Source organism: Pinus tabuliformis, chromosome 1_2, assembly GCF_031772625.1.
Source record: "Pinus tabuliformis cultivar Carrire ecotype Pingquan chromosome 1_2, CPIR1, whole genome shotgun sequence".
Classification (NCBI taxonomy): domain Eukaryota; kingdom Viridiplantae; phylum Streptophyta; class Pinopsida; order Pinales; family Pinaceae; genus Pinus; species Pinus tabuliformis.
In genome coordinates this window covers 140,288,319-140,432,497 of record NC_142298.1, presented here as the reverse complement: position 1 = coordinate 140,432,497, position 144,179 = coordinate 140,288,319, and the positions used below count along the sequence as shown (strand labels likewise).

The 144,179-nt window shown below is 38.5% G+C and overlaps 2 protein-coding genes and 1 pseudogene across 2 annotated transcripts; all 3 read right to left on the bottom strand.

Moving 5' to 3' along the window:
• Positions 1-57,919: 57,919 nt before the first annotated feature.
• LOC149204911 (Ankyrin repeat family protein) lies at positions 57,920-116,778 on the bottom strand. The gene is made up of 6 exons (XM_089394826.1): positions 116,400-116,778; positions 59,097-59,188; positions 58,905-58,983; positions 58,700-58,794; positions 58,418-58,513; positions 57,920-58,321 (listed from the first exon to the last, which is right to left on the bottom strand). Exons 1-6 carry the CDS (start codon positions 116,590-116,592, stop codon positions 58,241-58,243), a joined length of 636 nt encoding a protein of 211 aa, XP_089250952.1. The 5' UTR covers positions 116,593-116,778; the 3' UTR covers positions 57,920-58,240.
• LOC149204912 (chaperone protein ClpB3, chloroplastic pseudogene) lies at positions 68,136-69,657 on the bottom strand (annotated as a pseudogene).
• An 18,057-nt stretch (positions 116,779-134,835) lies between the features above and the next one.
• Positions 134,836-135,687, bottom strand: LOC149204910 (mitochondrial carrier protein CoAc1-like). The gene is made up of 3 exons (XM_089393387.1): positions 135,652-135,687; positions 135,374-135,523; positions 134,836-135,016 (listed from the first exon to the last, which is right to left on the bottom strand). Exons 1-3 carry the CDS (start codon positions 135,655-135,657, stop codon positions 134,909-134,911), a joined length of 264 nt encoding a protein of 87 aa, XP_089249513.1. The 5' UTR covers positions 135,658-135,687; the 3' UTR covers positions 134,836-134,908.
• Positions 135,688-144,179: the final 8,492 nt, after the last annotated feature.

Sequence of the window (144,179 nt, the reverse complement as noted above, 5' to 3'; positions counted from 1 at the left end):
CCAATTGGGTGAACTTCTCGTTGTCTGCAAGATCCAAATATTTGAACTTGATACTCCGTACTTGGCCTCACAGCAGACCCTCAAACCTTATCTCATCCGAAAGAAGCGAGGTCTGGAGTGTACTCTTCGCAGCGTCCAGGTCCTTCTGTATCTTGGTCGTCCCGTTCCATGGAGAGATATATGGTGGTAGTGAAGGTATTTGGAAAGCATCCTCTTCTTCCTCATCTTGCGCTTCAATCTGAGTGATCAAGGCTTGCAAATCTTCATCGTCCTCCTCAGTTTCAGTGGTGATTGCTTTTCCCTTTTTGGCTACTGATAATTTACTGAATATCGGTGATACCCGGACTGGCCCCATAGTCTGCTTGTCTTTTCGGGGTCGCGATGTGAGTGGGGACTTTGAAACTTTGCAGACCGCAGCCGCTTCATCTGGCTCCTCCTGGGTCGGATACAGCTCTTTCGCGAACCATGCTCGGGTTCTAGCCATGGTACTCATGGGAGGCCTGTTAGCTGGGTGTTTGCTGGTCTGTACTAGCTCAAATCTCAAATATCCCAATGTCGTCCAAGGGTGTTTATAGGAACGCATGAATTTGAATGTAACCCTTCCCTCCATTTCCAATTCATTAATATCTTCTTGGTGGCAGATCTTTTTGTATCTAGCTCGGAACTCCTGTCTTAATAACCCACCGCCCGCTCCTCTCTGTCGTAACTCGAACTTCTTGTCATGAATAGTGGCGTTAACAGTCACCTCCCAACCTTCCCATACGGCAGCACAGCCCCTTCGGCGTGGCCGCGATCTTGCTGACCAGATGGCCCTGCATAGAACCTTTTTTCTGTGTAGGCCTCCTGTAGACTTGTTTATAGTCCTGCGCCTTCTTTTAGCTACTTGGGGCCCTGAGACTGTGCTTTCCACAGCTAGTCAGGTGGTCGCACCCCAGGTGCGAGATTTCAGCTTCCCTACTAGCCCGGGCTGCTGGCACCTTTTGAGTGCCTTTGTATCCATTATCTCCCCGTGCACTGCTGTATATGGTACACTTCTCCATTGGTGCGGTCGCAACCATGATAGCAGGGTCACAGCTCGTTCTAGTACCAAGGTAGACCTGGCCAGGCCTGGTTCCCTTATCTGCAGATTCGCGTGGCCCGCTTATGCGATGCCAATATTCGTTTTGTTGATTCCTTCCTCCAACATCGCGCTTTTCCATCTCAGTCGTGCCCACTCTTGGTTCCCTCTTGTCTTACCATTGATAAGATCACCTTCGACCCCCTCCTTCTGCTGACTTTGTCACGAACAGCTGGCGGAATGTATTGTTGTGGTGACTTTGGATTTTTTATTCTTAGTCAGTTAGGCGTTTGCACAACATACACCTGCACCCTATGCCACCCATGGATGCTTACCCCGCTTTGTCCTCCAAACCGTACCTGCGCTGACCTTCGACATGCGCGCCACTTTCTCCTAGTCTTTTGGCGTGTACTCCACCCTTGTGCAATTGTTGCACACAGCGGCCCCGGTTGCGCACCCTGCTGCTTTTGTTCCAGACTTGCCATGTCGCAGTGGTCTACAGGTTCCTCCGCTTTTGTTGCACCCGCATCTGTTGGCAGCTCCCTTGCTTCTATCATTACACAGCGTAGTGATCTAACCATCATATTACAATTTAGCGTTGTTACCTCATGCAATCGATTCTACCATCGCTCAATCTCTTCATCTGAGTCCGATGTGCAAGAACTGTCACATTCCCATGAGATTATCCCGTCTGCTGTCAGATTTACCCGATCCTGATCTTGCGCTGTGATCTGGTAGATACAGTCTAGTTCATCGTCACTGCCCTCATCGCGCACAAGCTCAGTGTAGCACGCCCCTTCGGCTGGGTCCAACAGAACCACTACGCGGAGAGACTTTTTCTCAAATATCATTTTTCGTCTCTTTAGGTTGATGACTCCATTCATATCTGTAGCCCATTCTATCCCTAACAATGCAGGATACGAGTTACTGTCATCCACAATTTCTATTACCTCAAAATTTGTCTGTGTGCTCGCACCTTCGATGTCTACTATGACTCCTTGCGGTCTCCCCATAGGCAAGATCTTATGTTGGTTCGCCATCCGTAATTCAATAGGAGACCATTGTAGTGCAGGATTGCCCATGCACTCCCAGGTCTATTTAGGTAGCACATTCGCATCTGACCTCAAATCTAGAATGACCCGATCCATCTCATAGTCACCAATTTGGGCAGTCAACCGCATTTCCTGCCCGGTGCGCAAAGCATGCTTGCCTAGTTTCTGGACCATGTGTGGTTCACCCGACCCTGTGCGCCTAGTTATCAACTCTTACAGTCCCTTAACTACTTTATTGTCCTGTAGTAGCTTCATGCACGTCTCTAAAAAGGTAGTTAGCATAGATGGATCCATTTCTGACTCAGTTTGATCCTTGCTACCAGAAGTAGAAGCCTTCGCGAAGCTCTTCTTAGCTTCCATAAATGTTTCCTTCGTGCTGTCTAGGTTAAACTCAGGTTGCTTTGTAGGGGCCTTGAGAACTCATGTATCCTCCTCGGTTTTCTTCCCCTTATCCTCTCTCGTATTTGCACCACTTCTGAGCACCATGTTCACGTTAGGGTCCTCTTCGCGCGGTTCAGCCTTCATCATTTGGACGTTCTGAGTGGGAGTAGACTGAAGCACCCCTTTCTCGCGCATCTGTGCAATTAATGTAGGGAAATCTACTGCGTCATGATCAAACTGGTAACAGTACAGGCAACATGTTCTAGTCGGGTTCGTGCAGTCACGCGCGTAGTGCCTAGGTCCTCCACAATTGTAGTAGATTAATTGTCCGTGCCCTCGTCCGGGTCCCATTCCTCCTTGTCCCCGTCCGTGTCCCTGGAATCCACCGCGCGCTATTGATGCAGTGGGATCCTGACCTTGCGCCTTCATCTGCATCCTGTAAGCAGATGTCTGATCCATCAGCAACTCATAACTTTGGAAATTTTGTTCATCATGGCCCATCAATCTACAAAAATTGCAAAATAGTTGTTGGGGGAGTTGTATAAGTTTCTGCAATAGATGGCAATTGTCTGTGGCGTGCTTTCCTCCCACCTAACAGATCGTGCACCAGAGTGCAGGTGCTGCGCTTGGCCCCACTTGTGCCTCTGGTCGCAATGGCCTTGGTTACCACTGCCATATAACTTACGAGTATCGGGCAATGATCCTTATCGTGGCCCTGGGCTTTACATTTTATGCACCACACCTCTTCGCGTGCCTCTAACCGGGGTGCCTTTTCTTCTTTCAAACTTTTCATCTCTAATCATAGGTTTTGTAGTTGTGCGTGGATTTGCTGAACTCCAAACCCAGGATCCTGTATTGGCGTTTCGTGCAACCTCATCACTATCTCTAAGGCTTCAACTTGGGTTGAGATCTTTTGCTGTGACAGCGTCGTCCTCAGGTGTGGTGTCAAGGACGCCACAAACCACGCGCGATGTTGCGCATCTGTCAGCGTCATGTTAGCCTCACGAATCGTACTCTTCAATCTTTGATCTAGATCCCACGGAGTTTCACCAGGTAGCATCACAATCTCCTTGAACCCGATGATCGACTGCATCTCCGATTTTGGCCGGCTAAATTCTTTGTTTAATGCATCCTAGATCGCCGCTATTCCTGCATTTGGGTGATCGCTAGAGTACTTTATATACCACATCAACGCACGATCATGCAACGCGCTTACCAGAGTAACCTTTTTGATGTTATCATCTGTTACGCCTTGGGCTTCCCATACAACCTTTACCACGAACCAGAACTGATCTGGTTCTTCATTTCCTACGCCTCTAAATACAAGCAACTTGATCGCACTCGCCATTCCAACCCTGAGTGGTGGTGGAGGTGGGGTAGGTGAAGATGGGTTTGATGTAGGTGAAGTAGGTGATGGCGTGGATGGTGATGGTATCAGTGGAATGCGCTGCTTTATCAATCGAACTGCGCTTCTTGGAGAGAACCCTGCGAGCTCCTCCTCGCTTTCTCGCGAAAGTGAAATCAGAGGACTGTTCTCTAATCCTTCAGTCCCTCGGTAGCCTCTTCTGCTCCGCGTTACCCCAGACATCAATGGATGCACATAACCTGTTTTTCACATAATAACATTTTAATCCAAGTATTCAACGATTTGATGTACTTACCCCGTGGTCCTTGGAGAAAGTGCCTTTCTGCTTCGCTGTAACTCACAGTTGTGTCTATCGCAAACTCAGTGATAAACCCTCCTATTATCCGATCCAACCAGTGATCTACAGCCCTTGTGATTTTATCTTCAGATGCTTCTAGCCTGCGTACCAACTCTAGAGTCCACACAATCGGTTGTTCTAGTCTACACCTTCCCTGACTGTCAGCTAGCCTCGCGATCTACTCATACAGTTCTATTGAGAAGGACGCGAAGAAGATCTCGTGGATTTCCCGTGTATATGTAGCGATCCAGCCACCTTTCCTCAGATATCCGCGGATTTCTATTTTCCTGTACCACGAACTTGTGAAGCTTCTGATCCAACCAATCTTCAAGTTCTTTATTCATAGGGTTCCAGCGTTCCGACATCAGACATCCCTTAGGCAAATCCCGGTCCTGACAACGGAACCATTTGTTGGCTTATTGGGGCCTGACCCAGGTTTAGAAGTGATTTAGCCAAACAAATACTGCACTACCGGCCCTTTCAGCAACAGTCTGTAGAGCGTTGACTGAAGTCTCACCTGAGGTAGTATGGCAGGGTACTGGAACCAGGTTTCCATACACTGGGGATGTCTTGATGTGGTCTGGATTGGTCACGAACCGATCTGCGGCCTCACGCCACTCTGCACTATTGTCAGCTTTTCGCGTAGATTCGCGATGTTGCATTTTATTATTAATGAGTTTATTACAAGTCTGATTTACAATCTTTAAGCAAGCATTTAACAATACTAACCAATGCGTACAATCATGAAATAAGCATAAATTCATAACATAAGCAAGCAGATATATTCGCGATAACTGATTCAAAAACCCTTATCTTTATTTATCTTTTGTCAATACAACCAGATCCGCCCTGCGCACTCAGCTGCAGGGATCCGCGCACACAGTTGCGGAATCTACCCGGCCTCTACGCACACAGTTGCGAACTCTACCCGGCCTCTGCACACACAGCTGCAGAGCCACTATCTATCTACTAACACCCTCGACTCGGACTTACAGACGCAGAGAGAATATTGCCTTCATACACCCATAACATTCAAGATCCAAACCAAAAACTAACTTCTAACCTTAGAGCCTTACTCTATTTATACATTCCCCTGGTCCGCAGACCATGGGCAGGCCAACTCACTTTCTATTTTCTTTACATTATTTTCGGGTGGACAACCCTTTGACTTGACTCATTACAATTCGTGCTCTGCGCACCTCGCGGAGCCTTTACCATACTCTTACCCAAAATTGTGGCTTTGAGCCCCAAAACCGTTACGCGGGGCCTGCGCTACCCAACAATCACCCACCTTTGATCTTTTTATTCTAGAGAGAAAGTATATATGTTGCACCAACTAATCCGTCTAAATGGACGAGGATGCCTCTTCATCACGCTAGGGGCCAAAAATAACCACGTCTCCCAATGCAGATGTCGCTTGTTAGGGAGAGCCCTGCAAGCCATCACAGACACCATCCAAACTTGCAACAAAAAATAACCACTTTGCTACTACCTATCCCGACTAATCAACCACCCCAAAAGGCTCGAATGAAGCTCAAACTAGTGTGTGCAGAAAACCGGGGCTTTCAAAGCCAAACTACTAACCGACCAAGCAGGCTTCCTCCTTTCCGGGAGACACCTAACCCATATACAACCATGATCTAGAATGCTCACAACACTCAAAGACCTAACGTAATGATTCATCGCTCACCAACAAACCTCCATACGTCCCCACTTCCCCAATGCATATAGAAAAGGAAATCTAGAACGCCCCTTACTTGAAAACCACTCTACCTCGACACACCCAACAAGGCTAGAAATTATAAGCACACAAACAACTAGTGCAAAATGAATGATCGGGTTAAAAGTTGTATACATGGTATGGATAACCCTCAACAGCTCTGAGAACAAATCCAGAGAGTCTACATCAGTATTGTAGCATGGTTTCTCCTCGAGAAGTCCCCCACCATGTGGCTCAATTCCAAATTTCCATTTACACTTGCTTTGGAACTCCTACTATCTTTGGCTCTCAAGGCCAATTCCCCTTAAGATTCACCCTTCCATCCCTAGGCTAAGTGGTGGGCTCCAGTATTGTAGCAATAATGCTACAACTCCTGGAGCTTCCTATCTCTAATTTTATCAACCCGGTAGTTCGTACAAACTTGGAAGCGACGGTGCTGTATGCACAAGTACTAGCTCTTGTCGCAGCTGTCACTTGGTCAGCTGGCACAAGTCCGCTAGGGCTCAAGCCAACTTCTATATGCTCACAGAAGAAGCTTTATGAATGATGGACGAAAGCTAACTCAAAGAAGACTAGTCTATTTGCAGAAAGAAACTGAAAGCCAACAAAGCATGAAAACCCTAGTAAACCCTAATTTGACTAGCTAGGCCCTTACAATGCAAAACCGTGAATGAAATTACTACCAATAATGCCATTACTTGCAGTGAGCTGAAATACATGCATTTAAGCTACTTGCATCTGAAAAGACATGTTTTTGTATTTTTTCATTAAGTGGTTGGATTTATTGTGATGATGCTTTTGATTAGGGTTTGGTTGTGCAGGAGCGGTTTGAATGGAAGGAAAGCATGGGCAAGGTCAGGATGGCTAGGGGAGGTCCCAGAGGGTCTCTAGCATCAGTCCGCAGAAGTCTACCACATCCGGATGCTCAGCAACCGAGTTTGCAGGCTTCTACAGGAAGTCTGCAGGGGATCCTACAGGAAACTCAGGGATTCTACAGGAAGTCTGTGCAATTCTACAGGATGTGTTGTAAGTGGAAGTTTGGTGATGGTGAAGGGATGGAATGGTTTTGGGTGGATAGGTGAGGTGGAGATGGAACTTGTGATGGCTCAGGGGCAGAGAAATAGGACAGAGAATGAGTGCACGAAGTTGGTTGGTGGATAGAAGGATGGCAGCACGAAAGGTCAAAAAGATGAAGATACGTGGCAATGGATGAGTTGGAGGGTAAACGAGCTAGACAGAGGCCGAGTAGGGCTTGAGGAGAGGTCAAGAAAAAGAGGAAGGAAGTGGAATGATATGGAGCAGTGTAAATGAAACAAATGACTTATGTCTTGCACCAAAAACGAGAATTCATTAACCTATGATACCTGTGCCATTAAACCTATGAACAGCAATGTAAAACCGAGAAAAGAAACCGTGCATGGAATGGAAAATGTAAAAGTATGGTTCAATATCAACAGTGCATGGATGGATCTTCAATGACTATGTTGCAGCTTGCATGGAAGTAAAAGACTGTGTTTCTTTTTGGTGGTTGATATGGACTGCACTCCAATCCCTAAACAGAGATGGCAGTGATCTCTAACAACCTTTTTCTTGGAGCTCCTGTGTATTACAAACCTCCTATCGAATCTAAGCAACTGAAAGCAAAGTAACCATAAGCTAATCCCACTTAATCACATTAAAAAGACTAAATCAGCAGACTGTATTTTCGAAATGCATGTCAAAACAAAGAAACAAAGTGCTGAAAAAGAAAGACAATAGCAATACAAAGAAGAGAAGGTCTATTGCTCTCAGGTTGGGCCCTAACCTGAGAGCTATAGCTCCCTTAAAAACTCAGAAGTAGATCCAAATCTGCTTGCCTTTATTCATAATCAAAAATCTAATGTCATGCCAAAACTGGCTTACAAATCGAATTACAACATGACTACCTACTGGCCAACTACTAGCTACAAAAATTGACTAACCACTAGCTACAAAATGACTACCAACTAGCTCCCCAAAATGACTAACTGAAATGAGGTCTTAAGCCCTCTTATTTATACAATTTGAGGACCCAACAGTCCTCCTAAATTTTAGGGACTTGGCTGCCCAAGACTTGTAGTTAACAGCAATCCTACTTGACTTGCTTGGCTGCCCTTGTGCTCATTGATTTGGTGGCCTTTGAACTCCGAGCTGATGGTGGAGAATTCGAGGTAAGGACCCATAAATGAGGGGGACACCTTCCTACAAATCCTCTAGCTTGTTCTCCCACGAATTTGGCTGCCAAGTGCTCATTAAGACCTTCATTTTTGTCTCCAAGTTGACCAAAAAGGCTACACAAAGCACCCATTAGACTTGTTGGCATAATGACTAACCAAATTCACTCTATTAACATAAAAATAATCAAAAACATGCAATAAACTAATGAGAATGGTGGACTAAGCCAAATTAGGAGGTTGAATGAGCCCAAATAATTGTACATTTTTGGGGCTCATCATTAACCCCCTACTGAAAGCGTTGCTCATCCTCTGAGCAACCAATCTCTCTCCTTGTCTTTGATGGCCCTGGTGGCTTCTTTGGCTAACATCTCGGCTGATTTCTCCTTTGGCTTCCCTCTTTTCAAACTTTCCTGTAGAAACTGTTCGCTGGCTTCCTGTAGAAACAGTCATCTGTCTTCCTGTAGAACCAGTCTGCTAACTGTTCTCTGTCTTCCTGTAGAAGCAGGTGTCTCCACCTTTGCTTGCTCTGCTGCATGGGTTTTGCTTTTTGGTTCGGTTGCAGGTGCTGATGAGGTACTTGGGCTGATGTGGACCACCTTAGCTTTGTCCGTTCTGCTCTTCAGCCTCTTTTCTCTTGCTGACAAGATGGGTGTGTCACTTTCTTCTTTGTCATCCTTTTTCTCATGCTTCCTCTTTTGTTCTTTCTTCTGCACTGTGGTCGGGGTCTTCTGGCCTGTTTCTTTCTTTCCCTCGGCCACTGCTTCTTTTTCCTCACTGCCTGTTCCTTTTCCTAGTGAATTCTCGGCCTTGGTATGAGTGTGCAAGTATATTCCTATAGAAGGCTGAACCATGATCATATTATGTCCAGACCTTGAAATTTAAACGGCCCCTCTGAAAAATGGTAGCTGCATGCAGAGCCTCAGTCCATCTTCACTGATAAGTATATTGTCCGCACAAACCAAAGGCATGCATAGAAATCTATTATACCGGTCAGAACAAAAAATGAGTATGACATGATGGGCATGTAGCCAAAATATGAAATTCTAGAAACAAGTTTTGTCATCTCCAGCTTGGTGAAGAAATAGAATGTGGCATAGCGAAACAAGTAAAATGCTGAGGAGCCTGCAGTCACATAAGATCTCCACCACCAGTTGTAATTTTCACTGCACAATTCGAAGTAGCACAAGATAATGGTGATCTCTACATATGTAATAATGAGGATCACAAAGACAATGAACAGGAACCCAAATATACAGTAGAAATGATGCAGCCATATTGAAGTTAATCTGAAGAACAGTCCAATGAATACAGCTCCAAAAGGCAGCATGCCTCCAATTGGTATTGAAAAAAATGGGCTGCATATCAAGCTTGCTCTAGAATCTGCCTGGGGATTTGATTGGTCTTCACTGGATCTTCAATTGTAGGCTCATTGTAGCCAAAGTAACTGCTGGCACAGAAATTCCAAACCATAAAAGGACTGAGGCAAACATAGTCTCGAAAGGAACTACACCAGCTGATTCTTTCCCCATAGCGGTGCATTGAGAATAAAGAAAATGCAAAAGGCAATGCCTGGAAACAAGAATGTGGTTTCAGCGTGTTCCTCCTCTGTTCTGTGCTCTTGAACCTCTTAGATAGACGTGACAATGCATACCCTGCAAAGAAACCCATAAACACCCATAATAGTAGCATAGCTGTCATTAAACTTCCACGGCTCAATGTTCGCATCATGATCATTGCAACAATTTCAGAGAGAAATAAAACAATCATCAAATGAGTTGATGATAGAGAACCAATTAACTGATTGTGCACACTTTAGTTGAGGACGTGGAAAGTGCAGATGAACAGCAGTTCATGAGTTTCAGCCAAGCCGTCTTTAATTTCTCCGTGATTTGTGATGAGGTGGAAAAAACATGTGCGCTAGATTTTTCAAACTGCAGTGATACATGTCTTCTTCTCTCTGTTAATTAATTGACATCCTGTTCACTGGAGTTCAACACATCTACCATTAACTGTTTTTTTTTTCTTCAATTTTCACGTGAATGACTGATCATGCTGCGTGATTTTTGCCTTGCTGAGTGCAATTGAACGTGGCTCTCTTCTTGGCTGAATCCACTCATCTCATTCATTCATGCATTGCTTTAGATTAGATCTATGCAAACAGATGAACAAGGTTTAGTCACGTACCTGAAATCAAACGGCTGCTTGTGAAGCTTCTTGCTGCTGCATGCTTTGATTCTTTGATTGCATGAGGGCGTGGCTGATGATTTTGATTGCTTTCCCTTGTGCAGGTGTCCTCTGGCTGGATCTGAGCTGCATGCAATCGTTTCCACGTTCAACTCTGTCCGGTCAAGCTGCTGCTACTGCATGGTCACAAAACCAGAACTTCTTTTTGCCATTTCTCCCAAACGGTAGATCGGATTGATCTGAAACTTGGTGAGCATGTTCCTACCATCATTATGCATCTCCCATAGCAAATTCGTGATCAATGGATGCACGGATTTCGAGAAAAATGGAAAATGGCTGAAGATTTCAGAGCTCGATTTCTCGGAAACCGTGCATCGGAATCGGCTGAAACTGCTGGGGTAGGCTACTATCACGCATGTGCATCTCCCCATGAAACAGGTTTTAAAACGGATGCACGGATATGGAGAAAATGCAAAAATGGCTGATGGTGATGGAGGCTGATTTCTTGGAAACCGTGCACCGGAATTGCATGAAACTGCTCAGGCATGTTTTCATCAACCTTGTACAATTCCCCATAAAACGGTTTGTCAAATGGATGCATGGTTTTCAAGTTATGGCAAAAACAAATTCTGCTCTATGTGTTTTTGCTTCAAGGCACTTTGCATTTTGGTTGCATGGGATGACAAAATGAATTTTGGTTGTGATGCAGGTATAGAGATGATGGAGGAGGAGTTGGAAGACTGCATGAGGACTTCTGAACCCTTGAGGAAGCTACCATGTTCGCCAAACCACTTTTTGAAATGCATGCCTAGTTTCCCACAATTTCTACAGGAAGTTCCTGTAGAAGCACAATGAGAAGCACAAGGAGGTGAAAAAATGATGGATGAAGGCAAGGGATGGACACACAAGTGCTTGTAGGCCTAATCAACAGATTCCCACCATCAGATTCACTTTTGAAATTGGATTTGGCTCGTCCAAAGGTTCTACAGGATGTTTCCTGTAGAAATACAGAGCTTCCTGTAGAAGGCACAAGAAAGAGTCCTTTGACCTTGATTTGAGTGCTCCTCCTGTCATGAAACGTCCTTCTTGCAACCTGCAATGTCATTGCTGCAACATGAAATTATTCAATGGAGATTAGCTTTATTTTTTTTTTCTTTTCCTCTTTTTTTTGAAAAACAACTAGGGCGCCTCATGGAAGTTTTCACCCTAATTGCCTGCCTTGGGCGCCTCCAAGGGAGGTTTTCACCCAAAGATCTTATTCTCTTTTCTCTTTTTTCCCAACCCATTGACCGCCTCATGGAGGTTTTCAATCAATGAGCCAATCTAAGGCGCCTCCGAGGAGGTTTTCACCTTAGATTTCTATTTTTCATTTTTTTTTTCTTTTTTTCTTTTTTCTCTTTTTTCTTTTTTTCTTTTTTTTTTCTACCCTACCCTACTTGAAAAGCAAAATCATTTTCAAGTATAGGAATACTTCCAATGGAGCCATGTGCACATCGAGATTAGAGAAAAAATGATGTGAAGGCTCGCAATGCATGCTTTGATAGGTATCCAGATCTCAGAGACAAAGTGATCTGACTTTGAAAGGATCAAACGAAGTTGAGGAAGAAAGTACTACTGCAACTTAGTGACCTTCTGAAGCCATATCTCAATATAGCTTTGATATCCTTGGTTCTTTTGCTGATCTGGATCATTCTTCATGTCACCTTCTAACATGACTTTCTCATCTTCCTCTTTTTGTTGATCTTTCTCTTGAGTACATGGAGGATTTGATGGTAACCATGAAGGAGCTTTCTTTATCTCTGATTCTGATGTCTTCTCTTCATCAAGAGCAGCCCATGGTTCTTTGATCTCTTCTTTGGAACCTTCTTTTTCTTTTGGTCCTTCAATGTTGTCAATAGATTCTCTCTTTTGCAACACTCTTCCTGAGCTTTGGTGAACATCATTAAGCTCAAAAGGAGTCATTTGCACATGTTGTGCCTTAGATTTGCAATTGGGTTGAGCTACTCCATTGTATGGCTTTGGAAATGGTACGGGTAGTTGAGTGGAGGTGTGAAATTGAAATGGATATGGATGGCATTGTGGTTGGGTAGGCATTTGGGGTTGCCTTGGTGGAGGAGGAGGCGATGGTTGTGGATGAGCAGGTGGTGGAGGACAATGAGCGGGATGAGAGTTGTACTGGGGCCTCCACTCCTGATAAGGTGCATTCCACTGAGGTTGTGGCTGAGCATAAGAGTGAAATGAATGAGCAACTGGTTTGGCATAATATGGATCTGTGAAGGAACAAGGAGGATATGACCAAGGAGGAGGTGTAGACCAGGAAGGATGAGCAGGGGGACCCCAAGAAGGCATGAAAGTGGCTTGATACGGGTCATGATAGGTCTCGGGTGTCCCTTGCAGTTCCTGCTGGTAAGATCTAGGTCCATGTGGCCAACTTTGGTTCATGTAATAGAATGATTCAGTGGCTCCTTTGGCTCTCTGATATGCAGCTTTGATTCTGGGTAAGGAAGGGCACTGATCTGTAGGATGGTATTCTTCACAGATGAAACACACTTCTAGGGAGTGCATTGGACATTCGTTCCTAGGATGCTTTCTAGTGCACCTAGGACAAAAAATGGCCAAAGCCCTCTTGGCTTCTTCTTGCTTCTTTTGGATCCGCAAGGTATCCAGTTGCATGGCAAGAAACTGCCTCATATCACTCTTGAAATCTTTGATCTGATTTTCAAATTCATCTTTGGACAAGATGTTGCTCCCAACATCTCTGCTTGTAGCCATTTGCTCCAGAGGAATGTTTTCTTCTTCTTCTCCCCTAGAGGTTCTTCATATATGTCTTGATTTCCACCCAGGGGTTCTTCAATCACAGCCATCGAAGAAGAGAGAAGGCTGTGTGAAGCAGTGGGGGTGTTTTGCAATCATTTTTCTAACTTATCTCTACTCCTACAAGGCATGAAATGAAATCTTTTTGCTTGAGTTTTTTCTTTTTTCTACTTCTACATGCAAAACTGAAAAACTATCTTGCTAAAATGAACATGCGGAATTGAAATGAAAGCAGGAAAAGACTAATCTATTTTGCTCAAAGGAAATTGCAAGAATGAAAATGCTAGTCTACGCTTGCAGAATTGAAACACTAATCTACGCTTGCAGAAATGAAATGGCAGAACGGAAATGCTAATCTATGAAAGCAGGAAATGCTAATCTATGAAAGCAGGAAATGTCTATGCTACTTTTGCAGAATGGAAATGAAATAAACTACTTAGCAGAAGGCAAGAGTAAGAAAATAGAAGAAAAGCGACAATCACCAATACTCTGACGCTTCCCCGGCAACGGCGCCAAAAAGATGGTGGGCTCCAGTATTGTAGCAATAATGCTACAACTCCTGGAGCTTCCTATCTCTAATTTTATCAACCCGGTAGTTCGTACAAACTTGGAAGCGACGGTGCTATATGCACAAGTACTAGCTCTTGTCACAGCTGTCACTTAGTCAGCTGGCACAAGTCCGCTAGGGCTCAAGCCAACTTCTATATGCTCACAGAAGAAGCTTTATGAATGATGGACGAAAGCTAACTCAAAGGAGACTAGTCTATTTGCAGAAAGAAACTGAAAGCCAACAAAGCATGAAAACCCTAGTAAACCCTAATTTGACTAGCTAGGCCCTTACAATGCAAAACTGTGAATGAAACTACTACCAATAATGCCATTCCTTGCAGTGAGCTGAAATACATGCATCTAAGCTACTTGCATCTGAAAAGACATGATTTTGTATTTTTTCATTAAGTGGTTGGATTTATTGTGATGATGCTTTTGATTAGGGTTTGGTTGTGCAGGAGCGGTTTGAATGGAAGGAAAGCATGGGCAAGGTCAGGATGGCTAGGGGAGGTCCCAGAGGGTCTCTAGCATCAGTCCACAGAAGTCTACCACGTTCGGATGCTCAGCAACCCAGTTTGCAGGCTTCTACAGGAAGTCTGCAGGGGATCCTACAGGAAACTCAGGGATTCTACAGGAAGTCTGTGCAATTCTACAGGATGTGCTGTAAGTGGAAGTTTGGTGATGGTGAAGGGATGGAATGGTTTTGGGTGGATAGGTGAGGTGGAGATGGAACTTGTGATGGCTCAGGGGCAGAGAAATAGGACAGAGAATGAGTGCACGAAGTTGGTTGGTGGATAGAAGGATGGCAGCACGAAAGGTCAAAAAGATGAAGATACGTGGCAATGGATGAGTTGGAGGGTAAACGAGCTGGACAGAGGCCGAGTAGGGCTTGAGGAGAGGTCAAGAAAAAGAGGAAGGAAGTGGAATGATATGGAGCAGTGTAAATGAAACAAATGACTTATGTCTTGCACCAAAAACGAGAATTTATTAACCTATGATACCTGTGCCATTAAACCTATGAACAGCAATGTAAAACCGAGAAAAGAAACCGTGCATGGAATGGAAAATGTAGAAGTATGGTTCAATATCAACAGTGCATGGATGGATCTTCAATGACTATGTTGCAGCTTGCATGGAAGTAAAAGACTGTGTTTCTTTTTGGTGGTTGATATGGACTGCACTCCAATCCCTAAACAGAGATGGCAGTGATCTCTAACAACCTTTTTCTTGGAGCTCCTGTGTATTACAAACCTCCTATCGAATCTAAGCAACTGAAAGCAAAGTAACCATAAGCTAATCCCACTTAATCACATTAAAAAGACTAAATCAGCAGACTGTATTTTCGAAATGCATGTCAAAACAAAGAAACAAAGTGCTGAAAAAGAAAGACAATAGCAATACAAAGAAGATGAGGTCTATTGCTCTCAGGTTGGGCCCTAACCTGAGAGCTATAGCTCCCTTAAAAACTCAGAAGTAGATCCAAATCTGCTTGCCTTTATTCATAATCAAAAATCTAATGTCATGCCAAAACTGGCTTACAAATCGAATTACAACATGACTACCTACTGGCCAACTACTAGCTACAAAAATTGACTAACCACTAGCTACAAAATGACTACCAACTAGCTCCCCAAAATGACTAACTGAAATGAGGTCTTAAGCCCTCTTATTTATACAATTTGAGGACCCAACAGTCCTCCTAAATTTTAGGGACTTGGCTGCCCAAGACTTGTAGTTAACAGCAATCCTACTTGACTTGCTTGGCTGCCCTTGTGCTCATTGATTTGGTGGCCTTTGAACTCCGAGCTGATGGTGGAGAATTCGAGGTAAGGACCCATAAATGAGGGGGACACCTTCCTACAAATCCTCTAGCTTGTTCTCCCACGAATTTGGCTGCCAAGTGCTCATTAAGACCTTCATTTTTGTCTCCAAGCTGACCAAAAAGGCTACACAAAGCACCCATTAGACTTGTTGGCATAATGACTAACCAAATTCACTCTATTAACATAAAAATAATCAAAAACATGCAATAAACAAATGAGAATGGTGGACTAAGCCAAATTAGGAGGTTGAATGAGCCCAAATAATTGTACATTTTTGGGGCTCATCATCACCCCCCTACTGAAAGTGTTGCTCATCCTCTGAGCAACCAATCTCTCTCCTTGTCTTTGATGGCCCTGGTGGCTTCTTTGGCTAACATCTCGGCTGATTTCTCCTTTGGCTTCCCTCTTTTCAAACTTTCCTGTAGAAACTGTTCGCTGGCTTCCTGTAGAAACAGTCCTCTGTCTTCCTGTAGAACCAGTCTGCTAACTGTTCTCTGTCTTCCTGTAGAAGCAGGTGTCTCCACCTTTGCTTGCTCTGCTGCATGGGTTTTGCTTTTTGGTTTGGTTGCAGGTGCTGATGAGGTACTTGGGCTGATGTGGACCACCTCAGCTTTGTCCGTTCTGCTCTTCAGCCTCTTTTCTCTTGCTGACAAGATGGGTGTGTCACCTTCTTCTTTGTCATCCTTTTTCTCATGCTTCCTCTTTTGTTCTTTCTTCTGCACTGTGGTCGGGGTCTTCTGGCCTGTTTCTTTCTTTCCCTCGGCCACTGCTTCTTTTTCCTCACTGCCTGTTCCTTTTCCTAGTGAATTCTCGGCCTTGGTATGAGTGTGCAAGTATATTCCTGTAGAAGGCTGAACCATGATCAGATTATGTCCAGACCTTGAAATTTAAACGGCCCCTCTGAAAAATGGTAGCTGCATGCAGAGCCTCAGTCCATCTTCACTGATAAGTATATTGTCCGCACAAACCAAAGGCATGCATAGAAATCTATTATACCGGTCAGAACAAAAAATGAGTATGACATGATGGGCATGTAGCCAAAATATGAAATTCTAGAAACAAGTTTTGTCATCTCCAGCTTGGTGAAGAAATAGAATGTGGCATAGCGAAACAAGTAAAATGCTGAGGAGCCTGCAGTCACATAAGATCTCCACCACCAGTTGTAATTTTCACTGCACAATTCGAAGTAGCACAAGATAATGGTGATCTATACATATGTAATAATGAGGATCACAAAAACAATGAACAGGAACCCAAATATACAGTAGAAATGATGCAGCCATATTGAAGTTAATCTGAAGAACAGTCCAATGAATACAGCTCCAAAAGGCAGCATGCCTCCAATTGGTATTGAAAAAAATGGGCTGCATATCAAGCTTGCTCTAGAATCTGCCTGGGGATTTGATTGGTCTTCACTGGATCTTCAATGGTAGGCTCATTGTAGCCAAAGTAACCGCTGGCACAGAAATTCCAAACCATAAAAGGACTGAGGCAAACATAGTCTCGAAAGGAACTACACCAGCTGATTCTTTCCCCATAGCGGTGCATTGAGAATAAAGAAAATGCTAAAGGCAATGCCTGGAAACAAGAATGTGGTTTCAACGTGTTCCTCCTCTGTTATGTGCTCTTGAACCTCTTAGATAGACGTGACAATGCATACCCTGCAAAGAAACCCATAAACACCCATAATAGTAGCATAGCTGTCATTAAACTTCCACGGCTCAATGTTCGCATCATGATCATTGCAACAATTTCGGAGAGAAATAAAACAATCATCAAATGAGTTGATGATAGAGAACCAATTAACTGATTGTGCACACTTTAGTTGAGGACGTGGAAAGTGCAGATGAACAGCAGTTCATGAGTTTCAGCCAAGCCCTCTTTAATTTCTCCGTGATTTGTGATGAGGTGGAAAAAACATGTGCGCTAGATTTTTCAAACTGCAGTGATACATGTCTTCTTCTCTCTGTTAATTAATTGACATCCTGTTCACTGGAGTTCAACACATCTACCATTAACTGTTTTTTTTTTCTTCAATTTTCACGTGAATGAATGATCATGCTGCATGATTTTTGCCTTGCTGAGTGCAATTGAACGTAGCTCTCTTCTTGGCTGAATCCACTCATCTCATTCATTCATGCATTGCTTTAGATTAGATCTATGCAAACAGATGAACAAGGTTTAGTCACGTACCTGAAATCAAACGGCTGTTTGTGAAGCTTCTTGTTGTTGCATGCTTTGATTCTTTGATTGCATGAGGGCGTGGCTGATGATTTTGATTGCTTTCCCTTGTGCAGGTGTCCTCTGGCCGGATCTGAGCTGCATGCAATCGTTTCCACGTTCAACTCTGCCCGTTCAAGCTGCTGCTGCTGCATGGTCACAAAACCAGAACTTCTTTTTGCCATTTCTCCCAAACGGTAGATCGGATTGATCTGAAACTCGGTGAGCATGTTCCTACCATCATTATGCATCTCCCATAGCAAATTCGTGATCAATGGATGCACGGATTTCGAGAAAAATGGAAAATGGCTGAAGATTTCAGAGCTCGATTTCTCGGAAACCGTGCATCGGAATCGGCTGAAACTGCTGGGGTAGGCTACTATCACCCATGTGCATCTCCCCATGAAACAGGTTTTAAAACGGATGCACGGATATGGAGAAAATGCAAAAATGGCTGATGGTGATGGAGGCTGATTTCTTGGAAACCGTGCACCGGAATTGCATGAAACTGCTCAGGCATGTTGTCATCAACCTTGTACAATTCCCCATAAAACGGTTTGTCAAATGGATGCATGGTTTTCAAGTTATGGAAAAAACAAATTCTGCTCTATGTGTTTTTGCTTCAAGGCACTTTGCATTTTGGTTGCATGGGATGACAAAATGAATTTTGGTTGTGATGCAGGTATAGAGATGATGGAGGAGGAGTTGGAAGACTGCATGAGGACTTCTGAACCCTTGAGGAAGCTACCATGTTCGCCAAACCACTTTTTGAAATGCATGCCTAGTTTCCCACAATTTCTACAGGAAGTTCCTGTAGAAGCACAATGAGAAGCACAAGGAGGTGAAAAAATGATGGATGAAGGCAAGGGATGGACACACAAGTGCTTGTAGGCCTAATCAACAGATTCCCACCATCAGATTCACTTTTGAAATTGGATTTGGCTCGTCCAAAGGTTCTACAGGATGTTTCCTGTAGAAATACAGAGCTTCCTGTAGAAGGCACAAGAAAGAGTCCTTTGACCTTGATTTGAGTGCTCCTCCTGTCATGAAACGTCCTTCTTGCAACCTGCAATGTCATTGTTGCAACATGAAATTATTCAATGGAGATTAGCTTTATTTTTCTTTTCTTTTCCTCTTTTTTTTGAAAAACAACTAGGGCGCCTCATGGAGGTTTTCACCCTAATTGCGTGCCTTGGGCGCCTCCAAGGGAGGTTTTCACCCAAAGATCTTATTCTCTTTTCTCTTTTTTCCCAACCCATTGACCGCCTCATGGAGGTTTTCAATCAATGAGCCAATCTAAGGCGCCTCCGAGGAGGTTTTCACCTTAGATTTCTATTTTCCTTTTTTTTCATTTTTTTTTTCTTTTTTTCTTTTTTCTCATTTTTCTTTTTTTCTTTTTTTTTCTACCCTACCCTACTTGAAAAGCAAAATCATTTTCAAGTATAAGAATACTTCCAATGGAGCCATGTGCACATCGAGATTAGAGAAAAAATGATGTGAAGGCTCGCAATGCATGCTTTGATAGGTATCCAAATCTCAGAGACAAAGTGATCTGACTTTGAAAGGATCAAACGAAGTTGAGGAAGAAAGTACTGCTGCAACTTAGTGACCTTCTGAAACCATATCTCAATATAGCTTTGATATCCTTGGTTCTTTTGCTGACCTGGATCATTCTTCATGTCACCTTCTAACATGACTTTCTCATCTTCCTCTTTTTGTTGATCTTTCTCTTGAGTACATGGAGGATTTGATGGTAACCATGAAGGAGCTTTCTTTATCTCTGATTCTGATGTCTTCTCTTCATCAAGAGCAGCCCATGGTTCTTTGATCTCTTCTTTGGAACCTTCTTTTTCTTTTGGTCCTTCAATGTTGTCAATAGATTCTCTCTTTTGCAACACTCTTCCTGAGCTTTGGTGAACATCATTAAGCTCAAAAGGAGTCATTTGCACATGTTGTGCCTCAGATTTGCAATTGGGTTGAGTTACTCCATTGTATGGCTTTGGAAATGGTACGGGTAGTTGAGTGGAGGTGTGAAATTGAGATGGATATGGATGGCATTGTGGTTGGGTAGGCATTTGGGGTTGCCTTGGTGGAGGAGGAGGCGATGGTTGTGGATGAACAGGTGGTGGAGGACAATGAGCGGGATGAGAGTTGTACTGGGGCCTCCACTCCTGATAAGGTGCATTCCACTGAGGTTGTGGCTGAGCATAAGAGTGAAATGAATGAGCAACTGGTTTGGCATAATATGGATCTGTGAAGGAACAAGGAGGATATGACCAAGGAGGAGGTGTAGACCAAGAAGGATGAGCAGGGGGACCCCAAGAAGGCATGAAAGTGGCTTGATACGGGTCATGATAGGTCTCGGGTGTCCCTTGCAGTTCCTGCTGGTAAGATCTAGGTCCATGTGGCCAACTTTGGTTCATGTAATAGAATGATTCAGTGGCTCCTTTGGCTCTCTGATATGCAGCTTTAATTCTGGGTAAGGGCACTAATCTGTAGGATGGTATTCTTCACAGATGAAACACACTTCTAGGGAGTGCATTGGACATTCGTTCCTAGGATGCTTTCTAGTGCACCTAGGACAAAAAATGGCCAAAGCCCTCTTGGCTTCTTCTTGCTTCTTTTGGATCCGCAAAGTATCCAGTTGCATGGCAAGAAACTGCCTCATATCACTCTTGAAATCTTTGATCTGATTTTCAAATTCATCTTTGGACAAGATGTTGCTCCCAACATCTCTGCTTGTAGCCATTTGCTCCAGAGGAATGTTTTCTTCTTCTTCTCCCCTAGAGGTTCTTCAGATATGTCTTGATTTCCACCCAAGGGTTCTTCAATCACAGCCATCGAAGAAGAGAGAAGGCTGTGTGAAGCAGTGGGGGTGTTTTGCAATCATTTTTCTAACTTATCTCTACTCCTACAAGGCATGAAATGAAATCTTTTTGCTTGATTTTTTTCTTTTTTCTACTTCTACATGCAAAACTGAAAAACTATCTTGCTAAAATGAACATGCGGAATTGAAATGAAAGCAGGAAAAGACTAATCTATTTTGCTCAAAGGAAATTGCAAGAATGAAAATGCTAGTCTACGCTTGCAGAATTGAAACACTAATCTACGCTTGCAGAAATGAAATGGCAGAACGGAAATGCTAATCTATGAAAGCAGGAAATGCTAATATATGAAAGCATGAAATGTCTATGCTACTTTTTGCAGAATGGAAATGAAATAAACTACTTAGCAGAAGGCAAGAGTAAGAAAATAGAAGAAAAGCGACAATCACCAATACTCTGACGCTTCCCCGGCAACGGCGCCAAAAAGATGGTGGGCTCCAGTATTGTAGCAATAATGCTACAACTCCTGGAGCTTCCTATCTCTAATTTTATCAACCCGGTAGTTCGTACAAACTTGGAAGCGACGGTGTTGTATGCACAAGTACTAGCTCTTGTCGCAGCTGTCACTTGGTCAGCTGGCACAAGTCCGCTAGGGCTCAAGCCAACTTCTATATGCTCACAGAAGAAGCTTTATGAATGATGGACGAAAGCTAACTCAAAGGAGACTAGTCTATTTGCAGAAAGAAACTGAAAGCCAACAAAGCATGAAAACCCTAGTAAACCCTAATTTGACTAGCTAGGCCCTTACAATGCAAAACTGTGAATGAAACTACTACCAATAATGCCATTACTTGCAGTGAGCTGAAATACATGCATCTAAGCTACTTGCATCTGAAAAGGCATGTTTTTGTATTTTTTCATTAAGTGGTTGGATTTATTGTGATGATGCTTTTGATTAGGGTTTGGTTGTGCAGGAGCAGTTTGAATGGAAGGAAAGCATGGGCAAGGTCAGGATGGCTAGGGGAGGTCCCAGAGGGTCTCTAGCATCAGTCCACAGAAGTCTACCACGTTCGGATGCTCAGCAACCGAGTTTGCAGGCTTCTACAGGAAGTCTGCAGGGGATCCTACAGGAAACTCAGGGATTCTACAGGAAGTCTGTGCAATTCTACAGGATGTGCTGTAAGTGGAAGTTTGGTGATGGTGAAGGGATGGAATGGTTTTGGGTGGATAGGTGAGGTGGAGATGGAACTTGTGATGGCTCAGGGGCAGAGAAATAGGACAGAGAATGAGTGCACGAAGTTGGTTGGTGGATAGAAGGATGGCAGCACGAAAGGTCAAAAAGATGAAGATACATGGCAATGGATGAGTTGGAGGGTAAACGAGCTAGACAGAGGCCGAGTAGGGCTTGAGGAGAGGTCAAGAAAAAGAGGAAGGAAGTGGAATGATATGGAGCAGTGTAAATGAAACAAATGACTTATGTCTTGCACCAAAAACGAGAATTTATTAACCTATGATACCTGTGCCATTAAACCTATGAACAGCAATGTAAAACCGAGAAAAGAAACCGTGCATGGAATGGAAAATGTAGAAGTATGGTTCAATATCAACAGTGCATGGATGGATCTTCAATGACTATGTTGCAGCTTGCATGGAAGTAAAAGACTGTGTTTCTTTTTGGTGGTTGATATGGACTGCACTCCAATCCCTAAACAGAGATGGCAGTGATCTCTAACAACCTTTTTCTTGGAGCTCCTGTGTATTACAAACCTCCTATCGAATCTAAGCAACTGAAAGCAAAGTAACCATAAGCTAATCCTACTTAATCACATTAAAAAGACTAAATCAGCAGACTGTATTTTCGAAATGCATGTCAAAACAAAGAAACAAAGTGCTGAAAAAGAAAGACAATAGCAATACAAAGAAGAGGAGGTCTATTGCTCTCAGGTTGGGCCCTAACCTGAGAGCTATAGCTCCCTTAAAAACTCAGAAGTAGATCCAAATCTGCTTGCCTTTATTCATAATCAAAAATCTAATGTCATGCCAAAACTGGCTTACAAATCGAATTACAACATGACTACCTACTGGCCAACTACTAGCTACAAAAATTGACTAACCACTAGCTACAAAATGACTACCAACTAGCTCCCCAAAATGACTAACTGAAATGAGGTCTTAAGCCCTCTTATTTATACAATTTGAGGACCCAACAGTCCTCCTAAATTTTAGGGACTTGGCTGCCCAAGACTTGTAGTTAACAGCAATCCTACTTGACTTGCTTGGCTGCCCTTGTGCTCATTGATTTGGTGGCCTTTGAACTCCGAGCTAATGGTGGAGAATTCGAGGTAAGGGCCCATAAATGAGGAGGACACCTTCCTACAAATCCTCTAGCTTGTTCTCCCACGAATTTGGCTGCCAAGTGCTCATTAAGACCTTCATTTTTGTCTCCAAGTTGACCAAAAAGGCTACACAAAGCACCCATTAGACTTGTTGGCATAATGACTAACCAAATTCACTCTATTAACATAAAAATAATCGAAAACATGCAATAAACTAATGAGAATGGTGGACTAAGCCAAATTAGGAGGTTGAATGAGCCCAAATAATTGTACATTTTTGGGGCTCATCACTAAGATAGAGAGCCTTCCCCTCGAAGTGCTCCTCACTATTTTACACACAAACATATAAAATACCAAGCATCCTCCCATTCATTTTACTCTGGTACCTCAACCGCTGTCAAGCGAACCACCATCCTCTCCTCTGGTACAAAATACTGATGAACGAAATGACCAATGTTAATGCCATTAATTGCCACCCTGTATTGCCCTGGGTCTTCGCATGAGCATGCATGCTTCCCAGCTGCTGCATAAATATTTATGCGATGTTGAGAGAAATCGTAGGGTGGCGAGTCAATTCCATAACCCCCAAGCCCCATTGATTTGTCACCCCCAAAAAGGAAAAATATAGTAAAATTTTAAAACAATATTTAAAAAAGAAAAATTAAAAAAACTATATAAAAATAATAATAAAACAAATAAACCCCAATGGGGGTGACATCAGGTGAAAGGTAGGAGCAGGTCAGGGGTGTTAATGCCCCAGCATGCATCATCAATGGTTAACTTGTATGAGGAGAACGACACCTAGTGCATGCCTGGTGAACATTCTGGAGGATGTTGACTTTATAATTATTGTCTGCTCAATTCAGGTTTTCATTTGTGCATTTCGGGAAATGACGGATGTGGTTGTGGTTGATGGTAGTGTATATGATGTGCATGGTGTCCCTCTCTCTGGGCCACACCACACTCATTCAGATCAACCCATTTTGTGTGGGTTCGAGCTTCGGAAGCAAAGTTTGGCACTGGTTCTGGTAGAGATTCTGCAAGGAAATGCTTGGGACCCTAGTTTAGGGTGGAAAGAAGTGATTCACGACTAGATGTGGCATAGTAAGTCTAGTGCAAAGTGGGCGGATGGGGTTCTCAATTGTGCATCCCAGGAGTTTTCTAATTACATCATTGTATAGGTATGTTTGTATGATTTCTCCTATGTGGTTCTTTTGAATGGGGGTTTGGATATAGTAAACTCCACCACCTTCATTATCACTATGGATGGAGGGCGTGGGGTGGTGCATATTATTTCTGTTACAGTGGGGTTCGAGGTCTTATAGTGGGTGTCAGGCTTGGAAAGGAGTGGTTCTGGTGGTGGCACTCTGTTAGCAGGGCATGGTTTTATACGGTGGAGGTTGGTGGCTCTAGGTGTGTGGGAGGCTTCGCATGGTGTGGGTCTGGTTTCTATTAGAGTGTTGGATTGATCGATCGCATTGAGTTCATAGCCATCATGGAAGACATACAACACAACCAATGGCATATACTAGACAAACTAGCTTCTCTCTGGCATGGGCAAAGGCAGATTTAGGAACAAGAGGATCGCTTGAATGGCCTTCTAGATCACATATAGGCTCATGTTCATGAGGCATTTCACCAACCTCCGCTACCAGGTGATGATCTGGTTGCTCCAAACCCGGGGAATGATGATGTTTTGGGTGATGGTTAGTTCTGTTTGCTTTTTGGGTCAATTATTTCTACTGTGGGCTACATGAATGAGACACCGAAGTTTTATCTTTCTTTTGTCAATGTGTTTCTATCAGTATCTCCAAGCCAACAAGTTCGGTAAGAATGAGACCAGAGGCATTTTGACTATAATCCATCAATGCTGTAATCATTTTACTTACAAAAAAATTAATAAAACAAATAAAGGTCATCGGTGGCAGCTCAATTGGTAATTGAAGTGAAGTGAAATCGTGTAAACTAAGAGATCTAGGGTTCAATACCCCAAAAGTAACTCAGTCTAGAGAGAGGAGGATAGGTCGTAGGCCCCAGAGGTACAGTGCTAGTGGTTTGAATCGACCCCATGTCACACGAGTACGAGACTGAACTAGTTTTCGATTCCTCTAGTTACAAAAAAAAACAAAGAATATATATTAGTGTTGTAAACATCCAATTTATAGAATATCGGTCTCTCTATTTAACTTGTTGTCGTGATCTGATTCTTCATCTTGTCCTAACGATGAACCACACTTCTTGGTTCAAAACGCGTTGACAAATGAATTTTGATGTGATTATTGCCAAAAACATGTCTCAAAATTTTGATATAGATCACAGAAACCTTAATTCAATAATTACATCCAATTTTGTCACAAAATATATATAAACAAAAATTATAATAAAAATATATATTTAATTAATTAAACAAATACATTAAATTTTTTAAAATAAATAATTTAAATTTAATCCATAAACATATAAAAACAAAAAAAATGAATAAATAAAAATAAGAAAATCGAACCAAAAAAAAAGTGGCCAACAAAGAGCAATGCACTTATATCATTCCCCTTTTTGGGGTTTTAGTTTGAATTTTTTTATTTTATTTTTTATTGTTATTATTTTTTTAATTCTTTTTAATTAAATTTTATTAAACTTTTTGAATTCATTTTATTGTTATTATTTTAATCATAATTAGTGAATTAGGAACTTTGAATGTCTATTTTACACAATACCTAGGATTTAATTACAATGATTACCATTATTCACCTCAATATCAAAATATTCAAATTTTCCTACCCTTCAAGCTTACAAGAATCACTCATCATAATTTCAACATGTTCAAATTTTTATCACATAGGCTAACATGTCTCTGGAGAATAAAACCCAAGTGGAGGGGGAATTAAACCACTAGTTACTACTCGAGCTATTGTCCTTTGACCTATTTTACAATTTTTTAAATTTAAATTTTAGATGTATTTTTTTTAATAATTTTTTAAAAATATATTAAGAATCTATTATTATTATTATTATTATAGCCATTTTTTTGGTTGAGTGCTTATTTGGTATTTTTAGATTTTCAAAGGATTTTTTGTTTTTTTTTGCCTTTTTAAATAAAAAGGTGTTTTCATTTTTCTTTTAAAACTATTTTTTCCTCGTTAAAAATATTTATTTATAAAGTTTTCCTTATTTTTTTAATATAAATTGTTAAAAAAAACAATTAATTAATAATTAAACAAAAGTTAGGTAATGTCAATTTTAGATTTATAGTCTACTTTATGTTTTTTTCGATAGTATCAATGAACAAGGTCATAATGTTAATTAATTGGTAATTTTAAATAAAATATTAAATAGAAATTAGACATCTTTTAAGTTCTTCAAATACAAGCGTTGAAAAAAGATATAAAGAAAGATTGATAATTTTAAATAAAATATTAAATAGAAATTAGACAACTTTTAAATTCTTCAAATACAAGTATTGAAAAAAGAAATAAAGAAAGAAAGTATAAAAATTTTAGGAGTTGATTTTTAAATTTTTTCGTAATTATGATATATGGTCTTTAATGTCATGATTGAAAAATGTTTGAATTTTAACTTTAAAAAAATTGGGACGATGGTGTATCACCATTGTCACATTTCAATATGTGTTTTCATGTATTTTTAATCATAATATTTAATCTTTAATGTCATGATTTAAAAATGATTATTTACCTAAAAAAGGAATGATCCATCATCACTTTATATTTTTGTACAATTTGTCATATTTTTCGTAATCATAATATTTTAATTTTAATTTTTTATTAGAATTTTAATTTGGCAAAAAAAAATAAAAATATATATATATATATATATTACATGATCGCAATTTAAAATTAACATAAAAATCATAATTTATTGTGAAATCCCAGAATAAATAAAAAGTAAGATAAACTTCCAGTCAAATTGATAACATTATTCGAACCTTGCTGAACCAAAATATAATAGTGAATTCTCATTGTTATATAAATGCAACAATTGTAAACAATAGTGACGTGACAACAATTAAAATACAAAAAATAAGTCTAAATGACTTGGTCTCTTAATGTAACACCCTTAGGTGCCCACGAGTATGCTTTGTATCTTGAGTCTAATCACCTTCTCAACCAAGTGCCAGCCCCTCCCCCGCCAAATTGATTTCAAGGTGAGCGCGCCCAAGTTGGAATGAAGCAAGAGACCCTGAGTCAGGGTTTAAATTTGACGGGACGGGTGCCTTTACCCGTCGAGTAATTTTTTTTGATGTTTTTATTTTTAAAATGACCATCATATGACTTTTAATATTTATTTGTACAAGTTTTATTTAATTTCATATCGTACTTATAATTGTTGTAAATTTTCTATTATTTGTATAAGTTTTATTTAATTTCATATTGTACTTATAATTGTTGTAAATTTTCCATTCTCTATTGTATCATTCGGCTCAAGTCTTATTGCTACACTTTGTTTTGAGACTTGTTGATCAAACTTTTCTGCAAATTTTCTAGATTGTTGAAATTTTCATCAATCTATGCACATTATCAATAAAACAATCTAACAAAAATACAGTAGAAGTCAACTCAAATAATCAAAGCATATGATGAACAGATGTCCTCAAAAAGAATTGATGTGAAGTTACAGATCAATATATAACTTCAAAGACAGATGGATATCGATAGCCATGCATTATATATAAAATATGCACGCTGTTTCCCCATATATGAACAGCAGACCCTGACTTTTCAATAAATCCAGTAGACCCATTTCCATGCATTTCAGCAATTAAATGTATGGGATAGACATTAAAAAAGTACATAAAGTACATAATTGTCATGACCTTAATGGTCCAATTTCCAACTAGTTGATCTGTTTAAATATGCTAAATCATTCACTGGGACTCGGGAGTGCCTTTTAACTTACAGGAGTGGTGTAACAGGCTACAGCCCTTCATTTTGGCTTGGGTAGACAACTTCTCTTCCCGCATTCAAATTTGGACTTGGATGCACTTCAAGCCATGTTACAAAAGTAGCATTTAGATGCACTTCAATTCATGTCACAAAAGTGTCTGCCCATATTTATGGCCAAGAAGAATAAGTCTTCTAAGAATTGAGAAATCATAAATATTTGGAGGCTTAATACTTCTGATAAAGGTGCTAAAGGCAAGGGCACACCAAGGGACCCTTGACTCCACAACCTTCTTCCAAGAGGCCTCTCAGATAATTTAAGACAATCAAGAATATAAAGAAGAAGCAAACTCTTGGGAAATGTATAAGATTGCTGACAAGTTAGCCAAAGAAGCATCCAAGGTTTGTTGAAAGAGGAATTTGGGAGTCCTAGAGAAGCTTCACTGGCAACCAAAAGAAATGAAGTACAAAAAAAAGAGTTCATATTGATCTCAACTCAGTAGTGCACATCTCTCAATGCAGTGCAAGCAGGATAAATGTACAACTAGAGAGAGATGTGCAAAAATTCAGCTGGGCAGTCTTCTGAGAAAGGATTTCCCTGCAGTCAGATAAGATCAGTTGAAGCAGAACCCCCAAAACCTGACTTATAGAAGAGCATAGACCCCTTCCACTTAAAGATCGAAGCTAACCAACCACTGTGTGAAGATCTTCGTGGATTAATGGGAACAAAAGGAATCCTCAAGAGATTTATGATGCAGTCAAAATATTTGATAAGGAACTTGGGTTTCTTAAAGAAAGACTTTGCCACAAGGCACAAGATTTAAGCCTAATGATAGCAAATTGCAAAGAAGGCCTGAAAAACGAGGGAAACATACATGAGCTTCTGCTACCCTTAAAAGAGTAGCTTTCACAGATGAGGACTGAAACTTCCACCAATCAAAATACACAAAGCCAAGTAAAGATAGAGAAAAATTCAATTTATTAAAAATTAAAAAACAAAACACTACTGCCTCAGAGAGATATCCAGCTAGCATGCATAGAAAAACGAATACAGATATCCAACAAGCATGCATAGAAAAACGAATAGAGCAGAGCATCTCTCAAATATTAGTGTGAAACACTATCTATGGCTAACAGGCTATCACGAATACAGATATCCAACAAGCATGCATAGAAAAACGAATAGAGCAGAGCATCTCTCAAATATAAGTAGTGTGAAACACTATCTATGGCTAATAGGCTATCACTTACTGGTTACTTGGTCGGCTGAGTTCTGGTTTTGTAGCATTCGAAGTTCCAGACTTTGCAGAGTTTTTCTTATGCCCTGCTCCTCACCAGAGTCACCACATTCAACAATGAATAACTTACAGATTGCTGTTGATTGGAATTTGACACGAATTGGAAGTTGCAACTTGCAAACGAATCACCATAAATTAGTAACATAACTCGGCAGTGGGTAGCTAGGAATTAATTACCAATAATACCATACCATTTACCTGTTGAAAATTAGAAATTGATATTTATGACTTAGTCCGGAATCCGGATAGTGGTCACTTGGGAAATTGCGATACGGGTGGATTATTAAATTAGATATTAATAATGTTAATGAATCACTATTCACAATGATTCACTCTCCGTTCAGTGCAAGGTTAAATATATATATATATATTACACTTTTCATTTTTAAATATGTCGTCATATTGACGTTCTTAAAAATCATTGGCAAGTTACACATGACGTGGAGATTTAGAACTAGAAAGTATTTTACGTGTAAAAAAATCCAAATACGGGTATACGGGAGTCAAATTTAACCCCTGGCCTGAGTTTGAACGAACACACTCGAGTTGGAGTGGAATGAGTGCGCCTGAGGCTAAACAATTATGCCAAAGTTGAACTGGAATGATGGCATGTGAGTCTAAACAAATGTGCTCGAGTCAGAGTGTAACGAGGGCGTTGAAGCTAGCACAAGCACACGTGAACAAGTGCTTCCCGAGATGGAACAATTGCTTCCTCGTGCAACCTACACGGAGACAAACAACTTATACTTGATTCATAAGTCACTTTTTTTTTATGAATTTAAACTTCTGTGATCCATATCATGTTTTTAAGAAGAATCTTTCTGCGTAAATCACATTCGAATTCCTTTGTCGACACGTTTCGAACCAACCAGTGTGGTTCATCGTCAGGACAAGTTAAAGAATCAGTTCCAGGCTACATGTTAAATAGTCAGAGAAGAACATCCAACGATTAAATTTGACCAGGTAATGGCTATATTGAACTGGTAGGCTAGACCAGCGAACGGCGATATTTCACTGGGAAACAACTAGTCACACTGGACTAAGGGACATGGATAGGAAAGCATAACCATATATAGGAATTAAAAATAAATATTTAGTTAGTTAGTTAAAAATTAAATGAATAAATAAGTTAAAGTTAAATGATTATTAAATCAATAGTAAGTTAGTTTGACTATTATTAAATTAAAAGGGGGTTTAAATTTATATATAATTAAATAGTTAATGGGAAGTTAGTTTAAAACATATGTATATAAGGTAACATATTTAATTAACATGAATTAAAATGTTTAACATTAAATACACATAAGAGTTATATAATTAAATATTTCATATTCATTTAAAATTAAATATTTAGTTAATTAATTGTACGTTAGTTTTAATTTATATTTAATCAAATAGGTTAATAAAAATCAAAAATCTAATTGTAAGTTAGTATTGTTATATTTATTAACATAACTACTATTTGTTGTTAGATCTATTAATCGATCTTAATAGTAAAGTTATTAACATCAATTAACTTAAGCTTTATATAGTAAGAATGATTCTTTAAAGGATAACTTATTAAGGTAATTGAAAAAAAATAATAATAATAATAATTAAAAATTAAAAATCAAAGGAATGATAAAACAGGAGAAAACTGAAAATCCAAAAAACAAGGGGGAAGAACAACAAAGGGAGCGGGGGAAAAACGGCTAGGAAGAGAGGGCAGGGATCCAGCAACTGCTGATTTTCCAGCCATCATCTCTATTGAGATTGTTTGGCCTTTTTTCAATCTCAATTGCTTCCCTAAATTTCTTGTTATGAAAATGAGCAACCCTAGCAATAACATGAGCCTCCTCAATACATACATGATGTTTTGTCTTTTCAGCATGCTCTGCTAAGGCAAACGACCGAGTCCTCCCATGTTTTAAGTCAGCTGAGTGCTCATTAATTCTTTGATTAATCGAACAACCTGTCTCACCAGTGTAGGGGGTCCAAGTATGAATATTTTTTAAAATGTTAGTGATTTTCATGTTAATTTTGAAAAGTGTTTATGTAACATTAAAAAAAATTGAGGACTTATTTTTGACACTTTAAATTTTCTAGTATATTAAGTGTGGGTAATCTTTTTTAAATATTCGTGATTTTTATGCAGATTTTGAAAAGCATCAACATTTTTTTAGGCATGTCTTTTACTACTTTAAATTTTCTTAGGTCTCAAGTATGCACAATTTTTTGTAAAATGTTGATTATTTAACCATTTTTCAAGTTGTCTTATTCCTCTTCTTGTTTTTCGTCCTAAAATGTTTGTTTTTAAAGGGTTTCCCAAACATGTGTTTTTTGTTTTTATTTGCAATGTTTTTTATAATGAATTTTTTTTTTTTTGCAAAGTTAAAAATAATAATAACATTAATATTTTGAAGTTAGGATTTGTTATATATTTATATATCATTAATTAATACTTCAATACACATAAAATAATTGTCACTAAAAAAAATATTTTAAACGCTCAACAAAAAATCCACATCTTGCATATAGATATAATTAAAAAAATGTGTATTTCATGACCTTTTCCCTAAAAATGACATGTTAAATAAAATATTTTTATGAAAAAAACAAAAACAAACAAATTTTATGAAATTTTTATGAATTTTATATCCAAATATAATGACATTTGAAGTTTTTGTTTTCTAAAAAAAAATGATTAGAAAATTTTAAGTAAAAATAACAAAAAAAACATACAATTAAAAAAAAACAATATAATAATAAATAACTAAACCTAAAAAAATACGATTAAAAAAAAAACATTGACAAAAAAAACATAACAAATAATAAAAACATTAAAGCAATTATTTCTAGAAAAATAAAATAAAAATTTGAAAAAATAATATATATATATATATATATAGATTAAAAAAAACACATTAAATTTTTTAATGCAATTTTTCTCAGAGCATAATCTCTAACTTGAGTGTAAAAACTCGCACGTTCATGGCTGACTGCTACAAGTGTTTGGCCTCCTGCTACGCGACCTTGGCCTCTTGCTGAGGATTTTTCCCCTCCTCTGTTCCCGTCCTCATGTTCCCTTTGTTCCTGCTCCCCTCCAGGCTTGGAGTTTGTTCTTTTGATTGGTCGGACAACCTAGATGGTTGCGCTAGCCCACGGTGGCTCTCTAGCTATTGAAATAGCTACCTTCAACTCCCTGGTTGTTGCGGCCCCTAAGTTCCAGAAACAAGGTCTATCGCGCTTTGTTAAAAAGGCAGATGAGATCCCAAAGATTAACATCAATGCCCCTCAAGCTCGTTCCTGTGCTCTACAGCTAGCAAACTATGGCCTTATTGGACAGTTCATGGGCCTTTGGCCTTCTCCGCGCTCGGTTCGGTCCTGGATAGAAAAGAACTGGAAGCTGCTCATTAAGGGCGAAGTTATGTCAACATTCTATGGGAAGGGCTTCTACACCTTCTTTGAAAACAAACTAGACAGAGATTTGGTTTTCAGGAGTGGCCCTTACTTCATGGGAGCCTAGGGGATTTATTTGGATAGGTGGAGTCCCAACTTCAATCCATATTGTGATGTTCCTACCTCTGTCCTAGTCTGGGTGAAGCTACCCTACCTCCCCCTCCACTGCTAGAATGACGCAACCTTTCGACTAATTGGGAACTCTCTAGGAAAGTATATATATTGTGTTGAGCCAAAGGATGGTCTATTCTCCTGTGCAAGGATATGTGTGGAAGTTGACCTAGATAAAATACTCCCTGTTGTAGTAAATATCTGTGTGGATAGTTGGACACATGTACAGGAAGTTGACTACGACCAGGTGCAATTCAAATGTAAACTAAGTCATGAATATGGACACTCTGCCAAAAGTTGTCCAAAACATTAGGATACACATGAAACACGGGAAGGACAAGAAGCAAATGAACAATGACAGCAAGTAAAAAGTAAAAAAAGGAACACAAAGTTGAGCAATAGGTTAGCAACAACCTCAAAGTCGACTCCACAGAAATATGGTCCAATCCAAAGTGAGCCTACCACCCCCAAGTGGGGCAGACACTCAAGAGGGTGAAGTTGGCAAAGAAGAAAATAAGTATGCATATTTGGCATCGTTTCAAGAGGAGGGTGGCTCTCCCATAGAAGTCACATTCCTCAATGGTACTGAGGTTACTTTGCTCTCCTTGGCCTCAAAAAATAAAAAAGAAATTTCCACAAGCCCATAAACAACTAGTAACGCAAATGACACCACAGATGAAGAGGAAGAAGACAAAGGGTTCTTATCCTCCAAAGAAATAATGGTAACTGCAATACCAACGAGCTCAGCAGACGAGAAATCAAAGGGTGCAAGAATTAAGGATATGGACAGAAAGACAAGAAGATCAAGACAGAAAATAAACAAATAAATAAGGAAAGAAAAAAACGGAAAAAGACAAGGAGTTGGGCTTTCAACACACCATTCCACGTCAGTTAGCTGACTTGGGGTCCAAAGGAGGAAAAAAGGGAAGTGTAGCAGGCCCTACAAAAGGGATTCCATCCACAAAGGGTAAATAATGAATATTATCTCCTGGAATTGTAGGGGTCTAGGTTCTAGAAAAAGAATAATGGAAGTGAAATCACTAATACAAAAGGAAAGACTAGTAGTCACCCTCCTCCAGGAGATAAAGTTGAGCGAGATATAAATCTCCTCCATTCACTCCAAACTTTGGGGTTTTAGAAATATGGAAGCAAAAATCTCGAGAGGCACTTCGAGAGGCCTCTGCACAATGTGGAATCCAGCAAAATTACAATTGGTAAGCTCCATAAAAACCATACACTTGATTGCAACTACTTGTAAAATTTTAGAGTTGCATCAGACCTTCTCTGTGATCAATGTATATATGCTTGTTCACTTTAAAGAGAAACATGAATGTTGGAATGTTAGAAGTCATTGATGGAGTTAAAAAACACTGACTATGGGTGCAACTATATACTGAGAGGAGATTTCAATACTTCTATGGGTCAAAATGAGAAGCGGGGAGGATCCACTATTAGGGATGCCTCCTAAATTCCTTTATACTTGGAATAACAAGCGCTCAGGCCCGGGCCATATTGCAACTAGGCTTGACAGATTCCTCGCCTCTGACAGCCTTCTCCTGTTGAATTTATGCCTGAAATCCTTTATTCTCCCGTGGTGTGGCTCGGACCATCGTCCAATCAACCTCCTTATCTCACCCTCTCTTAATCTTGGGCATATCCCCTTTCGGTTCTCTCCTCTATGGTTGGACTCTTCTGGGTTCTCTGATATGGTCTCACTTTCATGGTCGGTTTGGGTTGAGGGAAGCCCAATCTCTATCTGGGAATCCAAAATTAAAAGGCTAAAAGGAGATATTAAACAGTGGCTAAAAGAAAATAAATCGAAAAGGAAATATGCAATAAAGGATACGTAGAAACATCTAGCTTCAATTTAGGGGAAAATGGATACGACCTTGATTAATGTTAGATCTAATACGTCTGTGATCCATATTGTAGATAAATGTCTTTCGGATTAATCACATTATTAGGATTTGTTCAATCCTAATTATTTGATTAATCTGAAAGACATTTATCTATGACCTTAATTAATTTGATAGACTTCCAAAACAAAGTTGAAACCTTTAGGGATCTTCATGGCCACCTCAAAAGAGAAGAAGAGTACTAGAGACTAAAGTCTAGAAACAACTGGCTCATGGCTAGAGATAGAAACAAAAAGTTCTTTCATAAGCAAAAAAAAATTAGAGAAAGAAAAAACAACATTTCTAAGATCCAATTAAGTAATTTCTAGTGAATTAAGAAAATTGCGCTAGACCATTTCAAGAACCTCTATCAGGAGGACCCCTAGATGGATCTTGAAAGGGAGGATATTTTTCTGGAGAATGTCCCTACTCTGGTTTATTTTGAAATGAATGTGGCCTTGACCTCCCCTCTGACTTCAGATGAAATTAGATCAATTGTGTTCTCCTTTTTGCCTGACAAAGCACCTGGCCCAGATGGTTTCTCTACTAATTTCTATCAAAAATTCTGGGAAGTGATCAATAAAGACTTATGTCATATGATAGGGTACTCTTTCAAGAGATTTATAATGGGGGGAGGAATCAACACTTCCTTCTTAGATTTAATTCCCAAGGAGTCCAACCCCTCCTCCTTTGCTAGATTTTGGCCTATCTCTCTCTTTAATGTCTCGTATAAGGTCATCTCGAAATTGCTTGCCTCAAAGCTCAAAAATATTCTACCTCTTTTGATCTCGATCAACCAAGGGGGATTTGTGCCAGGGCGACAAATATTTGATAATATAATTTTGTTGCAGGAGGCTATAGATTCGAGTTGGAAAAGAGGGGATCAAGGAATGATAATAAAACTAGATATGGAAAATTCTTTTGATGGGGTCAGACAACTTTCTGCTTAAATTTCTAAGAAAGTTGAGGTTTGATGCAACCTTTATAAAATGGATTTCTCTCTGCATCTCTTCTCCTTGGATCACCCCTCTAGTCAATGGTTAGGTGGTGGGCTTCTTTAAAGCCTCCAGGGGGCTGCACCAAGGCTATCCTCTCTCCCCTTTTCTCTACATAATTATGGATGACTCGCTGAGTAGAATATTGGAGATTGATCGTGAGTCTCACCATCTTCCGGGGATCAGATATAAAGAGGGGATAAGAAGTATCAATCATGGAAAGTTTGTGGATGACACAATTCTTTTAGGTGGTGCCTCAGTTGTGATTGCTAGGCGCTTCAAAGTAAATCTGGATAAGTTTCACAAAGCCTCGGGAGGAGCCACAAATGACAGCAAAAGTCATATATATACTTGGAATATCTCCCCTCAGAGGGAAAAAAATATAGAAGAAATTCTGGGATTCAAAACGGTCAGGGACTGGAAATATTTCAACTACTTAAGAGTCCCAATATTCCTAAGAAGAGTGGCTCCCTATGCTTGGCAAAGGGTTCTTGACAAAATAAAGTCGAAAATTGTGAATTGGGGAGGAATCTAGCTAAATAATGCAGGGAGGACTATCCTAGTGAAATATGTATCATCCATCCCTCTTTATCAATTCTCAGCTCTTCAGGCTCCCAAATATGTTTTGCATCAACTTGGAATATATATTAGGAAATTTCTATGGGAGGGAGGAAAGCAAGATAATAAAAAATTTCACTTGGTGAACTGGAAAACTATTAGAATGCCAAAGCAACATGGGGGGCTTGGTATCAGAGATCTTGCCATGGTTAATTCGACAATGGGAGCCAAACTCTATTGGATTCTGAAGACGAAGCCAAATCACTAGTGGGTGCAAGTAATGAGAGAAAAGTATTTGCATCAGTATAACAATAGAGAGGAGCACATGGAATCACAGGGTTCTCCTATCTGGAAGTTAATACAATCATCTTCGACTCTCATTTTGAGAAATCTCTGTAAAATTCCAGGTAAGGGTGATTTGATCAATATTTGGTCAAATTAGATCCTAGGACTTCCCCTCTTGGGTTTGGATCACTATGTATCCCCCCTAAGGGATCACTTGATGCAGCATGGGTGGTCCATTTAGATCAAATCTCCAGTTGGGATGGTCAGGGTCTTTGGAAAGGGTGGAAAATGGAAAATATCCCGGCAAACCTGATCCCATTACGGGATATTCTAATAGAGAAGCTAATTGGATGTGCCCCCCTTGCACAATCAATGGACAGGTGGGGGTGGAAGAACTCCACATTCTCGGTCAAGGAAGGCTACTCCTAGCTGCTATTCAACGCCCAAATTCCCCCCAAGTCCTCAATCTGGAATAAAGATTTGGAAAACAAATGTTATCCCCAAAGTAAATTTCTTTTGTTGGTTGTTAGCTCATAAAAGAATCCTCACTACAGAGAATCTCCAGAAAAGAGGCTTCATTGGTCCCTCCTGATGTCCTTTATGTGAAAACTCAGAGGAAAGCATCCCTCATCTCTTCCTCCATTGCCAGTTTACAAGATCGGTTTGGTCGGTGACCCTTGGGCCACTTTTCCTAAGAACTAGGTGGTCGGCTGATCTCCTCAACCTATTTGACTCTTGGCACAAGTTTTACACGGGCTCCCTTCAGGCCAAAAGCACCTTCAAGGACCTCTGGATTTCCCTCCCCAAATATGTTTGCTGGAAAATATGGCTATCAAGAAATAAGGCAATCTTCAGCTCAACTCGCCCTCCAGCGAGGATCACTGCTCTAAAAGCTCTCTCATCTTGTTTTGAATTTCACATACCAACTCTAGAACCCTCTCTTGATCCTAATGAATCGGCTTGGCTCTCTCCTTGGGCTTGGCCCCCGTCCTCCTCATCCCCAAAGAAACTGTCGCAATCCCACCCTCCTTGGATCCTTCGTTTGACTCAAGGACTTGTTGAATGGATGCATAATTCAAATTCATGGACTCTTCAATTTGATGGTGCCTCAAAAAGAAATCCTGGGGTGGCAGGAGGGGGAGGGATTCTCATTAATCCCAATGGAATATTTTTTGATCGGTGTGCTTGGGTTTGGGCAGGAAGACAAATAACCAAGTGGAAGCCTATGGATTATATTTTGGCCTCACTCTAGTGCAACAAAAAGGAATCAAGGAAATGAATATCTTGGGGGATTCTCTCTTTGTTATAAAACACATGAACTCAAGCACAGTAGCCCAGAATAACAAGTTAAATCAGATACTAAAGAGATCCCTTGGCTTGCTCCCTCTCTTTGGGCATCTGAAATTCTTTCATATTTTAAGAAGTCTAAATAAGGAGGCGGATATGCAAGCCAATATGGCTTGCCAAATGAAAGAAGGTTGCAACAAGGTAAATGGAACTGAAGGTTATCATCCCATCCCCTAAACCCGAGCATGAATGTCTTAAATTTGATGATAAATCTCTCCTACTACACTAAAGACCGGACACAAAAGTTATATACCTTGGAATTAAAATCTATAATAATACATGCTACCCCTTCCCTCCCTTGGATTGAATTAGTCATGTCTCCCTTTGTCCCCTCCTCTCTCCTTCTTCTCCCCCTCTTCTTCCTCCACTCCTCCCCCTCTCTGAACCCCATCAGCCTGCCTCCTCCTCCGCCCCCTCATTCCCCCCTCCTCCCCTCCACTCCTCCCTCACACGCTGCCCCCATCACATCCAACATCCCTATTGGCGCCCCCTCGTCCTCCCCATTTGGCATCAGCTGAGCATAAACCTTACCTCACTCTAGACTTATGGTTGCATATCTAAGCAACCCAGGACACTTGGCGCAGAGCAAGGAATAAGTGTGAGAACTTTGCGTGTGGCTCCTCCTCTGCCCCGTCATTCCCCCCTTCCCCCCTCCACTCCTCCCTCACACGTTGCCCCCATCACATCCAACATCCCTATTGGCGCCCCCTCGTCCTCCCCATTTGACATCAGCTGAGCATAAACCTTACATCACTCTGGACTTATGGTTGCATATCTAAGCAGCCCAGGACACTTGGCGTAGAGCAAGGAATAAGTGTGAGAACTTTGTGTGTGGATTTTCGCATTCGGTTCCGTAACAGGAATAATCAAACCAGCTCTATGTGTGATTCCTCATATCGAGAGCCTCATTTAATTCCTCTGGGCTGGATCAGATGGCTCACATGAGGGATAGTTAATTTGCTTATGGTGGAAGTCATTTCAGGCCTCAAGATAATCATGGCAGTAAACTGGGACCCCGAAGGTAAGCATGCAATCTCTCGACTCAGTAAATACTATAAATTAGGGAATAAAGATCTGAATTTCTGCAAAAGAGAGGATTATGCCCCGAGAAGGTCGTAGGTGGCAAACCCCAGATTTTCTATGGACAATTTTGGTTGATGAGTTTCCCCTTGTTAGGGATAATTGTCGGAGAGTTTCAATCTGATGAATGTCATTTGTTTGAGATAATTGTCGAAGAAATAATCGTTGGAGATTCTGGGTCTTGCTTTGGCATGATTCGGGGCGTTGTGGTGTCAATTGGGTCACTGGTTTCTATTCTACTATGTCAATTGGGTCATTGTTCCTCCTCAATGGAAATTGGTTCACGGTCTTTGTTCCTCTGTGGAAATTGGGTCTCTGCTTTTTGTTCCACTGTGTCAATTGGGTCACTTCCTTTTGCTCCATTGTCTCAATTGGGTCACTATTCCTCCTCAATGGCAATTGGGTCATGGTCTCTATTCCTCTTTGTAAATTGGGCAACTAATTTTCCCTTGGTAGACTGTCTTTCTCTTCGATATCATGGATTCTAACTCTTGGGGCTATCAACGTCGACGCTCAGATAGGTTGGTGGGTCGATCTAATCAGAATTGGCAGAAGTGCCCACCTCTGGCTACATTCTCCCCTCATGCCTGTGGGCCTTGTGAGAGAGAGCATTCTGAATTGAGGGAGAGTTTGGCTGATCTTTGGAAGTGTTTTCAGCAGCAACGCGAAGAAGCTTGGGAAATGCAAGAGAAGAGCATAGAGAAGAACCAAAAGATTAGTCAACTGGAAGATGAGGTGCATGCCCTACACAATCAAATTGAAGATCTGCAAATTCAACTGGTTATGAAGAACTCTCAGAACGTCGAGGAATCAACTGGAATCGACCTTAATCGGCCTACGGAATTGGATGACTAGTCTACCTCACTTGCATGTGTTTTATGCTGAATTTTAAATGTATTTTGATTTTAGGGCAGTACTGCAAAGTTTATACAAGTATACATGTAAATTCTCAGTGTTTTGAAATTTTGAAAAGAAAAAAAAAAAAAAAAACTTGCTCAGCGAGTCTACAATCAGAGATGCCCTTGGATGACAATGTAATCGAAATGTAACTTCCCATTTTTTTACCGCAACTACGTGCAGATTAATATAAATCTACTACTCTTTGTTAAAACGCACACACACATTAAAAAAAAAAGGGCCATGTGGGCCCCAGGTGATCGTGCAACGTTGCCCCACCTAGGGTCTGCAGGTCTCAATTTTTATTTTTGAATTTTTTTAAATGGTCTTTTTAATTATTTAAAAAAAATAATGTCTTTATTTGATTGTTTTTAATGTGTGTTTTTTTTAATGTTTTTACTTTTCAATCTACTTTTTCTTAGTATTTAAAAAAAAAAAATTAAAACAAAATTATTTTAGTATTTTTTTAATTATTTTTTAATGTTTTTATTATTTTTTATTTTTATTTTCTTGTAATTTTATTTTAATATTTTTATTTTGTTTATTTTCTTTAATACCCAATCACTTATTATTTTTATTTCTTTGTTAATTTAAAAAAAAAAATTATTAAATTAATTTTTTTAATATATTCTTTTTTTTATAATTTTTATTTTCTTTTGTTTTTTTTTTTTTTTTTATAAGTTAGTTTCATTTTTTTTATATTTGATTTTTTTGCTATGTTTTTTTAATTTTTTATGTTTTATTATTTATTATTATTTTTTTAACTTTTAGTTTTTTTTTCAATGTTTTAATTTTTGTTTTCTTTTATATTTTTTATTTTTATTTATTTATTATTTTGTTTTATTATATTTTTTTCTTCAGAGTTCGTGTCGATGCTCGACTAGCAACCCGATCTTATTATGTATCAATTTGCTAATTGTTTTTAAAGTTTTCATTATAATAGATTGAATTCACCCCCACAATTTGTTAATTTCATGGTTGGTCTTTAAGTTTTCATTACAATGAGTCGAATCTGCCTACACTTTGTGTCAATTTGATGGTTGATTTTTAAATTTTTGTTGCAATGTTTCAAGTTGCCTTAGGCTAGAATTTTAAAAACGCTATACTTTTAGCAGTTAGAAATGAAATTACTCTTGGTATAATGACTCTTTCATTCTTGTTTTTTTAGTCATAAAAGATTTCCATAATGTCATGCTTGAAATATGTTGAAAACTTGGTTTTTTGTAGTCATAATTTTTTGTTTTAATTCCTTGGTTGAAAATTTATTAAAATTTTAAAAATTTTCAATCATGATATTTTATCTTTAATGCTATGGTTGAAAATAGTTATAAGTATTGTTTTTGTAACACCATCGCTGAAAATTGTTGAAATTTTAAGATTTTTCAAAGAGGTGATATTTTATCGTTAATGTCATGCTTGGAAATCATTAAAATTTTAAAGTTTTTCAAAAACGTGATATTTTATCTTTACTGTCATGCTTGAAAATCGTTGGAATTTTAAGGTTTTTCAGAGTCATGATATTTTATTTTTAACATCATGACTAAAAAATGTTGAAAATTTACCCTAAAACAAAACAAAACAAATATTTCAGCATCAACATTTTTCGTTTTCAGGTGTTTTTTGCACAAAAAATAAAAAATAAAAAAAATAAATAAATAATGGGTTTTACTACCATTTTTTAAAAATGTTTAAAATTTACCATCGATTATTAAAAAAACAACAATGACGTTATTCCAGCATCAACACTTTTTTCTTTCAAACTATTTTTTCATGGTTTTTGGGGTTTTTTAGCTAGAGTTTTCATTGAGGTAATAATTCTAGCTTGATCGATAACTTTGTTTTATGGTTACATGTGGATGTTAATGAATAAATTAGGCATTATACTTGTGTTGAGGAATGAATGTTACTTCCAATAACGTAAGTCTCGCACGTAAATAAGAAGTATGCTAGAGGCGTAGTTTGAAAGTAAAGTAGTCGTAATTTGGTCACTACCATTGCGATGAACCTTGTGAGCGCCATACGTCTAGAGGACTCTATGTGCCTTAACTCGAGTGAAAACACTTGGTGTGTGATGGGTGGTATCAGAGTAGACTATCTAAGCATGTGTTGCAACATGATGGAGTTATGTGAGCCAAGAAGTATGTCTACATATTTTGACTTTCCTATGAGAAATTGGTGTTCTGGTGAAACAAGATGATCGGTGACACAAGTTATGTTTTGTGGATTTGGAGATCCGTGGGAGGACATTCCAAGCACTTGTACACTCAGGAGCTACATATAACTTCATGAGAACGGGTCTAGCAAAGGAAATTGGGGTGCAAGTATCTTCTAGTGAAGCAGAAGTGAACGCAGTGAACTTCAGGGCTAGAGCAGTGAAGGGATTGGGTATGAAGGTTGCCATTTCAAATTGAAGATTGAAGTGGATCTCTTGATTTTACTATCATGGCGGTGCATGACTTTGATGTGATATTGGGGCATCATTTCCTTCCAGGATACATGGTTGTGATGATACCTTACTAGATGGACGAGATAGTTGTGATTGGAGATAAGTAGGTGTGGACTTTACATACTTCCTCTAGATGAAAGGATGTGGACATGCAGTTGGTTTCAGCACTGAGTTTGAAGAGGGAAGCACAGACATTTGATGTAGAGATGTATGCAATGGTCATTAGGGAGATTGAAGATGATGGAGTGGGGATGCTTATTCCACTTTAAATTTCCAATGCACTGGATGCATATGCGGATTGGATATCAGATGAGTTGCCGAAGGTATTCCCACCTAAGCATACACTTGACCACTGTATTGAGTTTGAGTTGGGAAAACAACCACCAACACAAGCTCCTTATAGATTGTTTGGACCAAAGCTGCATAGACAAGGTTCATACGTACTTTCACGATCTCCTTATGGTGCTTTGGTGGTCTTTCGGAAGAAGGATACCAAATAGTTGAGGATGTGTCTCGATTATGAGGCTTTGAACAAGCAGACGATCAAGAACAACTATTCACTTCCACTTGCAACAGATTACTTCAATAAGTTGACTAAGGCCAAAGTCTTCTCCTTATGGTGCTTTGGTGCTCTTTTAGAAGAAGAAGGATACCAAATAGTTGAGGATGTGTCTCGATTACAAGGCTTTGAACAAGCAGATGATCAAGAACAACTATTCACTCCCACTTGCAACAGATTACTTCGATAAGTTGACTAAGGCCAAAGTCTTCTCGAAGCTTGATTTGAAATAGAGTTATTATCAGGGAGGTGTTGCAGAGGGAGATGAGCAAAACACAACTATGGTGACCAGATATGGGAGTTTTGAGTTCTTGGTAATGCCAATTTGGCTATGTAATGCCCCGCTTCTTTTTGTACCTTGATGAACGATGGTATTTGACCATTTTTGGATTTTTTCATAGTGGTGTGCTTTGATGACATTGTGGTGTATAGCGACAATATGGAGAAACATAAGGAGGACTTGGCATTAGTATTTGAGGCACTAAGGTAGTATCAGTTGTTTTTGAATAAATCAAAGTGTATGTTCATTTAGACCTAGGTACCATTTCTAAGACATTGTATTAGATAGGGATGTATCTAGATGGACTCTGAGAAGGTGTGTGTTATTGAGAAATGGGAGGAGCCCAAGAATGTCCATGGTGTGAGGCTCTTCCTAGTGATCACTAACTACCATAGGAAGTTTGTGGATGATTATTCCAAGATTACATCACCTTTAATCAACTTGTTGAAGAATGGGCTGTGGAGATGGACCAAGAAGTGCCAACATGCATTTGTTGAGCCAAAGCATATGATGGTGATAACTCCAATACTGAAGTTGCCAGATTTTGAGCGATCTTTTGAGGTACATACAAATGCTTCAGATTTCGCCATTGGAGGTGTTTTGATGCAGGATGGACACCCGATAGCGTACAAAAGCATGAAGTTACGAGACACGGAGAGGATATATTTTGTTCATGCAGAAGGAGATGAAAACAACCATCCATTGTCTTTAGGTATCGAGGCATTATTTAATTGGGAGACATTTTGTGGTCAAGACAGATAATATTGTGACAAGTTACTTTGCATCTCAGCCTAAATTGTGAACAAAGCATGCATGTTGGCAGGACTTTTGACCAAAGTTTGACATGACCATTGAGTATAGTTTGAGGAAGGTCAACGCTGTAGCATGTGCCTTCGAGTAGGAAAACACAATTGGTTACAATTGAGGAAGAGGAGAACCTACCTATGCCAAGAGAGTCATATTCATATGACATAACAGTTGCTCAGGAGAATTTGTATGGGGTTGGAGACGAACACTACAACAAAGAACATTATGAAGCAGGTGAAGGAAGGAAAGACTTAGGAGATTCTACATTTGTGATGGCCCCTTGTTATTTGGTAAATGTATCTACGTTCATAGGTTGAATGGACTTCGTCAAGATCTCTTGAAGGAGTGTCATGAATTGCCTTAGGCTGGCCACCTAGGGCAATGTAGAACATTGGCATCACTAAATAGAGGTTAATTATGGGAGTGTATGAGGTGATGTGTAGGGGCCTATGTACAAACTTGTATCATTTGATAGCAAGACAGACCTGATATCAAATTGTAGGGAGGACTGTGGTATCCTTTGCCTATTTCAAGCTAACCTTGGGCTAGTGTCTCGATGGATGTCTTACCTTAGTGACCTATGGTGCAGGGAGTTAAAGGGGTGATGGTCGTTGTCGATCGTTTTTCCAAGTTCAATGTCTTCATTCCGACAAAGGTACCATGTGGAGCTAAGGAGGTAGCGAAGAAGTCCTTCAAGCATGCGGTGAAGTCTTGGGGATTACCTTTGATCATTATGTCAGACAGTGATATGAGATTCACAGGGAAGTTTTGGCCCTCACTGTTTAAGCTTGCAGGTACAGAGTTGTTGTTTAACTCTAGTTTTGGATAAGGAGAGTGCTTCAACTCATTGTTGAAGGAATATCTTAGACATTTTGTGAGTCAGTCGAGATAATTGGCCAAATCTATTGGATGCAACACAGTTCAACGAGAACCTTTAGAAGAGTTTTGTGATAGGTTACAGTCCATTCAAGCCATTTAATGGGAAAATGCCTATTGCACCTCACATAATGACGTAAGGATTCTAAAGAAGAATTCCTATAGCCCAAATATTTTTGGTAGGCTAGAAGGAGAACATAGAGTTAGCTCATGGTAATCTGTCAAAGGCAACAGATATGATGAAGAAGTCGGCAGATAAGAATAGACGGAATGCATAGTTCAGTTTGGGTGATATGGTTTTCGTCAAGATTACAAAGGAGCATTTTCACCACCAAAGGGGATGTCGAAGTCCTTGATCAAGAGGTTTGAGGGTCCATTTAAAAGTGATTGAGTGGATCATAGATATAGCCTACAACATTAGAGAAATTTTGAGGTCTAAAATGGGCCTCCTAAGGGATATTATAAAATAGTAGTAGAAATAATGAAATAAGATTATATCACATTATCAAATTTTAAAAGGAAACAACAACAACAACAAAAAACTACTTTTTCAACTCATATTTTCAACTTATCTCTTTACGGTTTTACTCTAATTTTGAGCAGAAGCACTCTTTGGATGCAAAATTTAATTATTCATCCAAGAAATACCCATGTTGCATACTTTCAATGGACCTTGTTACACAAAAAATTAGAAATACATGAAAAAATGTGATTTGGGTCCATTGAAAGTATGCAACATGGGTACTCCTTGGATGAGGAATTAAATTCCATATCCAATGAATGCTCCCGCTCAATATTTGTGTAAAATTGTAAAAAGATCAGTTGAAAATACAAGTTGAAAAAAGTAGTTTTTGTTTTTTTTTGTTTTTTTAATCTTTTTAACTTTTTATTCTAAAAATAGTGAATCATCCCTTCATGGTTGACATCATCATCTTGAATCCTACTAGTTCTTATAAAGTTGATTTTGGTTGTACATTTTTGTTTTGAGGCCCATTTTTTACCTCAAAATTTCTCTAATGGTTGGATCTACCATTCCGCTTGTGTTCCCACCATCTAATGTTTCATGTGAGTTAATTGAAACCATGCTAGTTAGGCGTGAAGAACCCTGACAGAGAAAAACCATCATGTGGACCAACATTATTATTGATCATCCAAATTTACATCTTGAGGAGATAGTTTCCTATAGGAATACAAGGATTGGCAATGATAGGTAGCAAGAATATGTCGTGCATTGGAAGAATGTACCTAAGGAAGATGGATGGGAGACTAGACAGTCACTCTAGAGATGGGAGAAGGAACTTTGTGAGTTCGAGGAGAAGATCTACTAAGATGTGTTAAGATTGTCGAAGACAAAGAACTTTGTGAGTTCAAGGAGAAGATCTGCTAAGATGTGTTAAGATTGTCGAGGACAACAGTGACTTGTGGTGGGGGAGGACGTAAGGCCCTTAGGTGCCCACGAGCATGCTCTACATCTCAAGTCAAGTCACCTTCTCAATAGAGCCTGCTTTGCATCTCGAACAGAGCGCCCCAAGCGCCAATCCCTCCTAGCCAAGTTGAGTTGAAGGCAAGCATACCCAATTTGGAACGAAATGAGGGCGCATGAGTCAAAACGAAGGTGTTCGAGTTGGAGTGGAACAAGGGTGCCCAAGTCAAAACAAACATGCCTGAGTTGGAGTGGAACGAGGGCATCTAAGTCAGCGCAGCAAACCTGAGTATGTCTGAGATGGAACGAGTCGGTCAGTGAGACGAGCGTCGCGCCCAACCAAACTTGGGGTTCCTTGTCTAAGTTACAATGAAACAAAGGTCAACCCATGAGATGAAGCATCGGCCTAACAATGCGATGCATCCTCTCACCTCACCATGGTTGAGTATGCGATGCATCCTCTCACCTCACCATGGTTGAGTATAAATCGAACGGTCAAACAAGTTGGGGAAGAGGAAGCAAGTGAAAAGATCTCTTGAACGAACCACAGGTCTTAATGTAGTTGAGTAACCACATGAGACTTGCTCTACCCTTGTGGTAGAGAAGAGTCGAACCGAGTGGAGAACTGGTCATGCGCATTGTAGGAGGAACCAACCGAGGTTCTGGGATCTAGTTTACAACGGAAGGACGAGAAGAGTCTAGGTTGAGACAAACAAACTACACGCCTACAACGAGGAACCTTGTGCCCAAAGTCGTGCAAGGAAAGGTTGGATCAGGTTTGGGGTGATTTTCTTCTTGTTTTGGAACTTCGCTTTGGGGAATTGAGTGGTCGTTCACTATTGTATTTTGGAGAGTAGGCCAAGGGCCCAACTCCTTATGTAACTCAAACTTGTATTATATTTGGATAAAGATTTTAAGGGGTGAATTGAAGGTCTCCCATCCTCTTTACATACATGTTGCACACTTATCTCATAATAATATGATGTTGTGTTTGCGACACTTTTATGTAACATGCATTTATTGTTACATGTGGATGTTAATAAATGGATTCAGCATTATACTTGTGTTGAAGAATGAATGTTAATTTTGCTAAAATAATAAGTCTCGCACGCGAATAAGTAAAAGTGCAAGAGGCATAATCAGAAAGTAATATAGCTGTAAGTTGGTCACTGCCATTGCCATAAACCTTGCCAGTGTTATACATCCAGGGAACTAGATGCGCCTTAACTCGAGTGAATGCTCTGAGTGCATGACACTAAACCTCACGGTATTGCCATGTATCCCTCATAGCTTAGTTTCTTGGCTTTTTTCTCTAAAGCCTTGGCTTCTTTTCTCTAAAGCATACCAATGTTTTAAGACTCCGACTCGGCCGAGGATCGACTCCGACTCCGACTCCGAAACGGTAATGACTCGGCCGGCTCGATTTCAATGACTCGGTCATTGTAAAAAATACATTAAATATTTATTTTTTTAATAAAAAAACAGAATTTTAAAGATTTTCATTCATGTTTCCAAACACACAGCATTATAATATAGATGGAAGACAACATATGATCAAAGTAGGCTCATGAACCAATCCATTATATCAAAATGGTACCCAATGGAAATACATAGTCAACTGTCATACATGATCGAAGACTCAAAACAAAAACACATAACCAAGGAGGCTAGAAATGGCCTCTACAACAAAAGTAAATTGTGACGGTGACCAGACTCCAGTACTAGTACTACAGTACTACTGGGCCACTGGCTAGTAGCTACTGTCAGAGGAGCCAAGATCACGTCGATCAATCTCTGGATCATCATCATCAGAGTTAGACAGGGGGCCCCATGGCTCCTCCTCATCATCAGCATCCCCAACTGCAACTGTAGAAGTGGTACCACTAGCAGGCTGTGCAACTGCAGCAGATGCAAGCTAAGATAGAGTAGATATGCGACTGCGCTTATGTCGTGGCTGAGCAGAGGAAGCACCTACAACTGGAGTCCCTGCTGGCTGTGAGACTGAGGCTGGTGGATTGGAATCTGCATTCAACTGAATATGCTGAAGTTGAACAGCATGTTCAAGTTCAACTGATGTCTCCAGATCTAAATCTAAATCAAGATCCTCATCAGGATCAAATTCTGCTGGACAACTCTCCACTACCCAATCTGATGTTGGATCAATGTCTTCCAACACAATGGGATCTGAATCAGGGCTTTTGTTTAGCAAATGGTTTCGTCTGAGTCGGAGGTTGTATTGGACAAAAACTAGATCATTTAACCGTTTTTGATCCAAACGGTTTCTCTTCTTTGTGTGAATCCTCTCAAAGACAGCCCAATTGCGCTCACACCCAGATGCACTGCAAGTTTGACTCAAAATACGAATTGCAAACCTTTGCAATTCAGGACAATGGCCACCAAAGGCCTCCCACCATTGTGCTGCAAAAAACATAGGAGTGTAATGAGTTAGCTCAACAAAATTACAAATTATATCTAACTTTCAAATTATAAACGATTTAACAAACTTTTAAAAAAAAAGTAAAACTATTAAGAATTTGAAAATTGAAATTTTTGTTTACCTGGCTCATCTGCTTCTCTTGCAATCTTTGCTAGGTTCTTCCCAAAGGTACCTGCTGCATTGCTAAAGATATTGGCCTGTCAGTGTATCTCCAGCTAATCAGACTCCAATGGGATCATGTGTTCAATGCAATCAACCAGTCCATCTCTGACCTCCCCCCTCAAAGCTCCTGACTCCTTAGCTTTATAATGATACCGTGGGTTCAAAAAATACCCAACTGCATGTATAGGGCGATGGAGTTGATTGTTCCATCTTTCATCAATGATTGCCCAAATGGGCCCATACTTTGCCACTCTATCCTTGTATACCGTATTTATTTGCTCCTTTGCTTGATCCATAGCCTCATAAATGAAGCCCATAGCCAACCTTTCCCCATCCACCAACCGCAACACCTTAACTAGTGGCTCAGCAAGCTTCACAATCTTTGTTGCCTTTCTCCAAAAAGTTTCTTCATGGACTTTTCTTTTCAATTCTTTGCCTTCTGGTTTGTTAGACCAATTGCTTTGATTCCATTCATCACTGGAAAACATCTTTTGCAAGTTTCTATGTTGGGAAAGCATAGATTGCAATGTCAAAAAATGTATAGCAAATCTAGTGATGGCAGGCCTAATAATATCCTTGCCCCCAGTGCGTTTCCTCATGAGGCTCAAAACCAATGTATGATTGTAGATAAATTTTGTTATGCTTTTGGCATGATCTATAGTGTTTTTGACCCAATCTAATTTTCCAATATCCTCAAGCATGAGGTCTATGCAATGTGCAGCGCATGGGGTCCAAAATATGGTCTTATGTTTTTCCTCTAACAGTTTACCAGCAAGAACATAGTTAGAGGCATTATCTGTAATGATTTGAACAACATTAGCCACCCCCACCTCCTCAACAACCTAATCCAATAGCTGAAACAACAAGTGGCCATCTTTTATCTTATTAGATGCATCAACTGATTTTAAAAACATGGTTCCCTGTGGGCAAAAGACAAGAAAGTTTATGATGGTACAGTTTCTTTGATCAGTCCATCCATCTGACATGATGGTACACCCTGTTCTTGCCCATGAGTCCCTGAACTCTTGCAAATACTCATTAATGGATTGAATTTCTTTCTACAAACGAAACCCCCTTAGCTCATGCATGGTAGGGCCTTTGAAGCCTTTTCCAGCAGCATGTATGGCATCAAACATAGGCTCATAATATGGTGAACGAGCAGCATTAAAGGGGATATCAGCATCATACCACCATCTAGCTATGTATCACAAGCAGTGTCCCTCAATTCTTTCTTCCAAAGGTCATCTAAAGTGGGCTGCATTTGAGTTTTACTAACTTCAGGACCATGTGCATCTGATGGAGAGGAGGGAGTGAAATAACTTTTGATAGTCACATCACCCTTTTTCAAATTCATTCTACCCTTTCCCTTATCTTGAACAGAACCAAAAGAGGGAGGAACATATCGGAAAGGGTTGGATGCCTCGGTTTGAGGGATAGAGGAAGAACCCTCAAAATCATAGTGGGGGTTGGTAGCCATCATTTTTTGTATCTCCCTCTTCCTCCCAATTTCAGCGTGTATGTCTTTTTGCCTAGCCTTATCTTCTTTAGATTTCTCAAAGCTGGCCAACAAATTCTTTCTAATCTCCCCAATTTCTGGTGAGGTACATGGGGTAATTTGGCCTCTAATCCCTGCCAAGTGTTGTTTCAGCATATTAATGCCCCCAGGACCTTCCTTAATTTTCCTATGGCAAAATTTGCATTGCATTTGACTATCAACCATTTCAACATATGCCCAAGCAAGATCTCTTGCTCTAGGTGCCATTTTTTTACTAGGAAATGAAAGCAAACAATCTGAAAATGACAAAAAAAAAACATTGATTCAATGTTCATTTATTTGACAAAAAACACTCTCTAAGCTTTCTAGATATGCACCTAAAATTTACTAAGCAAAAACAGATTTATAGAAGTGGAAAAAAATACCTCCAGGCACAAACTGCCTCCTCAAGCTTGCTCCAAGAATCAGCTCCTCAATGCTGCTCCAAATGGCTGCCCAAGAAGCTCCTCAATGCTGCTCCAAATGGCTGCCCAAGAAGCTCCTCACTCCAGCTACAATGCTCCTCCAAGACTCCTCACTGCTGCTCCAAAACAAGCTCAAGAACTGCTCACTAACTCTCAAAGAAGACTCTCACTCAAATGCATAAGACTGCTGTGAGTGAATGAGAGCACTTGGGTGTGTTAAATAGGGTTTGGGAGGGGGAAATGGACCCCAAAAATCATTTAGCATATTCATATAGCTGTTTGGGGTCCAAACCAAACATAAAACAGTTAAAAAATACATTAAAAAAGGTATATTTGTTTGTTGTTTACGCGCCTGGGCCGTTCCTTTGTGACTCGGCCGAGTCATATCGGAAATGGCCGGGTTGGCCGAGTCATGGGTGACTCGGCCAACCGGACCGTTTCCTAGGCCGGGTCACAAACCTTGCATGTGAATCGGATCAAGCCGACCATTTCGGTTTCGAAACGGCCGTTTCTTAAAACAGGGAAGCATACGAAGGAGGCCTGATGGCTAAAGTTGGGCAGAGTGCGATAGTGCCAACGGCCAGAGCAAGACTGCCCATTAGTGCCCATTAACCATGGAGTTGCAGATTGAACCCTGTGACTCACTAGCCCAAAACCAAAAACAAAAATGCGACATTTACGTAAGGATATACTTTCTTGGATATCAAGAGGTATTAAAGTTGAACTTACAAATTGCGTGATGGACAACTAGTTCAAATAACAAGCACCAGCACTTGGATGCACTTACAAGGATATCAAGAGGTATTAAATTTGAACTCACTACGCAATGAACTAGTTCAAATAACAAGCAACAGCACTTTTTTCATTCAAGGTAGCTCGGGAGTTCCTTTTACTTCAACATATATGTTACACTCGTCAACGTTACCAGCCCTCGGAGGAAGACACAAAACATTCTGGATTCATTCAATCTCTTTTTAAACTGAAATCCAACTACAACCTTGCTTCTCTGACACTAAATGAACCCAAATTCATGAAATGCCAATATTAATTTTATAAAACAATGACAACCGAAATCCAACTACAACCTTGCTTCTCTGACACTAAATGAACCCAAATTCATGAAATGCCAATATTAATTTTATAAAACAATGACAACCAAGATAATGTTGCTAAGAAATAGATGCTAATAATTTCATAATTTAATTTAGCCAGACAAAATAGCAATTGATAGATGTCGTCTCCATAGTCTAAACAGACTAAAATCATGAAAATTTTGGTAATATTTTGATAAATTCTAGTGGGGATTTTTGTAAATATAGGTTACAGTTGTTAAACTTCAAGATTTTAGGTGCCTTAAAAGTTTTTGATGATGCTGAATCCATTTCCATCCACCTTCAAAAACATGAGATATATTGGAAAAAAAATTGCCCAGAATCCAATAAAAATGGTCATCCGGGCAATTCCTCCACTTGGTAGACTTGTCCCATGTCTCCCACAGAAAACACTGTATATTATTGCTTCCGTTGCGTTGCGTTGCATCATCGTTGAATCTGCACATCCCCATTTATGGTAAATTTCGGAATAGTTTAAAGCTCTATTTCTATAAATTAACTTATCACGATTGAGAAATCAGTTGCCCCTCGTACATGTCAGAAGAAATTTATAAAGATTCACTGAATCTCCACATCCCCCATTATGATAAATTGTGGGATAGCTGAAAGCTCTATTTCTATAAATTAACTTATCACGATTGAGAAATCAGTTGTCCCTTTGTACAAATCAGAAGAAATAAGGGATAAGGTGTATGATTGCATGGAAAAGGGAATAAGTGAGAAAGGTTGAATGCTTCAAGATGGTTATGCCTTAAGCTTTCAATACCGTTACAATATCGTAACAATACATAACAGAGTCTTTTTCCCTGCCCTGATCACAGCACCTCAAATTACGAAAGTTCAATCTGGTCGTAACCGGAAGAACGATGCAACCCGAAAGAATCTGTCAGCTTCATGCTTCTAATCTAAGTCACCTGGCTTTAGTTTATGATTAGTTTTGGGGAAATGAAATTCTAAGTTAGCCGGTGCATAAAGATATAGTGAAAGCATCAAGACATTCAATATCAAATCTAATTTACACTGCAAAATTTTCACATTTCTCGAAATTGACAGGCCTCATGTTTATCATATTAACATTATCAAAGTTCAACTTACCAATTACAATTGGTATGTCAAAACCTCATGTCATAAATCTCTTTACGATTTTCAATTCGATGATATCATATGTTATACAATACCATACAACTGATACAATGGGAACACTGGTATTGATGTGAAGTTCATGTATATGTTATCACTCCCACCTACCAAGCACATATTTGGAGTCTCTTGGAAATGGCACACAAGGTTTTTAAATGAAACTAGAGTATGTGGATATCTCACTACCATAATTTAATGTGACTTGAACATGGTTCTACCAACGCAATTTCCTCGTCGAACATTTGGATCCATCTCATCATAAGCTGGATTATGTGGGTGATATATATTATGTGAACGTTCACGGACCTTAATTAATACCCCATCGATCTGGTGATTGTAACGCGGGCGACTTGTAATCTCAATTACTTCAATTCTAGATTGTATTTGATGGTTAACTCCAGCATTGCTCTGGAATGGTGTCAATCTTAAATTTAATTTATGTACCAAATGTATTTTATATCTTGTCCTTCGTTCGCTCTGGAATAGTATCAATCTTAAATTTAATTTATGTAACAAATGTATTTTATATCTTGTCCTTCGTTTTCTGTTGACATGGGAAAATGTTTATGGTCTGGTTTTCGAGTCAAGAGGAGTTTCACTCTGCTACAGTGTATTTCCATTTGCGTTCTGGGCAGTACGGTTATAGAACCAGTCGTTTCCCTCCAGGATGCCATCTGCCGTGGGCACGTAGAGTTGGAATTTAATGCCAATACCATGCACCCACGGCGTGATGATGTTCTGGAATTAAACGACTACTACCTACTCAAAGGAACTCGACGTCGAGTAACCACCACTCGAGTTGCAGAGAATTTGGAATGCAATTCATATCACGTAATCTACTATTCATGTGATTCCACAGCAGTTTTTAAGAATTTCCATACACAATTAGTTGAATACTTATTTCACATGATTCACTTGTGGAAAGTTTGCAAGGTTTCCTCGAAGGAATTCCCATAACTCGAAGTGACCGGCAATTTTCGTTTTCTTCCTGCCAGGTGAAATTTGGTTGAATACTTCCATTGTCATCTTTTGTTGTTTATATATACAATATATTAGATATATGCAATGTCTTTTAATTCAATCTATTACATTGTGGTTCGCAAGTAATATTACCACCCTCGCTTGGCAATATTACTCTCGATACGTAATTAGTTATAAAGCAGTTACGCATAACAGGTATTTATCGCTCATTGTATACATTGGTTTAATGTTGTAAAGGAAATATCTAATCACTTTGACTTAGACCTCTGAGAAGAATGGAGTTTATATCTTTCAGTGTCTATAATGATGGGTAGAGAACCTAATTTCCCGGCTCCAAGAACTTCAACATTCACCTGTTTAATATCGGAGTTTCTAACTATATTTTTTTTAAAGGAAAGCTTTCCTGTTTTCTTTTTTAGGGTGGTTGATGGATATGAACTTAAACATTCACCCGTTTAATATCGGACTTTCTAATTATATTTTTTCTTTTACACATGGTGAATCCGTAACTGCCAGTCTTAATCTATGGGAGACCCAGGATCAATCCTCGTAGCTGCCTCTATAACACCAAGAGTACATCCAACTACCTGCAAGTCGGATATACTAAGATCCTATGGTTTTAGCAAAGCAAGACTCTCGTGCCACCAAGGCGGGGGTGCGGAATCTGATTCTCAAGCATCCACCACAGCAGGTCAGTGTACTCAATGAGATTTGAACTACAGTCTCCCAGGGTTCGCCCAAATAGACTTACCGTCAAACCACACATCACTGTACTTCTAACTATATTTTTTTAAAGGAAAGCTTTCTTGTTTTTTTATGGTGGTTCACAGATATTGTTTTTTTTAGGGTGGTTCACGGATATTGTTTTTTTAGGGTGGTTCACAGATATTGAGTAGCCGCTACATCCACGGGAAAATCCAGGTAAATCAACTGGTCGGCCAAATTAGAACGGCCTAACCCCAAGGGCATCGAAGAAATTTGACCCCGTGACCTCTCGATAAACGAGATACTTAGTAACTGATCTATCCTTGGAGCTAAACTTTCTTGTTTTCTATAAACTCGGTCCATGTGGTTATTCCCACTCCCATAGACCAGTACACTGCATTCACTATCGTTAAGTTTGTTCCTCACGCATTATGGAGTTTTATGGTTTAAAGTTCCGAATTGATCAATTATCGTTTTGGTATTTGGATAAACAAAAAGGTTATCTTCTGATGATTGTTCTCCTCCGAGTATATCTAGCTTGGATACTACGAGTCCACGAATATTAAGGCGTTATTGTTATCCTCTTCTGGAATTAGATGTCAATAACCTCTTCCAGAATTAGATGTCATTAGGGTCTCTGCAATATGGTCTTCTGCACAGAACACGCACTTCTTACATCTTTATATTAAGTGATTTTTGTGCTATCGACTCCGTGATTGACAAATTTTACGAAGAATTTCCTGTTGGTGCTACACTGTGCACACAACCCTATAGTCTCGAGTCGTAATAGCGAAAGATTCTATTTTTAGTTCTTTGTATATGAATAAACTCCACTCTCTTACAAAGTCGCCCTACTCGACTCTATCAAATCACATGGTATTCTATAAGAATATGAAACCATGGTTTTTAATTCGATGCATGGCCACTAGAACTTTGCTTTGGTAATAAAGTCCACTACTTCGTTTAAAAGAAGTATTTGCATCTCTTTTTGTTTTCCTATGGCGTCAACAACTTGCTCTTTTGGAGCTTGGTATGATTTCCTTGAATATATATCTACAGAGACATGCACCCTTCTGGTTAAACTAATTTTTTCCCAGCAGGCAGCAGAGTATATATATATATATATATTCTGGTGCATAGATTCACATATTCCTTCTTTGTAAATGTTCTCAGCGATATAGAACTTCTTTCCTACTTGACAAGAACATTATAGTCTCTGTATTTTTCTATTTTTCTAATGCATAGCTCAATAAAGTCCACTACGTTTAAAAATAGTTTTGTTTTCCTATTGCGTCAACTTGCTCTTTTTGAGCTTGGTATGCGTGGTTATACTAATTTTTTCCCAGCAACAGAATATATATATATATACCCTTTTTTCCCTGGTGCATAAATTCACATATTCCTTCTTTGTAAATGTTCTCAGCGATATAAAACTTATTTCCTATTTGAAAAGAACATTATGGTCTCTGTATTTTTGTACTTTTCTAATGCATAGCTCAAAGAGTCACTCCTTTTTTATATAAATATAGGGAACATCTATTCTGCTTGCAAAATAAATATTTTGTATTCACACATGTATTTTTCTCTCTTTTCTTTAGCAGAAAACTACAGATAATCACTTCACTTCTTTTTGAATAAACTCTTTTTTCTCTAGAATCAAATAAAAAGAAGAGCGAATAAATCATCTAATTTATGTAACAAACGGGCCTTTTCCATTGACTAAATTTGAGTTGAGTTATCAAAGGAAATTATCCGCAACTCTCATTTACTCCAATATAGCATTGCAAAAAACTATATAATCTTTAACCATACAAACAACTCGTAAATACTTGAACGAAATTCACATATCTGCAAATGAAGCTTCCAGCAATTTCTGGGAAAAATTAGGTATATATATATATATATATATATGCCACTCTGTCACCCCGAGCTCTTCCTAAACGAAGAGTAAATTGTTTTTCTGAGTAATGATAGGCTAAGAAGGATGTAATTCTCTTAAAGAGAATAAGATTATTCAGGCAGTAAACCCTGCACTCTGCCCTTTTTCCTCTCTCTTGAAATTCATTTATTGAAGAATGAATAATGAATCTTATATAAACCCTGCACTCTGCCCTTTTTCCTCTCTCTTGAAATTCATTTATTGAAGAATGAATAATGAATCTTATATAATCTTTTGCCTAGGGCTCTCATCTTCATCTCCCCTCTCCACCTTGGCCCCACTCAAGCTGTGTTTCCAAAAATTGGGGAGAGTTGTTTCCCACACCCACCAAATTGGGAAAACAACCAACTGCCCAACAAATATGGTTCAGTTTTTCTTGCCACTTTTTGGTAATTTACTCTGATATTTTCCTTTTTCAAGAAATCTTATTGAGTTATTTTTTGGAGTTGTCTTTAGTGCGACATTTTAGACTTTCCGGTGCCTAAATCTTGTGGAAAAAATTGAGGTGAAATCTTGATTTGTGTTATTTAAATTAGTTTTCTGACTCTATATATGGGTTCAGCACCCTGGAAAACCCTTAGGGCACTTCAATTGCATAGAATTACCCATCAAACTTGTGATTTCAATAAATTCCTACCAGATTTTAGAGAAATTTGACCAGAAAAACCCACCGTAAAAGCTTCCACAAAGTCGCACTAAAAACAACTCCATTCTTTTTAGCTTCAGACATCGCTGAATATATAATTCTGTCCAGAATTTATTATTGACATAAAATATTTATAAATGATGATACGTTTTTCTTTGCATTTACCTGATGCAAATTATCTCCAATCTGCTCACAACAAAAATTAATAAAAAATAATGAATGAAGGGTATTACAAGGCATGTCACCTTTCTCGGGCTATGGGCATGGACTATATCTAAAAGACTCAAAATCTAAAAATTGTGCCCCATTCAATCCAACGAAACTCTTGAAGCCGGCAACATGGAACCTTGAAATCATACATTTGTTCCTAGCCATGCCCACGGCTTATAAACTTGTCTTTCATTATTTATATATAATGAGATCAAATTCCTCCTGAATTTTCGCACAGCATCTTGACCACTATAAGATCTCACAGGTATGCCTAGTAATGGTATTTGAGAGGAAGGAATAATGAGAAGCAAAGAGCTTGCATGCTTACCTGTAGACAATTAGACTAATAGATACCTGAAAAGTTCTCATACTTTTTTCTGCCTTCAGGCTTCAATCCATGCAACATTGTGATACAAATGAAAAAGATACACTCTGCAATCGGTATATATAGTGATAAAATGATAGCAATTAAATCTTCACATTGCCATGGTCAAACTTCCTAATAAAGAGTAATCACCTTCCGCTGCTTGTTACAGATTTATAACTCAGCTATCCAACAGGCTACTTTAAAGTCTGAGGTGCAAATGGAATTTTGATAAAGATTATCATAGCAACAGATTCCAAGTGAGAAAACAGAAAATCAAAGATATACCGAAATTGCCGTCACTTCCTATCTACCATTTTAATGTAAAAATTCTAATACAGCAACTCTCCCCTTTCTTTGAGGCCTAATTCAATAACCTAATCTAAAAGCTAATATTTTTAAACATACTCGCACAAACACAGATGAAAATTCTCTCTTTCAAAATTTATAGATTCTCATAGTGTGCCAAAAGAAAGAGCAAGTGACCACTCTAAAATTTAAATCATTCCTTTCCAGTGACCACTCTTTGTTTGCAATCAAGAAATTAACATGGCTCTTCCTGCAGCATCTAAGACTTGCCACACTTCTGTGCCTGATTCTGCAAGATCAGCAGCGGTCTGCATAAACGAAATAATATATAGGAGTCAATAAAATCTTATAGTTAACCATCAAACAAATAAAGAACATAAGAACTTGATAACCAAGACTCCCACCTTTCCAAAAACATTTGTTACAATTGGAGAAGCTCCGGCATTCAGCAACACCTGCACCACTTCCGAGTGTCCCCCTCTAGCTGCATGATGAAGTGGCTAATTGACACAAACAGATGTCAGTCATTACACCATAGCTTAACTAAAGATGCACTTTTTTCTCAGCATTTAACAAGTACCAAGTCTTTGGAAACTCCACTCTGAACATAATCAATATTTCTAATTTACTGGAGCTTGCAAAGTATTTTCACCTACTAGGAATATGAATTTTGGTTTGAAGCTCACCGTGTCACCATCAATATCAGATGTATCAAGAAGCCTTTTTATATGATCCTTATTCTCAGCAGCATTTAATAGTGCTTGAACAATGTCAACAAACCCTGCAAAATCCCAGATTCAAGTCTAATCAAACATAGAGTCTTTTGAGAGTTCCAACTAGAAACAATCTGCATAACTTGGAAAAGAATTGCCAGCAGCTCACAGTCAATACCTCCAGCACATGCATCATGTAGAGGAATTGCTCCATCCTCATCCTTGGAATCCAGGCTTGCTTTCCTCTCCAAAAGGAGCTATCGCACACAAGTACAGCAAAACATGTTGTATAATCAGTTGACTCAAAGAGAATGATATCACAAAAAGTATTAAAATGAGATTTGGAAATAAACTTTTACAAAAACCCAACCTGTACACAAGGTGTGTAACCATAAAGACAAGCCAAATGAAGTGCAGTATCCCCATCTTCTGCCGGTTGGTCAATGCTACCAATCAAATTATCTACAATTATTCAACATAAAATAACAGCACTTCAGAAAAATTTAACCAATCAGATCTAGAAACTGATAACTAGGTGAAGATAGAGAAAGCATTCATGCCTAATGTAAGCATGTGAAGTAAACCAATAAAATTCTTCAAAAAAGGCAAAAGATGTAGATGTAAAGGTGAATGCTCTATCAGAAATTGCAAACGCAGTATCAGAAAATATAGACCAGAAAAAAATGAGAGAGAACCATTCAAACTGACGTTCTATTCTAAAAGATATGAGTTGTTTACAAGCCTCAATGAAAGTAACTGTTTGTTAAATATTTAACAGCATCAAAACATTGATCGACTTAATCAATTTTAGGTCGTGGCATAGCCAATCTGCTCACTACAGAGAACTCCAGGCCCCCATCCAACCATCAATCAACTGTGGCTTTCCCTTCCACTGCCCTACACAACACATGAAAGAACTTCCTTTTCTTTGTTCAACAATCCCTCAGGAATCTTCTTCCCTTCCACCACTCTTCAATATATGCAAAATGAGTCCAAACAGCTGGTTGCCTTCTAGTAATAACCAAGAATAGAAACACTTGGCTACCAAACAGAGTGAGCAGTGATATCAGGGTTGCAGCTTTAATGTTCTCTAATTCAGCCACTGGAGACATTCCAGCCATGGTTTATCCTTCAAAACCATCTCATTTCCTCTATATTGTCTGTAGCAAATACCCCAACTTCCACAAGAATTTACCAGCCACAAGTTCATGGGATTCTCTCCTGTTGTAAGGATAACATTCACATAGACTTCCCATAACGAATGAGAGGAAAATCTTGTGGAAGAAAAATAACTGGAGAAAATGCTGATTAGAAAATGAATGAATGAACTTCTCCAAGAATATGTACATGATACACTCCCTCTTGCACAGAGAGTATGTGCCTTCCCTAGAAGCTTGGAGAAACATCAAAAGGACAAATCAATTCTAAGGTTGATGGGAAATTTTTGTAATGAAGCATTGACCAAAAGATAGAACTTCCCAAAGAACAAGTGTCATGGTCAAATCACTCGTGCACCCCTTTTCCTCTTCCTCTTTTGTGATATCATAATCCCTTTGTTGCTTCCTAAACAACCTTTTTGGTTGGGATGTTATATCAACGTTACAGAAGAACATGCACCACACGGTTGGGAACAAGCCCCTAACACCCCAAAATGCCTTGCAAAATGGTGTCCCCAAAATGCAGAATGCATAATGAAACATTTCACATGTGGAAAGGGTGGTGTTTTACAGATTGGGAGGCACCTAAACAGTCCCCCTAGAAAGTGGGATGCCTAGTTTCTCCCCCCTTCCAACTTCTCCGTTGAAAAATTCGAAAAGGTAAACAAATTAATCAAGTTTGTATTGTTTACAAATTTGAAATTACAATATCGACTAATGAACTACAATTAATCTTAAGAATTAGACGTATCAATTTGATTTACTATTTCATATCTTGAATTTTTACTATTTCTTTGGATTTTAAGGAATGGGTACCCTATGTCAAGAACCTCAACGTCCCCCCATCCCCCATGACACTCCCCAAAAATTTGCGTAAGTCTCCACACATTATAATGTCCCTTATGGATTAATTTCCCACGTGAGGACGAAGTAGCCGATCCAACCCTGTAGGCAACAGTGTTGATAAAAGGGGAAAAGCCAATTATCCAATGTTTGGGGCAACATTGCGTGAATTTCGGATCGGCTGCGGTAAAAAAATCCCAAATTGGGGGTTGCTCTTGCAACCCCTCACATCAGAGGAAACCCGTGGGGAAATGTATAAATAAAGGAGAGTTGGAATCATTTTTCATCATGGATTTGGATTTGATATCTCTGCTTTCTTGAGTTGAGGCTCGAAGGGTTTAATAACTTTAATCCCCATCTTCTTGATTAGCTTCGAAGGAGCTAATCCCACCCTATCTAATCCTTTTTTGTCTAGTTTCGGTGGAGTTCATTCCACCCTACCTAGACATCTTTCTTTTTTTTGTTATGGTACAGCATATCTACTCAACGCAACTCTGATTTGTCTGGCTAAGTAAGGAAGCAACTCTCTCTGATCTCTCATTGCTCAACGAATTCTACTCAAAAACAATGAAGGTTTGTCTAATCGAAGTGAGCCCAACTAATACAAGTCGTGGCCCCTTTTGCAGACTTTTGCAACACAGTAATCTGAGTTCGAGCTAAGATTGTGCAGGAGAGGATTAGATGGACCATAATTGCAGTCGAAACACTTTTGTCAAGCGATGGCCCATATCCAATCTTGTTACGGAGTTGAGATATGTGAGTATAAGTTATCTAGGCAACATCTGATATAGTGAAGTCAAGGGTTTCCTGCGGCCCTAGTCAGTCCCTGCCACCATAATAAGAACATTCGTCTAAATTGAGACAACAAGGCAATCGAGTCTGAACAACGAATAACATAATTAGCGCGTTTTTGTGAAAGTCGTGGCCGCAAAATCCCTTGGGGTTTCAGACAAGGATGGAAGCATCCAACTCAAGCCACAGGACCCCTATATTTGGACCTGCTTAATGATAGCGTTGGGACCAAGCTTGGTCAGGACAAAGGCATCAATTGTGTCAAGAATTACGAGAGCACCCTTTGTAGCAAGGGTTTCCCATGACAAGGTAAAAGGATTATTTGCGTCTGTAGGTATATCCTATGATACCCTAACCATACGCGCAACAAAGAGGGGACATTTGTCATTCCACAAGTAATTATAATCAGCGTAAGGGTTTTTCTATATCACAGTCGGAAATTTCGAACTAACGTTACAAAATAAATAGACAGTAGTTAGACATTGGTCTTAAGCTAGTTACAGTTCGAAGACTTGGATTTCTAAATTTTGGCATTACATCCAAAGTATATTGGGGTTTGTGGGGAGAATAAATCTATTGTTTTATGGGCAAATCAGCACTAACTTTTGTGGTCTTTCCTGAAGGATTATATAACTATCAGTAATATAGAACAAGTGCTTTATTGTGCATCATTAGTTAAATCTTTTTTTCCAATAGCTTATGGAAGATTTATACTACCATTGAAGATCTTGTGCATTACATAGACAGATGGCCACCATGAATAATTAACCGGGTCATGTCGTTAAATCATTGGAAAACCCTAGACAAACATAAGCCCTACGACATTACACACATCCCCCAAGTGTGTTTTCCCACTCTCACATCCCCATGTCCCATAACTTGATCGAACATACATTTTCACTTATACATGTTTTTACATTACATAAGCATACAACGAAAAAATCCAGTTTGGTTCCTAGAAACATGTCTTCCACATTATAATCCTAGGCCACTTCTTGGACTCCAATGCGTTCACTACCCATGCTTTTGCCTTGGGCTCTGCTCTAGGAATATTTACAATTCCTTTTTCGCATTTATAACGTAGGATTGTTATAACTTGACACACTTGGCTTCACGTGCATCACATAAGCCTCATCGTACAAATAATACATAATTTATCATATTAAAATTCAAGGGTCAAAACCCAAGTGTTAATCCTCCAACTAAAAAATTATTAACTTCTCACATTTAGCATCTACTTTGGTTCTCCTCTTCCAAAACTAAACATCTAAAACATAAGAAATGAATCCAACAATCTTTGGGTGACTAACTTGGGGCTTTCTTCCTGACCAAGCCTATTCCGAGGTAATTATATGCACTGCTTTTGTAGGGCAAATATTGAGTACATATACAAGAGTATATACAACTTTTGCCCATCTATTAGTCGTACCCTAGCCTCCAACATACACCAAGCCATCTCAACAACTATGCAATTTCTTCTCTCTACAACACCATTTTGTTGGAGATTATATGGAGTAGAAAATACTCTTTCAATGCCTTCTTGCTTACAGAAGTCAGCAAACTCATTAGCACTCAATTCACCTTCAATATTTGTTCAGGTGACCTTACTCCTACTAGATTCCTTTTCTATCATTGCCTTATGTTGAAATATGTAACTAGGTTCGGTCTTCATAATGACATATGTAATCATGATTTTATATATTTGATGTAATGAGAAAAATAAATTTATTGTTGTTATTCTTGAGGCATGGGTTTCATGCAAGGAAATTTGTTTTATAGGTCAAGCTCCCATTGAGAGCTTCTAGGCCTTGTCATTGAGTCTACAAGTCAAGAAAATTATTGTCATGTATTGAAGACCCATTTGGGCATGTTACATATTGTAAAAAGAAATTTTATTTGAGTCAAAAGACCCTCCAAGGCCTCGTCATAAACGAATATTCAAGGTGGCCTACACTCATGGACAAGTCGGCCTAAAAGGAGCAATTCGACCCAATGAAGAAGCCTATATAAAGGAGACCTCGACCTCACTTCAAGGGCATAATAAACACACTCAAGTTCGATCACAAGAAAAGGAGAGTGAAAAAGAAGAGGACGAAAGAGGAAGAGAAAGTCAAGTTTTTGGGATTGTTTTTGGGCCCATACTCTCCACACGTGCGAAGAAATTAGGGCTCCTATTGCAGCAGAATAAGCCAAATTGCAGAAGTGAAGATAGGTCATCAAGCAGAGCTACTTGGAAGTCGAATTCTCTAGGAGAGAGAATCCACCCAAGCGAAAAAGAAAGGAAAATTTGGAAAGATTGGTCCTCAAAAAAAGAAGAAGAATATGTCAAAAATCCAATGCTATGGCTATCATGAATATGAGCACTTCAAGGGAGACTATCCACAGCTCAAGAAGGACAACAACAAAAGAGGAAGGGAAGAAGCCCATATCACTGAAGAAGTGGAAGAAGCTAAAAAGAAGAAATCAAAGGAGGAAGTGAAAGATCTCTACTATGATTGAGATAATCTTCTCCACCAAGTTCTTTTCAGTTTTTGTAAAGCAATCATGGTAGGAAACTCTAGAAGCATGATAGAATACATCATTTTAGGAGATGGCATTATAAGAGCATACAATTGAAGCAAGAGCGCATGACATCATCATAAGAAGCTTGAAACATAGCTGACATAGAAGTCTATGGCAGTCATTATTAGAAGAAAGTAGCTCCTAGTAACCTCATTGGAAGCATAAGTAGAACTTATGGCTAGAATAAAATCATCTAGTGTAGATGGCCATGTCGAAAAAACTATGATCTGCACCCTTAACCCAGTTTACAAGTTTGCATGTGTTGTTTAGGCCCAACCCACATGTTTTGTCATGCTGATATAAATTTCAGTATGCATTAATTGTAAACATTCAAAGAGTACTTCTACTATTTTTCACTTTCCTATCAGCTGAAAATTAACACATAATTTTTGCAAGCATTTACACATGAGACACTAGTTTTTGGTCAAGGTGACCCCGGAAAAACCCCACAGCCTCTTGGGGAAAACCAGTCTTCAAAGGAGGATTTTATTGCTTGAGAAAATTAGTCTAAGTACATAAAATAATCACAGTACTTATCTCCCTTAGCAGCTGAAGCATTAAATGCAAATCTGGAAATTTGTGCCCACTGATATTTTTCAGATTTCACAAATTTTTCATGCCCAAAATTTTTTACACTTTCTCACAACTCAGCTCCTCGATTTTTGTGCCCAAAATTATGCCTAGACTTCTGTGCCAAATGCTACCTCAATTTTTGTGTTGGAAGTGACTGCAAAACCTCAAAATTTGTGCCAAGTGACAGCAAGGCCCCTCCTCGAAAGTCACGCAGCCTATAGTAGCAAACCCAAAAATTTTGCCTCAATTTTCGGGCCAAGTCAATGTAAGAACAACCCTCGAAATTTGTGCCCAACATCCTCAAAAGTCATGTTGCTGCCCTTGATTTATGTGTTGTTGTTTGCCTCGAAAAATGTGTTGATTGTCTCCTTGACTTTCATGTCTCTCTCCTTGGAATTTGTGCCTCCTATGGCTCCCTCCCTCCTAGAAAATTGATCCCTCCTCTTGTTGCAAACTCTCCTTGAAGTTTGTCTTCTCCTCTTCTCCTCGTGCTCTCTCAAGTGTGATGTGAAGAATGAGCCTCCCTTTTCTCCTTTTGTCTCTTAGAAACAATTGAATCCCTAAAGCAAGGATCCAATGGATGAGATTTAATCTCCAAATCTCAAGATGTGTGGTTGAGATTATCTCTCTCAATTGACTCTCTCCCCCACACATTGGCCCCATTACTTAAAAGCGTCTTAGTACCTTTTCTAAGTTGTGTACCTTTTTCTATTTTTCTCATAAAGTGATTTTTCACCTCACTTTAATATTATAAAAGTACACTATGTACTTTACACATTAAATAACTTTATAAAGTACAAGTGACTTTAATATTAGAAAAAGTACATGGTACAACACTTTTAGGTACCTTTTCCACTCATGACATTAATATAACTCATAAATGTCACCAAGACAAAAATCATTGTGTCTACTAAGCTAAAAGGGATAAATGCCTAGTAACACCTCTCCTCGGTACTATTTCCAACACTCCCTCTTACCGAGGAAGGTGTTGCTCATCACTCCCATCCTGTCTCTAAACAAAACATGCTTGCCTCTTGGCAAATACTTGGTGGGAATGTCTGCTACCAGATCATCAGTGGATATATACTCAAGCTTCACTGCTCCTCTTTGAACCCAGTCTCTAATGAAGTGGTATCTAATCTCTATATGCTTTGACCGATCGTGAAACACTAGATTCTCAGAGAATTTAATACAACTTTGATTGTCACAATAAATCGTAGTTGGTCTCAACATCTGACCAAATAATCCATGAAGCATCTTGCGAATCCATAATGCCTTGCACCCTGCCTGAATCGCTGCCACATACTCTGCCTTTGCACTGCTCAATGCCACTGACTTTTGTTTCCTGCTAAACCATGACACAATTGTCGAGCCCAATGAGAAACAACATCCAGAAGTACTCTTCCGGTCACTGACACTGCCAGCTCAATCTGAGTTTGTGCAACCAATCAATCTGACTCCATCAAATCTGACATAGTCCAAACCATAGTCCATTGTACCCTATAAGTACCTCAACACATGTTTTGCAACCACCCAATGTACTCCCATGGGCTCCATAAACTGACTCAGTGTGTTGACTACAAAACAAATATTCAATCTAGTGTTGACTAGATACATCAATGACCCGATCAACTGACGATACAAAGTGGGATCCACCAACTTGAAATCAGCATCATGAAGCTTCTTCCAGTCGGTGATCATAGGAGTAGCCATAGGCCTGCAAACCATCCGTATGGAATCTCCTCAAAATATCTCCAGCATACCTTCCCTAGCCTACAAAGATGTGCCCATCCTCTTGCCAAACCTCCAACCCCAAAAAGTAATGCATCAACCCCATATCAATCATATCAAACTCTGAAGCAAGATCTCTCTTGCAGTGTTGGATGAGATTGTCCTCCCCTATGATAAATAAGTCATCCACATACAGTACCAGAATGAGTGGATCATCAACTACCAAGATAAAGCATAAGGTTCACATCTGCATCACTCTTCTGGAAACCCATCTGTTGCAAGTAGGCATCTATCCTCTCATACCATGCCCTCAGTGCCTTGGTTCAATCCATACAAGGCTTTCTTCAGCCTACACACATGAGACTCTCTCCCATGCAACTCAAAGCCCTCAGGCTGCTCAATGTACACCTCCCTCTTGTATAACACCATTGAGAAAGTTGATCTTCACATCCATCTGATGAATCCTCCAACCCATCATAGCTGTTATAGATATCACTGCTCTAATGGAAGTATAAGGAAAAAACGGTGCAAAGATCTCCTCATATTCAACTCCCTCTACCTGTGAGAACCCTCGTGCCACAAACCAAGCTTTGAACTTCTCAACGCTACCATCTGCAGCATGTTTGACCTTGTAGAGCCACCTGGAAGTCACAACTGGCTTCCCATCAGGACATGGCACTACCTCCCAGACATCAATCTTCATGATGGAGGCATACTCCACCATGGCATCCCTCCAGATTTGTTGTTGAGCGACCTCCACAAAACTAGCTAGCTTTGTCTCCACAACATCTGCCATAAAGCCACCCAACCTCTCTAACGTTCTCCTCTCCCTCACTGACCACTTGGGTCTCCCTACTACCTCTTGAGCCTCCTTTAGGGTCTCCCGAAGCCATCTTGGCTTCCTCTTCCCTGCAGTAGTCTCCTATGGCGGTATGGGAAAATCCTCAACTAGTGCCTCTCCTCCTAGCGAGGAAGGCTCTGAAATAACCAAGGGAGATCCTGAACTCTGAGATATTGTGCCTGATAAACCTGCACCAGGTGAGCCGATACCAGGCAAAACTGTGCCCTATGAACCTATCACCTTTGAAGGCGGTGAACCTCCTGATCCTTATGTACCACCAGATGCACCTGAAACCTATGGAATCTCCTCAAAATATCTCCAGCATACCTTCCCTAGCCTACAAAGATGTGCCCATCCTCTTGCCAAACCTCCAACCCCAAAAAGTAATGCATCAACCCCATATCAATCATATCAAACTCTGAAGCAAGATCTCTCTTGCAGTGTTGGATGAGATTGTCCTCCCCTATGATAAATAAGTCATCCACATACAGTACCAAAATGAGTGGATCGTCAACTACCAAGATAAAGCATAAGGTTCACATCTGCATAACTCTTCTGGAAACCCATCTGTTGCAAGTAGGCATCTATCCTCTCATACCATGCCCTCAGTGCCTTGGTTCAATCCATACAAGGCTTTCTTCAGCCTACACACATGAGACTCTCTCCCATGCAACTCAAAGCCCTCAAGCTGCTCAATGTACACCTCCCTCTTGTATAAAGCATACCATGCCTCTCCTCCTAGCGAGGAAGGCTCTGAAATAACCAAGGGAGATCCTGAACTCTGAGATATTGTGTCTGATAAACCTGCACCAGGTGAGCCGATACCAGGCAAAACTGTGCCCTATGAACCTATCACCTTTGAAGGCGGTGAACCTCCTGATCCTTATGTACCACCAGATGCACCTGAAACCTATGGTGTGGCCCCCTGCTGAGGAGCATGTTGCTCTACCTGATCAACCTCCTGAGACCTCCTCAAAGCCCTTTCCTCCTCAAATGTCACATCCCTCCTCATGACAATCTTCCTCTGTGCAGGAAGATATATGTGATAGGCAATGTTCCACCAAGTCTCCGGGACGGGGAGACGCGGGTGCGGGGAGACGCACAAAGGGGACGTGTGGGAGAACCCTGAAATTTTAGGGAAATTTAGGGGAGACGGGGAGACGTCGAGGTATATATAATATAATTTTTAATTATATATATTATAAATTTATATATATGTATATAATTTTGAAATTTTCATGTTCATATTCATTGTTCAATAATGCTAATTCGTCAAGATTCAATACCATAAGATTCAATAATAAAATTCAATATGAAATTCAAATATTCAAATACAATGTACATTGATCCATATCAATTATCATTCATCAATCATCATTCTATAATTTACATCATTCTATAATTTACATTGAAAACCAAAATAATAACTGAAACTAACATATATTCCAAACAGTTGTTTCTATATGATTAAATCAAAAAGTTATAAATAAATTAACTTCTAATATATCTGACCAACCTCCGCTATTTCGCTTTGGTTTTCACTAAAAGAATGACGATAGATGAACCACATACCTGTAATCTTACAATGCTCTTAATTTGTTCATGGTCTAGAGGTTGGAAAACAATATACTCATCAATGCGATTCATGAACTCAGGGCGAAATGTCGTTTGAGCCACTTCCATAACCCTGTTCTTCATTCTCTCATACAGTTCCTCTTTTGAGCCAGGTTCATCATCAAGCCTACTTAGAATGTACTGAGAACCAATGTTTGAAGTCATAATAATGACAGTGTTGGTGAAGCTTACAGTTCGACCCTGAGAATCAGTGACCCTTCCGTCATCTAAAATCTGAAGTAGAATATTGAAGGCATCTGTATGTGCCTTCTCAATTTCATCAAACAGAATAACTGCATAAGGCCTTCTACGTATAGACTCAGTCAACTGTCCCCCTTCTTCATAACCCACATACCCTGGTGGTGCTCCAATCAGCCTTGAAACTGCATGCTTCTCCATGTATTCACTCATGTCAATCCTCACTAGAGCTTCATCAGTATTAAATAAATAGGATGCAAGAGCCTTAGCTAATTCTGTTTTGCCAACACCTGTTGGGCAACGACTGCTAAGTGCTAACAGCAAGCCGCTGCGTGGAGAAGAGTGAGGATGCGCTGAAGCTCTCGTGGGCGCAGTGAGAGCAGATGGAAGAAAAAAATGCGTTGAGGTAAGAGCATAATGAATGGCGGCAGAATGAAAACTTGAAAAGTGGAGTTAACCCTAACTTGTTCATGTAATTTTTTATTTGTAATTGTTAATTTAGTTTATTTTTATTTTTTATGTTTTTTTAATAAATTAATTTTCATTTTTTTATATTTTTTTTTTGGTTTATAAAGGGTAATTAGACAAAAATGAAGGGGGGACGCCCAGAAGAACCCCATTTTCGGGGGGACGCCCAGAAGAACCCCATTTTTGGGGGGGACGCCCAGAAGTACCCCTTTCGGGGAGTCGAGTCTCCCACATTGGGGAAACGCACCCCCTTGCGTCTCCCCGAGTCTCCCCAAAAGGGGGACGTGGGGAAACGCACCCCCAAGAGTCTCCCCGTCCCGGGTGCGTGGGGTACGAGGGGTGCGCGCACCCCACCCTGGGGGACGCGTCCCCGTGGAACACTGGTGATAGGCTCTGTTGGGCTCACTGTAACCCACTAGGATACCCCTCTGCAATGGGTTCCATCTGTTTCCTCTTCTTCTCAAAGACGTGTGAATATGTAAGGCACCCAAATATCTTGATGTGCCTAACTTTCGGCTTCTTGCCAGTATATATCTCCTCAGGAGTCTTGCTCCCCAAGACTCTGTGTGGGCTCATGTTCCGCAAATAAACAGCAGTGTTACATGCCTCAGCCCACAAGAAGAAAGGTAAGCTTTGATCATGCAACATAGCTCTAGTTGCACCCACAATGGTCCTATTCTTCCTCTCTACCCCATTCTGCTAAGGGTGATAAGGCATAATGAGCTCCCTCTTGATGCCAACACATCCACAAAAATCTCTCATCTCTGCTGAAGTGTACTCACCCCCATTGTCTGATCTCAACACCCTAATTTGCCTCCCTGTCTGGTTCTCCACGAGAACCTTAAACTCTTGGAATTGTCGGAAGACCTCATCCTTGGTCTTCAAGAAGTAGATCCAGGTCTTCCTAGAGTGGTCATCAATGAATGTCACAGTACTCATATCCACTCAATGAAACATGGGACATAGGACCACATACGTCAGAATGAATCAACTCAAGGACATTTGCTGCTTTGTTGTCACTACTCTGGAAAGGTTTCTTTGTGTGCTTTCTCAAAGCACACCCCCTGCACACATCATGATGCTTCGTGCTGAAGTCAGGCAACCCTGTAACCATCTCCCTCAACATCCTGAAAGCTCCATGGTGCAAGTGAGCCATCCTCCTGTGCCACAGCTCACATAAATCATTGCTACTGGTTTGCGCTACCATAGCTTGAAGAGGTTGAAATAAAAGTTTGTATAGTCTCCCACTGCGTTCTCCAATCACACGAGCAGATTCGATACTGGATCCTCTGGGATATATCAACACTTGTCCCTTTCAGAATAGTACCTCATACCCCATGTCCTCCAAAGCTAGAGACTGATATAAAACTCTTCTTCAACCCTGGCACATAAAGAACATTTGTCACCTTCAGAGGAGGTGATGACTCTGAAATGAAACTGTCCCCATACCTACCACCTTGATTTTGGAGTTGTCGCCAAGCACAACCTCCAAGTCAATGTCACCCTCCAAAAGGCTCGTTGCAGTGCTCTCTAACTTTGGTCATATGGCAGAATGCTCAACTATCTATGAACCATGCATGGGAAGAAGTGACATGAGTGGCTAAACACACCACCAAAACACACTTTGAATCAAACATAGCCTCAAAATCATCCACATCTGTTGAAGCTACAACTCCCTATTTCTTCTTACCCTTCTTGTTGGGACATTGAACAACATAGTGACCCATCTTCCCACAAGCAAAGCATTTCACTTTGCTCATGTCCTTCTCCTTAGCCTTCTGCTTCCCCTTATCCTGCTTTGCTCCACTAGAAGACCCCTTCTTGCCCTTAGATGCAAGAGCAACATTCTCCTCTTCACCTCCCCCACCACTCTTGCTGCCACCTCTCACACTCTTCCTGATCTCCTCCTGGATGAAATCGTCCCACATCCTCCTCCAACCAGGAAAGTGCTCTCTGGCCACCAAGTCGTGGATAAAGCCATCCCACTTCTCAGTAAACCCATCTAAGGCAATCCAAACCAACTGCTCCTCTGGAACAACCTCTCCAATGGCAACTAACTCATCCTTCCCCTGTGAAACTCTGGTGAGGAAAGATGTCACACTATCGGTCTTGTTCATCTTGGTGTTGTGTAGTTTTTTTTCTCAGCACCATCTTTCTAGACTCATTAGAACTCTGGTGCAACGAGACCAAGGACTCCCACATCCAATATGCATATCTCATCCCTGAAACATGAGGGAATAAATGGTCCTTTATGGCATCTAGAAGGATCCTCTGTGCCTTCACATTCTTCTTGTTAAACTACACCAATTGAATTGGATCAATGGGTGCTCGCCCAGTGGCTTCAACAACATCCCACACTTCCACCTCCTACAATAAAAGCATAATCCTCTCCTTCCATGGGCCAAAGTTTTCAGACCCCATCAATCTGTCCTCTACTCTCAACCCAATAGCCATGACCCCACAACCAACAAAATGAAGCAAATCTAGAAGCTAGAACCAACCTCCTTCTAAATCGCTGAAGTCTTTAAATTTCTGGCAAACTTTCAAAGGTATGGTTCACTGTTGAAGACTTTAGTAGCTTGTTGCCCTCTTTTTCAGCTAACTGAAAATGAAGATTTGAGCCTCAACTTTGCTCTGATATCATGTAGAAAAATTATGATCGGCACCCTTAACCCAGTTTACAAGTTTGCATGTGTTGTTTAGGCCCAGCCCACATGTTTTGACACGTTGATATAGATTTCAATATGCATTAATTGTAAACATTCAAAAAGTACTTATACTATGGATTTCAGAGATCTGTGGCTTGAATCTTTTGAATTCATGACCGGAGAATCCACAGTTTTAACATTTTTGTACCAACGTTTCAAATCCCAAATGGGATCCATCATTAGGATATGAGAATGATGATGACAGAAGAGCAACAAAGAAATGATAAATAGTGATGAGGATAAAACTTTTAGAATGACAAACTGTCGGCTGAAATAATTTTTATAATTTTAATTAATTTTATAAAATTTTTATTAATTTGTTTTAAAAGTTTTAATTAATTTTAATTAATTTTATATAATCTAATATTAATTTGTTTTTTAATATTTTTAAATATTAGATTGTTTTATTAATATATTATATATATAATATTAATTTGTTTTAATATTAATTTGATTTAATATATAGTATTAAATTGTTTTAATATTATTAATTTGTTTTATTAATTTGTTTTATTAATTTATAATATAACTTTGTTTTATTAATTTTATACCTAGAACTAAATGAAAATAATATTAACTCTAATATGAAAATAACTTATACCTAGAACTAAAAGAAATTAAAATTAACTCTAAAATGAAATTAATTTATACCTAGATCTAAATGAAATTAATATTAACTCTAATAAGAAATTAATTTATACCTAGATCTAAATGAAATTAATATTAACTCTAATAAGAAATTAATTTATACCTAGGGAAATATTAATTCTAGAATATTAATTTGTTTTATTAATATTATATGAAATAATATTAATTTGTATTTAATATTAGATTGTTTTATTAATTTGTTTTATTTAATTTGATATAATATTATTAATTAGCTTTATTAATATTAACCTAGATCTAAATGAAATTAATATTAATTCTAAAAAGAAATTAACTTTAAACCTAGGGAAAAATTAATTCTAATCAGAAATTGATTTTATACCTAGGGAATATTAATACTAAAATGAAGTTAATTTTAATTAATATTAATTCCTAAATAATTTAATTTAATTATTATTATTAATATTAATTATATTATATTAACTATTATAAATAATTAATATTTATAATAAATTAATATAATGATTAATATATTACTCAATAGCAATAAAGAAATTAATAAATCCTAGAATTCAATGGAAAATCTATACCTAGACATAAATGAAAACAAAGACTGAAGACACCAGAAAGGAGAGGGATAACTTACCTGCTGAGGCCTTAACCAGGGGATGCACTTGTGATTTTTATTTCCTTGATCAAGGGAAGCCAGCTCCCGCTAATCTCCACGCCATTATCTCTGTTCAGATTATGAGGATGTTTGATAATTTCAAGCGCTTCTCTGATCTTTCGTCTCTGATGCTGCTCTTCCCTAGCGATAATTGATGCGCTTTCCAGACAGATATGGTGTTTAGTTTTTAAGGAGTGCTCTGCCAGGGCTGAAGTACGAGATCTTCCGTTCTTAATATCCGCGCCATGTTCCTTGAGTCTGGTCTGGAGGGAGCGACCTGTTTCACCAATGTAGCTTTTTCCACAGGAACACTCTATTTTATAAACTCCTTTAAGCTGATGGTTGTCGATATCATCTTTAACAGACTTCAAACTTTGTCTGATAGTACCAGGAGCTGAGAAATGAGTGATAATGTTTTTCTTTTTTAGGATTTTAGCGATTTTGTCCGTAATCCCATGGATATACGGTAGAAAAACAACACCACAATTAGGCTGGTCTTGAGCCTTAGGCTCATGAGACAACAACTTTCTTTTAGCTTTCTCTATGGCCTTTTTTATTTCCTGCTCCTTGTAGCCTATACTTTTAAAAGTTAAGATTAGATGCTTCTTCTCTTCCTCCAGGTGCTCTGAGTCGGAAATTCGAAGGGCTCTGATGGCCAGCGTGTTTAGAACACCAACCTTCTGTGCAAGGTGATGGTGGGAATCAGCATGGAGGTAACTCTCTGTGTGGGTTGATTTCCTGAAAACCTTATGGCCCAAAGAGCCATCCTCTTTCTGCCTTACCATGAGACCATTTTATATTGGTGTCATCGACAAATCGCTTCCACCAGGCTGGTTTCCTATCACTTTCCTATCAGCTGAAAATTAACACACAATTTTTGCAAGCATTTCCTGAAAACCTTATGGCCCAAAGAGCCATCCTCTTTCTGCCTTACCATGAGACCATTTTATATTGGTGTCATCGACAAATCGCTTCCACCAGGCTGGTTTCCTTTCACTTTCCTATCAGCTGAAAATTAACACACAATTTCTGCAAGCATTTACACATCTGAGAGACTACTTTTTAGTCAAGGTGACCCCGGAAAAACCCCACAGCCTCTTGGGGAAAACCAGTCTTCAAAAGAGGATTTTATTGCTTGAGAAATTCAGTTTAAGTACGTAAAATAATCACAGTAATTATCTCCCTTAGCAGCTGAAGCATTAAATACAAATCTAGAAATTTATGCCCACTGATATTTTTCAGATTTCACAAATTTTTCATGCCCAGAATTTTCTGCACTTTCTCACAACTCAGCTCTTCGATTTTTGTGCCCAAAATTCTGCCTCGACATATGTGCCAAATGCTACCTCGTTTTCTGTGTTGGAAGTGACTGCAAAACCTTGAAATTCGTGCTAGGTGATTGCAGGGGCCCTCCTCAAAAGTCATGTTGCCTGTAGCAGCAAAACCCAAAATGTTGCCTCGATTTTCAGGGCACGTCAATGCAGGAACAGCCCTCAAAATTTGTGCCCAACAGCCTTGGAAATCGTGTTGTTGCACTCGATCTCTATTCTATTGTTTGCCTCGAAAAATGTGTTGATTGTCTCCATGATTTTCATGCCTCTCCTTGGAATTTGTGCCTCCTATGGTTGCCTCCCTCCTAGAAAATTGATCCCTCCTTCTCTTGCTGCAAATTCTCCTTGAAGTTTTGTCTCCTCCTCTTCTCCTCATGCTCTCTCAAGTGTGAAGTGAAGAATGAGCCTCCATTTTCTCCTTTTGTCTCTTAGAAAAGATTGAATCCCTAAACCTAAGATCCAATGGATGAGATTTAATCTCCAAATCTCAAAATGTGAGGTTGAGAATAACTCTCAATTGACCCCCCACACACATTGACCCCATTACTTAAAAGCCTCCTAGTACCATTTTCAAATTGTGTACCTTTTTTCTATTTTTCTCATAAAGTGATTTTTCACCTCACTTTAATATTAGAAAAGTACACTATGTACTTTACACAAAGTCACTTTATAAAGTACAAGTGACTTTAATATTAAAAAAAAGTTACATGGTACAGTACCTTTTCCACCCATGACATTAATATAATTCATAAATGTCACCAAGACAAAAGTCATTAATGTGTCTACTAGGCTAAAAGGGATAAATGCCCAGTAACACCTCTGCTAGGTATTATTTCCAACAAACCAAAAGTAGAAAAGAGGTATGTATGCATATGTTTGACAAAGTCATGTCGTCATGTAGTTGCAGATAGCATGGGTGAAAACTCTACCTCATCAGTATGATCAAAGGAAAAGGATTTCTTTCAAGATGCATGAAGGCATGGTTCACATATTGACTAGATGAAATCAACATAATATGTCCTCATATGGAATATGAGGTGTTTGACAAAGATGAAGGAAATATGATGAAAGTTCCTGGGGAACAATATGTGAAGAAAGAAAGAAGAGATCATGAAAGATGTAACTATGATCACGTAGAAAAGGAAATCAACATCTAATGACTAGAAGAATTGACCATGACATCTCCAAGAAAAAGGTATGAAGACTCTGATGAAATCTGGAAAGGAAGGAGACCCTTGACATTGAATATGTTGGAGATATGTCAATATGTATGCAAGATGTTGATGTTGCAACAAGCAAATGTCATGATGAAGGGCCATCACAAAAGGTAATTTTGATTTGATGTTCATTTTTATTTTTGAACAACATCTGGATGGGTTGATACAGGGCTACCAAAAAATAGTTGTAGATGTCATCTACAACTAGCACTCATGTGATTGGATGGAAGATCATAAAGAAAACATGACGTGGAAGAGGTAGTTGTATGAAGGAAAGTCAGATGTGGACTAGAAGATCACTTTCATATAGGATGGATGACCAATGCCCTACAAGAGGAAGGCTCCATAAAGATGATGATAAAATTCATGACATCGAATGGAGCTATACAAGCAGCTAAAGGTCCCATGATCTCCACCAAAGAAGAGATAGTTGTTGCTGGAAACAGGTCCCTAGGTAAGAGGGAGCATGGAAGCAAGTTTTTGGTTAAGAAGGAACTTCAAAGCAAGTACCTACCTAGGAGGGAGCTTGGACAAGTCCCTGGTTGAGAGGGAGCTTGGGTACATTCCCAGTGTTGCGGGGGAGCGCCCCCCCCCCCCCTTCGAACCCGCTCCCGAAGCGCGCTCCGGGCGGGAGCGGCTCAGGAGCGGGTCGGGAGCGCGCTCCCCAAATCGCTCCCGGACGGGAGCGATTTTCGGGAGCGCGCTCCCGTAAAAAAATTTGCGCTCCCTGGTCTGTGAGGGAGCGCTTCAGGGAGCGATCGCTCCCGCGCTCCCGGAGCGCTTTTTAATGCCCGGGAGCGATCGGGGAGCGATCGCTCCCTGATCGCTCCCGGGCATTAAAAAACGCTCCGGGAGCGAATTTTAAAAAACCGGGAGCGGTTCAGCGGAAAAAAATTCCGCCGGACTCGAAAAAACAAAAAAATTTAACTAATTTTTTTTGGTTTATAAGCCCAATGGGCCAAAAAAAAATCATTTCAATGAGATTGAGCTTGAGCTTGAGAGCTGAGGAAGAGCAAAGGAGCAAGGAGCAAGGATCCAGAGCTGAGGAGCGAGGAACAAGTGCCAAGGAGCGAGGAGCAAGCTTGCAGAGGTAAGTAACTTAATCATTTAGTTAGTTTAGTTGGTTAGGTAGTTAGTTTGTTTAGTTTAATTTACCTGTTTGAGTTTAAAGATCATTAATTTAAATTAAATTAATAAATTAAATGAATTAATCCCAATAAACTAAATTAATTTGCAGATTCAAGACTCAAACCCTACAAACATCAAACACGATGGACCTGAGGATTTTTATTGGCATTTTCCTCTTCCTGGTCCCTTTTCTGGTTATTATGGTGGTGGAGAGTAGGAAACGGAGGGGGCCTGAAACTGAAGAGGTGGATGAAGAAGCCGGAGGAAGTCAAATAGGTGAAAACCCCAGTGAGGAGGATGTGGAGGAGGGTGAACATGAGGGTCAAAAAACTAAACAAGACCAAACTCCATTGTGGAAATATGTTCAGAGGGCTGAAACAGGGAGAGGGGGTGGAACCACTAAATTTCATTGCCCCCATTGCAACACTGATTACACAGGCTCATGCACCCGTGCTAGAAGACACCTTTGCGGGAAAAGGGCATGGGATGGAGAGAAACAAATAGGAATCAGAACTTGCAACGCGGTGTCAACAGCAGATAGAGCCAAATACATAAAGGAAGAGGAGGACGCCCAATACAAAGCAAAAAGATCAAGGGGTTTCTTTGAAAGCTCACAAAGAACTCCTTCAGCATCCTCCCAAGGCAGTGGATATGGACATGGAGGCTCAGGGTCATCATCTTTACGCCGTAGAACCATATCAGATTTTCTTGATGAGGGGTGTAGGAATGATGTGGATTCAAAAATTTACAGGTTCCTCTATGCAAATGGGATACCATTCAATGTTCTACGCTCACCTTATTGGCACGAAATGGTTTCTGCCATAAATGATGCCCCTAAAGGATACAAGAGCCCTGGGTATGACAAGGCAAGAACTGTTGGCCTTGATCATGAAAAAGCAAAAATATCACATTCTTTGAATAAAATGACAAGTTCTTGGACTGACAATGGGGTGTCCATTGTATCTGATGGATGGACAAATGTAAAAGGCAAGCCATTGATAAGTGTTCTTGCTGTGTCCCGAAGTGGTCCCATTTTTCTAGCTGCACATGATTACTCAGACAAGTTCAAGACCGCTATCAACATTGCAGAAGCATTGCTTGAAACAATTGAGCGTATTGGCCCATACAATGTCATCCAAGTCATCACTGATAATGCTCCTAATTGTAAGGCAGCGGGAGCAATTATTGAGGATAGATACCCGAACATATTTTGGTCTGGATGTTTGGTTCACACATTGAACCTTCTGTTGCATGATATTGTCAAAAACAAAAATGAACAATACCAATGGATTGGTGATTTGTACAAGAAAGGAAAAAAAATGATAAAATTTATTACAAATCATAGCAATACCCATGGCCTTTTCCGCAGTCACTCGAGATTGGAGTTGCTGAAGATTGCGAGGACTAGATTTGGTAGCTATTACCTCACCTTCAGGCGCCTTTTGAAGGTAAGAGAGGGTTTAGCTAGCATGGTATCAAGTCCAAATTGGCAGGTGTTAAAGGAAAGGGCTACAAATGTAGCTGACATTGCAGGTTTTGAAACGGTGGAGGAGGCCGCTCTTGATGGGCAGTTTTGGACAACTGTGAGACAGGTATTGGATTTCACCAAGCCAATTTATAACATGATTCGATTTGCAGATACAGACAAACCAGTGATTGGCGAGGTGTATGAGCAAATGGATACCATGTTGGGGGAAATAAAAGACATTGTTAATAACAGAGATCCCGACTTGTACAATCTGATTCACGATTGTGTGTGTGAACGGTGGAAAAGGCTTAACCTTCCACTACATTGCTTGGCGTATATCCTTACGCCAAAATACTACTCAGATTCTTGGTTGGGCAAACCTGCAGCAGGGGGTGGTGTTAGGACCAAACCCCATTTAGATCGAGAGGTAACTAAAGGATATCTGGATGCATTAGAAAAGTTGGTGCCTGACAGGGAGGAATGTGCAGCTGTGCGCCTTGAAATAGGCAGATACTTCACTGGCAGTGGTTTGTATGGTAACTTCCATGCAATGGACGACAAAGATAAATTTGATTCTCTCACATGGTGGGAAACATATGGCGGCGACGGACTTTTGCGAAAATTGGCATTGAAAGTTCTTGCACAGGTTGTAAATTCTTCTTCTGCAGAGAGGTGTTGGAGCACCTACAGTTATATACATAATGTGAAAAGAAACAGGCTCAACGAAAACCGAGCAGAAAGCTTGGTTTATGTGCACTACAATTTGAGGTTGTTGAGCCATTACTGTGATCGGGCTAATGAAGATCCCACATATAAAATTTGGGACAATCACCCTGAGGACGACAATTTGGAGGATGGCATTGTACATATGGAAGAACTAGAAGATGAGCTTGTACGGGATGAAGCTGAAGCAGCTGCAGCAGCCATGCCACCTCCACCTCCACCATCCAGTAGCAGTTCTCGGGGCCCGAGTCTTGTTCCATTGCTGTCGCCACCTCCATCGACACCCTCGCGTGGAGGCTCTAGTTCTGGTCGTCGGTCTGGGCGGGAGACTCCTAGAAGACCACCACGACCTACTTATACTCCTGGAGACTCTCGTGGCAAGGGCCACTTGTAGATTTACAGTTTACTTGTCTTTTTTAGTTTCTATTAGACTTGTCACTTTAGTTTTCATAACTGTTCAGTGTTGAGTTTTGAGTCCTTGACTCTTGACTCTTGACTCTTTCATATCATTATGACATTATGATATTTTTTGTAAACATTATATCACTGTGACAATGAAAATTTGAAGTTTGAAGTTGGGCCTTGGCAATTATAACTCATTGGTAATGATTGTGAATTATGAATATGATGCTTTGTGAAAGACTAAAGTTGTTTCATTTCATCTCATTATTCATGTTTCATTTTATAAATTTTTAACATTTCATATCATGTTAACAGTTAGAAGTTAGGACTTAGAAATATCTTCGATATTACTTCTTGTAATGGTTAAACTTGGCTTACAAGTACAACTTGTTACTTTGGTGATCAATGATGATAAATGTTATTGAATTGAATGTTATTTTAATTTATTATTTTACTAAGGTTGATGACGATTATAATTTCTAGATGATTGATGTGATATGGTTCAATGATCAATTTATGTTTTTTTATGTCTATTTCATCATTCTACATGTTTTTGTTGACATATATGTATCAAAAATTAAAAAATATAAAAAATATATATATTTTTAAAAAATCGCTCCAGGATTCGCTCCCAAACCGGGAGCTTCTGAAAATGGTCGCTCCCGCTCCCGCTTCCGCTCCCGCTCCCAAGTAACACTGGTACATTCCTTTTATGGGAATGGGTACATTCCTTTTATGGGAATGGGTACATTCTTTCATAGGAATGGGTATATCCTCCATAGTTGAGAGGGAGAGATAGACACATCATTCTTGTCTCCACCTTGGAAGAAATAATGGAGGATTGGGTAAGCATCTGGCATCCAATACTCTTTGAAAATGTGGTAGGGCATCCAAGATAAGAGTAGTCGTAGAGGACCAATATTCTTTGAGGACTAGGAATCCAAGATAAGAATAGTCTTGGAAGGACATACCCTGTGAACACCCGGGTGGGGTATGTTCCTTGAGAGACAATGACGAAGGCATCTATAGGTCATTGGTCTCGCCAACATTGTGCTCTGAGCTAATGGAGAGATAGCATTGTTAATCAAGGCCTTGCTATGTGACAATGTTGGATGATATGATGCTCAACAAATGGGTTACCAATCCGACTCTTCTTATGAGAATTCTCCAGATTGAGAATGTCGAAGTACCTTGTGTGGATTATGAATACCTCCCTAGTTAAGAGAGAGTGTTGAAATGTGTAACTAGGTTCGGTCTTCATAATGACATATGTAATCATGATTTTATATATTTAATGTAATGAGAAAAATAAATTTATTGTTGTTATTCTTGAGGCATGGGTTTCATGCTCAAGGAAATTTGTTTTATAGGTCAAGCTCCCATTGAGAGCTTCTAGGGCTTGTAATTGAGTCTACAAGTCGAGGAAAATTATTGTCATTTATTGAAGACCCATTTGGGCATGTAACATATTGTAAAAAGAAATTTTATGAGTCAAAAGACCCTCCAAGACCTCTTCGTGATGCAATATTCAAGTCGGCCTAAAAGGAGCAATTCGACCCAATGGAGACGCCTATATAAAGGAGACCTCAACCTACACACACTGAAGTTCGATCACAAGAAAAGGAGTGTGAAAAAGAAGAGTAGGAAGGAGGAAGATAAAGTCGAGTTTTTGGGATTGTTTATGGGCTCATACTCTCCACACGTGCAAAGAAATTTGTGCTCCTATTGCAGCAAAAGAAGCCGAATTGCAAAAGTGAAGATAGGTCATCAAGCAGAGCTATTTGGAAGTTGAATTCTCTAGGAGAGAGAATCCACCCAAGCGAAGAAGAAAGGAGCAAGAATACACCAACATTTCTCACATGTGCAAGGTTTCGCTAGGCAGGTCGAAGTTGTAGAAGAATCTGCTAGACAGATCGAAGTAGCAGAAGAATTTGTTGGGGAGGTCTAAATTGCAGAAGAAGCTATTGGAAGTCAGTTTTGCAGAAGTTGTTGGAAGCAAGGTTTGACTTGGTCTTGGAGGGTCTTGGTCAAGGGTCAAAGGTCTTGGAATTTGTCAATTGAAGATCTATAAGAAGAGAAAGAATTCTGGTGGGTTTCCCTCAAAAGTTGGAGAGGTTTTGGCCTTCGCTGATCGCGTACATCTTGTGTCTTTTGTCTTATTGTTCTTTATGGTTTGGTAATTGTTCGATGAAGAGAATACTAATAATAATCAAGTGAAAGAAGAGAGCTCATCAAGTTAAGCAAAAATATATCACAAGCAGTTACCAAAGTAAGAGAAATCATCTACTCTAGCTGCCCCTAGATTTCTAAACACCTTAAATACTTGGAACTCAGCGAAGCACTGAATTTCTTTTTTGAGAATATAAACCCACATCTCTGAAAAAAATCATCAACAAGCAATAAAAAATACTTTCCACCAACCACTGAAGTTGCCCTAATAGGACGATAGATACCACCATAGGTAAGATGCAAAAATCCTTTGGCTCTCCAAGCCTTCCATTCACTAATGGGCAATCTATGATGTTTGTCTGTTGGGTATGCTTCACGATTTATTTTTTTCCTCGTGGAGATCTAACAGCATTCCAACCACCATTCTATCCTTTGTAAGTAAGGAGAGCTACCGAAAATTAAAATGTCTATACCTTTGATGCCATAAATTATTATTGTTGGTACCTTTGGTGTTTGTCATCAGGGCATGTAACTTTGCAATTTCATCATCCATACGCATGTGAAACCCTAATGCAATTTTCGTGTTGCTCCTTTATCTGATTACTAGGATGCTTTGTAATTTGAAAACAGATTTTTTTTCAAACCAAAAAGGTGAGATATTTCTTAAACACGAGGGTGTTACCTCTCATCTTGATCTGCGCATCACCACACCGTTCAACAAAGTGACCCCTCTTGTCGCCCAAAAACATTTCTAACTTGGTTTTGACTTCAACGAACTCCAAAGATCATTCATTCTTGTTAGTCGTGTGCTTTGAATTTTTTGAATCAAAGAATAAATCTATTTAGTTTTCTCTTGATTGAGATGCAATAAAAGTGCAAGGACTTCTCTTCTTCATTATCTGCAACACATGTCACCACCCTGCTTCCTTCCCCACTGCTATAGTTGTGTTGATCAACCCAAAACCTTTTTCTACAATATTTTTTAATATGACCAAATTTACCACAATCATAACACTTCCCCTAGAACTAGAATGCTTGCTATTGCTACTATTATTTTCATCTTGCTTCTGCACTCAAACATTTGTTGCAAAGGCACTCTCAGATGCTCCATTATTGTTTCCAAATTGCTTTTATATCGAACCCTCTACTATCACTAACTACATAGCTTCTCAGATGTCATGCTAGCTGGCTCCAAACTAGCATTCAAGGTTTCAACAAATTTCTCAAAAGAAACCAAGCCCTTCAAAGCAAATAACAAAGAGACCTTCCTTGTCTACTTTCCATTCCTACTGCAAGTTGTCAACCCTGAATGTCTTTCAATTACAACAAGTATTATAAAATTGAATTCCCCTCATCCATCTTCATCAATAGCAGCAAAACTTTTGAAAAGAAAACCTCTTCAACAAAAGTTGCATATCACAAACTCAACCAATTTGTGAAGGCATTGTAAAGATGCAGCATAGGGAAAGCATCCTACATCAATGAAACAGCCACAGTACAACCCAGAACAATCTAGGAAACTGGATTCGTCCAAACCCCTTCTCATGTCCCGAATCCCATGAATCGGACATGATTCTCTAGGACACGTGTCCGATTATCGTGTCCATCGTGTCCTGGAACGTGGGATTCGAAGGCCACGTGAATCCAAAGATCGTGTTTGTGTCCCGATTTCGGGACACATGTTCCACAGAAATGCATGTTGTGCGACCTTTAAAGCCCAATTTGGGCTCATTTGTCACTCATTCTTGAGTGTCTCTCTTGTTGTAGGTGTGTGGGAGCTTCTAGAAAAGAATTTGGGAGCATTTTGGAGGTGATTCAAGCGACATATAAGTGCATTTTTCTTCTATTTTTTTGCATTTTTGCTATAGAAGTTTGCATGTCCATTTTTTTTTACAAGTTTGTGCATTTTTTTCTTTAAATTTTTACAGCATTCATGGCTCAATTAAGGGCAGCATGGAAGGGGCAAAGAAAGGGGAAGAATGTCCTCATTGGTGATGCCCCTCCTGTTCCAATTTCATCAGGGTCTGAAGTGTTGAACTCTATTGGAAGTGGGGTTGCAACAGCAGCTTCAAATGTTGAGGGTAGAATGAATTTAGAAAGACAGTGGGCTCAAGAAAACAAATATCCCTTGTGGAAGTATTGTTGAGAAATCTAGGGGGCAACAAGTGTAGGTGATTTATCTTACTTTGATAACTGCTTGTGATGTATTTTTACTTTACTTGATTAAATTCTTTCCTTTATTATTATTAGTGTTATCTATCATCAAACAGCTACCAAATCATAAAGAACAACGAGACAATAGGACACAAGATATAGGCGATCAGCCAGGGCCAAAACCTCTCCAACTGAGCGGAAAACCCACTAGAATCCTTCTCTTCTTATAGAACTTCAATTGACAAATTCCAAGACCTATGACCCTTGACCAAGACCCTCCAAGGCCAAGTCATCCTTCATTCTTGATGAGATTTCCTTACATAGCTTCCAGTAACAAACTTCGACCTTCCAGCAACTTCGACCCCAGCAACAATTTATGCAACTTTGACCAAGCAACTTCAACAAACTTCGACCTTCCAGCAACTTCGACCCCAGCAACAATTTATGCAACTTTGACCAAGCAACTTCAGCAAATTCAACCTAGCAGCGTCACAGCTTTGACCTTGATGCAACTTCAACAGTTTCAACCTAGCAGCTTCATAGCTTCGATCTAGAGGCAGTTTCACAACTTCAATCTTGCAGCTTCACAATTTCGACCTTGCAGCTTCACAGCTTCGATCTTGGAACTTCAATCTTGCAGCGTCACAGTTTCGACCTTGCAGCTTCACAGCTTCGATCTTGTAGCTTCAATGCAACTTCATAATTTGGTCTAGCCCAGAAACTGTAGAAACCCTAATGAAAGAGAAAGAGAGAGGCCCAAAAACTTCAATCTTGATCTTCTTCTTCTTCGTCCTTTTCCAGCTTGTATCTTGAGGAGAACGAACTTTCTTGAGTGAGTACGCAAATGAGGTCGATTCCCTTCTTATTTATAGGCTTATGATGGATACAAATTGCTATCTTGAGGCCGACTTGTCCCTTCATTTAGGCAGACTTGATCTTTGTGCCATCACGAGGTCTAGGAGGGTCATTTGACTCTATTTTGACTCAATTAATTTTTCTTTACAATATGTAACATGCCCAAATGGGTCTTCAATACATGACAATGACTCAATTGAATTTATGACAAACCTAGAAGCACCCAATGGGTGCTTGACCTAAAAATAAATTTCCCTTGAACATAAAACCCATGCCTCAAGAACAAAAATAATAAATTTATTTTTCTCTTTTCATTAAATACATAAAATCACAATTACATATGCCATTATGAAGACTAAACCTAGTTAAAATATCAACACTCCCTCTTAACTAGGGAGGTATTCGTAATCCATACAAGCTACTTGGACATTCTCAATCTAATGAATTCTCATAAGAATAGTCAGATTGGTAACCCATATGTATAGCATCATATCATCCAACATTGTCACATAGCAAGGCCTTGACTAACAACTCTATCTTTCCACAAGATCAGAGCACAATGTTGGCGAGACCAATGATTTATAGAAACCCTCATCATTGTCTCTCTCGGAACATACCCCACCCAAGTTCTCTCATAGTATGTTCCACCAGGACTATTTTTATCTTGGATTCCCAATCCTCAAAGAATATCGGTCCTCTACGACTACTCTTATCTTGGACGCCCTACCACATCCTCAAAGAGTATTGGATGTCGGATGCTTACCCAATCCTCCATTCTTTCTTCCCAAGTGAAGACAATAATGATGTGTCTATCTCTCCCTCTCAACTAGGGAGGATATACCCATTACAATGAAGGAATGCACCCATTCCTATAAAAGGAATGTACCCAAGCTCCCTCTTAACCAGGGACTTGTCCAAGCCTCCCCTTAACCAAGAACTTGCTTCCAGCGGCTCTCTAGGTGGAGATCATGGGATAACCAGCTACTTGTTGGACTACCTCTTTCAATGTCATGAATTTCTTCTTTGTTATGGAGCCTACATATTTTGGGACTTCTTCGTAGGGCATCAACCATCCATCACTTTCATTCATGAATCATGTCAATCATGTCATCCTTTCTTTCATCGGAAAGTGATTCACTAATCCATATATGGCTTTCCTTCATACAACTACCTTCTCCACATCATGTTTTCTTCAGGATATTATCATCCCACCACATGAGTATCAGTTGTAGATGACATCTACAACTCTTCCTTTGGTAGCCCTGCATTAGCCCATCCAAATATTGTTCAAAAATAAAAAAAATGAACATCAAATTACCTTTGTGATGGTCTTACATCATGACATCTGCTTGTTGTATCAACATCCTACATTCATATTGACACATCTCCAAAAAGATATTAAATGTCAAGGGTCATCTTCCTTTCCAAACTTCTTTGAAGTCTTCATACCTTTTCCATGGAGATGTCACGATCAATTCTTCTAGTTATCAGATGTTGATTTCCTTTTCTATGTGACAGTAGTTGCATCTTTCACGATCTCTCCTTACTTTCTTCACATATTGCTTCTCAGGAACTTCCATTCATAGTTCCTTCATTTTTATCAACCACCTCATATTCCATATGAGGACTTATTATGTTGATTTCATCTAGTCAATATGTGAACCATGCCTTTATGCATCCTTCCAAAGGAGGAGATCCCTTTCTCTTGATCATGTTCATGAGGTGGAGCATTTATCCATGCTATCTGCAACTATATGACATGACTTAATTTTATCAAATACAAACATACATACCACATCTCTTCATTTGGTCATCTAGACTTCCTTCAGTGGCTTCCTTGATTGAAAGAACTTCAATCACCTTGACCTGCTTCACTTCTTTTGACATCATACCATCATTCCATGAATCCCATACAAGGTGGAATTCTCGGCGAGACACTTGCTTCTTCCAGTAGGTGAACCTTCCAATGAAGATTCCAACAAAGGATCTTGATCATAATCATCCGACAAATGCTACTTTTTGAACGATGTATGATGAGCTCTATACTAGACGACTTTCTTTTTCCCGTAAGTACTACTTATGCTTCTAATGAGGTTACCAAGAGCTACATCCTTCTATAGGTGACAACCATAGACTTATATTTCAGCTATCGTTCATGCTTCTTTATGATGATTTCACGAGCTCTTGCTTTCAATCGTATGCTTCTATGATGCCATCTCCTAACATGATGCATCCTATCATGCTTCTAATGATTCCTACCATGATAGTTATACTTTACAATGGAAAACTTGAAACATAAACTTGGAAAGAACTAGGTGAGCAAGACTATCTCAATCATAGTCAAGATCTTTTACTTCCTCCTTGGATTTCTTATTTTCAGCTTCTTCCACTTCTTCAGTGATATGGGCTTCTTCCTTTCCTCTTTTGTTGTTGTCCTTCTTGAGCTTTGGACAATCTCTCTTGTAGTGCCCATATTCATGACAACCATAGCATTGAACCTTCAACATGTTCTTGTTCTTTTTCTGAGGACCAAGCTTCCCAAATTTCCCTTTTCTTCTAGCCATGGCAGCAAATGCTTGAGCTTGCTCTCTTGATCCTTCATTGATTTTTTCCTTTAGCATGGTTTCCTCGATTTTGCACAATGACCATTGTTTCATTGAATGGAGTAGCTTCCTTCTTCCCATAGATGTTTGATGTGAAGTTGCCCCATTCCTCTAGTAGTGCATTGAGCACTATGGTAGTCATTTCCTTGTCAGACATTATTTCTCCCAACTCTTGGAGTTGGTCTCTTATTTATGACACCCTCATAAAAGTATGAGGTAATTCCTTCTTTTGATATCTTCATCTTGTAGAGCTTGAGCTTCTTCTTTCGGTGGTTCGACAATTAAACCCTTAACATGACCAACGACTTCATTTTCTATGAGGATCAAATCTATCCTCTTCTTCCATGCAAGAAAGTTTGACAACCCAACCAATTTGTTGCTCTCCTTGCAATATGAAGTCATTTTGACATATTCAAATATAGATATAAAAATACTTACTTGTCAAGTGAAGATACTCCTAGATGATGAAATCTTCAACTTGATGCCTTCTTGATTTTGATGATGATGTAGATAATAGAAGATGTCTTCTTGGTGAAGATGTCTTTCTTCAAAAGTTTCTTGCTTTTCTTCCTTCAAGACAATGCTAGTTAAACTTATTTCACAACCTCACATTTCGGTCTTTTCTGCAATAACCCTAGTTCACACGTGTGGCTAGAAGATGGACAAATTTGCCTCATTTCTACTTCGCTTGACTTGACTTCTTTTTCTTGTTATTTTGGCTTGCAAAGGAGACCTTTCTTGGCACATAACTTGATCCTTGATGGTGGTTGCAATTCGATACTTGTTGTTGTAGAGGGATGTATTAATACTTCGCATGTGTGGAGAATATAGCCCATAAAAACAGACCCAAAAGTTCTTCGCTCTTCCTTCCTCGTGATAATGATTGGATAAGCTAGGGTTTTGAGGTCTTCTTTGATGCTCTTTATTATTCTCTTTCAATATGATGAGAGGGTTAGTCCTTCTTGATGATTGATGTCCTTGATGTTTCCAAGATGATCTCTTTATACTTCAACCCTAGAGTATCCTTCTTTGTGTTGCCATTCCTTGATGTAGTCACCTTTGCTCTGAAACCATGTTGAGAAATATAGGGGGCAACATGTGTAGGTGATTCTCTTACTTTGATAATTGCTTGTGATATATTTTTGCTTTACTTGATTAACTTCTTCTTTCCTTTATTATTATTAGTGTTCTATATCATCAAACAGCGACCAAATCATAAATAAAAATGAGACAATAGGACACAAGATATAAGTAATAAGTCAGGGCCAAAACCTCTCCAACTAAGAGGAAAACCCACAAGAATCTCTCTTCTTATAGAACTTCAATTGACGAATTCCAAGACCTGTGGCCCTTGACCAAGACCCTCCAAGACCAAGTCATTCTTCCTTCTTGATGAGCTTTCCTTACACAACTTCCAGCAACAAACTGTGACCTTCCAGCAACTTCGACCCCAACAACAATATTGCAACTTCGACTTAGCAGCCCCAGCAACTTCACAGCTTCAATCTTGATGCAGCGTCAACGATTTCGTCCTAGCAACTTCACAACTTTGATCTAGAGGCAGCTTCACAGCTTCGATCTTGTAGATTCACAATTTCGACCTTGCAACTCAATAGTTTTGATCTTGCAGCTTCACAGCTTCGACCTTGCAGCTTCACAGCTTCGACTTTGCCGAGAAATTGTAAAAACCCAAACGAGAGAGAAGCCCAAAAATTTCGATCTTGATCTTCTTCTTCTTCTTCTTCTTTGTCCTTTTCCAACTTCTATCTTGAGGAGATCGAACTTGCTTGAGTGAGCATGCAAATGACGTTGAATTCCTTGTTATTTATATGCTTGTGAAGGGTACAAATTGTTATCTTGAGGCCAACTTGTCCCTTCATGTAGGCCGACTTAATCTTTGTGCCATGACGAGGTCTTGGAGGATCTTTTGACTCAATATTTCTTTCTTTACAATATATAACAAGCCCAAATGGGTCTTCAATACATGACAATGACTCAATTGACTTTATGACAAACCTAGAAGCACTCAATGGGTGTTTGACCTAAAAATAAATTTCCCTTGAGCATGAAACCCATGCCTCAAGAACACAAATAATAAATTTATTTTTCTCTTTTCATTAAAAACCTAAAATCACGATTACATATGTCATTATGAAGACTGAACCTAGTTACATATTTCAACAGGTATGTCACAAGAGATCAAGGGTCAAGTAGCAAGTTGAAGGGAGGAGGGCCAGAGGCAATGTTGCTTGGAAATGCAACTATTGCAACAATCATTTGAAGAGCACTTATTAACATGTGAAAGCTCATCTGTTGGCCTTGCCAGGTTGTGGAATTGGAGCATGTACACAGGTGTCTTTAGCTAAGAGGAAAGAAATGGAAAAAGAGGCCAATGTTGGTGTGGCAAGGGTGGCTGCATCATCTAAAAAAAACAAGAATGATGATCCCCTTCCATTCTTGAGGAAAAGCAGCAACAAATTTCCATTTGAGAGTTTTGGTGGGGGTGTGGGTCAAGCAGCAAAAAGAAAGGCAGTGGCACTTGGTCCAATGGACAAGATTTTTCAAAAAGAGAGACGAGAAGAGCTTGATCTCACCATTGCATTCTTTTTCTATCAGAACTTCATATCCTTTAATGTTGCACGCTCACCTTTATTTCTTGAGATGTGTCGAGCTCTAACTCAAGGGACTCTAACAAGATATGTGCCACTTGGGTTAGAGAAGCTGAGAACCACATTGTTGACTAAGGCAAAGAAAGAGGTGGACAAAATGCCTGAGCCTATTAAATCAGCATGGCCAACATCTGGGGTTAGTATTGTTTTTTATGGATGGACAGATCTAGCATGCCACCCACTCATCAACTTCATGGTGTCTTCCTTGAACGGCCCAGTTTTCTTGAAATCAGTGGATGCACTTGGACAATACAAGGATCCACAATATATTGGTGAGTTGTTCATTAATGTTAAGGAAGATGTAGGAGTTGATTCGTGTGTGCAAATCATTACAGACAATGCACCTGTTTGCAAGGTTGTTGCCATTATTGTGGAAGTTAAATATCCACAAGTACTTTGGACACCTTGCATTGTCCATTCCTTGAATTTAGCACTTAAATATATTGCTATTGATGTGCCTTGGATTGGAAGTATTATTGAGGATGCACATCATATCCGCTACTTTGTACGAAATCATACAAATTCCATCACAATCTACAAGGAGTACACCCATCTATCATTATTAAAGATTGCAGATACATGGTTTGCCTCTTAATTCATCATGTTGAAGAGGTTGAGGGAGGCCAAGACCACTCTTGGGCCATGGTTATTTCAGAGATTTGGTCTTTTTGGAGAAAGTTAGATCAAGCAATCTCAAAAAGAGTCAAGGACAGAGTGTTAGATGATGCTTGGTGGGAGAGGGTAAATCTCACTATTAAGATCATGGAATCTATCATTTCTTTGCTACGATATGCAGATACAGACCAACCCATCCTACAAGAGGTTTATGAGGGATGGGATTCTAAGATTGAGTCCGTGAGGACCATTATTTTACAGAGTGAGTTCCCTGAGTATGAGACATCATCAGAGACCTTCTTCACCACCATACAAGATATTCTTGTCAACATATGGGACAAGAATTACACACCTTTGCATTGTTTGGCTCACTCATTGAACCCAAAATACTACAACCATGAGTGGCTGAATGGTGGACCTTCCCGCAGATTCCCTCCTCACATGGATGGTGAAATTTCAAAGGGGAGGAAGGATGCATTGAGGCGGATATTTCAGAATAAAGCATCCCTTGATGAGGTGGAGGATGCCTTTGCAGAGTTTTCCCCTAGCAATTGCAGTTGAAATGTTCTTGCTCTTTGCTTGAATATCTCCTTCTCTTGATCAGATTTTTTCCTTCACAATTGCTCTAGCTATTCCCTTGCTCTTACTCTTCACTTGCTCTCACACTAGCTCCCCTTCTTCACAATGAACATGTTACTCTCAACTCTCACTTGCTCTTGCTTAAATAGATGAGAAAGGAGTTACAAAATGAATTCATGCCTTGAGCCAATAATAGGAGAATTGAATTCCATGAGGGAGGAGTTACTTGAGGAGAAGTGTAACTCATCCCAAGAATAGAGAGAGAGATACACTTGCCTTGAGGAGTTACATTTCGAATTATGGAGAAAGAGAGTTACACTTAGACATGAGAGAATATTTAGTGAGAGTTACAAACCGAATTGAATGAGGGAGTTACAAGTGCATTTAATGAGGAGGAGTTTCACTTTTGTTATACATTGAATTAGCGAGGGAAAGTTACATTCTCTTAAGTGTGGAGTTAATATTTTATTTCAAGAGAGGTTTGATTTTCCAAGTAAGAGATTCTCAATTTAATTTACTTATTCCATGAGAGAATTCAATTTCTTATTAAACCATTAAAGGTAAATGAACTTAGACTATTTCATAAATAATAATATCATAACAATAATAATAATAATAAGGATAAATATATTAATTATTGACTTGTATAATCATGATTGATTTGAATTTAAAGTGGATTCCATATGTCAAGATCATCTTTGATCATTTAGACATGACTTTGTATTTTTGGAAAGTCACTTCCAAATTGAGATGTGACTTACTATTTTTGAAGTCATATTAGAATTGTCAAAAATGAAATTTTATTATAGGTGGTTCAAACAGAACTGAAATATATGATTTCTTCTAAGAAAAATTCATCCATGAGCTGCCAAATTTTAACACTCCCTCTCAGCTAGGGAGGTATTTCTTTATGCATCAAAGATCTTTGTTTCCTCTGATCTCATTCATTCATCTCAACTCAACTATACTCTGAAACATTTGTAACAATGAAGTTTCAATCTAAAGAAGAATCATCCACTTGACACAAATTTAGAAAGGAAAGGATCATCACATGTCACACAGACAAAGATTACACTTAACCAAATCTTATCTCAAAAATTAGGTGATAGAACACAGGGATCACATAAGCAAGGATTACACTTAACCAATTTTTATCTCAAAAATTAGATGATAGAACACACGCATCACATAGACAAGAATCAAATACAACCAAGTGTCAAGTGGTGGAACACCTGCATCCTAGAGAAGTCACACAGAGAACTCTCACTACACCTATTGGCCAAATAGGTGGCTCTTCCCACGTCCCAGACTGTGGGTCGGATGCACACTAAGCATACTGAGGCCTACTCTTGTAGCACACACTACACAAGAGGTCCCTCATCCTCAGGAGCTTTCCTGCATCATTCCTTAATCTTGTGAGCTTTGACAGGGGGGAAAGGCAGCTCAGTGTTCTCGATTAGCAAAGACCTCTTCCCGAAAGGGTCACGTCCATAAGTCCAAGTTGCTCTCTAAAAACCAGAAACATTCCTTTCGGTAAAGGCTTGGTAAGAATGTCATCTATCTAATCATCACTGGAGATGTGATGGAGCACATTGTTCCTCTCTGCACCATATCTTGAATATAGTGATAGTTGATCTCAATATGCTTGGACTTATCATGAGACACAAGATATTTTGCAAGACGAATCCCACTCTTATTGTCACAATATATAATTGTTGTGTCTGGAACGTGCTCAAATAATTCCCCAAAAGCTTTCTCAGTCAAACTGCCTCACAGCTAGCCATGCTAGCAGCAATGTACTCAGCTTCAGTTGTACTCAGTGCAACAGACTTCTGCTTTCTACTCATCCAAGAGATCATGGCAAATCCCAAGCTAAAGCAACACCCAGAAGTGCTCTTTCTATTAGCGGAGTTACTAGCCCAATTAGCATCAGTATATCCATGAAGTCTTACATTTTTAGCAGTGTATTTCAATCCTAGATTGATAGTTCCATGCAAGTATCTGAGTACATGTTTTGCATCAATCCAATGGGCATGAAAGGGATCAATCATATGTTGACTTAAAGTGTTTACAACAAAGCATATGTCAGGCCTAGTGTTTACCAAAAACATCAAAGCACCAATGAGTTGTCTATACTTTGTGAAATCCTGCAACTTTGCCACATAATTTCTTAAAGTTCATTTCCATAGGAGTATGCATGGACTTACATTCTACCAAAGCAAATCTTTCAAAAAGCTTAACAACATAATTTCCTTAAGAAAGATAAATTTCACCAAGTCTTTGTCAGACCTCTAGACACAAAAAGTAATGCAACAAACCAAAGTCTTTTATTTCAAATTCAAAAGCTAACTCCCTCTTACACTGGAGGATAAGAGGTTTTCCTCATGTCAAAAATAAATCATCAACATACAATACCAAAATCAAAGGTTTACCCTAGGTTGTCTTGAAGTAGAGATTTCGGTCTGCACTGCTTCTTGTGAAACAAAGTTTTATCAGGTAGCTATCAATGTGAGCATACCAAGCTCTTGGAGCTTGCTTTAGCCCATATAAGGTTTTCTTCAGTCTGCATACATGAGTTTCCTTGTCATGCTCTTCAAAGCCTTGTGGTTGTTCCACAAATACCTCTTCCTTGAGGAAGCCATGCAAGAAAGCAGTTTTCACGTCCATTTGGTGAAGAGTCCATCCCTGGCTAGCAACGAAGGCAACAACAGATCGAATAGTAGTATATCAAGCTACAGGTGCAAAAATCTCATCGTAATCTATTCTCTCTTTTCGACAGAAACCTCTAGCTACAAATCTAGCCTTATATTTTTCAATACTACCATTTGCACCATGTTTAATCTTAAACAACCATTTGGAAGTGACAACAGATTTACCTTGAGGTCTAGGAACCACTTCCCAAACATCATTCTGGATGATGGACTCGTATTCTTCAGTCATGGCATCTTTCCAAACTTGTTATTTTGCAGCTTCTTCAAAGGTGCATGGTTCTACGTGAATGATGTTGTTCATGTCAGCAACATACCCTTGAAACCAACTTGGCTTTTTACTTTCTCTAAATGTTCCTCTTAGGGCAACGTGTTATTCAACATCTCGCAGCCATAGTGATCTCTTTCTGGTAGGAGGATCATGTGGTGGAAGATCTAGAAGAACCATGGAACCCATTGGATTATCAACAAGCTCATTCTCAAGTTTCGGTTCAGACTCAGATGTGGCCTCTTCTTCATTAACCACTTGTCTTTCTGCAATGGCAAGAGGAGGAAAGTCTCTTGCTTTTCTAAGAGGTGCATCTTCATCAAATGTTATGTCTCTGCTAAACTCTATAGTTTTTTTACCAATTACATAAATTCTATAAGCTTTTGAATTATCACAATAACCAACAAATGTACCTTTCGTACCTGAAGCTTTCAGCTTGTTCCTTTTCTCTTTTGGCACATGGAAGTATACAAGACAGCCAAAGATTCTCAAATGACTCACCTCAGGGCTTTTACCAGTGAACACTTCTTCAAGAGTCTTATTGTTTAAGGCATGATGAGGAGTTCTGTTTTGCACACAAACAACGGTATTTGCAACTTCTCCCCACAGAAACTTTGGAAGCGTTTGATCATGGAGCATGGCTCTAACTACTTCCATAATGGTTCTATTCTTCCTCCCAGCCACACCATTTTGTTCTGGAATGTATGGCACGGTGGTTTCTTTCTTTATTTCAGTGTCTTTGCAACAATCATTGAAATCATTAGAGGTGAACTTTCCCCCATTATCATATCTAAAAACTTTGATCATATTTCCAAATTGATTTTCAATCAGTGCCTTGATATCTCTGAACATGTCAAATGCTTCCGCTTTCTTTTTCAAAAAGAATATCCATGTCTTGCAAGAAAAATCATCAACAAAAATCATGAAATACAAATAGCCACCAAGAGAAGTAATAGGCATAGGTCCACATAAATCAAAATGTATGAGCAAAAGTACCTGACTAGATTTTGTTCTGCTTTAAGGATATGGTTCCTTTATATGCTTTCCACTTGCACATCCTAAGCAAACTCCTTCATAATCCATTCTGATCTCAGGCATTCCAGAGACCATATTCCTTACATGAGGTAAGGCTTTGTAGTGTAGGTGAGCAAATCTTCTATGCCATAGCTCACACTGAAGATCGGTATCATGGACCAATGCATGAATGGGTTTACCATTGACTTTGTAAAGCCCTTCACATCTTGATCCAAGAGTGAAGGCTTCTCTCATACTTGAGTTCAAAGGCCAGGTTAGAACTTTTCCATTAATAAAAGCAACTTTCATTCATTTATCTTCTAGAGCAGATATGGATACAAGATTATTTTTCAAACCAGGTACATACAAAACTTCTTGCAGAAAAATAGATTTGTCATCATCTAACTAAAATGAAACTGAACCATAACCTTTAACTTGGTGAGTAGAATTATCTCCAAAGATAACATTTAAATTAGTCTCCCTCTCAACTAGATTAGAGAGTGCTTCTTTGTAACCAGTAAAATGTCTAAAAACACCACTATCAACTAACCAGCGATCAAATGAATTTGCAGAAAAAGAACTGGAAAGAGCAGAAACAATAAAATATTTTGATTGAGTTTCTGCTGCTTTATTTCTATATCTTGGATTTCTTGTTTTCTTAGGATGTCATTTTCTTTGATTTTCAGAAGAGTTTTTTTCTATAATCAAATTTGTTTTTGAATATAAGTGCTCTTCTTCTTTCTTTACAATCATGAGCAAAGTGACCATGCTTTTGACAGTTAAAGCATCTAACTTTTGACATGTCTAGATTCCCTTTATTTGATTTGAAAGCATATTTCTTTTTATTACATTTTTTTCTCTTGTCATAGGTTGAAAATGCAGTAGGTTCTCCTTCTTCATGATATGAAATTCTCCCTCTGGAGATCATTCTGGCCTCCTCTTGAATACATTTTCCCATGAGCTCATCAAATGTGGGAATAGTGTTGATATTGTTGATGATGGTGATAAAAGTCTCCCAAACAGGAGAAAGACCTCCAAGTGCAATCAACACCATTTCTTTGTCAAGTACAACTTCACCAACTGTTGACAGTTGATTCCTAATTTTGGTCATTCTCAAGAAGTATGCTTGAACCGTCTCTCATTTGTTCATCTTGATGTCCATCAGTTGATTCTTCGAGGCAATAATTTGCTTCAAGTTACTAATTGCAAACATGTCACTTACTTTGTCATACATTTCTTTAGCGTTCTTTAAACCAGAAACATAAGTGTAATCAGATGATCACTAAGGATAATTTTCCTAGCTTTGATTTCACCAATTTTATGTTTGGATTTGACAACAGCACTTGAATTCTCTAGTGGATTAGCTATTGTGCCTTCAACATATTCTAGAACTTCGTGTTCTTCCACGGACCAAAGTTTGAAGCATCATTTAGCTTCTCCTCTACCTTGAAGTAGGACAAAGTCATCTTGATCAGAAAACTTTGGTAACAAGTGGGGTATCTTCAGGTGATATCTGGTTTCCTTGGACTTGTCTTTACCAACACTTTGATTACATGTTAAAATCTAAAAGTTTCATGCAAAAATTTAAAAATTCTTTGCAGATACTTGAAAGTTCTATGCAGAAAACTGAATGTACTTTGCAGAAAATTGAATGGAACTGAATGTACTTTGCAGAAAACTAGATGTTTTATGCTCTTGCAATTACTTAGAATGCAGATTTCTTTTTCTCAACTTTTCAGATCAGCAATTGTAGATAGAACATAAACTTAAGGATCATATGAATACAGTCAAGTACAAATATTAGACACTGAGAGTTAGGTCCAATGACCAAGGAAAACCCACAAGGGGAAACCCCAAATTATTCTTCTTCTATTAGATTTTTTCAATTGTTCAGCAGAGTACAAAGAGAGAGAGAGCATGAGAATGAATAACGCCGCCAATGTCTGATCAACTTGCAGTTGAAGTGTTCTTGCTCTTTGCTTGAAGATCTCCTTCTCTTGATCAGATTTTGTCCTTCACACTTTCTCTAGTTATTCCCTTGCTCTTATTCTTCACTTGCTCTCACACTTCTCTTGCACACACTCAACACTAGCTCTCCTTCTTCACAATGAACATGTTACTCTCAACTCTCACTTACTCTTGCTTAAATAGATGAGAAAGGAGTTACAAAAAGAATTCGTGCCTTGAGCCAATAATAGGAAAATTGAATTCCATGAGGGAGGAATTACTTGAGGAGAAGTGTAACTCATCCCAAGAATAGAGAGAGAGATACACTTGTCTTGAGGAGTTACAATTCGAATTATGGAGAGAGAGAGTTACACTTGGGCATGAGAGAATATTTGGTGAGAGTTACAAATTGAATTGAATGAAGGAGTTACAAGTGCACTTAATGAAGAGGAGGTACACTTTTGTCATACATAGAATTAGTAAGGGAGAGTTACATTCTCTTAAGTGAGGAGTTATTGTTTTATTCCAAGAGAGTTTAGATTTTCCAAATAAGAGATTCTCAATTTAATTTACTTATTCTATGGGAGAATTCGTATTTTTTTATTAATCCATTAAAGGTAAATGACTTTAGACTATTTTATAAATAATAGTATCATAATAATAACAATACTAGTAAGGATAAATAAATTAATTCTTGACTTATATAATCATGATTGATTTGATTTTAAAGTGGATTCCATATGTCGAAATCATCCTTGAACATTTAGACATGACTTTGTATTTTTGGAAAGTCACTTCCAAATTGAGATGTGACTTACTATTTTTGGAAAGTCATATTAGAATTAGAAATGAAATTTTATTAGAGGTGGTTCAAATAGAACTAAAAGATAAGATTTCTTCTAGGAAAAATTCAACCCCTGAGCAGCCAAATTTTAACATTTAGTATTAATTTTTAATATATATATATATATATATATATATAATGTGTCCTACATGTCTTGTTCCGAGGGGTCTATGTGCCTGTGTCAGACACTCGAATTTTCGTGTCCCTGTGTCAGGTGACTTAGAGGACCATATATTGTAGATCAAGTGGAACAAATGCTTGATCTGGAGGTAAACTTAAAAGAGGTAAATCACCTTTTTTTCGTACTTCAAGCTAGGTCTGTGATATGCAAATTTAATGGTTTTTTTGCCAAGATATGAACATATGCATCAGTGGGTCTTCTCAACTTGGACCAAAAACTGCAATGTATATTTGTGTTCAAAGGGTTTTTTCATGGTTCAGTTCAATACTCAAGAAGATCTGGAGAAAGTATTACGAAAATGGCCTTGGTTCTAGGGAAGAGTTAGACTCTTCATCACCCCGTGGTTCCCAAAATTCGATGTTACAACTATGGTGGTGTCAAAGATGCCAATATATGTAAGGCAGCCAAATCTTCCCCTTCCTTTTTGGCATCACAAGGTACTCGAGGACATTGGGAATACTTTGGGGTCATTCCAGAAGATGGACGTTGAAGGAACAGAGAATGACATATTTACATTTGCCTGAATCTGTGGAAATAGATCTAAGCAAAGGGATAACAAATCGTATATTGTTGAAACATAAATCTTTTCATTGGGTTCAAAACTTGGACTATGAAAATACAGCATTTAGGTGTCGCACATGTTTCCAAACAGAACATCTACAAGACACCTTCCCACGGGTAAAAAAGATTCCAAAAAAGAAAAAGGGTTGGGTCATAAAACAAAAGGTTGTCAACCTTTTGACCCCATTATTCCGAAACAAGAAGGGGAAATCTCAGAGAACCCCACAAAACAAGATGATGTGAGAACCTAGGTTTGTGATGGACCTACTCCCCATGTGTTGAATAGTACCAACCCAGATCCAATCCATATCCTAAAACATCCTGGAGTTGCAACATACAAAGTGGACGAGATGGTGGACACAAAGAGAGAACATGTATCAAAAATTTCAGATTCAGACAAAGAACCAATTCCTTGTTGAAAATGTAGCGAGAGAAGGTCTTCTCTGGCTTGTGCCTTAGCCAGAGAGAGACCGCGATTAGTCATCCTTTGACCATGGACGAGTTCGTGGAGATGGACGAGTTAGTGGTAATTGTAGATTCATGTGTGGAGTTGGAGGAACAGTTAAGCGCTTCAGTCTTGATTGAAGCTAGGAAAAGTTAGACAAGCAGTTCGACTTAGCTAACTAGTCAATCACAACTGTTGTTCCAAATTTGCTAATTGTCTAATTATAATTTTCTAACGATAGCATGGATCGAATTGATAAAAGGAGGACAAAGGCACAGATTGTTATCATTATTGTTTTGCACAAGTTTGTGTGTGTGAGCTCCCTGCTTGTGGTGTGCATAGCCTTGAGTACCAAGTGTGCATAGATTGTGGAGATTTGCGCTACAAAATAAGAGGCCCTGTGCGCATGAATTTAGGATCCCAGTGCGCTACAAATGTAGCGAGAGAAGGTCTTCTCTGGCTTGTGCCTTAGCCAGAGAGAGACCGCGATTAGTCATCCTTTGACCATGGACGAGTTCGTGGAGATGGACGAGTTAGTGGTAATTGTAGATTCATGTTTGGAGTTGGAGGAACAGTTAAGCGCTTCAGTCTTGATTGAAGCTAGGAAAAGTTAGACAAGCAGTTCGACTTAGCTAACTAGTCAATCACAACTGTTGTTCCAAATTTGCTAATTGTCTAATTATAATTTTCTAACGATAGCATGGATCGAATTGATAAAAGGAGGACAAAGGCACAGATTGTTATCATTATTGTTTTGCACAAGTTTGTGTGTGTGAGCTCCCTGCTTGTGGTGTGCATAGCCTTGAGTACCAAGTGTGCATAGATTGTGGAGATTTGCGCTACAAAATAAGAGGCCCTGTGCGCATGAATTTAGGATCCCAGTGCGCTACAAAATACGGAATTTTGTGCACAGGAGAAAGGCTAGTGCACAAGGATTAAGAGCTGTGATCAAGGCAAGTCTAGGCTATATCAGCAGGAGAATAACTTTGTTCTCAATAGACAGATTGCTTTGTATTTGATCTTTTTGCTCAATCAATAAAACCACATCAAGGAAAGGGTTTTCCCAGTTGGGTTTCCCAAAAAAATTATTTGTGTGATTATGTAACTGTGTTTTTTGGCACATCCACATGTCACATACACACACTCAGCATTATTTTGAATGAAGTACTCGAACTCAAATCGGCATTTAACAATATCACTGTTTCACACATCTACAGGGAACATAACAAAGGCGCTGATAAATTATCCAAGGAGGCAGCGATAATGGACAAAGGCATCTGGGAGATCACCGAGATCCAAGACCAACAGGAACAAAAATTTTACCACCGTCCATACATAGACCCGGGATATCCAACCACGGGTCATCTAACAGTATAAATGAATTCGCACGTCCATGACAGCAGTATATATATTGACAAGTTTGTAAATTTTTGTTTTTTCAGTTAGATAGGTGCCGGAAAGGCACACTGTGAACAGCTCAAAACAGAACACCCTGCGTGGTAAATATGTACAGCAACTCATACCGATATTTTTGAAAAGCTCAGATGTAACAGAATGACCATGGCATATGCTTCAATGCATCTACACATGTAAATTTTTCATATTAATGAAATTTACGGATTTTTCCAGTGGAAAAAAAAAACTGTGTTTTTTCTTTGTGATTATTCTGCTGCTTATCTATTGTTAAGTAAATTCTGTGTCTTGGTGAAAGAACGTTTAGTTTCAGATTATTCATCTAATCAGTTGTGGGATTTTCATGGAAAATTAACATTCCTGTAGCAACCACGAATGACCTGGCATTGGTACCTGTTGATACTCCTTTAGAGGAATGGTGGAAGGTCCAGAAAAAAAGGGAAAGAAAGAGAAGTTGAGTGATTTCTATAACACTTTTCTTCTTTGTAATGTTCATTTTTTATTTTTATTTTTGCTACTGAGCCCAGAGGCCACCCATACTTGAATGCTTATAGCATCTGCAAAATGTAATTTTGTTCCTTACAAGAAATTAAGGTTTTTTCCCATGAAAAAAATGCAAGCCTTTAAATGAATTGAAGGAGACGTAATGCCTCCAAGAAAAACATAGCCAAGAAAACATTAAACATCTATGCCAAAATCAATCAAAGTGAAATAGCATTCATCTCTCAAACATAATATAACATTTCAGCATGCTAAGAAGTTCAACGAAGGAAATACTACATGAGGGTATGCTAATGAAGTTAATTAGTTTTATCACGAGTGCCCACAGGTTCCACAATTTTCTTTCATGGCATAAACTAGTAATATACAACGTGCTAAAAGTAGGCCACTCATTTTCCATTTTTCTGGCCAGATAAGACTTTTTTGCATACTCCAACAAGCATCATTGTCAGAACATGATCATCCCCTAGTTTAAAGTCAATAATGCTCCCAGCCATTGATCATGGCATTCGAGGCTACAAGGGCAGCAAGCAATTTTTATGTAGAGGGTGAGATACTTGCATATCATAATTTAGAGGCCTTCATATGCATACATACATGTTAGCTTTACCTTGTTGCTATGGAGGTATTCTTAATCCAGCAGCTCAACACTTCAGTGCAACAGATCCAGTTCAGTCTTGGTTCTTGTACAACATCAGTGATGGCTGTTTCAATAAAGGCACGGCAGCATTAAGAGAAACCTTAATGAAAATGCAACACTGTTTAGATGGCAGCCTATCCGTTTGATATTTTTAGTTAGGTTGACAACTTTAGCATTGATTTATTTTAGAAGAGCTGTTCCAGAATTAGAACAGTACATTTTTCAGTTTTACGTTAGGTACTATTTTTATTTAGGAGTTCCTGTTTTATATTTTGCAAAGTAATTTCTAAATTAGAAAAAATGCATGGTACTCTATTTCCAGATTTAGACCATGGGTGCTCTATTCTAGGCACTTTCTCGGGCAAGATTGGCACTTTATTCTTGGCACGTTTAGGGTTCAGTTCTACTGCTAAGTACACCACTCGGATGGTATCTGCTGATTATAAACCCTAGCTATCCTCTTCTATAAAGTAAGGCAAGGCGTTGCATTGAGACTGTGAGAGAGTCAGAGATATGATTATTGCAATATAATTCATACTTTTAGTAATAGAAAGTAATAAGTAATTGAGTGTTCAATTTCTGTGTCCTGTCATAAATTCTGGAACTCTGTGTTTTACAAATTTAAGTAAATGCAGGATGCTATTTTGTGTTTCCAGTAATATGCAATGCCTGTGTTTTTCAATAGACAGTTCTGTATTTGAGTAGATAATACCCTGAAGTTTTGATTGGCCCAATCTAAGTTTTGCAATGCCGGTTTTGCTCATAGGAAGCACAGATCTGTGTATCATGATTCATGAATTAAATTCCAATACCATATCAGAGTTGTATCTCGAAATCTCTCAGGATCGATGTAAGGAATGGGCTGCTGCCCGTGAAAGGGAGCTGTCAGAAGATTTCAGTGGATGTGATTGACACTGATCAGTGCCATAGATAGGTGCTTGGACCTGTGAGAGATTTGTGAATGAGATGACCATGAGAGTCCAGTGATGGGAATGTTCTTTATGCCGGAGAGAGGCAATCTGCACCTGTGATAGATTGTAGATTTGTTTATTTCCAACTGATCTGATTGTTTGTCTGTTATGAACCTGCAGGAATGACTAGTCTCTGTCTCAATGTATGTGCCCAGTTTAGAGGGCACTTCAACTTTACCCCTTTGAAGTGCAGAATGAAAATGTTGTAGAAGGTTGAACTTTGGAGATTTGTTGAGGGGAAAGCTACAGTCCCTAGTGATTCATGCAGTTGGCCACACACAAGAAGGTGGCCAAAGAAAAAATAATCATTCTTGACTCTGTGAAGGACCACCTGATCCATCACATGGCAACCAAGGAGATTTATGTAACGATCAAAAGTCGTATACGCAGCGGAACTATTTAAATACTTCGTAGACAAAGACATCCATCGTAGGATAGTAATTGTAAACTGTATATTGTATAAAGAATTGATGTAGGGTGATTACAATTGAAAATGAGGGTCCCGTATATATAGCCAGGTAAGTACCCTTTCAATTACAGGTATGTCTCTAAGACATGCCTTTTCATTATTAACTAACTAACCATTAGTTAAATTACTTGTTATTTTTTATTATATTTATATCATTATGATTATTATTTATTATCTATTTTTATTTATTTTTACATGATTTATGTTCATAACAATTTAAGACGCCTTGATCACTTTAGATCAGTGTGAATATTTATTGCAGGATGCTCCTTGCGAACAAGATAACCACATACACAAATAACACAGAGACTGTGACTGGCTACTTGATAAAAAACATGTCATTGAAAGATCAGCTTGCTACTATCAGGATGAAGGTTATGGATGAGGAGTTGGTACCCATAGTACTCAACTCTTCACCTTGAGACCCTTTTGTCTGGGTTCTCTGCACTCATGAATAGATCCCCACTTTTGAGAAGTTTTGGGATGATTTCATTGAAAATGATACCATGATAGAGGCAGTTTCAGTGAAAGTGGAGGAGATCCAGAACCTAGACCTCATCAGGAAGATGAAGAGAGGAGGTAAGAAAGGAAAGCCCTGATAGGGGTATGGAAGAAGAATGAAGTTCTTCTAACCAAGTGTAAAAGGACTTCAGTCCTGTGCAGTGTTTCAAGTGCCACAAGATGGGCCACTAAGCATCTTAGTGTCCTAAGAAGAAAAAAAGCCAGGCAGCAGCAGAAGCAGTGTTGCGGGGGAGCGCCCCCCCCCCCCCCCCCCGATCCCGCTCCCAATCCGCGCTCCGGGCAGGAGCGACTTAGGAGCGGGTCGGGAGCGCCCTCTTGAAATCGCTCCCTAAAAAAAATTTCACTCCCTGCCTTTTCGGGAGCGTTTTGCCTTTTTTGCATTTTTTGCATTTTTCGTAGTAATGTTCGAAATGCAATTTTTTTTAAAAGAAACAAATAATTTTTGAGTGGGGCAGCTTAATGATCAAGTCTAGGCCCTAGTATTGATATACTATTCATGGCAATGTTAAATTCTTGAAGTAAAAGTGACATTCTCCTTAATCTTCATTTTCATCCTTCTCCTTAATCTTCATTTTCATCCTTTTACTTAAATTTTTAACATTACCATGAAATGACTCAGGATGTTTGAGAGTGGTTCCGGCCTCATTGGATTTCATATGGAGAAAGTAGAATTTTAGATTTCATTAAAAATCCAGCAGACTTATCAGTTTTTCAGGATTTCAGGATTGGGGGATTGCAATGTTTCCATTGAATTTTGTCATGTATTAGGGTATGGAACTCGTATTTAATCAAGAGCACCAATCCCCCTATGTACCTTGATGTTAGTGACATTGGTTGTCGAACTCCTCTATCATGACCCTCCTAAAAATGTACGCATCACTCAAACAAAATCTTGACTTGACATGCTATGCTTTTTCTATCTTATGTTAATGCTTAGAGGGTGATATTAATGACAAAGATCCCTATACAAATACAGAGGTAATGACAAAGATACCTTTGGATATTAATGCTTAGAGGGTGATATTAATGACAAAGATCCTAATTTTCCAACGAGACTAAAAAATTAGACATTTCTCGTGGTGGCAAGAGGCCCAAGCATAATAAATAGATAATAGATTTACTTCTCTTTTCTAGTTCTAGTAGCTTTTATTACTATTGACTCTTTCATATTTATTATGATATTTTTTTAAACAATATATGACAATTTAAGTTTGAAGTTGGCAATTATAACTCATTAGTAATGAATTACGAATATGATGCTTCATGAAAGTTGAAAGTTGTTTCATTTCATTTCATTTTATAACATTTCATTTCATGTTAGATATTATTTGTTGTAATGGTTACACTTAGCTTACAAGTACAACTTTGGTGATCAATGATGATAAATGTGATATATTGAATTTTAAATGCTTGAAACTTTAAGATTGATGAATCATGAGACTCAATATGTTGTATGTTACTATGTTACTAACTTGTGGACGTGGTTGATGAAGATTATAACTTCTAGATGATTGTTGTTATATGGTTCAATCTATGTTTTTTTCATGTTTTTTTATATCTAATTCATTATTATACATGTTTTTGTTGACATATATGTATCAAAATATAAAAAAATATATATATTATATAAAAAACGCTCCGGGATTCGCTCCCAAACCGGGAGCTTTTGAAATTGTCTCTCCCGCTCCCCGTTTTCGTTCCCGCTCCAAAGTAACACTGAGCAGAAGCAATGTACAAAGAGTGCAGAAGCTTCTGCCAAAGCATAAGAGTTACCATCCAAACTTAAGAGACAACGTTCTCCATGGTTTCGTGCCTTTCTTAGGCACTAACACCAATACTAGTGGAAGGTGCTACGTGCACATTGCATAGTGAAGCATCCAGGCGCATGACCTACGGCTACAACAAGAAGGATTTCTGCAAAGTTCAAGAACGAGAGGCAGACATACAGGTGGTGCTTGGGGATGATGACACATATCGAATGACCAGGATGGTTTTGTCTCATTCTACATGCCTTCAAGTATGTTTTAGAATTACAGAATGCCTTGTATGTTCTTGGCTTAACAAAGAATCCCTTCGGTTTCTTGCATGACAGATCTACAATGTATGGCTGAATTTGATGATTTACAAGTGATCACTACAAAATGCATCGCTGATCCTAATTGAATTTTGGCCAAACAGGTGCAAGAATGTGGCCTTTACAAGCTACTAGCATATCCAATGCAGCACAGTGCTTTAGTGCATGAGTCACAATCAGTGTGAGTTATGGCATAAACAATTTGTTCACCTTTACTATGGAGCATTCTCTCTCTTAAGGAACATGGTGCAAGGGTTGTTCAATCGAAAAGCATGCCAACACAGTATTCCCAAGCAATGTACAAAGATCAAGAGATATTCTTGATCTGGTTCATTCTAATGTGTTGGACATGCTACCTATCCACAAACATAGGTAACCCTAGGAGAAATCTTTTCTCTATGATGCAGCTTGCCAACCAGATAACCAGCCTCAGAAGCCTCTCATCCATTTTCTGGTCAGTACACTCATTGATCTAGCCAACTCATACAATGAAGGTGGGTCATGTCCTCTGAGGTACTTTAACTATTGTTGCATTTAAGTGTTTTCATTTAATGTTTAAGCATTCTGGTATGGATCACAGGTTAAAATTAGATTATAGACCACTATTAGTTGTGTGCTTGCTCCCTTACTTCACCTTGGTGGCTATCATGTGTCCCTAGGCTAGTGTGGCCTTCCTTAGGGTCTTTCTTTCACTATCTAAGAGGGGCACAAATAGGAGACCGATGTCCATTATCCCATCTTTTGATTGGTTGTTGTTGTTTGCCTATACTAGTTGCCTATTGGCCTTGTTCTATGAGATGGAGGGATTGAAATTACCCAAGGTTGATGTAGCTATAAAAAAAAGCATAAGCCAAATATTAAAATTCAAAAGAATGGCAAGAGATGTAAACCAAACAAAAGCCAATTATACCTTGAGCTCTACCCCCTCTTATATAGTCACCTAAGTCATCTGACATGGGGACACGAGACACGCAGGACACAAGGATTCGATTGTCCGACATGGGCACGTTGAACAAGACACATTAGGACACATTATATATTATTTTATATATATATATATACATTATATATTATTTTATATATATATATATATAAATTAGATATTTCTTACACAAATTCTCATTCATGATACAAATTCATTGATTCAAACATAGATATTCATCTAGATGTAAGTTTTACAAATTAACATTATGCATACAAATACAATTGTGACAAATTCATCAAAGATCCAGTAGGAGAAAGACAAGAAACTACAGTTTTCTCATTAAGTCATCAAAAAACAAAATGTGTTACATAGGTAGTCGCAATGCCAATGGCAAATAGAAATAGGCTAATAGCAAATACAAAACAACTACAAGTACAAGGCAATAGGTAGCTCATGAGTCATCAATCATCATCATCAAAATCAACATAATTGTCATGGTCACCACTACTCTCCTCTATTGCATCCTCCTCCTCTATATCCAATGTCATCTCTGCATCTATTGGTGTGGAGCATGACCCCTCAACAGTATCACCATCATCAAAAGTGACAGGCTCTAGCATTGGCTCATTAAGATCCAAGTTGGCCAATGCCAACTCAACACTACTGTCCAAACCCATATCATCAGGAAAGACATCCCACATCTTTGTCTTTCCCTTCAACCACTCATCCCTCTACCTGTAAATAAGACGAATCGCCTCCAAAATGCTCCCAAACCCTTTGTTATTCGTTCCCACACACCCACAGCAAGAGAGACAGAGAAAAGTGAGGGAGAAATGACCCAAAACCAGCCTTTATGGGACATCAAATCAAGGGACACAACTGGACATGATCGGGACATGTGTCCCACCGAATCGTGTCTGATTCGACCAATTCGGGACACGCAGGGGGTTTAGGACGAATCCGGTTTCTTAGATAGCCACTCATCTCAAAGAGTATCCATAGAAAGAGAAAATGCTCAATTCATTAAAATGGAAAATTCACAAATTCAAATTAAATTAAAGTAAAGAGAATAATACACATTTCTTCACAATAAATATACCTAATTAACATGCTGTAAAAATTTTATGCCAAGTTATGATTAAAATATAATTCAAAAATAGGAACTCCCAGTGAACATTCCAACCTCGATAAATCAATAAACTACCCATCACTTAAGGGGAATCGCATCATCATTATTTCTTAATAAATCAATAAAGCTTGTTAAACAATCCATATCAAAGAAAAAAAGAAAAAGGCAAATTTGGGGGCTTTGAACAACAAAGGCGAGGAAAAGTGAGGAAAAATAACTCAAGCAACTAAGCGCTCCCTCTACAAAGGCACTCGTGGACAATGGTTTGCATAACCTAGTACATGACTATGAGACCTTTCATGAAGTAAAGCCCAAGCCATAACACCTATCAATTGCACCTATCATTTGAAAGGGTCAGCCAAGGAATTGTTCCTCCCATTAGGGTTAGAAGCACCTAATAGGAACATGTGATAACCCTACCATACTTAGGTACAGTAACTTGTGCACACTCATAAGCTAGTAAGACATTTGAAGATAATACTTGTGATAAGTACCTTCATGGTTTTAACATTAAATATGGTCCACATTCATGCTCTTATGGTTCTTATAGCCATGATGTTGATTTCACATGATTCCTTGGGTATGCATTAGATAATTCTCACAGGTGTAGCCAAGATCCCTTGAGGTATACCTCTCTAGCACTTTGTAAGTTTGTAGAGGATGTCCAACCACATTCCATGGGAACACAGGACACTTGACAAAGGACCCTTTAAGGAGTGTTGGCCTTGATGAAAATTTGGCATAGATAATATGACCCTCCTCCAGCCCTAAGACCTTGGACATTCACGTTTGATGCTAAGATGTAGGCTTGAGAGTTGATGCACACTTAAGATGCCAAGACACCCTCAAGCTACCATTACACTTTCTAAATGGACATTATTCTTCTCTTGATGGTGATTGATGGTGTTAATCACTCGGGACACTTTTGGAGGCATAGATGAACCTTCTACCTTGATGATGTCATGCCCTAACTCGATAACATCATCCCATCTGATGATGATATCACCCTTGGAGGCTTTTAAACTCACACTTCTGGGTTAATTCATGTTTATTTTCATGTTTATTTTCTTTGGCGATCTGCTTGATGACCCATCCAATGTGTATCATGGATTTAAAGAGGCAAGTCAATTTCCTGTTGGATCATTATCACACATGGAACATAACTTCTATTCAGTAGTGATTTCCCTCTCTTGTGCTCAATGGAGGACTAGTAGAACGACTTTCTTGAGTGGATCTTGTGATGTGATGTGATGTGATCTCTTTTGATGGATTCTTATGGTTGATCTTGGATGTTGCATAGTGAAATAAGTTAGTTTATTTGTTCTATTTTGGTATTATGTTTCATGGGATTAATGTTGTGCTAAGTTAGTTTGTTTTGGCATTTGCTTCATTGTCCCTTGTTGAGCCAAACCATTCCTCCAAGTATTTGAGGAATAGAAATAGGTTTTTCTTTCCTTTGATTGCCCAGAAGATTGAGAACCTAAGTCACAAACCCTAGTGTAAGTTAATTTATTTGCCCTAGTTTTGTTTGTATCTAGAATCTCCAAAGAAACCCTCGAATAGTTTTTATCGTAGACTCCATATATCCTAGTTTGAGAAGGCTCCAATCTATCTCACTCGTGGTATTCTTTTAAAATCTAAAAAGTCTTTTTTCCTTTTGTTTATGGTGAATTAAGATTGATTTGCAACCAAATCTTGTGTTTTTAGCATTTAATGACTCATTGATTTATGCCCTAAGGTTAGGTCTTGTTTTAAAGTGCATTAGAGAAGCTAATTTAAAGTTTTTCATGCATTTTTCAGCCATCTTCTAGGACTAACGTCAAACTCTATTTGTTCTTACATGCTTTATTAACCATCAAAATTTGTTGTAATTTTGCCCCTAGTTAACTCTCAAATTTAGCCTGTATCCCATATAACTTTTACACAATTTTAACAACAAAACTTGTTACTATTATAGACAATTGTTTGCAATTTGCTGGCCCAAAACCCTAGTTTACAGCATCCTTGAGTTTTTCTTGATTTGGTGTGTTCAAGCAACCTATTTGAGACTCCTTAGGCTAACCCTAGTCTTTACATTGACCCATAGGTCCTTTGAACCCAAATCTTGAACTTACTCCATCCAATGCAAATCCTAGTTTGTCATATCTTTATCTAATGGATTTTTCTTGTAGGATCCTTGTTTAGCTTAAGATCCTTGGATTATTTGATCCCTAAGCCCCAACAAGAAAACCTCCCTTGTGTCGAATCATATCATCCCCTTGTGTTGCACATTGTCTAGGTCATTGTAACATCCCCCAAATTTACCCTTGTTCCTTGTAATAATAATTGTGACTGTAACACCAGCGTGGAAAACCACGACTAGCCGAACCCCAATTAAACATCTAATAATCAATATTTAAAATTAATTAATTAAAACAATTGAGGGTTGAACAACCTTACGAATCCTTGGTCTGAGTGAAGCTTGCTTGCTCACCTATTTCGAAAAGCCATTACCCATACCCAGCGAAATTAAATGCCACAGTTGCTAGCTTCCGAGAGAAGCCAGTGTCTGACAGTTTTATTGTGATATGATTGGAGAAGAACTGGGTTGTTGCCAATCATTGGACTAGGGCGATGGAAGTAGGGGTGTTGCCCATTCCTTTTCCCCTCTCGCAGATCGAGGAGACAGTAGAGAGGAACAACCATTCAAGAAAGCTTAGTATGAGCCAAATAGTGCCTCGAGGAAAACACGTCGAAGAACCAAGTTAAGCTCTCCCAACTGTACGAAGGGATGTAAATTACCTATTTATTCATATAGTGGAGGAGCACAGGGGAAATTTCTTTTTGGGGACTTGCTCTGGCTATTTATCTCGTTGGCTCACGATAGTTCTATCTTCTATTAGAAGATGTTCAAGACTAATTATGGGCAGTGCGTTGTTGTGGGGCATGGTATAGCTAACCAGACAGCGCTGAAGTTGATTATCGAGCTAGTAACCTAGAGTTGGTGCTCTGTGATCTTGAGTTTGTGCTTTGTGACCTTGGCTGCCAATCCCTATGACTGTGTTTAAGACCATGGAGCGCCTTGTCTAAGCCTGTGTGAAACTCAGTGAATGACCAAATCATTGGTGTAAACTTCCCCTGTGCAAACATTTCCTCGGACTCTGCATCTGGTTTAGGGAGCCAGCTGCAAAAAGGGTTGCTGTGTAGTTGGCCTATGATTGGGTAGAGACGTTATACCTACAATAGCCTTTCCATAGGTTGTTAAGGCACTCAAAATTCTATGGAAAGTATGGGGGGCAATCAAATTATTCATGGGGTTTAAGGGATAGCCACCAATAAGAAGATAGAAGTTCTAATATTGTATCAAGGACTCCTTTAACTCAAAAGGAAAAGGATCGCAAGGGCCACAATGGTGGGGGGGCTCAACAATCATTCTCCAAATGATGCACAACCACTAAAAAAATCGCGCAAGGCAAGTACAATGTGACATAGAGCCACCAGTGGATATCTAACTATTGAATCAAGGTGCAGTTATCTGCTGTCATTTGCAGGAAGTCCATCAAAAATTTGTAACACATGATCAAAGAAGAACAATTCTGCCAAACATAAAATCGCTAGGCAATACACCATCCATGTGAGAAATTGTTTCCATTAAAACAAATTTGTGACTAGTGGAAAAATATGCAGCATATTAAAGAAAGGTTAAATCAACCAGTCGAGGGCATTAATAAGCTTGTCATACTAAGCCATTAGGATATGGTATCAAGGTCGAGAAACAAATTGTGAGCATCCATTATAGGCCCCATCACAAGAACATGGGACATAAGACACATGTTCAGTAGTTATTAACTCCGTGCACATTTACAGGTTGCATTGGGTTAAACAACTGGATTATTCTTAAGGTTTGATGACCTCAGCTTGCCTAAACTCACTGCAACCCTATTCTAGGGTACTACTCCTGAGGTCCTTGACCCTTTTCGAAGATTGCACCCCTTCTTCTACTGCTCAGAACAAACTACGGCTCTCTTTGCGGTTACACTATCCACTTCAGCCTACTTTCTATAACTTCCACTGCCATAGATCAAACCCTCTACTACCCTAACGAGGCTCTGATCTAACCTTCTTCTACGGTTCAGCCTAACTCGGCCCTCTTCCTAACAACCTCGATCACTATACACTCGGCATGCAACTAGCATATTAATCCTTGTATTGCCTGCATCCTTCCAAGCAGAACCTACTGCAGACCTCAGTTGCTCAACTAACCAACATGGCTAGCCTTACTACGCCTCCTTTGCTTGCGGCCAGCCCTAGACAACTTCAGCAGTATTTGAATTAGCCTCAGATTTGGCCTTTACTAGGTCTCGACCTTCCTTCTAGGCACTCGGACCTATCCAAACAGTCCTAGAACAGCAGCCATTACTTGGTAAACTTCAGCCCCTTCTGCAACCCTCCTCAATTGCAGAACCTTGGCCTCTCCTAGCTGTCTAGACCAACGGCCAACCTAGGCTTCTTCCTGTAATTCTTCTTGGGCAGAACTCGACCTCCTCTAGGGCTCATCTCCAATGGTTGCTCTTTAACAAGGCTCTGATAAGGCAGAACCTTGGCCTCTCCTATTTTTCTAGCCCAACAACCAACCTAGGCTTCTTCCTGTAATTCTTCTTGGGCAGAACTCGACCTCCTCTAGGGCTCATCTTCAATGGTTGCTCTTTTAACAAGGCTCTGATACCATGTTGAATTTTTTATAATAAGCACAGTAGAAACCAATCTTCTAATCTGATAATTACTACCTAATGATCTTCAAACAATTTATCTAATGCCCTTGATATCATTGAGCAATTATACATAGTAAATTTCAACAGTAAATGCAGGAGAAACAATAAAGATCATAAAGAGACAGCCATGCACAATAGAGACCACAGATTTTCCCTAGAAACCCAAAATTGGGAGAAAACCCAACAACTTTTATTCTAGCAAAAATCATTATTCAACAAGGTTTACAATTCCAAATTGTCTAGAAATCTATGCCAAAAATCCAAGTCCAAACTTCAGTCAAATTCGTCCTTTATTTGCTTCTACGTGTCGTTGTTGTAGAAGAGAGATGATGATAAGTGAGTGATCAAATGAAGCGTCACTTCATGTATATATATACAAGTCGAATGGGGGCATTTACCCAAGGGACACGTCCCTTCATGAGCTAGGCCGACTTGTCCTTTTTGAGTCTACATGATGCCCAATACAAATTGAATTTTTATTTTTATTTGCATAAATCTTCTAGGCCGACTTAGAAGACCTCTTGGCATGTGGGAATGTCTCTTGATGCTACAAAAAAAATCAACACAAAGGACACACAAAGAAGACAAGTATGCAATGTCAAGTTTCTTACTTTACCAATGGAACGATCTTTAATCGAATGAGAAAATTGTGTTGCTTCATGTGAGACTTGCCAAAGGAATAAAACAGAGACTATAAGAGTCCAAAAATATCACTTCAGACTATGAGAGTCCAGGAATATCACATCTCTTGTTCATTCCTAATCTAAAATGGGAATTTGTTAACTTGGACTTTGTTACAATTTTGCATCTAAAAATAAATTCCCAACACCAAAGAAAACGAACTAGAGGAGCCTCATTTGGAGTTAGAAGGGGAAGCACGGAATTTAGAAGGAATTGAAGGCTATATGATGTTGACAAATCTAGGGGCATCAGATTAGATGATTTCTCTTAACTTGATAATTGCTTGTGATGTATTTTTAAATTTAACTTGATTAGTTTCTTCTTGCACTTATTAGTATTATATTCTTATCATCAAACAGCGACGAAACCATAAAGAACAATAAGACAATAGGAGACAAGATATAGGCGATCAACCAGGGCCAAAACCTCTCCTTTTGAGAGAAAAACCCACGAGAACTCTTCTCTTCTTATAGAACTTCAAATGGAAAATTCCAAGACCTATGACCCTTGACCAAGATCCCTCCAAGACTAAGTCAAGCTTCTTCTTTAAAGAACTTTCTTCTAGCAAAGTCAACCCAAGTCGATCCAGCTTCACAACTGTTGCAACTCTCTGCTTCAACCTCAACTTCAGAACTACAACTGAGACTACAATTTTTCCGCTACTGCAAAAACCCTAATTTCTACACGTGTGGAAGAATAAGGTGCTTTTACCCTCTTTTTCTCCTTCGCTTGGGATGGCTTCTTCTTCTAGGAAACTCAACTTTTAGAGACAAATCTAGACTTGACTGCGATTTGATACTTCCACAACAGAAAGTAGCCCTAAATATCTCGCACGTGTGATGTTTATAGCCCAAAAACGATCCTTAAAACTTTGCTTTCCTCTTTTTTAGATTCTTCTTCCCTTTGCTAGATATTCTTTGTTCATCTTGTGCTTCTACGAACTTGATTGATGTCCTTTGCAAATAAGTCTTTGAGCTTTATAATAGAAAATGTTTCTGGGGATGTCTTCTTGTAGGTAGTTTGCAAGAGATGAGTTCCTTGGCCATGCAACCTCCATGCTGCTCTTAGAGACCCTTATCCCTGAGTTGGTGAGTGTACCTTCCTAGAAAGCAATATGTTGTTTTAGAACTTAAAAGATTGCATGTTTATGTACCTAAGACACCCAATTTGTCTTAACCACCCCATACATGTGTCTAGTGATCAAACACGTGGACAAAGTGATACGTGGTTCCTGTCTATCATACACACTCCAAACATGTGTCCAGGATATTCGATATGTTGCTCCTGCCTCTTATACATGCTCCTTACATGTGAACAATGCAGGATGTCTCTGGTGCATGTCCAACATACAAGAACAGCGTATCCACACCATTACATCAATTACAAGTAAAGTGGGGGGGCAAAGCACAGTGGCAGTGGTGGTGATGATGAGTTTGATTATGAAATGCCTATGGAAGAGTACCCACACCATTAACAACAATTACAGGTAAAAAGGAGGGGCAAAGCACAGTGGCAGTGGTAGCAAAGATGAGTTTGATTATGAAATGCCTATGGAAGAGGACGATCCATGAGTTATATAATTACCCCTCTTCCCTAACCTATCTAGATGGGGGGCAGCTCAACCAACAACCACAATAGTGGTTAATAACCTATTGGCACTCAGCTAGACTCGAACCCGAGCTGGATCAAAACTGAAGACCTCATGGCAAACTCCATCCTAAAATAGTCTATTTGAACTAACTAAGATAAACCTCCGAGCCTTTTTTAAAAGTATATGTATGTATGTCTCATTTTGAATGTGTGCATGTCCCATGCCAGATACTTAAATACCCCGTCCCCATTTCAGGTGACTTGTTGTGTACTATAACAGGGTGCCACACAATTGAAAATTGTAGTACTAGGCTTGAGAAATACTGCCTCAAGCAAAGTGTTCTCACACATAAAAGAAGCTATATATTGAAAATAGATATGCATGACTTCAATTTACCTCAGCTACAAGTCGACAACTTTTGACAGCTTTGCACAGCTAGTATTAGACTTGTAACATCTTCCTCATATTTTTCAAGTCGTATTTTTCGCCCTTTTTGGCCAAACTTGTATGATGCCACTGTTTTGCAACTTGTTTTACTTTTTGCGCTTGAATGGATTTGTGCTTGTGACAGTCCAGCTGACTAACATACACTTGTATCATTGATTGCAATAAACTACAGTGATGACTCACATTGCAAAATAGAAAAGATAAAATTCAGTAGTACTCAATAAATAGAAAGAAATCTGTATGCATGTGCACTGCTTTTTAAAACTTATGGAAGTCCTGAGACTCTTACATCTTGTCGTCCTTATACAAGTAGCGTCAATAGATTTGGATGTTTGTCAACCTTCTTAAAGTGCAGCAGCATTCCTCTCTTAGCATACTAGTTGTAAAAGTACCTCTTTTCATAGCGGTTGTACCTGTGGTCACGTATTAGCAAAGCACTTGGTCTTCAAGGGGTTAATACTTTGACAAATAAGGCCTAGAAAAGCCCTAATGGCGCGTTGGGGCTAAATATTTCGTTATGTTATTGAAATTTACCTATGTGCTCTACAGAGTTACCTGGTAAACCCAGTAGGTATAACTGTGTGCCGAAGTTAAAATAATTTCGTGGCAAACTAGGCATGGAGATAAAAGGAAAACTTGGACCAAACCCAGAGGGAGTTTGGGTTCCATGAAAGAAAGCAATGCATCTGCTCGTATCCAATTTTACTGGATACAAAATAAACTCTAACATAGAAAAAGACCCACCTACCGAAATTCATGCTGAAAAAAAAAGATAATAATAGCAAAAATAAACCTTATAAAAGATACCAGTGCTTACCTACTTCAAATGGCTAAAAGGTGAACTAATCGGTGTTAAGGCAATTGAAAACAAATGAGACAAAGGTTCGAAAACTGGGAGGGGAAAGAATTTAATTGTACCTAAGGCCACGCGAAGTGCGTCGACATCACCCACTTCGGCTGCATCCATGGCCGCCCTGAGCTCTTGAGAAATATGGACCTCCGGCTCAGCCAGGTCTATCCATCCATCATCGTCTTCCATTCGTTCGTCTTCATCACTCTCCCAGTAGTCCTCCTCTTCGTTGAAGCCATTGCGTCTGTGAGGCACGGCCATGGCTCCTTTTTGGCTTCCTCTGTTATGTTCCCTCTCCTACAATAGAACGGAAGACTCCAATAAATCTGTTAGGATTTGTATATAGGGACTTGCTTTAGAAGGGCTAGGGCTTCTTGGGATTATCGAATCAGAATTGCCATGAGGACCTCCAACTTGATTGCAACGTTTCCGTATGATTTATTCCACATTAGAGGTTAAGGTATAAAGGTGCAAGTTTTACTGATTCGATAAGGAATTCGTAGAATTTCTTCCCACCTGTTTAAAATATATATATGAAAATATAATAACAATATGAAAAAGTAGTTTGATATTCTAGGAATACTACCACATTGTTGGTGGTGGAATAATGTTAATAAAGGTATACAAATATGCTTCATGCAAACATATCAATATTATGTCATGGAGTAATGATAAAGCAGAGTCTATTCAGGAGAATTAGATAAAATCATACAACTAATTCAACGCAATGAACAATATTTACCTTCAAGTGATATTAAGTAGGTTAACATTTTTCAATTTTGTACAAATGAATGAGCTTGAGAAAAAAGTGAACTTTTTAGTTGACATATGTCACCCTCTTGGCACGGCACATCCACCTAATTCTTTAGAATTAATCTCATGACATGGTTTGGAATTAAAGCAATTTGTTAAAGTATTATTGTTCAACAAGCAAGCAATGTTTCTTTAATGGGCAAATTTATTGTAGTAGGTAAATACAATTTATAAAAGATAGGAAATTATCGAATTCAATAATTGTGATGGGTATTTATTTACTAAATTTATTAAAATTGGCATTGACTTGTTTACCTATTTTATTTGATGAATAAGTATGAGTTATGAGATATAAAATATTATTTAATTAAAGTTTAATTTAATTTATAGATGAAATAGTTTTTTTATTAAAATTAGGGAATATAATTTTAAGTAATATTGTGATTTTTTGTTTTTAAAATATATTTTTAAATTGTTATAGATTTTTTAAAGGGCATTGTGTGATATAAGCGATCCGTCCAATGTTTTGGATGGGAACTCCATCCATCATGAGGGACCCAAAAGGGTCTTGAAAGTAAATGAGAGTTGGAGCGCCTTTATATAGGAACCTATATGGATTATGTATTCATTGATTAATGGTTAAGAGGTTGAGATAATATTAGAAATAATATTTGATTAGTTGATTATGGGCCAAGAGTTGAATAAGAAGGATAAGGAAGTTAGAATTTTGACTAAAGGAGGAAGGAGGAGATAGTTGAAATCTATGTTAAATTTAGGATAGTAGATTAACAATTAATAGATAGTTAAAATTCAATAAATAATTAAAATTAAAGAAAAAAATTATAAATAATTTCCAAAACAAAACAAAAATAATAATAATAATAAATAAATTTATATTTGACCTGTTCCATTCATATAAATAAAAATGATAGAGATTGATTAATTGAGGAACATGATTTGAACAAGAAGGACTAGGAGAATTATGTTTAAAAAAAATTAATAAGATATAGTTATTTAAAATTAATTAAAGAATTGAAATTACATGAATAATTTTTAAGATTGGAACCTAGATAAATTAATGTCGTATAAAATTTATATGATGATTAAATTAAGGATTATTAAGATGACTAGCGGTTAATGATTTAATAAATAATTTCTTATTTTATGGATGATGGATAGAAATTAGAGCTGGAAAATTGAAGAGGTTAAGAATTAAGGAAGAGAGGTAATAATAAATTTTACGGGGTTAAGAGGTAAAAGAAACTTTGAAGATGAATAGAAATTTATTCAAGAGATAAAAGAACGCCAATTAATTAAGCTGGCCAACAAAAGGGAGAGAAAAAGGGGGGTACAATTGGAGGGGGATAGGGATTTGGGTCAAGAGTCATGGATGAGATGGTATGGATGAGATGGTAGATGACAGGTTTCCAGGATTGGCTAAGCCTGTAACCATCTTCCCTATTAAAATTATCAGGATTTCTTTCTATTTTGAGGGCTTCTCGTATAATACGAGAGTGGTAAAAAGGGGCAGAAGCAATAATTTTTTATTGATTGAAACAAATTAAGTGCTTGGATTTATATGAGTGCTCTGCGATGGCAGACTTTGACAGACGGTTATGGTTGGTGTCAGCAATATGTTCCTTGAGGCGAGATTTGAACGGATGACTCGTTTGACCAATATAAGATTTATCACAAGAACACTGGATTTTATAAACCCCTGATCCTAGCATTGGATCAGATAAGTCTTTGGGTGAGTGAAACAATTGCTTGAGGGTTTTGTGGGGTTTGAATACGGTTTTTATGCTTTTCTTAGCCAAAATCTTGGCAATAAGATCAGTGGTCCCTTTAATGTAAGGGAGGGTGACTTGGCCACAAGAGAGAGACGGGTATGGTTTTCTGGGTTTAGGGTGAGAAATAGATTGGAGCGCTTTGGATATCTGACTAGAGGAATAGCCATTGGCTTTGAAAGCCTTGACTAGATGGGATTTTTCAACTGAGAGAGATTGGGGGGCAGAGATCTTTAAAGCTCTCGAGAAGAGGGTTTTGAGAACACCTGGCTTTTGGGATGGGTGGTGATGAGAACGGGCGTGGAGATAATGGTTAGTATGTGTCTTTTTTTGATAGACTTGATGAGAGAGGGAGCCATTGGGGAGGTGAGTAACAAGCACATCTAAGAAAGGGAGGGATTTGTTGGATTCAATTTCCATAGTAAACTGGATAAATGGGGAGATGCTATTAAGATGGGACTGAAAGGCATCAAGGGTGTGGCGTCCATGTTGCCAAATGACAAAGGTGTCATCAACAAACTGGAACCAGCATTTGGGTTTGAGATGCCAAGAGTTGAGAGCTCTAGCTTCAAAGTGTTCCATAAAGATGTTAGCCACTACAGGAGACAGGGGAGCCCATTGTTGTCCCTTCCGTCTGCTCATAGATGGTACCTTTAAAAGAGAAGAAGGTCGAGTTAAGGCAAATTTGGATTAAGTTGAGGGTTTCTTGGTCAACTAATTGGGAGATCAAGTGAAGAGCTTCGGGGACAGGGATCTTGGTGAAAAGGGAAACAACATCAAAACTGACCAACAAGTCATTGTCATCAATCGGGATGGATTTGGTCTTCTCAATGAAGTCCGCAAAATCCTTGATGTAAGAGGAAGTGGAGCCCACAAATTGTTGAAGGTTGGTGGCTAGATAATGGCTCAGCGCGTGGGTAGGAGCTCCAATGGCACTAACAATGGGACGAAGGGGGATATCTTGCTTATGGATTTTCGGTTGACCATAAATTTTAGGAGTTTGGGGGGCCTGGGGAATGAGCTTGCGCTGAATGGTAATAGGTATAGAAGAGGACTTTATGGCTTTGGTAACCAGCTGAGAAATATCATTCAGGGGGTTCTTAGGAAGGATTTTATAAGAAGAAGAAGACAAGAGATCTGTCATCTTAGACTCATAATCTACAGTGTTCATGATAACTGTCGCATTACCTTTGTCAGCTTTAAGGACAAGGATATTAGGGTTATCATTAAGGCACTTGATGGCTTGGAATTCCTCTTTAGATAAGTTAGGGCTAGGAGGTTTAGCGCAACACAAAATTCTACCACAATCTTGCTGAATTTCTTCAGCAAAGTGAGGAGGGAGGTTTTGGGCCATAAGCTCGATGGAGAAAAGGATCTCTTCAAAGGGAATCTTGCGAGGAGCAAGAGTGAAGTTGAAGCCTTTTTCCAGGAGCTGGATGGTATGGGGATCAAAGGAGAGCGAGGAGAGGTTCACTACGTAAGTATATCTGTAGCTGGGGGAAAGGGAGACTGAGGGTATAGCAAAGGAATTGCACATTGATAAAGAATTCTTAGAATTAATATTACAAATCATATTAGGGGAATTATTGTCTTTTTCAAGTGACTTAGAATTCGAATTTTCATGAATCCCAATAACATTAGCATGCAAACTTTAATTGATAGAAAGATTAATATGATTATTGAAATTATTATAATGAATAGATTTAGCATGAGACTACTTGGAATTAGAGTGACTAGAAAGAGAATCGATGGAAGAGATATAAGAAGAAATGTTATTCGAAAAGGGATTAAACAAATTAGAATTTGGATTAGAATTAGAATTGGGAAGAATTAAGGGGGCATTACTTAAAGGGGCATTACTCTCAAGGTTATCTTTGGTCCCTGATGATGGATGGAGTTCTTATTTGAAATGTTGGATGGATTACTTATTTCACACAGTGCCATTCCGAAAGTCTATAACAATATGAATCACTCATATATTTTTAAATGTATAAATGGATTTTGCGCCTTAAATAAATAAATAAAATCATAATTTTTTATTGTTTAAAATACAGTTTTGAATATATAATTTATTCAATCCCTGAAAACCTCTAGAGCACTGGAATTCTAATTAAACTAATTAAACTCAACTTTTAAAAAATCTAATTAACATGTATGGATTTCAATCACATAAATTCACCTACTTAATGAACAAGTATAATTTATAATAAATAGAATAACATTTAATTGAACTCATTAAATTCACTTGAACTTTGTGGGTGAGTATTTATTTCACTAAATTTACCAAAACTTGCATTGGCTTCATCCACGTGAATCCACCAACCACGTGAGTAAGTATAATTAATAATAAATAAAATAATAACATTTAATTGAACTCCTAAATTCACCAAAAGTTGCATTGGCTTGACCCACATAAATCATATTATTTATAATAAATAAAATATCATTCTATTGAACCATTATGAGTGGAATAAAATCTTGCACCTAATTTCAACCAACTTACATGACAAGATGATGTTGGTTAAAAGCAATAACAACACTTTACTTTTAATTATTAAATAATTATCTTAACAAATCATTTATATTTCCCCACACTTGGGGTTTTTTTCAAAAAAGAAAAAAACAACAAGGTTTTATATTAATAAATAGACCGTTCACATATGACATATATTTATAAAATTATCATTTTTAATATTTTAAGAGTAACACGAAAGAAATCACGTATTTCGAATTTTGTAACATTTGTTCTTGAAGAAGTCTCAGTGAAATATATGAATAAAATTAACTATATAAAAAAAGGGTATGACATTAATAAAATATGGAAATATGTAGATCAACATCAGTGAAGTGGAAACTTAAGTGAACGTGATTTTCCCAATCTTTTGAAATTTGTCGTCACAGTATGCATAGAAGTTGATCTCCCCTAGTTGATATCTATGTCTCATCTTTGAGAGCATCAACAATACCATTTTGTTCCATGTATATATGAGAAAAGGTCACCCCAATAAAATGTCCAATCAACATCCTAATTCTATTTATCCAATTAAAGAGCATGGGAGGATCAAACAAAGACTTTTCATTTGTGCATTCAATAACAGTCTTTGAATCCCCATATACATGCAATGTCTTAATAGATAATCATTTTGCACAATATAATACTCCCCAGAGAGGAATGATCTCAACCCAAGTGTTTGTACCTAAACCATTGTTCAAACAAAAATGATAAAAATGACTTGGTTCTATGACAATGTATGCCTCACTGTCACATATGTTTTTATTTGCAGCCCCATCAAAAAAACCCACATGATATTTGCACTAGACCTTCACTTGTTGTATACATCCCAGTGTTCCCTTATGAGCCATAGGTAGAATTTCATTAAAATATGCACATATTTTTATGCAAATGCTACTAATGTCCAATGGAATATTTTAAAAAAGATTTGCATTTTTACTCCTCCATATGCCCTAGAAAATGTAAAATGGAAGAGCTATAAATTCCTTAAATCTTGACTTCCATTCCTTCAAGCATGTTTCTACTGATGTTGTATTTCAATAAGTAGTTATGTTTAAGACGTTCAACACTTCAATCCAAATGCAGAACTCATAAGGACACTTGAGAAAAAGGTGAGAAACATTCTCATTTCCCGCCTTACACATTACACATCTACCCGGACCTATGAAACCTGGGCTGCATAAGTTATCCCATGTTAATATTTTATTATGACAAACCAACCACCCAAAACATTAAGCTTTAGGGGAAAGTTCCATTTCCATATTTTTTGAACCACCATCTTTCCTCATATCGTTGGTGTGCTAGTGTAATATACCTATATCCCTCCTTAACGATGTTTTGACATTATTTTGTTTTACCTTCCCATGTATATTTTTCTTCCTTTACCATCAATGTAGTTCCAAAGAAATATAAATTGATTGCATACATACCCCATATCTCTGTTAATTCTTCATATAAACCCAAATCTCTAGAGCACATCTAGGTAGGAATTGGAAAGTAGGATCATTTGCAACATGTATATGATTTAAAAAAATATATACCCTTCTTATGGATGTACTTGATGAGATAGTATGGCAATGTATGATTATCAAAGAAACCTTTAATAGGGTTTAGTCCTATCTCCACCAAAGTGCTCGATCCAATCTCCCACCTCAGGTTCCCTATCGACCAATGTTTGACCTTCATAAAATTGTTCCATATGTATGAGACTGGGCAAGGAACCCATGCCCCAGACTTTATCCGCTCCCTTACAGATTGTTTTCTTAGGTATTTTTCCTTTATAATCATTTGTCAAATGTATGTTCCAAATAAAGCATGCCACAATCTCTTCACTACCAATGCCCATCCAAATTTCTCAATGTTCTTTAAACCCCAACCTCCATCCTATTTTGTCATATAAATGTCCTCCAGTCGAACTAGATGTATCGTGTTTACATCTTTGGCACCCAACCAGATAAAGTTTGAAATTATGGTGTTAATCAGCTTAATGATATTTTTAGGCATCAAATAGAGGTGCATCTAATATACAACAATGCTCTACAAGACCAACTGAGCCAGAATCAACCTACCCCTAAGTGTCAACCATTTTTGTGATCGAAATGCCAATCTTCTATCAATTTTTGGAATCAACCAACACCATTCGTTAATACCATAGTTGTTCGGTTTCAAGTGGAAACTAGGATATTTGAAACCCATATCCATCACGACCACCTCAACAACAAAACTACCAACAATCTCTGAAACAATGATCTGTTTAGAAGACACTTCAATCAACAGAGTTTTTTATTTGCTCATATACAGATGATCCAAATTCTCTTAGATGCCAAGATATTTTACTTTTGTGATGTTAGCATAATTACATGTGAAATAGTATGAAAAAACCACATGTGCATACTCTAAAGAAGAGGAAACATAACGGCAACCATCAAATCAAAGAACACACACAAGTTGATAATGGAGTTCGCCCAGATCAACGAGAATTGATGGATTGGAGAACAGAAAACTGGCGATCAAGGTTCTAGGGTTCAACAAAGAGAGTGACAGAGGGTAATAGGTACCCATGGAGGCACAGGGAGGAGGGAGCTCCACTCCCTCCTATAGTAATGTGGTTTCAAATAGAGGAAGAGCAGGGAATAAGAACAAGCCTCCACAACCCTTGGAGGTCAAGACAAAAAACACTGAAACTCAGAAGGCGGAAGGCAGCAAAACCCATGCAGAACAAGGGACCCACGAAGAAGACCAATAGGAGGAGAAAGCGGAAGACAGAGGTCAGGGTACAGAGAATAGAACCAAGATGGGGCCCTGTAAACCCAAGACCATAACTAAACCGCGGGTTATTTTAAATGATCTAGCTCTGCAAGAGCACAGGGATCACATGGCAAACTATGCCATTATATGCAAATTTATGGGAATTTGGCCGTCAAAGAAAGCGTTGTACACTTGGATAAAATACAACTGGAAACCAAAGGGGGAGTTAAATATACATCTTGGATCCAAGGGTTTTTTTACAGTGGTATTCACAAACATGGAGGATAAAGATAGGATTTTCGAAGGAGGACCATACTTCTTTGTAGCTACTGGACTCTATATGCGGCCATGGACGATGAACTGTGTGCCAGAACGAGAAACCTTCACTTCGATACCAGTATGAATTAGACTCTACTCCTTACCTTTAGATTACTGGGTGCAGAATCTTTAAAAGCTATAGGCAATAAATTAGGTCATTTCTTAAAGATTTCAAAGGCAACTCTACGAGGAAAATATACCTCCTATGCTCATATCTGTGTGGAGATGGACCTATCAGGAACCCTTCCAGATGAGGTCATTCTAGAAGTCTATGACGAGGAATGGATTCAAACAGTTAACTATGAACATATCCTGTTCAAATGTCACAAATGTCATGAACATGGGCACCTATCTAGAGATTTATCTCTTAATAGAAGGGAGGAAGATCTAAATACCAGCAAAGGGAAAGATCAGAAAGGTTTCACCAAAGTAGGAGGAAAAGGAAAAGGAGGGGGAAGGAAGACACAAAAGAAACCTACTAAGAAGGATAACAAAACAAGAAGGCACAACAGTTTTGAGATCTTAAGAGAAGAAGATGTAGATGGAGGTGATCAAAAGAGTATAGAGAATCAGACAGCAAGGGGGAAAGGAAAAGAGATCAGCATGTAGTTCACACATGAACAAAATGAACACACGACGGACTCTTTGAGTAAAATGGAAATAGAAAAAGACCATGAAACGACTCAAAGTGAAAGTGGCACAGAGGACCAAGGCTTACAAGAGATCCTGGAGAGGGAGAACCTAGAGCTGGAAAAGTTTCTTGAACAAGGAGGAAACCTGGGAATAAACTCCATACCTCAGGAGGACGTTGACAAGGTACAACAGATATTCCTTAACAAGTCACATCAAACAGCTGCAGGAGTCAAAAGAGGACATGATAACCAGGAAAATAAAGGGACTTCCACAATAGGATTAATAATAGGAAAATTAACAAAAAACCCAGGCAAGAGGAGGGGAAGAAAAAGACAGAAATAACTACTGCTGGAGTGTGGCAAACTCATGATTGACTCAAGAAGGATGAAAGACCTTTCTAGTTACTCCTTTAAAACCCCACCCCAATGAAAATCACAACCTGGAATATTACAGGACTAGGGAGTAGAAGAAAACAGAGGAATCTAGGTAACAAGATCAAAGAGGAAAAACCTGACATAGTATTCATTCAGGAAACAAAATGCTCAGTGGAGAAGATCAGAGAAAAACATAGCAAATGGTTAAATAGATATGAATACCTTGAAGTTAAGGCAAATAAATCTGTTGGTGGCATTCTCACTCTATGGGATCCACAAAAATTTGGTGTGATTGATGCGGAGGCTTCCAGACATCACCTTTCTTTGATTTTCCAACCGGTGGGTGATAGGTAATGTTACATGATCACCAATGTCTATGGTCCTCAGCCAATGGAGGACAAAATTCGACTCCTCACAACACTGGAGGATATGAAGAAAAGATACCTAGCTCTACCCTGGATTCTAGGAGGTGATTTTAACATGACCAAATCACTCACGGAGAAGAAAGGAGGCACTAGAACAGTTAGTAGGGATTTAGTTGCCTTCCAGAACTTCATCACCAATATGAAATTAGTTGATATGGAAACCAACAATGTAATCTTCACTTGGAATAACAAAAGGGGCGGCCCTAGCCAAGTAGCCTCAAAATTAGACAGATTCATTATTTCAGAGGAACTTCTTCTCATGGGAAGTAGCTTGAATGCGCTCATCCTACCTTTTGAAGGTTCAGACCATTGGCCTATTCAATTAGAAGCTTCTCTATTTGGTAAACTGATGAACTCCCCCTTCAGGTTTGAGAATGCTTGGCTCACACATTCAAATTTCCTCACAAACATTGAAAAATGGTGGAAGGAAGAGCTACACCTTCAAGGTACAAAGATGTTCCTTCTACACAGCAAGCTCAAACACATTAAAGGCAGACTGAAAGAGTGGAATAAAAAGGAATTTGGCAATATCTTCAAAGCTAAAGGAGATGTGGAAAATAAACTAAAGGAAATAAACCAAATTCTTATCACAGAAGGCTATACAGATGAAAGGAAAGAGATGGCAGAGTCACTCCAGCATGATTGGGAAAACAGATGTCTACAAGAGGAAATATTATGGAGATAGAAATCCAGAGTACAATGGATTAAGGAAGGGGAGAGAAACACCAAATTCTTTCATAGATCCACCATAGCTCACAGAAACAACAACAGAATTGTGAAACTTACAGATCAGCATGGAATAGAAAGAAACACTCATGAAGAGATGGAAGAGGTTCTAGTCCAGCATTTTCAGAGAATTGTTGAGGAAACCTCGGAAGATAGATATCAGTTTACGAAAAGATTTACTCAATACATTCCTAAATTGGTTTCTAGAGAAGACAATTACAATCTCAACAGACCAGTAACAGAGGAAGAGATTGAGGAAGTCATTACAGAGATGCACAATGGGAAAGCACCAGGCTCGAATGGCTTCAATGTGGACTTTTTCAAAACATGTTGGAGGATAGTAAAATAGGATATTCTGGAGGTAGTGGAAGACTCTCGAAGATTTAAGACAGTCTTGAAGGCGCTCAATGAATCTTTCATAGCCTTAATCCCCAAACAGGAAAAGGCCACCTCTCCAGACAGATTTAGACCTATAGCATTATGCAATGTGGTGTACAAAATAATATCCAAAGTAATTGCCAACCATCTCAAACCACTCCTCCCTACCCTAGTGTCAGAGGAGCAAACGGGCTATGTGGAAGGAAGACAAATTCTTAATAACATAATTCAAGCACATGAAGTGGTTCATTCACTCAGTACCAATAAACAGGCAGGGATGATAATTCAGCTGGACATAGCAAAGGCCTATGATAAACTTAGTTGGTCGTACATAAGAGCAGTACTAAAAGCCTATGGCTTTGATCACAATTGGATTAAGTGGGTCATGGCGCTAGTTACCACTGCCAGCTGTTCAATTCTTCTCAATGGCTCTCCCTCCAAAACCTTCAAGCCTACTAGAGGACTCAGGCAAGGTGATCCTCTTTCTCCTTTCCTTTTCATTCTAATGATGGAAGGGTTAAGGAGAGCAATCAGAGTTGCTAAGGAGGAAGGGAGAATTCAGGGTCTGAGACTCACTCAAGATGGGGACATGGTGACACATCAGCAATTTGTAGATGATACTATGCTTCAAGGCACACCCATAGTCAAGGAAGCCAGAGCATTTAAGTAGATTTTGAGTGAGTTTGCCATGGCAGCAGGCACAGAGGTAAGTCTCACTAAATCAAAGATTTTCTTTTTCAATATAGATATTTCGATTCAAAGAAATCTTTCCAGAATTTTGGGCTTTCAAAGAGAGTCATTTCTCGTGAAGTACCTGGGAGTTCCCCTCACTGACAAATCGTTACACAAGGAAATCTGGGAGCCTATTCTAAATAAGCTAAAAGATGAGATTAGAAAATGGACAAATAGAGCCCTAAATCTAACATGGAGGCTGATTCTAACTAAGGCTATCCTCCAAAGTATCCCTATCTATATGTTATCAACCATTCCGGCACCAACTGGTGTAATTACTAATATAAGAAACATTCAAAGAGACTTTCTCTGGGGGAAAGGTGAAGAAAAGAAGAAATGGGCCCTAGTGGCATGGGACAGGGTATGCAAACCAAAATCCCATGGTGGCTTGGGTCTTCATGACCCAGGAATTCTTAATAGAGTTCTAGGAGCCAAAATCTGGTGGAGATGGCTAAAGGAAATTCAAGCCCCCTAGGCAAAACTATGGAAGCAAAAGTATGCAAGAGATTGGCAAGAGAAGAACCTCATAAGAATGACAGGACAAGTAAAAGGTTCTTCAATTTGGAATAAGGCATGGGAGAATAGGGCCCTAGTCCAAAATCATAGTTTTTGGGAGATTAGAAATGGAAATCTGGCATGGTTTTGGGAGGATAATTGGTAGCAGGAGGACAATCTCCGCAGTGAAGAATTAGCAGACATTCACACAGATACCATCAACAAAGGATTAAGGAGGGTAAGGGACTATTGGGACCACTCAAGGAACAATGGGAAATGGAGAATATGGAAACTTCCAGATTATAGTGAAATGGGCATGATGCATACTCAAGCTATAGCCCTTAACGGTCTTTTGGAAAAGAGGCAAATCTTAACCTCAACCTTGGAAGATCAATTAAGATGGGGAAAGAATAAGACAGGTCTCTTCACCCTTAAGGAGGCCAAAAGGATAGACACAGGGCTTAACTATCCAAACACTGATAAGACGTGGAAAGAACTCTGGGATAATCCTCATTGGATGAAAGTCAAATTGTTCAAGTGGCTGGTTCAACAGGGCAAGATTCTGACATGGGATAACCTAAGGAAAAGAGGCTTTGTTGGCCCCTCAAGATGTCACCTATGTGGACAACAGGAAGAAACCACTAATCATCTCCTGAATAGATGCTCATTCACCACAATACTTTGGAACTGGGTTGGTGATGTCTTTGAGCAGACACAAAAATGTAAATGACATCATTGCTACATTGATAAACTGGCAGAATTTTTATTTTTAACTATATTTATTTATTTTTATTTTTTATTTTTTTTATAATGAGATAATAACCTCTGCCTGGGCGCTAACCCCAGGGTTCTTAATCTGGAATGTTTGGAAGGAGCGCAACAACAGGATTTTCAAGGATAAGGTGAGCCCGGTGAGCAGCATTCTAAAGCTAATCCTTAAACAACTCAAAGAGTCTGTTCATATCCTGGGAGGTGTTGATACCGGAAAACTCATAGGACAAAGAGAGGCCAGAATCTTGGAAAAGTTAGAGCTCAAGGTTCATCTCCCTCAGTGTTCTATGCAGATCAACAAGAATACCTCAGCTGAAAAAGCTTCCTGGCAACCCCCTTCTCATGGTTTTTTAAAATTTAACATTGATGGGGCCTCTAAAGGAAATCCAGGTGAAGCAGGTTATGGAGGGGTCATGAGGGATGAGGAAGGAAACATTCTGGTCATCTTCCACAGTTATCTTGGAAAAGCAACCAACAATATGGCTAAGCTCATGGCGATGGAACTATGCTTGGAAATATTGCTCAAGTACAACATTCACAATGTCATCATTGAGGCTGACTCGGAATTAGTCATTAATTTGGTGAAGAGGGTTAATGCTGGCACTGCACCTGAGAAAATATCAGGACACTAGCGGCTTCTGCAAGTCTACCAAAGAATCCAATCACACCTAAGAGTGTTAAGAACTCTTAGGTTGGTGCATGTCCCCAAAGAAGCCAACAAAGTTGCGGACTGGCTTGCTAATGAGGGGGTTCGAAACAAGCATATCGACTTGTACTGTTGGTGGGAGGAGGTAACAGATGACAAGATGAAGGAGGAATGCTCATCCCGGGCCCTCAGTGACAGACAACAGTTTCAGGAAAATTCAAGAGATGGAATTTTACTTCATGTCAATGATGAATAAGTTCACTTCAGACAGTTTATCAGAGGATATGCATTGTCGGTTCTCTAAGGGTGCTTATAGAAACAAAGGCAGAAATTGAGACAGAAGATATCTGCTCACAGGAGAAGGGATTCCATGTGAGATGAATGCCACAGAGTGCCAACTCCACTCATATGGCATTCCATGCAGGAGGCCACCCTTCCGGCCAGGTCTTCCTCGTACAATGCGGGGGAGGTCAAAGGAAGAGATTACTGGGGTCAAAAACTGCTCAAGATATACCACCTGCTTCGAGCGCCCTCTGAGGTTTTCTTGGATGACAAGCGATGCCATTCAACTAGCGATGTGTGGAGGGGGGTGAACAGTGTTTACCGCCTTCATCGTTGGGTAATCCGCGAGCGGATGTGCGGTCTGATTTGTTTTGTGGCCGTCAGATCCAGAGGAGGAAGATCTACGGCCACCTTTTGGCGTGCAAGTTGGTGGGCCTGAAAGGACAAAACCACTAATGGTTTACCACCTTCATCGGGTGCCATCTAAACCAAAGTCGGTTTTTTTCAAAAGCTAGCGATTCCACTCAGGATGCAACACGTGGCGGAGGACCGGAAAAGCAAACTGCCTTCATCGCGCAGTATTTTGCGGGCTTTTAAGCCACGCGATATGGACACCAGCCATTGGATCTGAAGTAAAAGATCAATGGTCAACGTTGATCGTGCAGCTTGAGGTTTTTTCCGCGGGCTTTGCCTCCGCGCGTGTTGATTTTTGACCGCCGAATCGCTAGGAGATAGATCTTCGGTGGGTTTTGGGGAGCGGACTTTGTATCCACTTGCCTGCTTTTGGTTCTAGGGCAGTCTAGACATTGTTTCTGTTTGTTTTTTTGGAGGTTTTTTGGGCACTTTGTGTAATTTCACTCTCCCTTTGTGGGAGTTTGTGCCTCTATGTTGTCACTCTCCCTTTGTGGGAGTTTGTTGTAACCTGTGTAAATAGTTATTTTTTACCTAAGTTAATAGAAGGACCGTCTCTTGCTTTAGCAAAAAAAGATAATGGAGTTCGCCCAATGTGGGTTATGTCTTCAGGCCTGGTGTCAAGAGTGATGAGGTCGCTTCATTAATTGTTACAAGATGATGATGAGTACATGATGCATTCTTTGTCAAATACAAGGATAAATTTCCTTAACTAGAGTCGCATGTCTCTCCACGAGATGTTCTTCTATAAGAACTCTCACTCATATAAGCTCTCATTTAGTGTGACAAAATATCAAACTCTCACATGAAGTGGCATACAAGGATCCTCCAACAAAATAGCAAACAAGGATATCAACATCAAATCATCATCTCAACAAAAATCGAAAGAAGACATGGCATTAGTGCATCTTATACCTCCACTTTTGGGGATGGCCTGAAAATGCACACCTATGTTTAAGAAATGGATTGCATAGTTGAATTCCTGACAAAAAATCGTGAAATTTGACTATCAACTTAACCCCTTTCTAACTCTGTCAAATTTAGTGTCCCTGAGAATCTCAAAGATTCTTTTTATGGGCTCACTGAAATTCGGTTTCCCAGATGAAGAAACTGATCACACCATCATGTTCCCCCCAAAAAACTGAGAAGAATGAATATAAAGTTGGCCTAGTTCTGAAACTGTCATTTTTGGGCCTTTAGGGAATCTTTTAGAGTCTATGTTGATTCATGTATCAAGGTTCCAACTTCATGGTTCTGCCCTCAATATTTTGCTGCTGAAAAATTTAGTACTCAGATAAAAAACCGATCACGCCATCAAACTCCTAGCAAAACACTAGTTCATTTAAGTATAAACTTGGCATGAATCTAACACCTTCAAAAAAATGGCTCCAAAGGAATCTAAAGATTCCTCAACATCAAAAAATATCCCTGCAAAGATTCCCGGAGAATCTGTCTCAAAATTCACATCGTCAAAGTTTCGCCATCATGATTTTGTCTCGGCTCTAAGTTTCGGCATGTATTCAGGGTTCCATAGCTTTTCGTTGGCTCTCGGCCCCCATCACTCGATTGGTCTTGAATTAAATACAATTTTTTTGGCAAAAATTACCACAAAGTGTCCATTTGGTATTGTGGTTAGTAGACAAGTGGGAAGACATAAGTAAGTCTTGAAGTTTGCTAGTTCAAACTTGTGGACCCAACATTTTTGGTATGGGCGTTATTATTTTCACCGCCCGTTACATAATTTGTTATGTATGGTTATTAATTTTTGTTTTTTTTTCAAATTTGGAAAACCTATCATAATTGTTAATTATAACTATAAGCTTTTATATATATACCCCAAGCTTATATGTATATACGCCATTAGTTTTACTTTCCACGTAGTTTAAATATGATTTGTGCATTATATGGTGTATTAAATCAATCCCATAACAACCTCTCTTTTTTTTTCTACAAACGAGCCAAATCTCCATATGTTAACATATGGTTGTATGGAATATGGTTAACTATATCCATATGTTTGTTTCAACCTCCACCACGTGAATTTGTTTTGTAACAAGGAGCCACTGTTGTGGCACTAGTCCCTGCCGGTTAACAGAACAGTTTGGTCAGTTATTATTATGAGATTTAATTTGCGTTATCATGAGAGCTGGTTTCCATTACTAGTGTGTTGTAGGCATGCTTACTTGTATTAAGATTTAATGAATTGGATGGCCAGTTGTTGTATGAATTTTTTGACTTTATGCGAAGAGTGAAATATAATGAACTTTGCCTTTGTTAAGTAAGAATTGTCATAAATGTCATTGAACTGATAAATGTTTGTAATGTTGAGTTTGTATTTCTTAAAATAAGATTTGTTTTAGATATAATTTTCCAATGTTTCATGATTTAAAAAACGCTTAGATTAATAATTAAAATATAATAAAATTTAACAGTGAATCATAGAAAACTTGAGGGAAAAAAACTATCAAAGGTAATAATAATGCATTATAATGTATGAAGAATTAGAGAGTGTTAAAGTAAGTTATGTATTTTAATAAGCACGAGGTATAAAATATATTTAAATGCATAATAATGAATTATAATGTACGAAGAATTGGAAAGTGTTAAAGTGAGTTATGTATTGTAATAACCATGGTGCACAAAACATATTAAAATAATAGGAAGGTGTTAAAGTAAGTTATGTATTTTAATAACCATGGTGCACAAAACATAGAATTTTCTTACTTTTTTACATTTGAATATTATGGAAATATTCATAAATTGATAATGACCAAATAAACATTATTATGAATATAAATTTGTTAATTAAATTCGTGGTGGAGAGTGTTCAATGTTTACATAGATCATTCTCGAAGGTCAAAGAAGAACTTAAGCATTTAAAAATTATAGTTATGGAGTCTTGAACCCATGATTGAAAGATTACATATCAATGATTGAGGAATTATTCCATGGTCAAAAGAACAAAAGATATATTTATTTAAAAATAATGTTTATCATAACTTTAGTGTGAACTTGCCCACGGGGCTTTGGATTGACGGTGAATGGGTGTCTTGTTAAGACACTCCTTGCGATAGGTCACCGGTTCAAATCCCCCGTGGGTACTTAGGTTAGTCTTAACATAGAAAAAAAAAAACTTTAGTGTAAACTTTAAATTTGTCCAATTACTAATTAGCAAAGAAAATAAACCCTGCATCTAATTTCTAATTAGTAATTTGTTGCATTTAATTAATAATTTGTTGTGATGCAAAAGGACATGACTTTTGGCCTTTTTTATAGTTTTGGGTTAGTAAATATAGCATCTAAGTACAATAATAAAATAATTTTGATAAGTTTATTTTATAAATTAAAAATTAAAATAAACAAATTAAAATTAAAAAAACATTTAAACTTTACGAGTTGAAATGTAAATTGATCATGATCTCCAAGAAAAAATTCATTAGCTTTTGGTGTTCTATACTCTTGCTTTCTGCAATATCATAGTATTCAAATTAAAAAATATAATTTATAATTTAAACTGATAAGCTAATACATTGTGTAATAATATATTGAATATATATAAAAATATATATTTTTTACACAGAGAACATTGGTTTTGGAGCATAAGCAGTGGCAGTAGAATCCAAATTCAAAATATAATGCAGTTCATGTTTATCAAAATCGTTCTGTCATTTTTGTTGCAAAATACATTTATGTCAAGTCAAAGAAATGGCACTTTATAGGCTGGATAAAGAAGTATTGTGTCAGTACAATGTCAAATTTTGTGCTGTAACATTTTGTCATTCTGTCAGTACAATGTCATTTTGTCAGCAATGACAGCACTTCATTCCAAGTCTCCATGTTTCAAAAATTTCAGTTGAAGTCCTAGAATGGCTGCAACTGTGCGTTCAGATATTACAACTTCAACTGTAGTTTTTGTGATAAGCTCACCAGCTGCTCTGACACTGCCAAAGGTGATATACAATGCCAGGGACATTAGTACAGAAATGGTGATCAGCAAAACCCCCATGATAGCAGCAATCGACAAAGTTTTGCAAATCTTGTGTACCTTCCAAATCTGGCAGAACTCCCTTGACGAAGAATTGGCTCCTCAAACTCAGAGAAATTGCCAATACTGTTTATATCGCGATTTGACTGAATTTTGAAACAAAGCATATAGTTAGTACTACAGGGGTTGGTGTTTGCAGACAGATTTATGCTTAATTATCTTAAATAGAAATTTAATTGCAGCAAGGAATCTGCTTTTATTCTAAGAAATCAAAATCAAAAAGTAGCAACAGAGGGACAGTAGAGGAATTGTTGGCAAATGTTGGAAAATGTCGGAGGGAAATCAAGAACTGCATACAAAATGGGTGCACTTGTTTGCTGTGGAGTGCCTGAAATTTGAACCAGTGCTTCAGATGTTCCTGGTCTAACTTCAAGAAGATTAACTTTGGCATGAGAAATCTGTCCATACAAAGAAAACATGATCAGTAAATAAAGGGTCTTCATAGCAAGGTATATCAGATAAGCCATCACATATGCATAAACCTTTCGAGGCAACAAAATGCAACCATACCCGGCATTGTCTCTCTCAACCATATTTTCCACTATGTGCTCTTTCTCGAGATGGAACTCCCTCTTTCTCGAGATGGAACTCCAAGCAGGGATTTCATTGCATCGTATGTAGTAAAGCCAATTGCCACTGAAGGTACAACCTGCCGAGACCAGAATGGCAATTATTACTAATCAAATGTCAGTTTTGCTAAACTATTTAATTCCCTTCTGTAGAAAATAAAAACCCAAAATGTCATGTAACCATTGGCATCACCATAAACAATGAAAAGCTCAAACGCCAGCTTGGGCATCCTTCTATTTCAAAAAATTATCTGGCTATACTGTATGCCATAGCATATGCATAACATTAATAGGCCACATTGGCAACAGAGAATCACGAAATGCTGGCTAGCGAATCAAACAGGAGTCAAGCAACTCAATAATTGTGTGGCTGATGCTGAAATTTAAAATACATGCAGCAATAAATTACTTTTATGCAACGAGATTATAAAGTTTACCTTTACGTAATTAATACTTAGCCCAGAAAACATCTGCTTCCAGCCTTGTCTTTGAACAATGGTAACAAGACCATCCAATGTTCCTTTGAACTTGGGTTCCATTTGTTGAAGAGAAGATGCACTATTTTGGTTAGCTGATAATGTCTGTACCTGTAGTGCCACTCAAACCATAATGGTCAATTTTCAGTATCATAGACTTAAATAGCCTGTATCTTTGACTTAAAATTATGAATACAGTAAACCAAGACTCCAGTTACCAAGGAAATAAAATGTTCAACCTGCATTTGTCGTCTAACAACATCCAGAGGATACGTGCAGGTATCAACAATCGAGCTTCAATCACTAGCCATTTAACACATTGTTATTTGCTCTAGCATTGAAGCCAAATTTATCGCTAATCTGATACTGCTGCCATGTTATTTCATTGGGGCAAAAGAATATTCAAAATAGAAAAGTCATAAGGTATACAGGAACCAGTATGTGGCAACAGTTTTAAATATACAGAACAGGTCCTGTCAAAAATTGATCCACTACAAAATTCTGAAAATGACAGAAACTGTCATTTGCTAAAATTCTGAAATTGAAACATGATACATTGAACCAAGCGATTATAACCTAAGTCGAACCAAAGTTTTGGGGTGGAAAGGTTTTGGGGTCTTATTGCGGGTTTCGCATTGTTCGAGGTGAATGGCAGGCTTTGGCTCAGTGTTTGATGTTATTGTGGTACAGATGAGAGTCCTTTTGGGGGTGGAAAGGTTTTGGGGTCTTATTGCGGGCTTCGCATCGTTCGAGGTGAAGGGCACGTGGTCCCGCGACTCCCAAGCGGATGTGTAACGCTCCTATGAATCGGACAGTATACAATTGATTTGGTAATAAATTTAGATTGATTTACAATCAACTTGGGTTACGGCATGTACTGTGGTGGTCTTATCGGCGGACAACTATCCCTCCTCGAGATCCTGGAAAGTTACTCGGCTTGGGTTTTACCCTGTTCGCGCCCTTTGGGTTATTATTGTTACTTGGTTGTTTAGCTCTGCAGTCTCTGCGATTTTTCCTTTGTATTTGTTGTATTGTCTGCGGTGAAAACACAATGCGGTTCCTGCCTGCTCGGTTAACTGTATAGTTTGGAGAAAGGAATAACTGGACTTTTCATGGTTTAAATTTTCGGGCAGTGTTGAAGTTATGTGAACTAAAGCTTGTTGTGTAACCCTTATATCACGTACAATGTGCCAAAAGCTTGTTTAAGATTAAAAAGAGTATTTGATTGACTAAAGTTGTATAAGACTAAAACACATGCCTAACATGGCTTGTTGCAGCTTTGCAATGTTGACGAGATCTCTTTTGATTTGCAAAAACAATTTATTAGAAAGTGAGTATTGTATATACCTGAACCAACTGATCAGTTTCGAAAGCACACCGAGGAAGGTCTTCTCTTTGTAATATTCTAATATTGGCAGCTGTTGTGTGCCTCATATCAGAAGTCACTGCAGCACCCCTGCGAATTAGACAACACAATTTCAAAATAAGATCAAGCTGCTGAAAGGTACTTTATCATATGCAATCCTATTACTGGTTACAGAACTGTATCTGCCATCAAACTTCAGATTCACGCTGACTAGCTAAACATGACAATGCAGAAGGAGAGATCAAAACTGTGAGGCTACAAAGTCATAAACTTCTGGAACAAGGCTTGCAGCGCGTGCTTTTCAATGAGATCTAATAGAAACATTGGCTGAAAATATTGCACAGTGCTGAGGATGTAGGCAATTATGAGATTGGCATTGTCTTAGTATACAACAAAGGGGCAAAATGGTGCAAGAAAATGCAAACAACCGACTAGAAATTTTAGGCACGGGTTTCATAAAAACCTTTAAGTCCCCTTGCCGAAGTACTCCAAAGGTAGCTTCTCCATACACGACACTGTGTGTGAAGTGCACTTCAAATCATATAAAAAATGAAATGGGTTGAGGTAAACTTACTGCTTTGAAATCCAGCATTGAGTGGGAGCAAGAATACCAATGGAATGAGTGGAAGCTACCAGAAATGTATATCGGCCATTGTGTCCTTCGTCCTTTGTAGATTGGAAACCATGTGACCATTCTTCAGATTGTAAATTGCAAACCATGTCAGCACTCTTCAGATATATGGCATATTCAGATGGTCTCTGGGATAAATTCTTTCCTGGTAGTGTTAGCAGATTTTATGCAAAGCAGTTACCCTGTAGCATTCGTTTCGAAAATATAACTCTACGTTTGACTTTGAATCAGATGTATTTAGAAACATGCAAAAAATTTAAGCAAATTGTAGAGGTAACAGTAAACAGAAACTTACGTAAAATAAAACAAAACCTTTCCATTGCAAAACTTTTGTTCGACTTAGGTTATAATGCTATTATAATGAAAAATCATGTCCGTCAAGCAACGACCAGCAATTGATCGATCCCATATAGTCACAGGGAGGTAGTAATAATACCAAATGCATTATGCCATAATTCCATTTTCAAACAACATATATTCATTTTAAAGTCCATATAGTTTGGTGCTATTTATAAAGTCTAGCTTCAAGCATGTTGCAGAATGCGTTCGATCTCAAATACAAGACAGAAACACAAACAGTACAAATAGACATGTATAAAGACTTTCTAGCTCTCTTTCCTGAATCGTTACCTACACTATGCAAGAAACAAAAACTAACATAGCATTCAGCCATAACATAGGAAGAAACAGAAATGACTAGCCGATTCAATATACAGTTTGTCATTTAACTTGAGTGGATAATAAGTACATGTTTAATCAATCTATGGAATCTTTGGTGTTTGCATTGAGCAGCTGTAGATACAAAATTATTACTCATCTGATGTTGCATTTGTTGTATTCAATGATATAATTTAAACCAAACATGGTAGTTTTTAAGATGGAGCAAAAATATAAATAAAAAAGGTGGCAAGACAATCTCTGGTTGTCAAGGTTGAAGCATGATGCAGAATGCGTTCCATTTGAGATACAGAACAGAAACAGAAACAGTACAAACACAGATGCATAAAGACTTTGTAGCCTTTTTTCGTCAACTGTTGTGTTACATGTTCTTTGTAAATGAGTCAAAATTGCAAGTCAAATACTTGTATTATAGTAAGAGCATAATATGAAGAAACATATTCCTGCATATGAAGAAACATGTTCCTGCATTTTGTAATCTGTATAACAAATAGTTAGTTAGAATAAAATGATAACATTGTAAATTGAAGAGAGGACATATTTGAGACAAAACATCTTAAGGAGTTATGTGAACTAAAGCTTCTTGTGCAATCCTTATATCATGTACAATGTGTCAAAAGCTTGTTTAACATTAAAAAGAGTATTTGATTGACTAAAGCTGTATAAGAGTAAAACAGATCTCTAACATGGCTTGTTCCAGCTTTCCAATCTTGACGAGATCTCTTTTAATTTGCAAAAACAATTTATTAGAAACTGAGTATTGTATATACCTGAACCAACTGATCAGTTTCGAAAGCACACCGAGGAAGGTCTTCTCTTGGTAATATTCTAATATTGGCAGCTGTTGTGTGCATCATTTCAGAAGTCACTGCAGCAGCGCTGCTAATTAGACAACAAAATTTCAAAATAAGATCAAGCTGTTCAAAGGTACTTTATCACATGCAATCCTATTACTGGTTACAGAACTGTATGTGTCATCAAACTTCACATTCACGCTAACTAGCTAAACATGACAATGCAGAAGGAGAGATCAAAACCATGAGGCTACAAAGTCATAAACTTCTGAAATAAGGCTTGGAGTGCCTGCTTTTCAACGAGATCTAATACAAACATTGCCTCAAAATATTCCACAGTGCTGAGGATGTAGGCAATTATGAGATTGCCATTGTCTTAGTATACAACAAAGGGGCAAAATGGTGCAAGAAAATGCAAACAGCCGACTAGAAATTCTAGGCATGGGTTTCATAAAAACCTTTAAGTCCCCTTGCCGAAGAACTCCAAAGGTAGTTTCTTGATACACGACACTCTGTGTGAAGTGGACTTCAAATCATATAAAAAATGAAATGGGTTGAGATAAATTTACTCTGTGTGTGAAGTGGACTTCAAATGATATAAAAAATGAAATGGGTTGAGATAAACTTACTGGTTTGAAATTCAGCATTGAGTCCGAGCAAGAATACCAATGGAATGAGTGGAAGCTACCAGAAATGTATATCAGCCATTGTGTCCTTCGTGCTTTGTAGATTGGAAACCATGTGACCATTCTTCAGATTGTAAACTGCAAATCATGTCAGCAGTCTCCAGATATATGGCATATTCAGATGGTCTGTGGGATAAATTCTTTCCTGGTAGTGTTACCAGATTTTATGCAAAGCAGTTACCCTGTAGCATTCGTTTCGAAAATATAACTCTATGTTTGACTTTGAATCAGATGTGTTTAGGAACATGGAAAAAATTTAAGCAAATTGTACAGGTAACAGTAAACAGAAACATAGGTAAAATAAAACAAAACCTTTCGAGCCCAAAACTTTCGTTTGACTTAGGTTATAATGCTATTATAATGAAAAATCATGTCGGTCAACCAACGGTCAGCAATTGATCAATTGCATATAGTCCCAGGGAAGGACTAATAATACCAAATGCATTATGCCATAATTCCATTTTCAAACAACATATATTCATTTTAAAGTCCATATAGTTTGGTGCTATTTATAAAGTCTAGCTTCAAGCATGTTGCAGAATGCGTTCGATCTCAAATACAGGACAGAAACAGAAACAGTACAAACAGACATGTATAAAGACTTTCTAGCCCTCTTTCCTGAATCGTTACCTACACTATGCAAGAAACAAAAACTAACATAGCATTCAGCCATAACATAGGAAGAAACAGAAATGACTAGCCGATTCAATATACAATTTGTCATTTAACTTGAGTAGATAATAAGTGCCATGTTTAATCAATCTATGGAATCTTTGGTGTTTGCATTCAGCAGCTGTAGATACAAAATTATTGCTGATCTGATGTTGCATTTGCTGTATTCAATGATATAATTTAAACCAAACATGGTACTTTTTAAGATGCGGCAAAAATATAAATACAAAAGGTGGCAAGACAATCTCTGGTTGTCAAGCTTGAAGCATGATGCAGAATGCGTTCCATTCGAGATAGAGAACAGAAACAGAAACAGTACAAACACAGATGCATAAAGACTTTCTAGCCTTTTTTCATCAACCGTTGCGTTACATATTCTTTGTAAATCAGTCAAAATTGCAAGTCAAATACTTGTATTATAGTAAGAGCATAATATGAAGAAACATATTCATATTACTTTTGCATTTGTTGTGGATGTGAAGGCTGCCATGTTCCTGGATTTTGTAATATGTATAACAAATGGTTAGTTAGAACAAAATGATAACATTGTAAATTGAAGAGAGGACATATTTGAGAGAAAACATGTTAAGGCATATGTTGATGTACCTTCCATTTGTTAGTTGACATGTAATAGCTCACTATCTTCATTGAGTGTGAACTTGCTCTGAATTTTGAAGTCACGTAAGATGTAAACAGTGGTAGCTTTCTGTTGCAAATATGTTTCATATGACATTGATTTTAAATCAGGAAGCAAGTCATGTAATAAGGGCTCCCTGATAATGCACTGGACAAAGTTATTTGTAATGGATTCTATTACAGCATTTATACAATGCTTGTAGAGGAAAGGGCAATTATCATTGCATTGTGAACAGAAAATTGTTGCAATAGCTATTGCTATGGATGAATTCACTGGGGAGTTAAAAATTGCACAAACAGGTTCGAAAGGAGTTGAATATGGATTTGTTGCGATCAGAATACCTTCGACCTGTTTATAAAACATTCAAGCGTTAATTTACATTATTACATGGCAAATGCAAAGGCATCAAAAACATTATTATTGCTATACTTACAGCATAGGTAGATGTAGTTGGTTTTCTGAGATTGTTGAGTGCATCTGTGTTAAGTTCAGTCATGAACGTTGACTTCGGTGCTCTGAATATTGTTTCTTTTGTGTTTACCTTTTTTGTTAAATTTTTGAAAAGGATGAGCGGAAAGTGTCCTTTTTGCAAATGTTTTTCCATTGAAAGGAAAAATTGTTCATATGTGTCAAAGAGTTGCAACTGTAAAACATAAATTGTTATGTATTGAAAAATACAAAAAGTAATATGCAAATACATTGTTCGTATGCATTGAAAAATTGCAATTGCACTAGACAAATTACAAAAACTATAGACAAATTACAACAACTATGTATTGAAGTGATGCATGTTATCTACTGAAAATTAGGAATAAGTAACATTTGAATACATACAGTTGCATTGTTGTTTTCAGAATCTCCATCTTTGATATGAAGTATGTAATGCAATCCAACTCGTTTGGAAAGTGTAACGGCGGCAACGATTGTGCCAATTGGGTACATTTCTTTTTTGTTTGCAAATTGCCTAATGGTTGTATTGGGAATGAAGCAATATTCTTTGCAAACTTCAGGTACAGTTTCTATGATACTTGATTCATTAAGCAATATTATTTTGTCACGGTCACCACGATCATAAACAGTTTTAGGCAATATCCTGAAATTTGTAATTGAGATGCTGTTGCCTTGCAAAATTTTGTGTTCATGTCGCTCCACCAAATGTGCAGGTACACTCAACGTTATAGTCATCATTCCTTGAGCATCTGTCAAATCAGCTCGTAATACTTGACGTGATTTGTTTGCTTTATCAAGGAATGCAGTATAGACAACCATTATGTCTCCAACAAATAGCTGCCCAATTTTACGACTATTGAGATCTTCAATTGATACTTTAATTGGCAGTATCTGTTTTTGCCTATTAAAATTGCTTAGTTAGAAATTGCTATAAACATTTGTAGAATAGTATGTTTCTCCTAAAGACTGAATAAGTAGAAATAGATTAGAGTGTTGTGTTTCATATGCATACCTTTTTGATGTATCATTTTGTACATTTGTTGAATGAAGTTTGGCTGCGATTGTTTCAGTTGGACTAACACAGGCAAACGCATGGTTCAATATGATGTGGATATTATCACATGTATTTTGTGATAAGCAATCAATAAAGAAATTGTGATATGTAACCTGTACATGTCTTCTCGCTGCATTGTTTGGGGGGACTTACTACTAGTGCTTTCTTCACTCGTCCAAGATTTTCTAATTTATATACATTTAAATATAGATATGTAAAAAGAGAAGATATATATAGTAAACATTAATCTGATATATATACATTTAAATATAGATATGTAAAAAGAGAAGATATATATAGTAAACATTAATATTTTAAATAGAAAATAGCATATTTGTATAGTTGTCATACATACCTTTTCAAAGCAAGTGGTTGGTTTGCCTTTTCTAATTGAGTTATGCGCTCTATTTCTTCAGTTGTTTGTTTTCCTTTTTCAGGATTTATGCTATGTTATAGAATAGCAACATATATTTAGTTCAATTTGAAAGAGCATATAGAAGTAAACAGTTAACAAGGAACATTAAAACCATAGAACCATACATATGTAAAGATAGAATGCATATATAGTAAACATTAATATTCTAAATACAAATTGGCATATTTGTATAGTTGTCATAGACATACCTTAGTGAACATTATTATTCTAAATACAAATTAGCATATTTGTATAGTTGTCATAGACATACCTTTGCAAAACAAGTGGTTGGCTTGCCCTTTGTAATTGGGTTATGCATTCTATTTCTTCAATTTTTTCTTTTCGTCTTTGAAGATTTAGGCTATGTTATAGAATAGTAACATATATTTAGTGCAAATTAGAAGTAAAAAGTGAACAAGAACATTAAAACCATAGAACCATACATATGTAAAAATAAAAATAGAATGCATATATAGTAAAGATTAATATTCTAAATACAAATTAGCATATTTGTGTAGTTCTCATAGACATACCTTTGCAAAACAAGTGGTTGGGTTGCGCTTTCTAATTGGCTTACGCATTCTATTCCTTCAATTGTTTCATTTCCTTTTTCAAGATTTATGCTATGTTATAGAATAGTAAGACATATTTAGTGCAAGTCAAAAGAACATATAAAAGTAAAACTTGAACAAGAACAGAAGATCCATAGGAAAGGAAAGGCAAAAAGAATATACTCTGTTTGTTTATGTTGCATGTTGTTGTTCTTTTTTCTTGGTCGTTCTGTTCAATTGAAAAGGGTTTTACTAGAAGAATCTGCATCCATAAATAGATGAGGTCATATCTACAAATTTATGATAGGATACTTGTGTTGGTTAATTGAAAAGGCTGTCTTTGGCATAACTTGCATTGATCAATACAGAACGCCATATATGTAAATGTACAATAGAATGCATAGTATGTATGCTGTTATCACTTCGTTTAGTACAAAAAGGATATTGTAGTATGCTTTAGTAAAATAGATATGGTAAAACCAATGAGGTATTGCAAAAATGTCAAAATTTGGAATTTTGTAAACTGTTTCATGTGTATATCATAGCTGAAGGACAAGAGATATTGTATCATGGTCAGACCAATATGTATCCAATACGAAAATTCTATATTTTATATTAGCTAGATTTGCCCAAACATGGTCAATCAATGATTTGTGCATGCTATTAGTTTTGTCAACTAGGAAATGAAGATTGTAGTTTTGCATGTAGGTTTCTAGCTGCTTTGTTTTTTGATTGCAATGTACCATATCAATATTGAAGTCCCCTAATATAACTATGATATTGTTTAGATCTAAGTGGTATAAAGCTTTTGCAATGACATTGAGGATATTGTT

Excerpts from the sequence above, each read along its gene's own strand:
- LOC149204910 (XM_089393387.1), bottom strand. Across the intron at positions 135,017-135,373 it reads TAAGTATTAATTACGTAAAG|GTTGTACCTTCAGTGGCAAT; the intron begins GTAAACTTTATA and ends TGGTCTCGGCAG.
- LOC149204911 (XM_089394826.1), bottom strand. The coding sequence starts at position 116,592 with ATGGCCGTGCCTCACAGACGCAATGGCTTCAACGAAGAGGAGGACTAC. Across the intron at positions 58,795-58,904 it reads ACATGATGCATGTGCTGGAG|GGTTTGTTGACATTGTTCAA; the intron begins GTATTGACTGTG and ends GGGATTTTGCAG. Across the intron at positions 58,322-58,417 it reads TAACAAATGTTTTTGGAAAG|ACCGCTGCTGATCTTGCAGA; the intron begins GTGGGAGTCTTG and ends TCGTTTATGCAG.